This window comes from Ovis canadensis, chromosome 13, assembly GCF_042477335.2.
Source record: "Ovis canadensis isolate MfBH-ARS-UI-01 breed Bighorn chromosome 13, ARS-UI_OviCan_v2, whole genome shotgun sequence".
Classification (NCBI taxonomy): Eukaryota; Metazoa; Chordata; class Mammalia; order Artiodactyla; family Bovidae; genus Ovis; species Ovis canadensis.
In genome coordinates, this window is record NC_091257.1 from 93,088,975 (window position 1) to 93,233,153 (window position 144,179).

The 144,179-nt window shown below is 45.6% G+C and overlaps 1 protein-coding gene and 1 long non-coding RNA gene across 4 annotated transcripts; one reads left to right on the plus strand and one right to left on the minus strand.

Moving 5' to 3' along the window:
- Positions 1–20,066: 20,066 nt before the first annotated feature.
- Positions 20,067–95,143, minus strand: B4GALT5 (beta-1,4-galactosyltransferase 5). 2 transcript variants are annotated; one of them, XM_069547033.1, is made up of 9 exons: positions 94,820–95,143; positions 41,660–41,794; positions 32,227–32,340; positions 31,141–31,265; positions 29,929–30,045; positions 29,121–29,308; positions 28,082–28,204; positions 24,175–24,276; positions 20,067–23,282 (listed from the first exon to the last, which is right to left on the minus strand). In XM_069547033.1, the coding sequence occupies exons 1-9, from the start codon at positions 94,932–94,934 to the stop codon at positions 23,135–23,137; spliced, it is 1,167 nt and encodes a 388-aa protein (XP_069403134.1). In that variant the 5' UTR covers positions 94,935–95,143; the 3' UTR covers positions 20,067–23,134. The 2 variants fall into 2 exon arrangements, with proteins under 2 accessions (XP_069403134.1, XP_069403133.1); XM_069547032.1 differs by lacking the exon at positions 94,820–95,143 and adding an exon at positions 61,090–61,141.
- LOC138417222 (uncharacterized) lies at positions 22,813–50,445 on the plus strand. Of its 2 annotated transcripts, XR_011248037.1 has the most exons (5): positions 22,813–23,547; positions 41,695–41,783; positions 46,155–46,229; positions 47,699–47,770; positions 50,288–50,445. It is a non-coding gene; the product is annotated as an uncharacterized lncRNA (long non-coding RNA). The 2 variants fall into 2 exon arrangements; XR_011248038.1 differs by lacking the exon at positions 22,813–23,547 and having other exon boundaries at positions 39,566–41,783.
- Positions 95,144–144,179: the final 49,036 nt, after the last annotated feature.

The following is a 144,179-nucleotide window of genomic DNA, read 5'->3' on the forward strand; positions in this document are numbered from 1 at the left end:
CCCAGTGCTGGGAGGTGGGAGCGCGTCTCTCTCACCCCCAGGGCCCTGGCACAGACTCTGGGATTACAGGCTGGGTTCCGATCTCAAGTCTCTACTCACCCCTGGGAAAGCCACTCCACTCCGCCAAGCCTCCCTTCCTTGATCTGCATGGGGACATTTCCATTAAAAAAAAAAATTTTTTTTTTTCAGTTCAGTCGCTCAGTCATGTCTGACTCTTTGCGACCCCATGGACTGCAGCACACCCGTCCTCCCTGTCCATCATCAACTCCCAGAGTCCAGCCAAACCCATGTCCACTGAGTTGGTGACGCCATCCAACCACCTCATCCTCTGTTGTCCCCTTCTCCTCCTGCCTTCAGTCTTTCCCTTCGATCTTTTTTTTTTTTTTAATAAAACACAGATATGGAAAAGCACACGGTGCAAACACATACCTTCGTGATTCTGATAAAGCAGCTGGACTTCCCTGTGACCATCTCCTGGGGAAGAGCAGAACTTGGGCAGTTAGCCCAGAAGCCCCCGCAGGACCCTGTCCCACTCAGGGACAGCCCCTCCCTCTTTCCAGAAGGACCCTGACTTCTAGAGTCAACGTTTGTGTTTCTTTACAGGTTTATCACTTCTGTATGGATCCCTAGACTATATTTTGTCTTGCCCATTAAAAAAATTTTTTTTTGATGAGGAATTCCCTGGTGGTCCAGTGGTTAGGAGTCTGTAGTTTCACAGCTGAGAGCTCTGGTTCGATCCCTGCGGGGGGAAACTACGATGCCACAAGCCAGCGAGGCCAAAACAGCAAAACTGATATCTGTTCAGTCTTTCAATGTCTGCTTCCCCTGCCATTCGCTCCCCTTCCCGGTGGTTTATCTGTGGCAGAGCCTGGGCCGTCTGTTTCCCTGGAGCTGATGGCAGCACAACACCCTCTAGCCTTGGCGTTTCCTGCAAAATGGCAGTCAAGTGCAGACGCTTGACTGGGGATGTTCGTGAGGAATAAGGATGGGTGAGGAGCCTGGCATGGGTGGGCAGCCTCAGAACGCAGTAGTCGGGAAGGTTCCCTGGGGTGCCCCCGTGACCAGACTACAGCTCACCCAGGCTCAGCTATCCACCCTCCCTTCTCTCTGCAACTCAGACCCGGCCACCCCACCTCCGGAAAGTTCCAGGGCCAAGGCTGGCTTGTCCCAGTGGGAGCTGGCAGCAAACTGGTCCGTAATTTTAGCCGTTCCTCTCCCCTAAAATTATTCCCCATCTGGAGATGGTTTCCAAACCCTGCCCAGGAAAGAGTTGGTGGTGCAGGGAACATTTTTCTGTTAAAAACAGCAAAACGGACCAAACTGGATGCTGAGCTCCTGCCAGCCAGGCTCTGGAGGTCTGGCTGAGTGCCAGCTGTATACCCTCCTCGGGGGACTCTGCTCGGAAGGTGCAGACAGTGAGAAGGACAGTTGGGCCCTGTCCCCTGGATCACCCATCCCACCCTGGATGCGTGGACTCTGGCTGCAGGGCCAGGGGAGGGGTAGGTTGGATGAACAGCAGAGAAGGCTCTGGGGCTGGGGCTGAGCCGCCGGGAGACTTGACGCCTGTGGGCTGTTCTAGGTCACGTGGGGCGTTGAGTCCCAGAGAGGCAGGAGTTTTCTTCACAAGGATCCTCTTCAATCAGCTGCTCTGAGCACTTCAGGGAAGAGCTCCCTTGCTGCTCCCGGCTCCTCATCACCTCTGAGCCTCAGCTTCCCCATCTGTCAAAGGGGGCCACTGGCAGTCCTTTGAGGTTCCTGCAGGAAGTGGGAGGTGCCTTCTGGGACCCCACGGCACCCTGCGTGTCCTGGGTCCATGCCTGCCTCTCGGCCTCAGTGAATTGCACCCTAACATCTCTCCACCTGTTCCTGACTCCCCACACCCCACCTTCTTGATGCTCTTTCAGCCAGACTTGGCTGCTGAGGTTCCTTGAGCCACTCCAGGGCTTTTGTGTACATGGTTCCTTCAGTCTGAAATATCCTGCTGCTTCCAGGTGGGTACCTTTGCTCCTCCTGGGAAAATCAGGCAGGCTTCCTGCCCTCCCTGGAGCATCCCCTGAGGCAAGGCCAAGCTTCCTCTCTCAGGCCCATCCCAGCTCCTCAATCCTCCATTTTCTCATATGGAGGATCCATGAACGCTGTAAACAAATAATTCTCTCTTGGGCATAACATCAGCCTCCCTTTCCTCAGCAGAAGCCCTCACCCCTTCCCCAAAGGAGACCATGCAAATATCTGATACACACAGTCACGGCTTATGATCCAAAGGCGCACGATCTGCCTCCATGCACCGAATACACATTGTGGAACAGCACTGCCTCTGGCCAACGGCCTCAGCCCTCTGGCCTCAGTTACCGCTTCTGAATAATGGGGCGATAACCATAGCCACCTCATTCTGACTGCCGCGAGGGTTAATGCGTGTGGGAAGTTCTGAGCACACTGCTCAATGCAGGGCAGGAGAAAGGTATCTCTCGGTAGAAGGGACCGCTCAGATTAGGGCTGGGACTAGGGCGAGGCTAGTGATGTGCTTAGGGTATGAAATGTAAGGAGGGCTCCATCTCAGGACTGTGCAGACCCAGAGATGCTCGGAGTTGCAAAGGAAGGCGGATGTCTGCTGCCCCCTGCTGGTTACTCCTCAGAATGACACTCCTTTCCTCTTCCCCCAAAGGTCCCTGACTTCACCCAAGAATAGTAAAGAATCTGCCTGCAATCCGGGGCTGCTGCTGCTGCTGCTAAGTCGCTTCAATCGTGTCCAACTCTATGCGACCCCAGAGACGGCAGCCCACCAGGCTCCCCCGTCCCTGGGACTCGCCAGGCAAGAACACTGGAGTGGGCTGCCATTTCCTTCTCCAGTGCATGAAAGTGAAAAGTGAAAGTGAAGTCGCTCAGTTGTGTCCAACTACTAGTGACCCCATGAACTGCAGCCCACCAGGCTCCTCCATCCATGGGATTTTCCAGGCAAGAGTACTGGAGTGGGGTGCCATTGGGGCACCCAGGTTCAATCCCTGGGTTGGGAAGATCCCCTGGAGAAGGGAATGGCTACCCACTTCAGGATTCCTGCCTGGAGAATCCCACGGACAGAGGAGCCTGACGGGCTACACTCCATGGGGTTGCAAAGAGTCGGACACAACTGAGCAACTAACACTGCACCCTCAGAGCTGGATGGAAGGAAGTCACCTCGCCAGCTGTGAGGGACAGGTCCTGCTTCTGCCACTGTGGAAGCCTCAGTTTCTTCACCCATAAACCAGGGCAGGAGAGCTTGTCTAATAGTGCATGGCAAACAGGAGGCCCTCCTCAATCGTCAGTGTCCTTCTCTCAACACGGGATTTAAGGAGCACCTACTGCGCAGAGGACTCTTAGGAGACTGAGACTCGGAGCCGTTCCCTTTGGGGTGGACAGGGGAGGGGGATGAAGGCCAGGAATGGGGTCTGAGGTACAGGACTGCCCCCTTATTAAGCACCCACTGGGCACCACACTGTTGTAAACCCTTGTGGAGGAGTGCACCTCATGCTTTCAGAATGCAGTGAGGAGGGTACTGTTTTTATTCTTAGGAAGTCGAGGCCCAGAGAGGTTAATGAGCCTAGTCAAGGTCACACAGCCTTGGTGATGGAGGTGAGATTAAAACCCACAAAGTTCCAAGTGCCAGACGGGAAAGGTTGGGCAGATCCATCCCCGTCCATTCATTCAACAAGTGTTTGTTGCACACCTACTGTGTACCAGGCCTGGGGCTGAGTGCCAGAGAGAGACCAGTGAACAAACAGATAGCTCCTGCCCCCAGGAAGCTGTTCACCTAGAGGAGATGGGCAAGATAAATAAGCCACTTGGTGATTCTCATTGTATATAAAAAAATAAGAGTGAGAAGGAGGGGAAAGCAGGCTGCAGTGTGTTTTGACTTTCAGTAGGAGGGCAGGGGCCTTTGGAGCCATCTAGGGACTTTGGTTTTTTCTGTGAATGAGAAGTGGGAGCCATGTTCTGAGCAGGAGATGGGCTGGGGATGACCGACTCCCTGAGCTTCTGGGGCAGGCTCAGGGAGTGGGGATGTGGAGTCTGAGCTCATCGGAATAAAATATCCTGCATTGACCTGGCACACTGCGAGTCACCGGCAAGCACTGCACGGATGTTATTGGTGTCACTGTGGCAGGGAGACTCAGCGCCTCCGGAAGCTGGTGCAGTGTGTCATGAGACCACCAGGTGGCACCAGCGCATAGCAGGCAGACCCGAGGCTGCCCTCGGCGGACACAGTCGGCTCCGCCCTCCCCGCTCAGGCCAGCCTCTCTCATCTAGCCACGTCTGGACAAGGCCTCGGTGATCAGAGGTGTCCGGAGCATTGAGGCATCTCTGGCCTCCGCTCACTCGTCAGCCGCATACCCTCACTCCCTAGTGAAAGTGAAAGTTGTGTCCGACTCTTTGCGACCCCATGGACTATACGGTCCATGGAATTCTCCAGGCTAGAAGAGTGGAGTGGGTAGCCTTTCCCTTCTCCAGGGGATCTTCCCTACCCAGGGATCGAATCCAGGTCTCCTGCATTGCAGGCGGATTCTTTACCAGCTGAGCCACAAGGGAATATTAAATCCCTTGTGTGACCACCAAAATTGTCTTCAGACATTGCCAGGTCATGCCCTAGAGGGAAAAATCTAGCCCTGCCCTTCGCTTAGCCACTCTGCGCGGGACACACTGGCCTCCTCGAAGCTCCTCCCGCTCATCTGCATATCCCTGCCTCCGAACCCTTGCACTTGCTGTTTCCCCCCAGATATTGGCAGGGCTGCTCCATTCCTTCCCGTCTCTGCTCAGCTATCACCACCTCAGAGACTCCCTGTTCCAGACACTCTCTACCCAATTGCCTGAATATTTTTACCCCATGTATCACTAGCAGAAAAGATTTTATCAAAATGTTAATTTCTTTGCATAGTGAATCCCTGCCCTCTTAGAGCGCATGTTCTGGTGAGCCAGATGGTCAGGAAGGGCCTCTCTTTGGAATGGTGGCTTTGAGTTGTGACTTGAAGGATGAGAAGGGGCTGGTTCCTGACAGAGGCAAAAGCATTTGCAAAGACCCCTGGGGCGCTGCTCAGGCCCAAGTGCCTGGCTTCGAGCAGGCCTGTCTGCTCATTTGGGGGTGGGCTCCTGGGCCAGGCACAGCTGCTGGCTAGGAGCCCTTGAGTCATCAGGAAGCTGTGTCGTGTAGACAGGGGCTGGGCTAAACCTGCCACACAAAGGCTCATTCGTGGCCAGATGGGAAAGACCTGGGGCAACCCAAGAGGGCGGCTCCCTCTTGTCAGCTCCCAGGAAGCACTGGCTAGCAACATTTGAAAGTCAGGAGCTTCCCAGGAGAGTCAAGTTTCCCCGGGTTGGGGAGAGAAACGCGTGCGGCCCGGTCACCTGGACACATGGGGCAGTCATGTGAAGGGTTTGAGGTCCCATGGCCGCATTGCAAGTCCAGCCCCTGCACCCCGCCCCCAGCTGAGTGACCTTGGCCACATCATCCCACTCTCCGAGCTTCAGTTCCCTCACCTCTAACATGGGGTGAAACCACCAGGACTTCCCTGCTGGTCCAGTGGCTAAGACTCCGAGCTCTTAATGCAGGGGGCTTGGGTTCCATCCCTGGTCAGAGAACTAGATCTCGCATGGTGCAACTAAGAGTTTGAATGCCGCCGCTATGACCCGGTGCAAACAGACAGATGAATAAAACAGGGTGAAAACAGGACTGACCTTACAGGGAGGCGCCCGTGGCCTGGGTGTAGACAGCAGGAGGCCAGCCACGGTAGGACTAAGTATGAAGACCAGTAGGGGAGCATGGTTTTCCGGATCAGACAGCCTGGGTTTGACCCAGATCTCCGGCTTTCCAGCCGGGGGCAAGTGTGACCACCCTGCTCCTTGCCTCAGTTTCCCCACCTGCAGCACCGGGAGAATGAAAGCAGCACACAGGACGACTGACTGTGGAGTCTCCAAGATGGGGGCTGTGGTTACAGAGGTGGGTTCAGAGGGCAGCTCAGGAGGGCAAGTGGGAAGGGTAAAGGATGTCCCCCGATAACGGGAAGGGTTTCCAGAAAGGACTGGCTGAATGGCTGATATGGCAGAAGAAAGCATCTGGGTCAGTCTGCTGGGTTCAAGTTCTCTGCATTAGCAGTGTATCCTTAAACAAGTTACCAAACCCCTCTGTGCTTCGGCGTCTTCTGTGAAATAGGGATAAAATCACCCCCACTAGGCCATGGGGGAAATGCAGCCTCGGTTTCCCCCCCTCCCAGGACCTCTTGCATTAAAAAGCATAAAATGTCTTCCTTCGACCCCAGCATCTTCCCGCGAGCGCCCCCTCCCTCATCCCCATCCCCCACAACTGAGGAGCATCCGCACTCCCTGCCCACGTCCACACCCCCTCCTTGTTGCCCCCCCAGCCAGGCTTCCAGCCTCCGTGGCCCCAAAATGGCCCTTGACGTCACGACCCTTGTTGCCAAGTCTGAGCATGGCATCCATGCTCCCTGATCCCCTGCCAGCGGTGCTCCGCCCCCTGCCTGGGTGACCTCACCCATTCCGCAGCCTTCAGTAAACACGAATGATGAATCTCACATTTCCGTCTGCACCCTGATGCCTCCCAGGCTCTGGACTTGCATATCTAATTGCCAGCCTTAAACATCCTAAAAAGGCATCGTGCCTCTCTCCAAACACTATTCCTCTGCCACCCCCACCCCCAACCTGCAGTCTCTGCTCCTCAAGCACCCCCCGGATGGCTCAGACGTCGCTCTGGATCCCTCTCCGCCCCTCACCACCACCACCTCCAAAAGGGGTCCTGAATCGTCCTCTTCTGTCCACCTCCACTGCCACCGCCTTGCTCCAAGCCACGACCACCCTCACCTGCAGCCTCCTTCCTGGTCTCTCTGCTGGCCGCTCTGTTCCCCATAGTAAGCCAGAGGAACTTGTATTAAAAAAAAAAAAATTTGGCCATGCTGCACAGCTTGTGGGATGTTAGTTCCCTAACCAGGGAATGAACCTGGGCCCTCAGCAGTGAAACTGCAGAGTCCTAACCACTGGGCCACCAGGGAACCCCCCACCCCTCCAAAGAGGGAACTTTCAGAAATGTAAATCCAGACGTGTACCTTCCAATGGCTCCTGGCCGGCCTTTGGCAATCATCCCAGCTCTCACCGTGGCGGCAAGGCCCTGCCTTTGTCTCCTCTCCTCCCCTTCAGCTGCTCTGGCTTCCTTCTACCTTTTCCAACAAGCCAAATTCTCTGCTGCCTCAGAACCTTTGCACTTTCTCTTTCCTCTTCCTGCAACTCTCTTTCCGCGGGTCTTGTCATTAGCTGCCTTTCTTTTAAACCCCAGGGGAATCACCACTTTCCCAGGGGTCTCTTTCCTGACCATCCAATCGAAACAGCCCCACCAGGTGTCCTCATTCTCAACCCCACCTCCCTGTCATTTCCTTCCCAGCTCTTAGCAGATCCAGAACTCAGTCGTTTATTTGCTCACTTGTTAATTGTCCACTCATCCTTCCTCCCCAGAAAGTTGGTTCCGTGAAGGCAGGGATTCATCTGCCTTGTTTGCTGCTGTAGATGGAAGCCGGGTGCCCAGAGCCGTGTGTAGCACAGAGTAGATGCTCAGTAAACATCTGTTGCCTGGATGGAGGGATGGATAAATTCATATGTAGCGAGACAAATACGCCTAGAAAGTGAAAGTGAGAGAAAGTGAAGTCGCTCAGTCATGTCTGACTCTGTGACCCCATGGTCTGTAGCCCACCAGGCTCCTCCGTCTATGGGATTTTCTAGGCAAGAGTACTGGAGTGGGTTACCATTTCCTTCTCCAGGGGATCTTCCTGAACCAGGGATCGAAGCCATTGCAGGGTCTCCTGCATTGTAAGCAGATGTTTTTACTGTCTGAGCCACCAGGGAAGTCACAACCCTGCCACCCACTCAAGAATCTTCCTTGGCTTCCCACCATCTATAGAAAAGACAGCAAACTCTTCTTTGTGACTTTCAAGGGTTTCTGAACTGGTCCCAGACTGGGTGCTCACTGCTCACCCAGAAATCATTTATATTGGCCCATTAGGAAGTGGACCGGCTGGCTGTCTGCCTCCCTGACCCGGCCAAAAGCCAACTGGGCTCTCGGGAGTCTTCATCTTGGTCTATTGGCATTTAGCCCCTGGTCAGCCGCATCAGAGATGTTTGATGAAGAAATGCAAGAAGTAGCGACTGAGTGAGCATGACTCGAGAAGCCAGCAAGTGAGAGGGCTCAGGACCTAGAGGCTTCAGACTGAGAACTGCACCTTTCCAAATTTAGAATACAGGAGGAGTTTCACTGTTTCAGGTCCTGGTCGGGGTTTCAGAAGTGTTTGTCAAGGTACGGCTCTGTGATAACAGAAAATTTGAAACCTACCAGCAATCAGCCTGCAGTGTCTCTCAGGAAGGGCTGATTTGAATGATAGTGATCAGATCCTTCAATTCTAAGAGCTGTGCAGCATCAGATTAGTAAAAACACACTCTCAAGTGATTCTGACCTAAACCACGAAGACCCATAGCCCTGTAGGTATGTATGCAGGTCAGGAAGCAACAGTTAAAACTGGACATGGAACAACAGATGGGTTCCAAATAAGAAGAGGAGTACGTCAAGGCTGTATATTGTCACCCTGCTTATTTAACTTCTATACAGAGTACATCATGAGAAACGCTGGGCTGGATGAGGCACAAGTTAGAATCAAGATTGCCAGAAGAAATATCAATAACCGCAGATATGCAGATGACACCACCCTTATGACAGAAAGCAAAGAAGAACTAAAGAGCCTCTTGATGAGAGTGAAAGAGGAAAGTGAAAAAGTAGGCGTAAAGCTCAACATTCAGAAAACTAAGATCATGGCATCCGGTCCCATCACTTTATGGCAAATAGATGGGGAAACAGTGGAAACAGTAGCTGACTTTACTTTTGGGGGCTCCAAAATCACAGCAGATGGTGACTGCAGCCGTGAAATTAAAAGACACTTCCTCTTTAGCAGGAAAGTTATGACCAAACCTAGACAGCATATTAAAAGGCAGAGACGTTATTTTGCCAACAAAGGTCCGTCTAGTCAAGGCTATGGTTTTTCCAGTAGCCATGTATGGATGTGAGAGTTGGACTATAAAGGAAGCTGAGAGCCGAAGAATTGTTACTTTTGAACTGTGGTGTTGGAGAAGACTCTTGAGAGTCCCTTGGACTGCAAGGAGATCCAACCAGTCCATCCTAAAGGAGATCGGAATTGGAATGCATTTAAAGCTGACATTGAGAATGTTAGTTTTGAAGGATTGTTCCTCCCTCTGCTTGGGAGCATGCTCTGAATTTCAGGTGTCATCCCTGAACACCCTGTTCGGAGCAGCCGACTGCCCCAGTTGTGTTATTTTTCTTTCCATCGCATCACTAGACGCATCCATATGCTCACCAGTTTCTTGTCTTTCTTCCCTCTCTACACTGTAAGCTTCTGGAGGGCAAGACTCTCAGGTCTCCTTGCCATCCAGGGAAGGGTGTGACAGTAGACTGTTTTCAAATATTTGTTGACTGAGAGAGAGAGGCCTATCCAGCTATCCAGACTTCTTGACTTTTCAATTTGTCCTTCTTACAAAAATATGGGCACTTTCCTGGGGGTCCAGTGGCCAAGACTCCCTGCTCCCCATGCAGGGGGCCTGAGTTTGATCCCTGCTTAGGGAACTAGATCCCACATGCTGCAACTAAGACCTAGCACACACACACACACACGTGTGTGTGTGTGTGTGTGTGCGCGTGCATGCACATGCACTAAGTCACTTCAGTTGTGTCTCCTTTGTGACTCCACGGGTCATAGCCCGCCAGGCTCCTCTGTCCATGGGATTCCCCAGGCAAGAGCATGGGAGTGGGGTGCCATTTCCTCCTCCGAGGGATCTTCCAGACCCAGGGATCAAACCCACGTCCCTTGTGTCCCCTGCATTGGCGTCCCCTGCATTGGCAGGCAGGTTCTTTACCGCTAGCGCCACCTGGGAAGCCCTACCTCTATCTATCTGTCTATGAACCTGCTAAGGAAATGGAGTCCCAGAGAAGTTCCCCGGCTGTGGAGTTCTGTAGAAGTGGGATCCAGGTATAGAGCCGCTCTCCTCACCCTTCTTTCTAGAATGAAGAGCAGCAGATTTAAGTCTCTTTCTCCCCTCTTCCTCCCCAACCCACCCTGGCCCAGCCTCCCCACAAAGCAGGGGCTGCAATGGCGAAGGAGAGCAGGACGCGGAGCTGTGCTGTCTCAAGCCGCACAGCTCATAACCTCCTAGGGAAGTGTTCTGCCAGAACGAGGAGCAGAATTCATTTCACAAGCGGCATAAATTACCCAGAACAGTCTTTCCTCGAGAGACTAATTCACAGGTGATAGTGAATATGAATCATTACTCAGCCATCTTGGTCATTAAAGAAACAGCTTGTCCCTACTGTAGCGTGGGGTCCTGGGGCCAGGTTAGGAGGAAGCGATGGCATCTGTCACTTCAGGCCCGGGCTGTTATCATGGTCAGTGAGAGCGTCAAAGGCTGTGAGAAGTGCCTTGTCTCTTCCCTGTAACTTCAACACCCTCAAAGCCACTCCAGATAAACTCGCAACATAACATAGCAAGTTTGCTGAGCCAAGGCAGCTTCACAGAGCTGCTTCTCCTCCATCACACCTCTGCTGTCATCTTGCCTGCGTACCAAGAGATTTGAAAGGGCCCGAGAGGTCTGCAAAGACCAGAAGAAGGCCAGCAAGACCGACAGTCCCAACAAGCTTCGCTGCCAGGGCTATGGGTCTTCGTTCAGTTCAGTTCAGTTCAGTTCAGTTGCTCAGTCGTGTCCAACTCCTTGCAACCCCATGAACCACAGCACGCCAAGCCTCCCTGTCCATCACCAACTCCCGGAGTCCACCCAAACTCATGTCCATTGAATCGGTGATGCCATCCAGCTATCTCATCCTCTGTCGTCCCCTTCTCCTCTTGCCTTCAATCTTTCCCAGCATCAGGGTCTTTTCAAATGAGTCAGCTCTTCCCATCAGGTGGCTCAAGTATTGGAGTTTCAGCTTCAACATCAGTTCTTCCAATGAATACTCAGGACTGATCTCCTTTAGGATGGACTGGTTGGATCTCCTTGCAGTCCAAGGGACTCTCAAGAGTCTTCTCCAACACCACAGTTCAAAAGTAACAATTCTTCGGCGCTCAGCTTTCTTTATAGTCCAACTCTCACATCCATACATGGCTACTGGAAAAACCATAGCCTTGACTAGACAGACCTTTGTTGGCAAAGTAATGTCTCTGCTTTTTAATATGCTGTCTAGGTTGGTCATAACTTTCCTGCCAAAGAGGAAGCGTCTTTTAATTTCACAGCTGCAGTCACCATCTGCAGTGATTTTGGAGCCCCCCAAGATAAAGTCAGCCAGTGTTTCCACTGTTTCCTCACCTCTTTACCATGAAGTGATGGGACCGGATGCCATGCCTCGGATGCCAGTTTTCTGAATGTTGAGCTTTACGCCTACTTTTTCACTTTCCTCTTTCACTTTCATCAAGAGGCTCTTTAGTTCTTCTTTGCTTTCTGCCATAAGGGTGGTGTCATCTGCATATCTGAGGTTATTGATGCTGAAAATATGCCAGACTCACCTACTAGATGTAATTTTTTTAACTGAATTAATTAGGCGTGAGACTGGCAAAATGTTTCCTGTAAAGGGTTAGATAGTAAATATTTTAGACTTTGCCATTCGTAGTCCCTATCGCAATTCAACCACTCAGTTCTGTCTTTGTAACCAAAGGGCATGACTATATGCCAATAAAACTTTATTTATAAAAAGCGGAGGCTGGCCAGCTGGCCAGAGTTTGCCAACCCTTGAAGTAGGGTAAACATGAATGATGAAGAAGGATCACACAATACAAAAGGAGTCCAGGAAAAATAAAGCCAACAATGTGCGCTGGCCGGTTTTACAATAGCAATCCCGTGGCAGGAAGTCAACAAGGACAGACAGACACACTGGGCTCTGTCTACGCAAAGGAAGAGGAAGTGACAGTGCAGAGTGACAGGTAACAGAGACGCGGACAAGCGAGCCTGACAGCGGGGAAAGGGCTCGCCGCAGGGAGGCCGGCCGGCCACAGTGGAGCCGCCCGCCCTCTGGTCCTGGCCGGCAGCTGGGGAGAGCTAACCAGAGGTTTAGAGCCATGGGGGCCATGGCATGGCTGTGTCTGTCGTTTGATGTCTGACAAACGTTTATGTCTGTCATCTGAACAGATGATCAAAAACAGAACAGAGCCCAAGCAGTCTTTTTTTTTTTTTACTTTTTATTTTGTATTGGGGTGTAGCCAGTTCACAAACAATGCTGTGATGGTTTCAGGTGAACAGTGAAGGGACTCAGCCATACATACACATGAATCCATTCTCCCCCAAACTCCCCTTCCAATCCAGGGGGCCACATAACAATGAACAGAGTTCCATATGCTATACAGCAGGTCCTTGTTGGTTATCCATGTTAAACACAGCAGTGTGTACATGCCATCCCAAACCCCTTAACCATCCCTTCCCACTCCTCTTCCCCCCTAGCAACCATAAGCTCATTCTCAAAGTCTGTGACATGACTGGCTTATTTCACTTAGCATAACATCCTCAAGATTCATCCATTTTGTAGCATGTATCAGAATTTCCTTTCTTTTTAAGGCTGAATAATATTCCATTATACGCACCACATTTTACTAATCCATTCCTCTGTTGATGGACAGGGGTTGCTGCCACCTTTCGGCTATTGTGAACAAGACTGCTATGAACATGGGTGTACAACTCTTTCTCTGAGACTGTCAGTTCTTTCGGATATGTATACCCAGAAGTGGAATTGCTGGATTATATGGGAATCTATTTTTAATTTTTCAAAGAAAGACTCTTGTCCATACCATTTGCTCCATTTTACATTCCCACCAATGCCCAAGGGTTGCAGGTTTCTCCACATCCCTGTTAACACTTACTGGAGGCAAAACAGTTTAGAACTGAAATCTTAGCTGCACCCTATCACTCCCTGACATGATATATTGATACCTATATACACCACGGGGTCACAAAGAGTCAGACAACGACTGAGCAACTGAACTGAACTGGACTATGAAGTAGGTTCTGTTTGTGTTGTCTTTCTTCCCAACTGTACTGGAGAATAAGGATTCTGTTTTTCACACTGTACTCAGTCCAGAACTTGTATACAGCAGGATCTAAGGTATTGTGTAGCTACTCAAATATTTGCTGAATGAACAAAACAAAACAAACAAAAAAAAAGAACCATCTCAATTTGACAGAGAAAGAACTAGGTGGGATAAGCTGGATGTAGAAAGAGCCTGACATGCTCAGCACTGAATCCCACTCAGTAGGGCCCTAAGTGACGTCACAGGTCTATGATTCTGTTTTCTCTTTTGCAAAAGGAGAGGACAATACTTTCCATATGAGGTCATTTTGAAGAGTAAGTGCAAAGACGTATATGAGTTACTTAGTACAGTGCTTATCACATAAGCACATAAGTGATAAGTGATAGGTGGTCAGCCCACAGAGCCTCCTTCATCACAGCAGCTTCACTATAAAGCGAATATATAAATCTAAGGCACTCTTATGACTAGTAAAGCCTGCTTCTTAAGACCAACTCACCTACAAGAGAAGTGACTTGGAGCTGGGATTTCTAGTTGGTGACAAGATCGTGGACATTTTTGTCAAAAGATAATTGTAATGAAATGAAATATAAAATAATACAACAAAATGGAAAGATGCCATCAGATTTGCTTTCCTATCATTTAGGAATTTAAAAATATATATATTTTTATTTATTTATCTGGCCCCGCTGGGTCTTAGTTGTGGCACGTGGGCTCTAATTTCCCAACCAGGGACCAAACCTGGGCCCCCTGCATTGGAAACTCAAAGTCTCAGCAAGTGGACCACCAGGGAAGTCCTAGGGACTTTTCTTTTTTTCACAGTATTTTTGTTGTGAATCCACCGACTAATAAAAACACAGACTTGGTCACAGCTAGAGCAAATAGTTCGTGTTTCCTCCGAGCAAAAGGGTTTAGTAATTCTGGAGATTAGATTTAATATTGTAAAGATACTAAGTCTTCCCAAATTAATACTTCAATGTCATGTCAGGCCAGTTTCGTAATCCTACAATAATTTTTTAATAGAATTTGACAAAATGAATCTAAATTTCACTGAATTAAGAAAATGCAAGTATGGAGGCTCCTTAAAAAACTAAAAACAGACCCAGCATATGACCCTGTAATCCCACTCCTGGGCATGTATCTAGAGAAAAACATGATCTGAAAGGATATATGCACCCCAATATTCACTGCAGCAGTGTTTACAGTAGCCAAGACAGGGAAGCAACCTCAGTGTCCATCAACAGAAGAATGGGTAAAGAAGACATGGCTCATACACACACTGGAATATTATTCGGCCATAAAAAAGAAAGAAATCACGCCATTTGCAGCAACATGAAGGGACCTAGAGAGGGTCACACTGAGTGAAGTAAGTCAGACCGAGGAGGAGAAGGGTCACATGACATCCCTTATATATGGAATCTAAAAAGACATGATACAAATGAGCTTACTTACAGTACAGAGACTAACAGAAAACAAACTTGCGATTTTGCCAGGCAGGAGGATAGGGGGAAAGGATAGTTAGGGAGTTTGGGATGGACATGTACACACCGTTATATTTAAGATGGAGGACCAACAAAGACCTATTCTACAGCACAGGGAATTCCGCTCAGTGTTACACGGCAGCCTGGGTGCGAGGAGGACTTGGGGAAGATGGATTCATGTATATGTATGGCTGAGTCCCTTTGCTGTTAACCTGAAACTATGACAACATTGTTTGTTAGTTGGCTATACCCCAATACAAAATAAAAATATACATAAAAATAGCCAAGAAATTTTTAGTAAGTAACAATGATGAGGTAATAAGGATATGTTCACTCTAACAATTCAAAGAGTTATTCACATTTATTTATGGATTTCTCTGTATGTATATTCCACTTCTAGGAAAGCTTACATCTAAAAGTTTGGAGGAGCGTATGGAAGATGAGAAGCACTTGTCTCATTAAAATATATTGTAGGGATAAATATAAACCATGTAAAGCAGAATGAGACAAAGAGCTTGGTGGAATGCAAGAATCTTGCTAACAAATTTAATGTCTGAGATATATTTCAAAAAATGAGGAAATTACATATTATAACAAATGTTATGGGGACAATTAACAGTCCATTCAGAAAAAAAAAAAATCTGGCCCTTCCCCCTATCTCATCGCACACACAAAATCAATTCCACGGGATTACGGTCTTCCCAGGTGGTGCTAGTGGTAAAGAAAACACCTACCAATGCAGGAGAGGTAAGAGACACAAGTTGGATCTCTGGGTTGGGAAGATACCGGAGGAGGGCATGGCAACCCACTCCAGTGTTCTGGCCTGGAGAATCCCACGGACAGAGGAGCCTGGTGGGCAACAGCCCGTTGGGTTGCAAAGAGTCAGACACGACTGAAGCAACTTAGCGCACACACACCAAGATATAAAGGGCATGGTCATGCATAGATGGTAGAAGGGTTAATCCAAAATGCCTTTAAGAATATATGTATTTAAAAAAAAAAAAAAAAAGAATATATGTATTTATTTGGCTGCGTCAGGTCTTAGTTACGACATGTGGGATCTTCAATCTCATTGTGGCACGCAGGATCTCTAGTTGTGGCATGCAGGATCTAGTTCCCTGTCCAGGGATCGAACCCGGGCCCCCTGCATTGAGAGCTTGGAGTCTTGGCCACTTGGACCACCAGGGGAGTCCCCAAGCTGCCTTTTTGTAGGACAATTTGGTGTGTTCCATCAACATCTAAAATATGAAAATTCTTCACCTAGCAATTTCACTTTTTGGACTCTCAAGCTGACCTGCTTACATAGGTGCACCCAAATTTACATGTGGCTGTTCACTGCGGTATACAATGTGACTGTGGAAAACGACACAGCCGCCACGTCCATCAGGAGCAGAAGAGCTAAATAAATCACATCCATCCATGTGATAGGTTACCACATGCAACCATTCAAAGAGATAATACGGATTTGTTCATTCATTCCTTCAACAGGTATTCATTGAGCACCTACTATGTGCCAGGCCTGGGCTAGAGCAGGGAACGACAGTCTCTACCTTCATGGGGATTACACTGGAGTGGGGTCGACAGTCAGTGAACAAACATACAGTAGGATTCAAAGTAAGAAACCCTGAGAAGCAAAAGAAAGGTGAATGAGCCCCAAGGCATTGCAGACTGGGTGCCCATGCACCGCTTCCTGGAGGAGGTGGTTTTTGAACTTTATGTGCAAAAGTGAAAAGAAAGTGAAATCGCTCAGTCGTGTCTGACTCTTTGCGACCCCACGGACTGTAGCCTATCAGGCTCCTCCGTCCATGGGATTTTCCAGGCAAGAGTGCCAGAGTGGATTGCCATTTCCCTCTCCAGGGGATCTTCCCAACCCAGGAATCGAACCCGGGTCTCCCGCATTGCAGGCAAACGCTTTACCGTCTGCGCCACCAGGGAGCCTGTGTGAAAGCTTTTCATTATAGAGGATCTCCAGGAAACAGAAAGATAGAAAGCCCGAAGTAATTACAATTTATATTTCTTTAAAAACATATCTGTCTTTATCTCCCTATACTTGCACATAGGTATATAGGTGCATACAGACATGAGCTAAACTGCTACCCTAAAGGGAGTTTCTAAAACTCGTTCAGCAAACATGTGTTCAGGCATTACTTTTACAATAAAAATATCTGTGAGGTGTGTTTGTGAACAAAAACTAGTAAGAGTATTTAGGCAAGAACTAAAAAAAGAAGTTGCATCAGAAATAGCCTGGGGGTTCAGAGCAACAATTACCTTTTGGGGTAAAAACCACATGGGGTTGAAATGCTGGGGGCTCCATTGGCTAGTTTTGTGACCTCAGGCAAGCGGTGGCTTTAGTGGCTTCCGTTCCTCAACTCTAGAGCAGAGGTTCCCAGCTGGGGGATTTTGCTCTCCCTGTGGTCGCCTCGAAATGTCTGGTGACATTTTTGGTTGTCACAACTGGGAGCAGGGCATGCTATGCTACCCACCTCTAAATGGTAGAGGCCGCAGTGCAGCTACATATTCTACACAGCAGAGAGGACACCAACCCTCCTTCCCTGCTCCATCTTGCACAAAGAATTATCTGGCCCCAAAGGTCAGGGTCTAGAGGCAAGATTGAGAAACCGCGTTCTAAAGAAGGGCAGAGTTCACCTTGGAGGTCTGAAGACTGAGAGGGCAAAAGGCACTTAATTAGCACAGACCCTGGCACAGAAGCAGCGCTCAATAAATGGGAACTACTATTTTTACAACTGGACTTCCCCTAAATCAAAAAAACTTTCAGTGGGGAGGAAGTGGTAGAACCAGAGATCAATTCAGCCGAATTCCGATTCTGGTGACTTACTGGACGGGATCCTGGATCCTTGTTAACAGCAACATAGGTCTTCACAGGGTGTTTGCTTATTGGAGATGGCTTGGAAGGACTTCTAATTCCTCCTGGTTTGGGCTTTTGCTTTGGTCTCACTCACCTGTTACTAGCTCAGGAGTATTCCTGCTGAATTATTCTGTCTCATGTATATTCAGCTACCTTTCTTAGGCGGGCATCTCCCTAGGGTTCAAAGACACACTCAAGTTTCTCTTGGAACATCAAAACCTGCCCTGAGCCTCACATACTTCCTTCAGTCCCCAGCCTTCTTTTTTCACCCCCATACATGAAATTCAAGAAATGCCTGCATTTGCTGCTACTCCATCTCCTCCTTTCTTGGTCTTTTCCAGGGTGGCATCCCTCGCAGACTTGATTCAGCAAGTTGGCTCTGGCCTGGACCAGCATCCTCCCCACTGATAATCATTCATCTTCACGCCTCATCTTGCTTCACTTCTTTGCTTCATGCAATGCTTTTGACCACTGCCTTGAACATCTCCCTTGACCTTCCTGTCCTAGCCACTCCTACCACTCTTCCTGTCTGCCTTGCTCATTCAATCTCTTCTTCCCAACTATTACTAATGGGGATCTTAGAGGCCTAGGTCAAGGCCACACTATTCTCCTCTGTCCATCCTGCTCTACTCCTTCGCTAAGCAATCTCACCCAATCCTTGCATGCATGCTCAGCAGTGATCGACTCTTCACAGCCGCACGGACGGTAGTCTGCCAGGATCTTCACTTATCTCCTAGTCCAGAGACCCACAGATCCATCTGTGGTCCTGACCATTCCTTTGAGCCACCCAAACCAGCAAATGTAGAACAGCCTGTTAGCTGTTTTGGTTTGGTTTTCTCAAAACTCCCTGAAGTCAACACACTCATGATTGATCTCGTGATCTTCATCATGAAACTGGTCCAATTCCAGTGCCCTTGTCTCGTGAAAATGGCCCTGCCACCCATACAAGTGGGGAAGCCAGTAGTGGGTTCCTCCACCCCGACAACAACGTGTGCCTGGGTCCTGGATGACGTCAGCATCCTTCCATCCCACACATCCCACCCCCACCAGGACGGCATTCTCCTGTTTGGGCCCCTTACGTCTCCTTTGTTCCTCTATAATACACCATTCTCCCTGCTGCCAGCCATCTGTTCAAATTACCCTCTACTTACATCACATCAGCTTCCCTGGTGGATCAGATGGTAAAAAATTCGCCTGCCATGCAGGAGGTGTGGGTTCGATCCCTGGGTGGGGTAGACCCCCTGGAGAAGGAAATGTCTACACAGGCCAGTATTCTTGGCCTGGGACATCTCATGAACAGAGGACCCTGGCAGGTTACAGTCCATGGGGTCGCAAAGAGTCCACCATGACTGAGTGTCTAACACTGTCACTGGTTTTTTCACTTTACATCACACAGCCTTGCTTACTGGAAATGCTTGAACCCACTGCTGTAAAGATCAAACCCAAATGCTTCACCTTGGCTCACAGGGCCTGCACTGCAGTCTGGCCCTGTCTACCGCCCCAGCCCAACACTGCCCACTGTGCCCTTTGCTCTGCCCTCTCCTCACCGGGGTACCCTGTTCACCTCATCTCACCTCACCCACTGCACTTCAGGGATGCCTTCCTGACCATGAACTCACGGTCTGTAGTTACCTCCCTATGGCACTTCGTGTGGTTGTCATTTAAATCCTACCTTCCATCAGGAGTGCAGGAGAAATGGACAGGTAAGCTTTAGGAGGCCACTGACCCATTATTTTGCTAATCGTTATATCCCTAGGACCTGGACACAGAACGTTCCACAGAATATTAGTCAGCGGTAAACCTTCAACAAAAAGAAGCTATGATTACAACCTCCAAGTAGACACAGGCAGATGGCAAACTCTAGACTGGCCTGAGGACCTTCTGGAGGCAAACTCCATCGACCCTCTCCTATCCCTCGTCTAGGTGTCTGATTTGACTTGATGGGCATTACCTGAGCCAATTCCTTTTTTTTGGGCCACATCTCTGGGTACATGGGATATTAGTTCCCTGACCAGGGATCAAACCTGTGACCCATGCAGTGGAAGTATGGAGTCAACCACTAGATCACCAGGGAAAATAAAAGTGTTAAGTTGCTCAGTTGTGTCCGACTCTTTGCAAACCCATGGACTCCTCTGTCTGTGGGATTCTGCAGGCAAGAATAGCGGAGTGGGTTGCCATTCCCTTCTCCAAGAGATCTTCCCGACCCAGGGATCAAACCCAGCTCTTCTGCACTGCAGGCAATTCTTTACCATCTGAGCCACCAGGGAAGCTTAGGCCTCCAGGGAAGCCCCTTTTTAAATCTTTTGCTGTTGTGGTCACTTGGCACGCAGGATATTAGCTCTGCAACCAGGGATTGGACCTGTGGCCCCTTCGGTGGAAACATGAAATCCTAACCAGGGAATCCCCTTCCTGGGCCAGTTATTGAATGAAGACCCAAGCGTGGGCCCGTAGCACAGGGGGTTTGATGCTTTGGTTACATCAGCATTGTTTTTCACTCAACTGGCCTGACTGCAGGGCTTGGGTTGGCAGTATTTCTCTCAGGACCACCTTGAGGTCAGCCTGGCTAAAGCAGAAGCCAAGACTCTAAGAAGTCAAACTGTCCTGGACAAAAAGAGACGATCACCAAGGTTTGGTTCTTGAATATGTATTTTTTACTGAAAAAATCATTCATAAATTAACATACAAAAATGTACAAACACATGAGTAAATAATGTAATGACAAAGGACTATATTTTTGTGAAAAGTGTTTTTTAAAACATCTTTAGATTTCAGTGCAAAAATGTACCCCTGGCACCTCTTAAAACATAAGAGCAAGCTCAAAAAATCGTAGTGATGGAAATAAGCTAGTTCAATGTCATCGTCATTGGTGAGTGGATACCATCAGTCCGCGTGGCTGGCATTCGGTTATAGGTGTTTGTGGTGGGGCAGCTCTTAGGGGAGGCCCTGTATTGTCAAAATGAATAGCTTTGTGGACACTCCCTCCCCCCCAAAAGTCAGCGTGAAAGAAAACTTTTCCTTGCACACTGCAATCAAAAGACAAGGCTGATTTAAGGGGTCAACCATTAGATAGCCTTAAGGAATTTCAGCTGCCAAAATATGCACAAGGTCACATTTGGTTCTTGTTGTTTAACATGATAATTTCACGCTATCAACAGCACACGGGGCTGGCTGTGGTTTTTTTTTTTTTGCTTTTATGTTTCCCCACTCAGTTTAGTGGATAAATGATTAACAGTGCACAGTAAGAGACTTCACACAGATAAAACAAACTCACACATGATTGCAAGATGATTTAAGTCACCCAACTTCCAGCCCTGGAAAGACTTTTCCTTTCGTCCTCAAGCCAGCATTTTCTTTGTCAAATCAGGTGTTGTTAGCTTTCTGCCAGCATTTGTTCTTATGGCAAATACGCTAATGAAAGGCTTCAAACATGGGCCATCCCTGACCAATGACCAGTCTGCCCTGGCAAATTCTTCCAAAGGACATCGTAATTTTGTCACACTGAAAGCAGCTCACAGCTCTCAGAGAAAGAAGAGGCCAGGCCAGCACAGAGGCCTGGGGGCGCATGGAGGAAGGGGGAAAGAAATTTTTATTGCTTTATGCACCTTACGTCAAAGGAAAACCAAAAGAACTTCGTGTGTCGTGTTCCCTGTGAAGGTCTTTTAAAGCATGAAATGCTCAAAACTCTTTTAAAACATTATAACAACCTACCAGCGTGCTCAAGGGCAGGAATCTGCTCTCTCATATGAGCTGGTAAGAGCTTTGCAATGCGATTTCTTTTCTAAATAGCATTCTCTTCTTCGAAAGAACAAGAACACACATTAAAAAAAAACAAGGCCTGGCCAATCACTCCCACAGCTTGTGGGGATCATACGTCCATGGAACCCACACATGCAAAAACCCCAACCCATGTGTATATACACAAATATAGCCCCTACACACACATCCATGTAAACCATGAAAATTAAGGAAACTGAAGGCAAACAAGGCAATTAAGAAAAAAAAAAAAACTATGAAGTACTCCTCAGAAAGTACTCTTTAGTATGGATACATAAATATGTTTTATGGAAAAGGATGAGGGAAACCTGGTATTTCTCAGAATTCTGCAGGAGCCAAAGGGGACTATTAGGAGAGGGATTTGGCTCAGGGGAAAACAGAGAGGCACAAATTCAAATGCAATTTAGAATCTGACTTCAAAAAAGCACACAGGGATGTGAAAGGAGCACGTGAGCTCCTATGTCTGTCTGTCCAGCAGCTTTGTTAATCTAATCCCAAAGCTTTGATTTGGTCTAGCCTGGATCCCAGTTGACCCGAAGCACACAAGTGTCACCTGCTCCCTGGCTAAGTTCCACATCATTCGGTTGCTCATGATTCTATATATCGGGCTGGCCAAGAAGTTCATTTGGGTTTTCCCGTACTATGGTACAGAATGACCCAAGTGAGCTTTTTGGTCAACCCAATACTAGTTAATAATGTTGACCGGAAAAAAAAAAAAAAAAAAACACCATTCCAGCAACCAAAAAGGGGAATATTCAGTGGAATCATTGAAGTTGGTTGGTAATTTAGGCACAGATTTCAGAAACTGTGGCCACGGTCCACAAGAGCAAGCGAAAGAAAGAGAGAGAATCAGAAAGAAGGAAAAACCAACACCCCACTCTCTCCTGATGCCGAGGAAAGGATGAGACACCAAGGCGAGAGAGCCAGCAGTGTGCAGTGGGCCCACCTGAAGGGTTTGCTTCAGGCAGGACAGCACTATCCACAGCTTCCTGTTCAGCACAAGGCTGGGACCGGGAAGGACTGCCCAACAGGTAAGAGAAAACCAAAGCCAAAGTCAAGAGCAACGCTTTTGGAAAAGGGGACGGGAGGTGAGGCAGAAGTTGGCCACTGGCAATAATGACTGGACTGTTTCGTTCTGCCATGACACGCTCTATATCCACTCCTTTCCACAGTGACAGCAACCGGGGAGATGCTGTCGTTCCCTTTTAGCCGAGTTCCTGCGTCTGCCAAACCAATACAGGATCTGATGTATAAACCCTTGGTTTGAGTTGGAGCCGGCTAGAAAATTAAATTAAAAAAAAAAAAAGCATTTTACATGGCTTATTTACAATTATACTTCTTCAAGAAGTGATTGTTGCATGTCTATTTCTCTTCCCCAAGCCCTCCCCTTCCACCCTCAATCCCCACCCAAAGCAGGTAATTTAGAAAAAAGAGAAAGAGAGGGGACACCAGAGATGTAGAAGGATGGTTGTGTGGAGTTTCCTTTTGCTCTTCCTAAAACACAGCTGCCCTGCGGCGGGTCTGCCTCTCTGCTCTGGAGGCCAAGCTGCCGCCCAGGCCGTTCTCGCGGGGGGAGAGGCTCCGGGGCGGTTCCGGTTCCGGTTGCGGTTGCAGAGGCCCGTGGCGGAGACGGGGCGACGACGGGGCGGGAGGCCGGGGAGGAGGGCAGCAGGACAGACGTCGGTCTTGTGAAAAGGGCAGGTCAGTTCCCGGCCGCCTCCCTCTACCCCGGCGGGTCCGGACGGGGAAGGCGTTTTTGTGCGTGTGCTCTGTTCACATTTTTTTTCCTTGAACCCTGTGATCCTTCAGGAGGCGCTGGGTTTCCTGTTCTCTTCCCCTGGGGAGCGCCCCCCCCGCGAGACGCGTCCTGGGCTGCTGTCCTGGGGGCGGTGGGGGAAGCCAACGACTGTTCCCCCCTCCGCTCAGAACTCAGTCACCTGAGCCAGCTCGGGTGTCAAGTTGACGGTAATGTTTTTATACAAGGCGTCGTACGTGACGTTCGCGAAGTAGTTCAAGTTGTTGAGGCCGTCCACCGCTTGCCGCTCCTTGGACTTCCTCAGCAGAGCGTACCTGTGAAGCAGGGGCACAGGGGGCGGCTCTGAGCGAGGGGCCGAGCAGCACAACCCGGGGAGACCACGCTCCTGCCCGGCCCCGCAGGGCGGGGCATCAGCCGTTAGGCTCCTCCAGGCTGCGCGCCATTATCAGAACTGGAAACACCTCCTATTTCACGCGAGCCGTTGGACTTCATTTAACGCGCCTGCCCTTCGGCAGAGGAGGAAACCGAGGTTCACAATCCTAACTGGCTCGCCCGAGATCCCTGAGTGGGGAAGCGGAGGTAAGATGTTAAATGGGGGGACGAGAAAGTTCCATCTGTATTCAGTGCCCTCTTACTCCCCAGGAAAACAGTTCATGCAGTTGGATCGACTGTCGTGAGGACAGTCCTCCCAACAATTAACGAAAGACAGAAAGAGCCACTCCCAAGGACCTGGAGAGGCACGCCATCCACTCGCCTCTGCTCAGCCTGACCTGGAGTTTGTTTCACTGAAGGTTGGTACACGGTGATAAAGCAGCTGCAGCCACACAGAGGCTCAGGGACACCCTTCCAGAACCGAGCTCGCAGAGAGGGTGCCAAACTCTGTCACATGAGCGTGAGTTTACACAGACTTTGACCCGAAAGGGTTTTTCTCCAACTCCCTGAAGGCTACAGCGCAGACAACTACAAAGCTTAAGGAGGAGGAGGAGTGATTTCCTGAAAAGATCTTATAATCACATTTTTCACCAATAGTATCATTTTGCCCCCAAACACCTGCCTCACACTTAAAGTGAGTGATAAACAGGAACTCTTAAACAGCTGTCTGAACAAGACCTTGGAAGGGGTGAGGAGCAAGCCCAGGGACTGCAATGCTTGAGGACCCTGGAAATACAGGACTTTTGTATGAGGAATAAAAAAAACTGCACCAACCTTCCAAGAAACTGGACCTCTCCTCGATGGTGATGAGGAATGGACTTGTACTTCCCTGTGTCACCTTCTGGCCGACTCACAGAATAGCCTGCATTCTGGACTCTGTCCAAGACAAAGAAGATGGGTAAAATGATCAAGTCTGACAGGTGAGACCAAACCTATCCCAAGGCTGAGGAACGCCAAGTTGAACAACAGTGCTTCTTTTGCATCTATATATTCAAGTCACTTTCCCTCTGGATAAGTTCATGGTTTTAGAAAAGTCTACAATATGAAAAGTTTTGAAAAAAAAAAAAGAGAAATTAAAAATTCCCTAGGTTTGACATGGTGTCTCAGTGACAGGTACAACCATGTGGGTCCCCCTGCAGACAGGTGTACACATGCCCCCTCTGGGTCAGCTTGTTTGTTGTTTAGTTGCTAAGCCGTGTCTGACTCGTTTGTGACTCCATGGACTGTAACCCACCAGGCTCCTCTGTCCACAGAATTTCCCAGGCAAGAGTACTGGAGTGGGTTGCCATTTCCTTCTCCAGGGGATCTTCCTGACCCAGGGATGGAACCTGTGTCTCTTATGTCTCCTGCATTGGCAGGTGGATTCTTTACCCTCTGAGCCACCTGGGAAGCCCAAAATGGCATAGTATCTGCATAAAACCCCCACAAATCCTCCGGCAGACCTTAAATCATCTCTGCCTCAATGCTATGTAAATAGTTGCTTGCAGGGAGCAAATCCAAGTTTTGATTTTTGGAACTTTTTGGAATTCCGCACCCCCACCCCCAACCCCAATCCATAGCTGGTTGAATCCTCAAATTCAGAACCCACGGATATGGAGGGCTGACAGGGTGAAGATGTGTTCTCCCTCTCATTTGATAAATATGTATGAAATGCCTACTGTGTGCCTGGAATTGTGTGGGGGTGCTGGGGAAAACCAGTCACACATTCCTGGCCTGAGGGACTCCTTGCTGAGCTGGGGAAAGAAAAAGATGAGCCAGCAGAACAGATGTCCTAGGGGAGCTCAACTAGATTCAGAAACCAGTCAAACCAGTACAGAAAAGGTGCTCATCCTCACCAGGTTCCTAAGAAACCCAAATTAAAAGGATGAGATGCCATTTTTACCCATCAGACTGAGAAAGAATTGTCCAGGAGCTGCTGTGGTGAAATGGGGCACAAATTTCAATGGTCGTTTATATCCAAAAGCAGGTGGTGCGGTAAGAAAATTTGTACGCTTATGTACTGTTGGTCACAATACTTCTGCAATCTTTTCTGGAGGAAAATCAGACAATAACTATCAAAATTTTAAAAGTGCATTTACTTCTTGACTCTGCAGTTCTGCAACCAGGAAATTAACCTACAGAAATATTTGCTCATGTGAACAAAAGACGCTCAAAATTAAACAACACTGTTCATCAATAGGAGAGGATTAAAAATAAATTGCTATCTGTCTACACAAGGAAATACCACGTAATTATAATAATAATGAAATGGCTCTCTGTATTGACATGATTGGAAGGGGAGAAGGGATGTGTCTAGGTTGTTTATGTATGAATAGAAAGAACCATAAAGAAACTGCTTGTTCAAATGGCTACTTCCTGGGAAGGAAACAGGATAACAATGGGGATTAGGACTTACACTCTTTTGTTTATATGCGTGCGTGCATGCTAAGTCACTTCAGTTGTGTCCAATTCTTGGCGACCCTATGGACTATGAAAAAGATGAGCCAGCAGAACAGATGTCCTAGGGGAGCCCAGCTAGATTCAGAAACCAGTCAAACCAGTACAGAAAAGGTGCTCATCCTCACCAGGTTCCTAAGAAACCCAAATTAAAAGGATGAGATGCCATTTTTACCCATCAGACTGAAAGAATTGTCCAGGAGCTGCTGCCAAGCTCCTGTTCATGGAGTGGGTGGCCATGCCCTCCTCCAGGGGATCTCCTCGACCCAGGGATCAAACCTGCATTTCCTACGACTCCTGCATTGCAGGTGGATTCTTCACCACTGAGCCACCAGGGAAGCCCCTTTTGTTTATACACTTCTATATTATCTGAATTTTTACCAGCCTCCTCTGAATCCAAATTATACTCTCATTGTGATATATAGTCGTTCCTCAGTCTCCACGTGGGGGGACTGGTTCCAGCACCCTCCCTGCAGTTACTAAAATCTGAGGATACCCAAATCCCTTATGTAAAAATGGCATAGTTGCTGGGCTGCTGTTTAGTGGCTCCGCTGTGTCCAGCTCTTTGTGACCCCATGGACTGTAGCCCGTCAGGCTCCTCTGTTTATGGGATTTCCCAGGCGAGAACACTGGAGTGGGTTGCCTTTTCCTTCTCCAGGGGATCTTCCCGACCCATGGACTGAACCAGCATCTCCTGCACTGGCAGGTGGATTCTTTATTGCTGAGCCACCAGGGAAGCCCCTATTATTCACTTACTGTACAAAAATACTATTTGACACTACTCACACATGAGATTGTTCCTACAGACTTAAAATATGAGCCTTACCTGATGGCAAGGATAAATCTGTGTAAATATAACTCATATCTGACCTCTGGTTTGGGAAGGTTTCAGTGCAATGGGCTATGCATGTAAAGTACACACCAGATTTCTAAGATTTAGTAAGAAAAAAATGAATGTAGAATATCTCATTAATATTTTATATTAAAATAAATTTTATAGGATTGCATGTTAAAATGGTATTGTTTTGGATATACTGCGGTAAGTATAATTGTTAAAATATTTTTATTAATATAAAAACTTAATTTCACCTTTTTCCTTTTTTAAATCTTTCTAAATGGAGCTACTAGAACATTGAAAATTAAATACATGGGAATACCAGACCACCTGACCTGCCTCTTGAGAAACCTATATGCAGGTCAGGAAGCAACAGTTAGAACTGGACATGGAACAACAACAGACTGGTTCCAAATAGGAAAAGCAGTACATCAAGGCTGTATATTGTCACCCTGCTTATTTAACTTCTATGCAGAGTACATCATGAGAAACACTGGGCTGGAAGAAGCACAAGCTGGAATCAAGATTGCCAGGAGAAATATCAACAAACCTCAGATATGGAGATGACACCACCCTTGTGGCAGAAAGTGAAGAGGAACTAAAAAGCCTCTTGATGAAAGTGAAAGAGAGAGTGATAAAGTTGGCTTAAAGCTCAACATTCAGAAAACGAAGATCATGACATCTGGTCCCATCACTTCATGGCAAATAGATGGGGGAACAGTGGAAACAGTGTCAGACACTATTTTTTGGGGCTCCAAAATCACTGCAGATGGTGACTGCAGCCATGAAATTAAAAGACACTCCTTGGAAGAAAAGTTATGACCAACCTAGATAGCATATTCAAAAGCAGAGACATTACTTTGCCAACAAAGGTCCGTCTAGTCAAGGCTATAGTTTTTCCAGTGCTCATGTATGGATGCGAGAGTTGGACTGTGAAGAAAGCTAAGCGTCGAAGAATTGATGCTTTTGAACTGTTGTGTTGGAGAAGACTCTTGAGAGTCCCTTGGACTGCAAGGAGATCCAACCAGTCCATTCTAAACGACATCAGCCCTGGGATTTCTTTGGAAGGAATGATGCTAAAGCTGAAACTCCAGTACTTTGGCCACCTCATGAAAAGAGTTGACTCATTGGAAAAGACTCTGATGCTGGGAGGGATTGGGGGCAGGAGGAGAAGGGGACGACAGAGGATGAGATTGCTGGATGGCATCACCGACTTGATGGACTGAGTTTGAGTGAACTCTGGGAATTGGTGATGGACAGGGAGGCCTGACGTGCTGAGATTCATGGGGTCTCAAAGAGTCGGACATGACTGAGCAACTGAACTGAACTGAATGCGTCATATTCCTACTAGATAGTGCTAGTCTGGAGAGCCTAAGGGAGTGTTTCTAGAAGACATCAGAAGGGCAATACCTGTTCCACAGGTCGTCATCTTCTCCACCCCACCCCCAGAACGCATTAGGAAAGCCATTGATCTTCTGAAACTGTTCCACCGTTAAGCCGCTCACTCCGCCAAAGAACTCAGTATAAGGAAGCCTAAAAGGAGATGTATGGCATCAATTATCCGTGCATGAAAGGGTGTTCTCTTTTTCCCCCGTAGAACAGGCCATCTCATGGGAGAACTAAGTCTTAAGTAAAACAATAATCTGTGCTACTGCCCCGAACCACCTGAAATGGTTTCCTCGGGCCAAATGCATCAACCCAAGTAGCTAATTAAATTTCTTTTCTAACTGATGTTTTTTTTAAATCACAGCTTTATTGAGACAGAACTGACATGCCATATAACTTACCCATTTATTATTTTTTGAAAATATTTACTGATTGATTGGTTTGGTCTGAGTGTAGCAGGTGGGGTCTTTGATCTTTGTTGAAGTATGTGGGATCTAGTCTCCTGACCAGGGATCAAACCTTGGTCCCCCACACTGGGGGCATGGAGTCCCTAATTTACTTATTTAAGGTGTAAAATTCAATGGCTTTTTTTAATATATATTCATGGAGATTTGCAACCATGGCCACAATCAGTGTTAATCAATTTCATCACCGCCCCTCCCCCACCCTAGGAGCCTTGTACCCATCATCAGCAGTCAGTCACTCATTTTTCCCTACTCTCCTCAACCCTATACAACCACAGTTCTTCTTTCTGTCTCTACAGATTTGCCTATTCTGGACATTTCATACAAACTGAATCATATAATACTCGGTCTTTCATAGCTAGTTGTCTTTCACTGAGCATAACACTTTCTAGGTTCATCCAGGCTGTCACATAGATCAGTACTTCATTTCTTCTTATTGCCAAATAGCATTCCATCATATGGATTGATATACTACATTTCGTTTATCCATTCATCAGTAGATTGTGATTCACACTGGAGCTAATTTGATTTGGTCATCCTTGCACCTTTCATCATCCTTCTAAATTTAACCTCTTTAATTAAAAGGAAATAATACTCACAGATACATATACTTATCCAGTTTAGTCGCAAAGTGCCTTGGCATCTGTCCACATCCATAATAGTTACGATCACTTTCTGGTATGTGATCCACGTCATGAAAAATGAGGCAGTCCCAGTCCAGGTCCTTCATTGCTTCTTGAAAACCCACATTAAAAAGCATCGCTCGATTAAAGGGTTGGGTGCCAACCTAAAAGAAGCAGAACTTTATTTTTAAAGGACTCTTGAAGAAGAATCTTTGCTGCCTCAGCCCTGCCTAAAAGAGAGCTTACTGAGAGATCACTGGGCCGGAAGGGTGGTGGGTCCTGCCTGGTTCATCACTGACTCACCATCACTTGACCTCTGGCCTCAACTTCCTCAGGAATAAAAAAGGGTATTAAGTATAAACCTAAGCCTCTCTCTCCCAAGGCTGTTTGAAAGCAGAGAGTCAGCTGTGTAATGGCATTTAGAAGGGTACCCAACCCACTACACGGAAGGAAGAACAACACAGCCATTTCCACCTGCAGCCCCTTATCTCCCGGGAACTTCCTGGGTCTGAAATGTAAAGACAATACCCAAAGCAGTTCCAGCAAAACCAGCCCACAAGAGGCCTTTGTTCAAGGGTAAACGAAGCTCCAGGCAGCACTCAAACCTGCTAGTACTGAACATCACGGAGGAGCACAGGACACCCTCTGCTCCCTGCCCCACACAGAGCCACTCAATCGTTGAGTTTTCGATCTTATGGGCTCTTAACCCCAAGGACGGATCAGCTTGACACTCTCTCAATTGTAGTCTTGGAAGAGAAAGAAGAGAGAAGAAAGGGCCACTCACTTGCTCCACCACATAAAACGCAAACTGCAGGCGCTGGCGCTGGAGCATGGGAATGAGGTGTCGGAGCAGGACCGGGAGGTGCTCATGGCGGTTCCGGAAGGGGACAAGGATGGCCACCTGCAGCGGGTCATAGCGACAGAGGCCACCCGGTCAGCGAGTCCCCTCAACTGCTCCCACAGCACTGGAGCCCGGCTCGCTTGGGGGCCTCCAGGGAGTTGCCTTACCCTCCACTTCTCTGCAGTCACCCTTTATGTCAGTAGTATCTCCTGTTTCTTTATTCTAGCGCAGCTTGTTTTAGAACAATGTGGGTGTGCTTGTCCCAACCACACTAGACTAAGAGATTAGGAGGGTTGGTGAGATGTCTTAACACTCCTTTATATGAGAGCAAAGCCTTGTTCTGTGTCTTGTATATTCTCCAGGCAAGAATACTGGAGTGGGTAGCCATTCCCTTCTCCAGGGGATCTTCCCGACCCAGGGGTTGTCCCACATTGCAAGTGGATTCTTTACCATCTGAGCCACCTGGGAAGCCCCATATTATCAACATATACTAAATGAATAATTTTAACTGACATGAAAAAACATCTATATATATATATTTAATGCTGGTCATTAAGTTGATTTTATATCCCAGTGATGGAGTGGAAACACTGCTTTGTTCCAGATCTGCTTGATCGCTGCTGTACTATAGCATCTCACAGGGCTGGCAGGGAATAAGCACTTTACTAAATACTTGTTGAAAGAATTGACTTAAGTCACTGTCAAGCTTGAGCCACACTACTGATGTCTCCTGATTACAGTCATGCAGAAAAAAAACTAAACAATTCTCACAGGCTAGATAGTTCTGCTTTTTACTCCACCAGATTCTTGGCAATAATGCCAAATAAAGCACAAAGCACTGAATTTGTGAAGATGGCTTCTGCAAATCTATCAGGAGAGACCCACCACCCCCCTTCCCCCACTACTTAGCCAATATTCCTGGAAGGAAGAAAAAGGGTCCTGGTTCGGTGACCAGAACAATGCGTATGTCTGCGGCTACAGCAGAGTCCTCAGGGAAACCCACTCCTCCATTATGTTCCCATCAGATGCAAATCCTTTGCAGTAAGCGGTAAGTAGGATGCAAATTACAAAGTGTCAGAGGGGAATCCAGGGTGATCCGACATGACAGCAAGTCCAGGTAGGCTTCCCAGCACCTGGGGTCTGACCCCACCCTACCTTCCATCGAGGCACACAATCTGACGGCTTCCAGTGACCGCCCAGCTTGATGGTTGGGTCTTTAGAGAAGAGTTCATGGATGGCGTCCATTCCAATCTCACTCATGTTTATGTCTATTGGGCCCTCTGAACAGAGATGGGGAAAAAAATAGTAAGAGGCCACGAAATTCCTACGTTCAGGGTTGTAATCTCTGGCGTGGATCAGTGCTTTTTCAGTGGGTTGTGTTTTTTAACAAGGATGGGGGTCCCTACGTCTGCTTCCCAACCCACTGGGTTTCAGTTCATCCCTATTTCTGGGTAAAGCGGCAAACCAAGAAATAAAGACTTGGGAGTTCTGCTTCCACCAAAGATGTAGAAAGAAATGAAGACCGAGTACAAAAGCAGCTGAACTTCTCAAAGAGGAAGGAGAAAAGCAGCTGAGCTTGGTAGCATCTCTGTGTGCTCCTGAGCCGAGTGCGGACACGCTGTCCCGATTCACTGATCAGTGACCCTGACTGGTCATGGCCAAACTCAGAACATGCATCATCTCGAACTCAAGTCAGGAAGAAGACAGTCCAAGAAGCCCCAAAGCACAGGAAAGGTGTAAGAGTACACTGTCATTGCTCTAGATTACGCATGAGATTCTAAGAAGGGAAGGGGAAGGGAAGGGGAAGCGGAAAAAGGAAGAGAAAGAAAAGATGCAAGAATTTTTCTTAACCAGCACTTTGTTAAGAAAATAACTTCTCTCATATTAAATGAGTTATACAATCAGTGTGAGATTTACAGTAAAAGACAAAGCTGGTTGCCTACACTTTCTCAAGGGTATCTTAACAGACCTCAAGTTACAAAGGAAGTGGAACATGTAGAGCAAAGAGTGAAAAATGTGGTGGGAGATGGCGCCAGAGCAGAGGCGACCCTGCAGAAGGGCTGCCGAGGAGCCAGGCCACGTGCAACCTTCATAGTTCCTATTTCCAAGGGCCAGGAGGAGTTTACAATCTCTCTGTAAGTAGACGTATCGAGAGATCAAGAACACTCTCCCTTCTATTTTAATCAAATAGAAGGACATCGGTTTTAAAAGCAGAGGAAGATAAGCAAGCACTCTACTCACTCATGGAAGGGAGCCTTTCGGGACAGGTATGGTTTGCAAAGTAGGTGAAGTCTTCAGGAAGAAAAGTCGTGGTCTGTAGGAAGGATTCGCTGTGGTTCAAGTCAAGAGGATAATCTAGAGAGGGAAGAAAAGAAAAGGCAGCTCCGATTGGTACAAGTCTTCATCTCTGTAATTCTCAGATGCCCACCAAACAAGGATTTTTCTAAGTCATTATCTTTTGGTGAGGCAGGATGCTGACTTAGCCCTTCCGCTGAAATTTGAATACATCAATAGAAATGTTAATCAGATGATACTATTTCACCAGTGTTTCTGTTCTCATTGTTATTATAGTTTGATATGCAGTCAGTTCATAGTCAAACAACCCTGCAACATAACTGAAAAAGAGAAACCAGCATTCCCTCCCATGTCTTTCTGAAAGGAAATGCTCTCACTTCTGTTAATCAACTACCTTAGTATTTTGGGCTTCCCTGGTGGCTCAGATGGTAACGAATCTGCCTGCAATGCAAGAGACTTAGGTTCGATCCCTGGGTTGTAAGATTCCCCGGAGAAGAGAATGGCTACTCACTCTAGTATTCTTGCCTGGAGGATCGCATGGACAGGGGAGCCTGGTGGGCTACAGTCCATGGGGTTGCAAAAAGTCGGACACAACTGAGCAACTAACATGTACATACATGCATACCTTAGTATTTATCTCTATCAGCCTATACAGCCAGTCTTTTCTTTTTTGGGGGGTGTCTTTTTTTTTTATTGCGGTATACTTGCTTTACAATGTTGTATTAGTTTCTGCTGTGCAGCAAAGTCAACCAGGTATCCATTTACATTATCCCCTCTTTTTTTTGGATTTCCTTCCCATTTAGTTCACCACAGAGCACTGAGTAGCGTTCCCTGTGCTATAAAGTAGGTTCTTATTAGTTATCCATTTTATACAGAGTATCAGTAGTATCTATATATGTCAATCCCAAATCTCCTAATTCACCCCACACCCCCCTTGATATATATATATATTTATTTATTTATTTATTTATTCTCTATGTCTGTGTCTCTATTTCTGCTTTGCAAATAAGATCATCAGAACCATTCTTTTCTAGATTCCACATATGTGTTCATAATGTACGATACTTCTGCCTGACTTCACTTTGTACGACAGTCTCTAGGTCTATCCACATCTCTACAAATGGCACAGTTTTGTTCTTTTTTATGGTATACAGTTGATCTCGATGCTTCGTTTTTAGGTCTGTTAACTTTTCACTATGGAGGATGAAGATTTCGTACCCTTCCTCCCCTGCCTCCACCACACACATACCCTTCCCATCCTCCAGTATCCCTACAGTGAGACATGCTAATTGTGGTTAGGACAGTCTTCAGTATTTTTATTATGATGACTCAATAAACATTCTCTGTTGCTGAGAAATGTGGAAAGGATGATTACATTTCCTTTCCTGCCAAGTTTTCTGCCCCCTGGATTAATTGTCTTCTTTTCCTGTTTGCTTCGTTTTATGTGGAATGATGACAAGTGGATGTCTTGCCCTTCGCCACTTCACTTCCCCTCAAGACACAGGCATCGGGTCTTCCTCTTGCTAAGAAGGTCCAGCGCCTCCCAACCCACTCCAACATGGACGGGTCTTCCTGACCCACTCGGGCTACTCTGGGATCTCCCTTCATCAGTGGCCAGGGGAGTCCGTTCATCTCCCTAGGGTGTCGAACCTCAGTTTTCCTAACTTCAACTTCTTTGTTTTCACTGGGTAAAGCACATTCTTCCAGTGGCTTCCTAAAAAGGGGAAACGGAAGTGATTTTGAAACCCTGGATATCTGATTATTTTTATTCTTCCTCAGTTGATACATGGGTTTTACAGAATTCTAGGCTGGAGATAAATTTTCCTTTGGAATTGTAAAGGTGCTGTTCCACTTCCTTCTAGAGTCCTGTGGGCCTGTAAGTCCAGTCATTCCAATTCCTGTTCTTTGTAAAAGGTGACAGTAATTTCTTTCTGGAAGCGTGAAGAACTTTCTCTTTGTTCAGGAAATTTGATATTGGTGTGCTTGCCCCACTGTGTTGGCAATGTAGTAGCCTCTGAAGTCTGGGGATTCAAGTCCTGTTCAAGAATTTTTCAGAGGTATCACTGTGGTGATGATTTCCTGCCTTCTGTATTCTGGGCTCTCTTTCTGGATGTTGGGCCTCCTGGCCCTATAATTTTCTCATCTTTTCTACCTGACTTTCTATCCTGCCATTTTTCTGCTCTACCTTCAGAGAGATTTCCTCAATTTTATCCAGTCCTTTATCATTTCCTGCTTTTTTTAAATTTCCTAGTGTCCCTTTAATTTTCCGAATGTTCATCTTTTTCAATATCTTGTTCCACGTTTACAATCCTTGTCCTCTGACCCTCAAGAACACGTGTGATGGTTAAGTTTTCTCCTCCCAGCATACCGTTTCTTCCAATTTGTTGCTTGTTTTGATCGCCGGCACAGTGACGCTTGGCCATCTGCTAACGTTTAAGAGTGGGGCTTGGAATCAGCTAACTGGAAGTGTTTGGGTGGAGGTTCTTCACTGGAGGGCGTTCTGGTCAGAGGTTTGGATGGGAAACCTCCAGGGTCAGTATCTTTGGGTCTTTCTTCTTGGTCTGGTCAGGTTCCCCAGAGAAGTCATTCTAATCTCCTGCCAGAATGGTACAGTCTTTGTTACAAGCATCCTGAAACAGGAGGAGGAAAAGCTGGGGGCACCCTGAAAAAAGCCAGGTGCCCCAGCTGACAGGCCCTCTGTTTTATGATCTCTGGCTGGAGGTTATTGAGTCTCCAGTACTTTGCCAGGTTAGGGGATAGAATATTGGACTGCTTTTTAAACAGCTTTCAACCCATCTTTATCTTAGTTTGCCACCTTTATTTTTATCTCCAGAAATAGCTGATATTCTAACTTCTGAGCTTCTGAGCAATTCTGGGGTATCAACTATGAGGTGGTTGGCTTTCCTTGTTGCACATTAGCAGTGAGTTTTCTTGGGTCTGTTAAGTCCATTATCACTGGTCCATCTGCTTTCCAACTTTTATAATTTTTTGAGGTGATCTCCTTTCTTGTGCTTCTCATTTTTAAGGGTTTACAGCACTAAAAACACATACATACACACAATATCTACTGTTATTTGTGATGTTTTAACTTTATTGCAAATGCCTTTTTTCTAGAGGGAGGTATGAAGGGGGTCCTCCAATCTCTTACCTTTTTACAAAGAAAGCGCGGCACCCTATACAGAACTCCTACGAGGAGACGTGCCTGGTGTCAGTCTGAGGCCTGATTAAACTATGGGTTGATGATCTCGACATTTGTCGTTGTTTAGTTGCTCAGTGTGTCTGACAATTTTGTGACCCGGTGGACTGTCGCCCACCAGGCCCCTCTGTTCATAGCGTTTCCCAGGCAAGAATACTGGAGTGTGTTGCCATTTCCTTCTCCAGGAGATCTTCCCAACCCAGGGACTGAACCTGCGCCTTCTACATTCTTTATCATTGAGCCACCAGGCAAGTCCCATCTTAGAAGATGACAGGCCCCCAAATATGTGGTGGGTAGTTTTTATGGGCTTGGTATTTCATGGGCTGATGAGTGGGAGGATTATTGCAGCTATTTTTGGGAAGGGGTGGAGATTGTCAGGAACCGGGTCACCACCCACTTTTTGACCTTTTATGGTCAGCCTCAGAACTGTCGTGGTACCTATGGTTTGTCATTCCGCTTGCGGATGTGTTACAATGAACTGCACTGAGGCTCAAAGTCTAGCGGAAGTCGACTCATCCACCATCTTGGATCTAGCCGGTTCTAACCAGTTTATGTCATATTCAACAGCTACGTCACTCTTTTAAAGGATGTCCCCTGCCCACTTCCCTCCTGTTTCATCAGCAGCAAGCAGGAAACAAAAGACCACTTTTTTTTCCTTCTTCCGGCTACTAAATTAATAATGTCACTGTTAAAAAAAGAAAACCTCAAATATACAAGTCCTAAGTGAAAGTCCATAACCTTGCCCTACACCTTGAAGAATCCCCACCCCACCAAACCCTAATTCCATCAATTCTAATTTTCAATTCTTTACGTAAAAATTTAAACAAAATCTAGCTTCCCACTAGCAGTAGAAGCCTTTTAAAGTGGAAGAGGCAGAGAAAATTAATTGCTCGTGACACAGCAAAGAATCAGACACGACTGAAGCAATTTCGCATGCACGCACGCAGGCGCGCCATGGTAAAAACTGTGCCTGGTTATTGTGGGGCCCTGGTTCTCTTCCTCCAGCCGCCTGGAAACGGGCAGACTATATTGCCTACTCTCCTCAGGGGTTCCAAACACCAATTTCTTGGTCTTCTAAAGTACAACCCAACTGAATGAGGGAATCGTTGACAGAAAAAGCCAGCCTGCTGAATTTCTATGGCCATGATTTTACTTAATTTAAATCTAAACCATATTGAACCAGAACATGTTCTTCCAGCAAGGGAGGTAGGCAGCAAAGAAGGCAACTGTTTTTACATTTATAACAGAGGACATGCTTCCTACCTGTAGATTCAAATAGCCTACTTGGTCAACTCTGCTTTACATCAGTGGTTCGGCAGTCCTTGCTGAATATTCGAATCATCTAGGAAGCTTTTTAAATATCTTGTGCCCAGGTAATACCCTAGACTTATTAAATAAGAACCTCTGGGCATGAGGTGCTGCTGCTGCTAAGTCGCTTCAGTCATGTCCGACTCTGTGCAACCCCATGGACGGCAGCCCACCAGATTCCCCCGTCCCTGGGATTCTCCAGGCGATTCTCCAGGCAAGAACACTGGAGCAGGTTGCCATTTCCTTCTCCAATGCATGAAAGTGAAAAGTGAAAGGGAAGTCGCTCAGTCGTGTCGGACTCTTCGCGACCCCATGGACTGCAGCCTACCAGGCTCCTCCGTCCATGGGATTTTCCAGGCAAGAGTACTGGAGTAGGGTGCCATTGCCTTCTCCGGGGCGTGAGGTGCAGACGTCAGTATTCTGTAAAGCCCCCAGGGAAGTCCAATCTGCACTCAGGTTTATGTTGCTACCCCAATAAGTGGGGGTGCTAAACTTCTGCTTTTTCCCTCAAACTGCCAAATCCAGCTGAGTGGGGACCTCACAGTGCTGACCAACAGATCCAGGAGGAATCACTGCTTTCTCTCCCCATTTGCGAAAAGGCCAAGCACCTGCCTCTCTGTTTGAAAAAAGTGGGGGAAAAAATACACATACACACACACTAGAAAGATGTCATCAGGACATCTTAACAAGTACTGGTAATATACAAAGAATCTGCATTCTTCAGGATTTAGCCCACTTAAGGATGACTACCCACTGGGACAGGAGACATTACGATTATGGACTGACCACCCAAAACCAGAGAGAAAGAGGTTAAGAATATCCACCTCCTTGAATACAGTACAAAACATCCTGGCAGTGACTTTATCTGTCTACAACAGACCTGTTTTGAAGGATGTGGGCAAGAGGACGTTTTTCTGAGTACGTGACCAGAAGGGGACTCGGGTCACCAGTGTGGGGAGGTTGGTGTGTATGTGCACGTGTATACGGAGAGAAGAACTGTCTCTCTGGGTAGAATGGTGCCTGGAAATTTGTATTTAAGAATGAGAAATGCCAGGCCACCCCACCACTCACCTCAAACACATGACTAAAGTGGCTGGCCTGGATGAACCCAGAGAACTCTCTCCTGATGCCAGCAGTCTCTTGAGCATCTCTCTCAACCACTCAGAGCAAACCGTGCCGGACTCGCAATCTCACATACCAGCAGCTTTCGGTGACAAGAAGGCTCTGCACATCACTGTGTGCATACACAGTCGTTTAAGTCGTGCCCGACTTCTTGCGCCCCCATGGACTCTAGCCCACCAGGCTCCTCTGTCTGTGGAATTCTCCAGGCAAGAATACTGGGGCAGTGGCCACTCCCACCTCTAGGGGATCTTCCCGACCCAGGGATCGAATCCGGGTCTCCTGCATTGCAGGCGGGTTCTTTACCCACTGAACCACCAGGGAAGCCCTTATTTCAGGCTATTTCCAGGTCACGGTCCTGATCTCTTAAGGTACGTTCTTTTTAGGCAGCAGCCTTGTTTGCTTTCAAGGGTGAAGAAAGCTGGCATTACTTCAACGAGACACTAAGCTTTTCAGCCACACTTGGCCTCCTGAAGACCTCTGAACATAGATGTGTTCAACAGCACTTTTTTCAGGGTGGGTCAACACAGTTCACGAACTATCTCAGCCAGGCCACTCTCACCAAGCTCCTGGCGAGAGTGGCCGGGTCAGCAGTGATGGTTATCTGGCTATCTCAGCAGCTTTAGGTCCCAAACACTCTCTCTGACTGTGTTAGGCAGAAAACGACTTTGAAATGAATTTTTAAAAAGAGTTCATTTTCACTAGATAAGCTCCAATGAAATGATGTTTCCTATTCAACATTTAGTCAACAAGGATGTGCCAATTAACACAGAAGCCAATCAAGATGGTAATCTTGGATCTAGGTCACAACACTTAAAGGTGGGTTTCCTTGTTAAATCTATCCACTTGTGCACTCAAAAAATCATTTACTCTGTGCCTGCTGTGTGTGAGGCAGGGTACCAGGCACCGGGGGTACAAAGACAACACAGGCAAGGAGGGCGCTGCTGGGGTTCAGAGGTCAGCAAGTCCCAACCCCACCATGGCACGGAGTCCTAGAACTCGTGTGCTCTGACCCCTTTGCCCCTAAGATGGGGACACGGCAGTTATCCTCCTGAGCTCTCATGAGGAGGCCATGAGATAATGCAAACAAAGTGTGAACCCCATCATAATCAGGTCCCAACAACAAAGACTTACAATTTACGAGGAAAAGAGACACGTTAAACTCAAAATGGATGATTAACCAGTCTGACTCAAGTGATGCCGGAAAGAATTATTTTAGTGGATGATAATTTGAAGATAAACACATGCAAATTCAAATAATAATGAGTCCCTGGATAAGCCTTCCAAGAGGCTAACTCACTCTCTGCTCAGCTTCTAGGATGACGAGCCCTCCGGGAATTAATGTGAGCTTGTGTTGTAAGACCGGCAGTGGTGGGGGGACAGAGACCTGCTCCACGCCCTCTGACTTTGAGAGAAAACAGACCAGCTCATCAACGGCCCAGCGAGAAGCCCCAGCATGCTCTGCCCTTGGAGAGGCCTGAATACTCGGATGGGGCAAAGGTCAGGATACCATACACGCTTCATTATCCAGAGTGACACAGAGGGAAAGAGCTCTGAACGGCTTCATCCTTCAGCCAAAAGAGTTATCACACAACCAGAAGCAGGTTTGGGGCGAGATTTAGTGGAAGTCACTGGACTAAACCACACCAACACCCCCAAGATTATGTGCACATGGGAAAAATGGAAGCAAAATCCTGCCTCTCCAAGGGAGCCATACACGAGTCAAGCGAGGCGACGCATGTGGGACCCTTTTCACACTGAGTGCCACAGATGGTGGACTGTGCCCACCTTTGCCGTTGGCTTCAGGAGCTACAGTGACTCCTCTTCTAGGCACGGGGCAGGCTTCAGGCCATGTGTCCTGTGAGGCCACAATGTGGCTGGAAAGTTCTAAAAAGTTGACAGCCTGCTCTTTGCAAACTTTTAAGAAGAAAGGAGGGCTTCCCAGGTGGTGGTTAGTGGTAAAGAACCCACCTGCCAATGTAGGAGACCTAAGAACCACAGGTTGGATCCCTGGGTTGGGAAGACCCCTTTGGAGGAGGGCATGGCAACCCACTCCAGTATCCTTACCTGGAGAATCCCCATGGACAGAGGAGCCTGGTGGGCTAGAGTCCACGGGGTTGCAAAGAGTCGGACATCTCTGAAGCGACTTAGCATGCACGCAAGAAGAAAGGAAGTATTGAAGCTTATCAGTTTGCTAATCTGTGGTGCTTGGTTACTGCTGAACCAGCCAGCAGGGCCGACTGATACAGTAGGACATGGTCAATTCTTCTCAGGATTGAACTTCCCGTTCAGAGGCAGTGCTTCCTCTTGAGATCCCAACACCACAGAATTCTCATTTGCAACATTTGCAAAGCAACTTCACATTCTGCAGTGAGTTCCGGTTAATCTTAGAACTTACTAGAGAGGAACAAAGGGTTGAGCTGGAGCAAAGTGTTTTTAAAAATGCATGTGTTTTATAATTCTAGGCTTGAGTGAGACCAGTAAGAAGCCACAGGGAAAGCACATTAGTCCTCAGTTAAAGAAATGAGGTAAATCATGAATTTGAAGTAAACTGAAATTTCAAAATCCGTTTTCTAAATAAAAACCATGCCTGGCTGGAGACTGGAGATGCTTCACGACAGACCCATTTAACCATCTGGAAATACTTCCTCTGTTCAATTTTTGGAAGAGTTAAAGACAGACATAAAAAAAGACAGCTTTCTCTCAAAAAGAACTTGCTATGTATAGTCTTTTGTAAAAAATAGCTAAAGTCAAACCCACAATTCAGGTTCAAGTTCTAACAATATAATGTTAGGCAAGCCATCTAACCTTGGAGTTCTTTTTTCTCTCGTTACATAATTAGCGCTTAAAACATAATAAAAGCTACAGGTCCAAGTTCCAAAAACTGAAGCGGCAATGTTCAGTCTGGGGTCTGTCACTGCTGCTAAGCTGAATAATCTGAAAAGCCTTCTTCAAAGCTAAGTGAGTCTGACCACCAAATACGGGCACGCAACTGGCATTCAACCACCGGGTGAAAATCACACCTGACCGAGGAAGGCAAACCAGGTGATCCGTTCAATTTCTCTTCCTGAAGTCGTTCTTATAATTTGTGGAAACTGTCCCAGACTGCCTGATGATTATGAAATGGAAGTTTGCTAAGTTTCAACTAAAGCATTTAGACACAACAAGGTGAACCGGGCCTTAAAATAACCCGTAAAATAAGTGCAGGTCAAGTCCAACCAATGAACCCCGCAATGCTAACCCGTAAAACACGTGCAGGTCAAGTCCAACCAACGAACCCCACACTGCTAACCCGTAAAACACATGCAGGTCAAGTCCGGCCAACGAACCCCGCAATGCTAAACCGTAAAATAAGTGCAGGTCAAGTCCAACCAACCTATTTTTCCTCACAGGCTGTATGGATGTATTTTTTGAAATCAAATTATTTTCTAAATATTTCTGGTGCTCCTGCCTTTCTGGTGTCCTAAAGATACATGCTTAATCTGCCTACTTAGGGCAACTACACAAAAAGGGGCCTCTTGAAAGATACTCTTCATGAAGTGAAAGTGGAGTCAACCGGTCACCCTTAACATACTGTCCACAGAACAAACAAGGACTCCTTTGGCAAGAGCTTCTTTTGATGATAACCTTAGACTCAGTCAAACCTTCCCCTCCTCCACAAGGCACATTTTTTCCATCGAAGAGAATGATTCGAAGCATATCTCCCTCTTCTGGGAGGAGACACTCTGAGCAGACCTCCTCTTTACTGAAATGCACCTGAGTCATTCACACTGCTGTTCCTCCTGGCGTAGGCGCTCCGTACCACCTGCTCGTAAACCTGCGCACCGATGGTCCGCATGTTGTCCCGGATGAGGATGCCTTGGGCCTGCATCATGAAGAGGTAGGTGTTCACTGCGGAAACAGAAGGGGACGGACAAGGGGTTAATTTAGAAGCAGTCAGAAACAGAAAACACACCAAAAAACCACATTACTCTGAGTTTCTTTCCTTTTCCCCCTTTTCTTTCTGAAACATCTTTAGACGCTCAGGTTCTACAAGGCTATAACTTCTCTTTTCCATACTGGGTTTTAAGTTTTCAGGGCACTGATCTTCCTTGAGTAGCTAGTAGGACTTAGGGGAATATCTATCCATAATCGACAGCTTTAAAAAATTACATATATTCTACCTGATCTTCAAATACCCAAGCAGTATTCTAGCCCTGATATGATCAGAAAGACCTTTTGGATCAATTAAAACATTTTGAAAAAGATCTCTGGTCTTTTTAAATTCACATTTTCAGACTCACTGGTTATCCTCAGAGAAAGGAAGCCACCAACTGCCCTGCCTTCTGGAATCACTTAGATGTAGGTCTGGTACTGGCTATCTTTTAAAAGCAGTGATGAAGGCTCCAACTACATTTTTTTTTTTTCTTCACTATTTGGAGAGAAAGAAGATAATGAAAGAATGCTAGCAGTCCTCACTATCCATCTGCCTCAGCCCCAAAGTTCACAGCGATGTAAAAGGAGCAAGTGGCTTGATCCAGGTTGCCAATTAAAACAGATTCCCTTCATGATACATAGAAACATCCAACCATTATGTTGTGCACCTGAAACTAAAATAATGTTACATGCAAGTTATAGCTCAATAAAAACAAAGCAAAACAAACAAAAAAATATACTCAGCAGATTAACTGCCCAATCACCGTCATCTTTGGAAAGCGATCTCCCCTCGGTTTTTCCTGAAGTCTCTCTACAGCATGAAATTAGCCCATCTCTAGTATAATTCCTGTATTCCGTCTTCAATCTCAAATGCTATGTATTTGAAAGAAACTGTAAGGTTTATAAACATAGCTTCTTCACCAGCCATTCTAATTCACTCACATTTCCCTCACCAGTCACTGTGAGAGGGGCTGTCTGAGGCGACAGCATGTTTCTAAGTCTGGACTCGCGTGTGCTAGGGCTCGTCTGAACACTTGGCTGACCTCCAACCAGGCTCCAGGCAGGAACGCAGCAGACAGCCCCGGCCTCTCCTCCAGACTCAGTCCACACGGCCTCGGGCAGTCCTGGCTCTTCAGCAAGATGAGTTTTGTGGACACTGTCTCATTATTATCACAGTGTCCTGCACATAATGGGCAGTAAATAAGGACTAAGTGGATGAAGCTTAGAAGTCAATTTATTTCCAGCTACCGTGGTTGGTGCTTGTGCTGGCGACGGGAGGTGGGACAGGGACAAGTCAACTGGCACAACGCTTAATGTGGAAAACCCCCAGGTGGCCCACATTACTCGGGGACATAAAAGCTTTCAGATCTTCTCTAAGGTAAACCCAGAGCCGTCAAATAATTAACAAGAGAAGTCAATGTTCAGAAATGAGGGCCTGGCAGTGACCGGAAGACAAGGGCATGCTTAACTCTTGGCGTGGCCAGAGAGATCAGACACAGTGTTAACTCTGGTAGCATAAAAAAGTTTCCGGGAAGGGGGCGGGGGTTGGGGGAGAGGAACAGCTTCAAATCCTTAAAGAAAGTATAATGCTATGAAGCCTCAGAAAACAAGAGCCAGCACCTCGCTTTCTATTTACGACAGAGAGCAGCTTGCCTGGCCACAGTAGGCAGGCAGTTAAACCTAAGATTTAAACTTCATCCAGTATCGTATTTCTCATGTGGTTCTCCAGTATATATATATATTTTTTCATCACTTAGGCTATATATTATGTATATTATACATATTATACCAAATCTTCCTTCCATCCCCAGCATACTATTAAACCAGCTGTCTTCAATAATATAAAGACAAATATTTATTGAACACTGTGTGTAAAGCTGTCAGACATTGCAAAAAATACATACTACCTCTTTTCCCCCAAATTTCATCTTCTCTGAGCTTTTTATCCTCTCCACTGTAAAGGATACCACTGTTAGCCCCTCTTTAAAAAACTCTAGACCTATGACTGATCCATGTTGATGTATGGTAGAAAACAATATCGTAATTATTCTTCAATTAAAAATAAATAAATGAGGGGGAAAAAAACAACAACTCCCTATCTTAGTTCTGTACGATTCCCCTAGGGCTGTTCTCAAAACTTTCCCTGCCTATCGCCTGGAGAGCCCATTCCTACACCTCCCACCCACCCCCAGACCCTAATTCACTAAGTCTGATTGGCACCCATGAACCTGCACTTGTAACAAGCTCACAGGTGACACCCACGTGGCTGGGCAGAGGAGCACGTTTCCAGAATCACCGCTTTAGGTAGGGAACTTCAGCTACATAATCAGTAATAGTAATACATATTGAGCACTGAATTCTTTATCTCACTTAATCCTCATAACCTAAGAGGCAAGTAATACTATCCAACTCAGGGTTGACTTCTAGGCTTCGGTTTCTCCACCTTGCTTCTCCAAGGTCACTGAGGGATAGATCTGAACCAGGTCTAACTATGCTCTAACCGCTAAGCTTAAGAACTTGCTCATCCATGTTCTAGCCACCTGTCCTTCAGAGATTTCACACCCACATGACTTAAACCCATTGCTCTTAAGAAGATGGCGCTCAAGTCTTTATCTCCTACACAAAGCTGCCGGGCGGATCTTCCCTAATTACAGATATATACACACAGCTCCTCCTCAAAAGCCTTCTGCATCTCTGCCTGGGCTTCTGCTGATCCACAATGCTTCTGCTCTCCCTGCTGCCGTGCAAATCTCATTAATCCTTCAAACCCCAATGTAGCTACTTCTCCAGTCTTCCCCTTCTAGGATTTCTGTGGTATTCAAAAATGTGCCTTTTGTTTATATTTTGCCTTAGTTTGCTAATAACTGTCTCATGTGTTCATCTTGTCATTCAATTAACAAATTACACAAACCACATATTATTAATGCTTTTTGTAAACTCTCCACAGGAATTAGCAAAAGGCTGAAAAAAAAAAAAAAAAGCCTGAGGAAGCAAATTTTTGCCAAAGAAAATAATCACAGATTCATAGACTCAGGGTTGGATGGGATTTTAAAGAACACTTCTCAATACCTCCTCAGTCACCATCCAAAAACTGTGCCTTCCAAGAATGCAGTCTGTACAGTAGAGCCGTCTTCAGAAAAAACTCTACCTTGGGTTGGGTCCAAAATGTTTTCCAGCCGCTTTTAAGCGCTGGTTCTCATCCTGCCCCCTGACAGAAGAGTCAAGCTCCTTTCCTACCCTTCAGATATCGGAAAACAGACATTGTCAACCACGCTCACACTCACCCCACCTAATCTGCAACCTCAAGCTAAACAGCCCCGCTTCCTCCGTTAATCACCCTACCCCCTCTTCCTGGAATCACCATGACTTCACTCACTGTCCTAGGCTGCTCGGGATTTCAGCCCAGGAGTCCACACTTGACAAAGAGTGTGGCCCACGCCGACATGGGCCAGGTGCAGTTTGATGGGCCCAGAGCCATCTGTTAACAAAGCGCTGTCAACAACTCGAGCCCCCTCTTGGAGATGCAAATACGCAACAGCTCAGGGCCAAAGAAATCCTACAACAGAGATGCTGAATTACCTAATCCACCATTGCCCAGGGCAGCTCCCTTGCCCTGTGATACATGCTAAAATAACATTTACTACAAATTCAGGCTTACTTGTAGCTTTTTCACACTTTCATGAGAAATGGTAATTACTGCCCTGCCCCAGCTTCTAGATTGAGGTATCTCCTGTGATCCTAACTCAGCTGAGAGAAATAAGCCCCTTTCAAGTTTACATAATCGGAAATTTCCATCTAGGTGCCCATGGAGGCAGCCTTGGGCCACGGCTTTAACTGGAGAGCTTCCAGGAGCAGAGCAGTGGGCACCCTAACGGAAAGGCATCCTCTCCTCCCTCCGTCAGAATTCCAGGCGGCCTCCACATCCTTAGGAGTAGGGGAACACCGTTTTCACTTGACCACACAGGTTAATAAATGACTCTGACTCATAAAAAATTCCTCACTAGATAATGAAATCTGACATTTCAGCTTAAAAGCAAAATAAATTGACACAATGAACCCAAGAGGAATTGACACAATTAGAGGAGTCTATATACTGGAGTCTATACACTTAAAGAGCTCATAATTTTAACCTAAATGTGTATCGTTAATGTTTGTTACATCTGGCTGGGTAAGGTAAACAGAATTAAGAAAGCCATGCCTTTCTTGACTACCCTTTAAAATCTGTCTTAACGCCAACACCCAACACGTGTGTGTACACCCCCCAGTCCTTTCCGGCTTTATTCTTTTATTTAACATATGACACCTTTTCTTAATCTGTCGTGTTATCTCCCTCTAGAATGTGAGCTCGGTGAGGGCAGGATCTATACCGCTGGTGGCTGGAACAGTGTGTCTGGAACACAGAGGACGCACAGTAAGTACTTGAATACATGAATATCTTAAGTTGGGACAACGAACAGTGGAGCCTTCTGAACTCAGCTGTGCATGGATATGGGATTTCAAGCTCTTCTCTTGTGATTAGCTCCCTACTCCACTATGAGAGGAACTCAAAATGTTTTGAGTTAACCAGCTTCATTACATGAACCTGTTCATGAAAAGTTCAGCAATTCCTTTGTACCAACCGAGCAGAGCTGCCACACAGATAACATTTTCCCTAAAAATGTTCTCTGGTACTCTCACTCCTGGTAGCTCAGCCGCTAAAGAATCTGCCTGCAATGCAGGAGACCCCGGTTCAATTCCTGGGTCAGGAAGATCCCCTGGGGAAGGGATAGGCTTACCCACTCCAGTGTTCTTAGGCTTTCCTGGTGGCTCAGCTGGTAAAGAATCTGCCTGCCATGTGGAAGACCTGGGTTCGATCCCTGGGTTGGGAAGATCCCCTGGAGAAGGGAACGGCTACCCACTCCAGTAATCTGGCCCCAGAATTTCAAGGACTGTATAGCAAAGAGTCAGACACAACTGAGAATTTCACTTACGCTTGGTCCCCACTAAGTGGCTTGGTTTTGTAATGTTCCTTAACATACTGCACAGGTGTATTCAAAACCTTGTGCCACATTATTTGTAATAGGAAGACATCAGAAAAAAACTAAATGTCCACCCAGAGTAGACTGCTTGAATTACTGTACATTCACATGGATGGAGTACTGTGAGGCTAATACCAAAGAAAGAGGAGCCAGTCAAAACACTCCAAACTGGAAAAGAACCCAGAAGTTCACCTATAATAGAACAGATTAAAAATGTGTAGCCTGTTGGAATACGACACAGCCACTGCTGCGGCTGCTGCTGAGTCGCTTCAGTCGTGTCCGACTCTGTGTGACCCCATAGACGGCAGCCCACCAGGCTCCCCCGTCTCCAGGCAAGAACACTGGAGTGGGTTGCCATTTCCTTCTCCAATGCATGAAAGTGAAAAGGGAAAGTGAAGTTGCTCAGTCGTGTCCGACTCTTCGCAACCCCATGGACTGCAGCCCACCAGGCTCCTGCATCCATGGGATTTTCCAGGCAAGAGTACTGGAGTGGGGTGCCACTAGCCTTCTCCAACACAGCTACTAGAAGAGGTCAACTACAACTATATGCAACCACACAGATGCATCTCTCGTGCAACACGTGAATTCTATGTACACAGGCCTGAAAGAGGCATGACTAATCTGTAGTGTCAGAAGCCTGGAAGAGGTATCTGTAGGGCAGGGGTGTGTGTTGGGGGGGTGGTTTGGGAGGGGGCTTCTGGTCACCTTTTATTTCCTGACCTGGACACTGGTTTCACAGGTATACTCCTTTTAGAAAAAGTCATCAAGCTATTCATTTATTTGTGCACAATTTAATATGTATGCTATACTTCGATACCAAAAAAAAAAAAAGACTGAGGAAAATCTATGAACTGATTTCTAGGATATACTGTCACCTGGAAAAAAGCAAAGAGCAACAGCGTGCGCAGGTGTGCGCAGGTGTGTGCACATGCAGGTATGTATTATGCTGATGCAGAAATACGGTGGAATTTTAGGCACATACGTATTTTTATAGGAAGAAACAGGTGAAAGGCAATCCAGGAAAACGTTGCACACCTGCCATGTGCCAGGAGCTGCCCCTACTATGTGAGAAGAATGGCAATGATGAATAAGACGCAGCCCGTGCGCGTCTTGAGTGACAGCTAGACCAGGACGCTGCAGCCAGTGCTGACTGTAAGGGGGCCCAGGTGAGGAGCTGTCACTCATACCGCGAGGGCGGCGGGGTGCCAGAAAGTACTCCCAAGGAGAGGGGACCTCTAGGAAATGGTCTAGAAATAAGAACGCTGAAACAGGGAAGGGAAGGGCACAAACGCAGGGGCACACAGGGAGAAAGAGACATCTGAGCAACTAACAGCAGTCGGGTATGGCAGGAATGAAGGGTATGTATGGCAAAAACAGGAGGCTGGGGTAGGCGGGGGTGGGGAGGGGTAGGAAAGCAGAGCGCAGCAGGTCACAAAGGGCTTTATGTGCTGTACTTAGAGGCCTGGCATTGAAGAAATAGTCCAGGATCAGATTTCAGGTGGGCCAACTATAGGAATCAGTCAAAACAAGCGAATACACACTCCCTGCTCAAACTCACGGCTCTGGATGAAAGACTGAGCATTTCAGCAGACAGAACTCAGCTCCTTAACAGGAGGAACCGCTTTGGATAGAACTGAATAAGGCGCCGTACGCAGAGTCCCATTTGGTTACTACAAGCTGGGTGCCAAATCTCACCAAAAATATATTTTCGCTCTAGATGAAGCAGCAGGAGGAATCCTCTGTCTGCCAAATCTTGGAGCGGGCAGATGGAGGGAAGACGTCAGGATATAAAGCCAGTACTACTGATACCGGTCCCATCACTTCATGGAAAACAGGGAAAAAGTAGAAGCAGGGACAGATTTTATTCTCTTGGGCTCCAAAATCACTGAAGACAGTGACTGCAGCCACAAAATTAAAAGATGCTTGCTCCTTAGAATGAACTCTGTGACAAACTTAGCGTATTAAAAGCAGACATCACTTTGCCGACAAAGGTCGGCAATCTAGTCAAAGCTATGATTTTTCCAGTACTCATGTACGGATGTGAGAGTTGGACCATAAAGAAGGCTGAGTGCCAAAGAATTTATGCTTTCAAACTGTGGTGCTGGAGAAGACTCTTGAGAGCCCCTTGGACTGCAAGGAGATCAAACCAGTCAATCTTACAGGAAATCAACCCTGAATATTCACTGGAAGGACCGATGCTGAAGCTCCAATACTTTGGCCACCTGATGTGCAGAGCTGACTTATTGGAAAAGACCCTGCTGCTGGGAAAGACTGAGGGCAAAAGGAAAAGTGGGCAGCAGAGAGCAGAGGATGAGATGGGTAGAGAGCATCACTGAGTCAATGGACATGAATCTGAGCAGGAGATAGTGAAGGACACAGGAGCCTGGCATGCTGCAGTCCACAGGCTCACAGAGTCAGACACGACTGAACAACAACTCCTGATACGCAGCTGGGGAGAGCTGGTGGCGGGCGGGGCGCAAAAGTGGATCTGGTGTTCAGGGTGAGCCCATCAGACTAGGCGTTTTCTGGGGATTGGCTCACGTCTGGCATCTTTCTTCTGAACACCTCCTACAGCCCACCCAATGTGTGATACAGGGTCAAGTACATTCCAGGAAAACAACGGAACAGATCTATGAACCAAGGGTTGTACCCCAGGATGGGGAGAGGGAAAGAATATAAAGGGAACAGAGCAGAAAAGGAGTGAACAGAAGAGAACAGGGAGGCTGCTCCTGCCCCCATCTATGAAAGACCTAATAAAAATCAAGGGGAGACAAGGGCTGAGTATGTCACAGGAATGCTGAAGTTCGGTTGCTGTCATGCTATAACAGCTGCAAAACTCGCACAGCCTTTTTGGACCAAGATTTTCTGAGATATACCAGAACCTGAAAAATAAACTGATCGCTCACCGCCCCGCCTCCTCCCAGATCAGATGGTCAGCGTTCACGGCTCCACACGAGGCGTTCTGTAAAGAATGAGCCAACTTATTCTGCTCTAAAGGGATGGATTCCTGTGAAAGGCAATTCATGTCTGAGTCTCTGTGTGCCAGTGCCTTTCTTAACACCTCATGCCTTATCTCATTTCATCCTCACAGTAAACCGAGAAATAGGTTATTACTCTCATTTTATAGATGAAGGGACTGAGGTGTGGATGAGTAACTTGACAACCTGGAGCCAAGACTTCCCAACAGGTCTTTGTCTCCAGAGTCCAGGTTTTTAGCAAATAGGTTCCACTGTCTCCCAGGTTCTAGATGCCCAGGAACCCCTGCTGGCATCACACTTTGCTGATTCTTTCCGTCTGAATCTTTATGTCAAACTCTTATAAGTGACTCGCATCCAATATTCCACTTCAGTGGTGATGCCATTGACTACGGCACAGTATGGTACATCCCCTATTTATTAAAATTGTTACCAGTTTGAGGCTCAAGAATGAATCCCAAATTTTTGCATTTCAGATCTACTTAAAATGCTGGATAATCATACTATACATGCAGAGATGAAGATCCAAAATTGTGGGTACGGTGGCACACACTGAAGAAGGAAAAGAAAGCTGTTTTTTTAAGACACAAGGAATATTTTTTTGACAATAAATTTACACCCTTTGGCACGTCTATTTTAATGTTCTGGAGCAACTGTGTGACAATTTTCACACATAAAGTATTTAAAGAAAATGAGGGGCTGGCAACAAGAGACATTAACTGTAAGGAATCCCAACAGTTACTTGACGAGAAAAATTTCATTTGACGAATTTTTTGCTTTCTCGGTCCTTCCCACTCGAGGCAGACAAACCACCAAATCAAACACAGGTTTTATTTTCCACCCTCTCTAATTATTATCCCCAGCTATTGAAAAAAAAAAAAAAAGTCCAAGTGGTAAAAATTAACAGCTTTTAAATTCCCTGTAAACATTTCCACTGACCTGTTAGTCTATTATCTGTTAAATTATTAAACTGTACATGAGATTAGAAATGAAAGTGCTGCCTGAGAGATATTAGCTAGCTGAATAGCCTATGGGGGTCCCTTAACCTCAGCTTCCCGCCCCCAATTTTTCTTTCCTACATTTTAAGTTCTTAAAAAGAAAAAATTATTTATTTATGTTATGGCTGTGCTGGGTCTTTGTTGCTGCGAGAGTTTTCTCTAGTTGTGGCAACCGGCTACTAGAATAGCTACCCCACTAGTGTAGCTACTCTAGCTGTGGGGCACAGACTGCTCACTGCCACAGCTTCCCTGGTTGCAGTCCACGGGCTCTGGCGCACAGGCTCAGTAGTTGTGACACACGCCCTTAGCTGCCTGAAGCACGGGGGATGTTTCCCAGAGCAGGGATCGAACTCAGGTCCCCCTGTATTGGCAGGCGGATTCTTAACCACTGGACCACCAGGGAAGTCCCTCCCCCCAAATTCTCAACAGCGTGGTCAGTTAACAACCTCCAGAAGTACACACGCGCAGGAGAGGCTGAGCAAACAAGGATGTCCAGTTTTGTCTCAGAGACGATCAAAAATGACCTTTCTGGGGCCGTTGGCACTGGGTTGCCTGCACGGACCGTGGCCGTGCCCTGGGGCTAAATGTGCAGAGTGAGTAGACGTGTCACAGGTGGGAGCCTGACTCTGCTCACCTCCTGGACCTGAATAAGGCTCTCTGGCCTCAGTTCCACTGGCCAGAGAGCAGAGCACCTCCTGTGGCTGCTGACGCCTGGCCTCTGTACGAACGCGCTTGGGTGACACCTGTTCACGCGAAGAAGCTTTAATGGCACTTTTTGTGGCTTTTCCTGGTACCATCCCACCCCCAAGATTAGTCTTGGGTGGTCTTGATTCTTTCCCAACTGATATATATAGAAACTCTTACCATGATCCCTATAAATGTGAGCTTATCTCTTCCAGCAGGCTATAAATTCCTTACCAGTACAGACTGTCTTACTTTTTTTCCATCTACAATGTCTGATAAATAGGAGACACTTATCTGTTTATTAAATTAATGAATTACAGCTCAGCACACTGCTTGCCGTTATGGCCATTTGGGGGAGGTGCCTTGTTTTCTCAGGTTAGAAGCAGGCTGGTTTTTCTGCAACCAATCAAGGAAGATTCTCTAAGCCAGGAGAGGACATAGGGAAAGTAATACCTGACAAACTTTGCTGGTGTAAGTGTAAATTAGCATAACCCTTTGGGAAAACTATTTGCAAGTTCAACAAAAAGCCATAAGAATACTCATATTCTCTGATCTAGCGATTTTAAGGCAATTATCTGAAATACGAGGACATTCTACACACAAAGGTTTTAATTCTGTTATTCCTAAAAACAAAAACTTGGAAAACTCAAAAACTCAGAAGCAACAACTAAAGAACAGATACATATACCTGGTAGAATCTTGTACAACCTTGAAAGTAAAAGCTGTGAAACGTTATAAACAGAATAAAGGTAGAAATTCTTGCAGTGACCAAATCTGTTCAAATTGATCCAAAATTATGAAGTGTCCAGAATTACTGAGAATGCCTTTTTCACACAGCACCTATTTAATGTCTAGGAACGGCCTCGAGGAATGAATGCTGCCTTGGGACATGGTCTTTTTCTTTCATTTTTGTAAACAATCATCATACATTTATATGGGGGGAGGCACACAAAAACAGAACCAAGCTTTTGCCTTATTAAGGATCCCCACCTTTTTACTGCTCCAGACCCAAATAATGTTCCCAGTTGCTGCTGCTGCTGCTAAGTCGCTTCAGTCGTGTCCGACTCTGTGCGACCCCAGAGAGACGGCAGTCCACCAGGCTCTGCCATCCCTGGGATTCTCCAGGCAAGAACACCGGAGTGGGTTGCCATTTCCTTCTCCCAATGCATGAAAGTGAAAAGTGAAAGTGACATCGCTCAGTCATGTCAGACTCTTCGAGACCTCATGGACTGCAGGCTACCAGGCTCCTGTATCCATGGGATTTTCCAGGCAAGAGTACTGGAGTGGGTTGCCATTGCCTTCTCCAGTACCAAACCATTATTCTACTTTCGCCAAATGATTTATTATCATCCTAAAACTTCTGGGGCTTCCAGTCATAACTTGACTGAGCAAGTTCTCTCCATCAAGCCCACGACCCCAAAGTATTTTCCCGCACACAGCCCTTCGGTCCCCTTCCTGATCCTCTTTTGGAAAGGAGATTATCCTCCATGTCCCATGGGGATAATATATGATAATCATATTATTTTTAGCCTAGAAGATTGTAGCAGACTAATAGGGTTATCTACTCTTTGGGAATTTAAGTGTTTCCAGAAGGCAACGTTCTAGCTGAAATGAGCACCCTGGTTGTCAAATACAGGGAATCAGAGCCATGGTTTCTATAAAGGTCAAAAATTACCAAAGAAAGCACCTGGAAATGCCTTGACTCGGAGGCATAAACATTCAGCAGAATAAGGTCTTTCCTTAACACCCTGTGGGTATGACACCCTTCCTCCAGACCAGATGGTCTGTCTTTAGCAAACGTCAAACTGTAGTGCTAGAAAGGGGTCTTCTGAGCACTCATTTTCTGTCATCTGTAATCACGGCTGTGTCTTTCGCTTGTGAGCAGACGTTAACTCTTCTTTCTCCAGCTAAGTGATGCTCATGTGCTACAGCAGTGCAAGGCCCACCAAGTCCACAGACACAGGAGGGCCAACCCACTCTGTGAGGGAATGCTATCGAGTGTAAACTGCGGTCAAAACTCGTAAGACGACCCTGGAACATTACACACGCTTCCCACACATCACTTGAAGGCTAAGGGCAAAAATGCACGTTTACAATGGGGAGAGCAGATGGGCATTCTTGACCAAGAGATCAAACTGGGCATTGCTAACATTAAAACAAGGTAACATTACCTTCAAGAGTATTCCTGCCAAAAACTTTTAACCTACAGCTAATCAAGAGTTCAGATCTTCCGGTTTATAAAATATACAAAGGATTAAGGAACACATCAAATGGACACCAGGCAATTCCAGATTGTAGGATATTCTACGAAACAATTGACCTAGACTCTTCAAAAAAGTACTGGAGGTTGAGGAGGGGACTGAGACGAAAAAGACATAATCAAATATGAAAATACGTGACCAGGGGGAGGGCAGCTATAAATAACACTTTCAGCGCCACTGGGGCAGTTTGGATAGGGGTTAGACACTAGAAGATATTATGAAAGTACTGTTAATTGTGTTAGTTGCAGTGACAGTAGTGTGGCTATACAGGAGAATATCCTTATTTTTTAAAGAGATCTCTGCTGAGGTATTTAAATATCTTGATGTCTATTTACAGTTTAATTTTACATGGTTCAGAGGAAAAAGAAAAGAAAGTGAAGTCGCTCAGTCGTGTCCGACTCTTTGCGACCCCATGGACTGTAGCCTACCAGGCTCCCCTGTCCATAGGGTTTTCCAGGCAATAGTACTGGAGTGGATTGCCATTTCCTTCTCCAGCGGATCTTCCCGACCCAGGGATGAAACCCAGGTCTCCCGCATTGCAGACAGACGCTTTACTGTCTGAGCCACTAGGGAAGTCCAATTCTTTTTCAGAGGAGAAAGAAAGCCAGAGTTAAATAAAAGCAAAGTGGTAAAAACTGTAGACTCTAGATGGAAGGTCATGTGTTCACTGTGTTATTCTTTTAACTTTCCTGCATGCTTGAATTTTTTCATAATAAAAATTTGGGGGCAAAGTCTGATTTTGGATGTACCTAAAATGCCAACTAAATAACTGCACTAAAAATTCTCTAAACGTGTCATAAATTATAATACAGGGATAAACACCTTGGTAATGGTCACATACAAACTTAAGAGCATTCAGTGGCTATTCTATGCCCCTCACTCCCCAATTCTTTGTTTTTGGAACCCAAAATTGCACTTATTCTTTATCTCAGGAGGACTGAAGAGAAATTATACATAAATCTTTCTGTTGCTCCCTCTTAATCTCTGAATGGCTTTCCACAGCCTTCACGGTCAAGTTCTAAATTCCTTATGCTTAGATGACTCAGTGTTCATAAAACCTGCCCCCTGCAATTTCAGATCTTGCCACGCCCTAATTCCAGCCACAGGGGACATCAGCAGTCCTCCAGGATCTCAGACAGGGCTGCTTCCACTGCCTGGACCTTCACTGAAAAAAAGCATGTGTTTGGGGTGAATAGGGAGGGGAGGAGAAACGACTCCAGGGAAGACCCAAACCCAGCTGTGCCTCCCTCTCCCTTCAATCATTCCTGAGGGTGCCTTGTTTGTGGCTCTCTTCAGTTACATTTGTAGGTTCACCAAATGAAAAATGACTAATTTCTGAGATTGGACTTATTCTCTAGGCCAATCCCTAGGTCTGCACACCCCACAGTCAAAAAACTTCAGTTTTCTCCAAAGACCTTAAGACACTGACTCTCTGCTGTGAGAGTTGGATCATAAAGAAGGCTGAGCGCCAAAGAATTGATGCTTTCGAATTGTAGTGCCAGAGAAGGTTCTTGGGAGTCCCTTGGACTGCATGGAGATCAAACCAGTCCATCCTAAAGGAAATCAAACCTGAATATTCACTGGAAGGACTGATGTTGAAGCTGAAGCTGCAATACTCTGGCCACCTGATGCAAAGAGCCGTCTCATTGGAAAAGACTCTGATACTGGCAAAGATTGAAGGCAAAAGGAGAAGGGGGCGTCAGAGGGTGAGATGGTTAGATAGCATCACCGACTCTGTGGACATGAATCTGAGCAAACTCCGGGAGGTAGTGGAGGACAGAGGAGTCTGGCGTGCTACAGTCTCTGGGGTTGCAAAGGGTCAGACACGACTTAGCGACTGACAGACAACAACAGCTCTGCTGGCAACCATATAGGACTGAAATGTCACGAAAATTAAATTAAATTAAATTGTCCTCTGTAATAGATTTAGCACTGTAAGTATTAACAAGACTGCCAGAGGGAGTAAGTTTATCAAGGGATAGGAATCCTAGCAGAGGCCAATTACCATTTCCCACCACGCCCAACTAAGCAGGCTCTCCAGGCCTTCAGAGATGCTTATGACCCTGTGGATTTGGTAGTAGGTGCCTCTGACCAAAAACTATTCCAGCGAATGCACTAGGGGTTCAGCGTACCGGGAGGAAAACCCGAACCGAGAGAGAACTAACTGAGCAAACTCAGCACTGCCTGTGTTTTGGTTTTTTGTCTTTTGCTGTCTGACAATCCAAAGCCTAACGTGTACACTTGGTTTTCTGTCTCTCTCCTCACCTTGGTTTTCCCTTCTCACAGTTATTTTTAAAATCAGCAAATGCCCAACATTTGTAAACCATCAGTGGCCATCTGTGCTTTTCACAATTAGATCCCTGTTAAAGGGAGCAAACTTTTCAGCTCCAGACTTGACTTCAGCAATCGGGCAAATCATTAAAGGGGTGAGCGAGTGACTTCATCTTAAGAGTAGGGTTGCTGTACTCTGAGGCCACCCTGAAACAAACCTAGTTCTTGAACTCAATAGTAGGCCCTGGATCTTTTGGCTGAAGTTTTGTTACTGCTTCGCCTCCCCCTACCCTGACTCTAGCTCTCCAGACAAAGTCTGGCACTTTCTGGATCCCTGCTCATAAAATGAGTCAAGTCTACAGATGGGGTCACTGGCAAATTTTTAAGGGATTAAAATATTATCAGGTAAGAAGTGGGTTAAAAAAACAACAACACTATTCTAGTAGAGCAATGAATTACATAAGAATAAAAGAAAATCTCACCCAAAATAAAAAAAAAAAATCAAGGAGTTCCAACTGTCACCTTCTACCCATATAACCTCTCTAAGTGGATCCACAGAAGAGTTTCTGAAAGTGTCTTGTGCTAATTTGTGGTTAGAGCACAACATGAGAAAATGATGCTCACAGCAGGATACTAACGCTAAATAATTTTGAGATTATGCCTGGCTTTTCGTTAAACAATTTATGCTGGGAGTGGTAATAAAAGCAGAGATGAAGTTAAGCTATTGACTGGAGATTGTACCAACTTTATCACCTTTGCCCGCCATCAAAAAAGAAAAAAAGAGAGAGGATGAATGAGTCCCTTCAAGACCCAGTGTTGACTGTACCTACTAACTGATCTCCTCCTCTAAGAAACCCCGCTGCTCTCCTGAGCACACCGTTTGCCCTCGGCAGCTGCGCCGAGGCTGTGACGTCGGTGAAGGCCCTCTGTACTAGTGCTAGGGCTGCCACATGTAAAACTAGTAGGAAGCCGGCTGGAGGGAAGGCAGGTGCAAGGGACACAAGGCTGTGACCAGCCTGTCCTGGCCCCATCTCAAAGGAAGGAGAGACAAAAAAGCCAAGTAACAATAGTCTTCACCCTTTAAAGCAATCACGATGGCATTCATTCTCTAAGATGACTAGCACCTGCTGCTTTCTGGTAAGTAAGGAGGGAAAGTCATCCAGGAAAGCAGAGAATTGTAATACTTCCATGTTTCTCTACAACACAAAGGTGTCATCGCTCTAATTCTGGGGCTGGGCCCTTCTAAGAGCAGCCTACGCGGTGTGTGTATGCCTTTTTTTTTTTTTTTAAAGATGCTACAGTTTTGATGACGTCTTTCTTCCCAGGGGCATTTACGCAATCTTTTCAGAGGCACGTTGAAGAGTAACAACCAGAAAACGCTACAACTTTCTGGAGTCAGTCGGGGAGCGTGGGCTAGAAAGAGAACCACAGGCTTCAAAGATGACCACAACCACACCACCTATCGTGCGAAGATGATCCACACTCAGCTCCAGCACAAGTTCGTCCTGGGTATAAGAACTCTTCGAGTAGTCTCCCTCCCCAAAGTCTGGCCCTGAGGTCACACGGTAGCCCCTCCTGGTAAAAGGTTCTCAAGGTCCTTCCACCCTTCCCCACCCCCCAGCACCGCAACTCCACTCTTCCCCAAAGCAATGTTTCCGATAACACAAATCTTCAATCCACCAGGAACTTCAACACTAACTAAAGTGCACTCTCATTTCTACATTTTTTTAAATCCCATTTCACACCGTTTAGACCGTAAACACACAAATCTCTAATCCTAAATGCTAGGTGCAAACCCTTGGTGATTATGTAGAAGTCAAGCTTTTTAAATTTTACTTGATCCTTGTCTGATTTCTGAAGTGGAACTGTCTACTGAGGGAAAGAGTTGAAACTGCTGGGTTTTTTTTTTTATTATGCAGCCTTTTATCATTTATTAAGCACAAAAAATAAAATATAACCAGAACACGACACAAAATAAGTCACACTCTCCAAAATTACATACGGATTTGATGACAGGTGAAATATCTTTTAAAACAAATGTGAACACGTGCTCTAAAGACAGTTTCCACCCTAGGACTCAGAATAAACAAATTTTATTTCTTGAGAGCCAAAAACGGCACAGTAGAGAATCAGACGGCCCTGGAAGAGAGCCTAGCTCTTACCCCTGCCCAGATGCCAATCAGATACAGCCGAGGGCTCCTGGGCTAAATTAGAAGATGAAGGTCAACTTGGTTACTAATTTCCCAGAGACAGCCCAGGGGAAGCAAGAGAGAAAAGCAGAACCTGGAACTCAGACAGGAAGGAAGGCATGTCACAGCATTAATTAGAGCCCAGGACAGGTGGATTATAATTTGGCTGAAAAAGAGTTTAGGCCCTCTCTGAGTTTCTTCGCCTACTGTTCAAAGGAGGCACATGTGTTCCCAGTGTAGCCATCAGCTAGACGCCAGTGGGGCGTCCTTAATGGACGCACTCTTTGGTACCGGCGGGCATGCCTCTGAAGGGCAAGACTAATAATCAGCTGGCCACAAGGTCCTGAAAAATGCCTCCCAACGTAAGGCTGCTAAAACACACAATCGCTGAGCCCTGGAAGCCATCCAGGAGCTCCCCAGGTCTTTGGAAGGGTGAAGTGACACAGACGCAACAGGGTAAGAAGGACATGCTCCTCCCAAATTCCTCCTCACACAAGCCTTGATCAAGAAGAAACTGAAGAGATCAGAGGGCTTCATTTCATTCTGATCAAGTAAGTATTATTATTTCCATTTTATAGAAAAGCAACCTGGGAGTCCATCACTGCTCTGACCGGGCTTAAAAGTTCCCATTCATCATGCTACTAAGATGGTGGAGACCCTTGGCCTCCATATATTCTTCAACACACACTGTTACTGCTGTTACTGCCAACAGGGGTAAAAATGAAAAGTTCTTGGGTTCCTGGAGCCCCAAGCAAAGTCCCCCCCAACCTGCCAGACACAATAATTTCATCCTTTGCCCACTTGATAAAAGAAGAAAAAAAAATTTTTTTTAACCTAGGGCCAAGACCCAAAGCCAACTACGATTCAAAAGGAAAGAACAATGGATACTTTGATCATCCTTTTCACCTCTCATCATAGCTGATTGTTTTCATACTGCTGGGATGAATTATGGGAAATGACCTGAAAGAGCCACTAAACTGGGACTGCGTCTTGAAAAAGACCTCGTCTCCAATTTTGTTCTTCAATTTTTTTTTTTTAATAATCTGTTCTTAAGGCTTTTCTGGAATTGCCAGTTCTGAAGTCAAGGTGAACATTCATTTTCATTCTATCCTTCATTGTTCTCTTCTATCGGTCGTTCTCTGCCGCTGCAGGCAGGAACATCACCGAGCCTTACCAGTGAGACCTGCTGCTGCTGCTAAGTCACTTCAGTCGTGTCCGACTTTGTACGACCCTACAGACGGCAATCCACCAGGCTCCCCTGTCCCTGGGATTCTCCAGGCAAGAACACAGGACTGGGTTGCCATTTCCTTCTCCAATGCATGAAAGTGAAAAGTGAAAGTGAAGTCGCTCAGTCATGTCTGGCTCTTAGCAACCCCATGGACTGCAGCCTACCAGGCTCCTCTGCCCATGGGATTTTCCAGGCAAGAGCACTGGAGTGGGGTGCCATTGCCTTCTCCGAGTGAGACCTAATGCTCATTAAACAAGTATCACCTTGTTCACGTGTCGGCTGAGCTCGCAGTGGACTTAACCCCTAGGCCCAAAGGACAGCCAGATTCTTCCTCAACGCACACAGTGTCATAAACACTGCTGCCATCAAGCCAACAGTGAAGAGGCAACGTGGGAGACAGGGCAAGTAACACTGAAACTGCTTTGGCGGGAGGGGCAGGCTTACAGGACTTGCCCCCAAGCTCAGCAATTTGTCAGATGAGCCAGTTGCAGAATTCCACTCCCCCAAATACCTCTCCACCCTCTTCCAGAAGGAATCTTGACCATTTCCTTTACATTGCCACTTTTTCAGGTTTTCTATCTATTCCAAATGGGACAAGCTTATCCTGTGATTAAACATGCCATACAATATCAGAAAGCCCATCAAGTCACGCTGGCCAGAGAGTAAACCGCCCAGCTACGCACCATCGTCACTGTTCTTCCTCTAGCACAGATAAAGAGGGCCGCACAGGCTGCAAGCCCCTCACCAACTCCCCAAGTTCCCCACACAGGGACCCTGGGTGATAAGGATGGGTTTTCGAGACTGCTGTGTAGCTAAGAACTCCTCTTAGAAATAAGACTCAGTACAAGAAGTCTGTATTAATTATTCCAAGAAGTTTCAAAAAGTAATAACAGCACTGGCACGTGCTGTGACAGGATAAACCTGGAAAACACCGCAATAAGTCAGACAAAAGCACAAACATCGTTATGATTCTGCTTACATGCAGTACCTGGAATAGACAAACTCATAGGAACAGAGTGGAAATGTGATGACCGAGGGCCTGCACAAAGCGGGGCTGGGGAATTGCTTAAAGAGTGCAGTCTCTGGGATGATGAAAAGGTTCTGGATACGGACAGCGGTGGTGTCTGCACAATTCTGTGAAGGCACTGAATGCCGCTGGATTTTATACTTAAGGAGGTTACAACAGTAAATTTTAACTTTGCTTATATCACCACAATTTTTTAAAAGCCGTATGTAAAAAACCAGAATTATAACAATTAAATTATAGGTGATAAATAATAAACAGAACCAAAAGGGCAGAAGCTTTCTCTAAAACTCATTTAAGGTAACCAATGAAGGACTTTCCCTACTGTATACCACAGGGAAACATACTCAATATTATATAACAACCTATAAGCGAAAAGAATCTGAAAAAGTATACATACACACACACACATATATAACTGAATCACTGTGCTATACACCTGAAACCTACAAGATACTGTAAATCAACTACACCTCAATAAAAATATTTTTTTAAACAATATTAAAATAAAATCCATTTAAGAGCTGACAGAGTCAAAACTCCCAAAGTGTCAAAACAGTGCAGACAGAGCTAACTGCTGTTATCACGCTGCTTTGCTTATCCAGCCTCAGGACCTCACATACCACATGTAAGTTCAGCCCGGACCACTCCCTGAACACCGTCCATGTCTCCACCTGGATGTCCAAACTCAACTGGTCCAAAGCCAAAGCACGGCCTTTCCCGCCCACAAACCTGCTCCACTGTGGCCCTCCTCTCCTGGTTAATGGTAACTCTACCCTTTCACCCTCCTCACCCCTTCACAGGCAGGGGTGTCAAGGCAGGCAGCAGCATCCTTTTGAAACAGAAGTCAAATGATCTCACTCCTCTCTGTTCAAAACCCTCTAGTGAATTCTCATTTCACTGAGAGAAGTCAAACTCCGGACAATGGTCTCCAAGGCTCTAAACCAGGAGTCAGCAAATGTTGGGGGCCACTGCCTGTTTCTATAAACCAAGTATTACCGGCACATGGCCAGCTGGTTTCTCTACTGTCTGTGGCTGCTTCAGCGCTACAAGCTGCAAGGCAGAGCGGAGTGGCTGCCACAGGGGCCGCAAGGCCTAAAACGCGCACACCTGGCCCTTCACTGAGTCAGCCGGCCCATCCCGGCTCGCAAAGATCTGCATCTCATCCTCACCCTTCTGCCAGCATCTTTTCACTCTCTGCCTCACTCGCTCTGCACCAGCCACGGCGGCTTCCTTGCTGTTTCAAGGGTACCAGGCAAGCTGACCCCTTGAAGCCCTGCCCATGTGGCTCTCTGGTGGGGCTGCTCTGCGGCAGACAACCACATGGCTTACTCATCCAACTCAGGCAGGACCTGCCTGAACCAAACTTCATTTCAAATGGCAATCCTCCCCTGCCTCAAAAAACCCCCATATATCCACGCCTTCCCCCCACCAGTTATCTTTCTCCATATCACTAATCATCTAATATGACTCATGATTTTCTTTTTTTTGTCTGATTTGACCGGTACACATTAGAACATCAGCTCCATGAGGGCAGAGATTTTTTTTTTGGTTATGTTTTGCTCATTATCCCAATGTTTACAACAGCCTAGCATACCGTAGCAACCCAATAAAGATTTTGTTAAATATGGTTCAAAGAGTAGGTGTGGTACAGTTTGTTAGCCTATGGCCAAATTCAAGATTTCTGTTCTAATCGTTGGGGGTAAAAATCAAATAATTAACAAAAGAGATGGGGGGAAATTAGGATCCATACTTTAAAAGAATCTGAAACACAATATTGGCTTCTAACACATTTCAAATAGAGACAAATACTTCCAAAGCTAAATTTCTCAATTAAAATAATCAAAACACCAGCCTACAGTTTCAATTAAGTGATAAATACCATATGTGTGCACAATTCAAAACCTGTTTTAAGCTGTAAATCTCCAATTTATTCATGTCCTATTAAACAATTTTTAAACTTCAAAAATCAACATCTTATACATTTCTGATTATTCTATTCCATTAGCCCATTAACATTGCTTTTCATTATCACCCTTTTAGCTGAGATGACCAGAACTAGACGAAGAAAAATCCTGTTTTAAAGAAGATTAAAGAAATGATGTTTGCCCAAAACAAAAACCTAACAAAAAATCAACCAACCCTGTGCTAACGAAATTGGCAACTCTAGTTTTTAAAAGCAATATTTTAAAGAAGAAAAATGCATCCTGCAAGTAAAGTTAAAAATGTCAGAAAGATGGTAACTTTTTCCCCCCACTATTAAATATACCAAGGAAACCTGAAATCTGTAAGAACTCTAGGTTTTGAATTTATCAAGTAGCAAACCAGCCCTACAGGTTAGAGGGTTTAACGAACAGTTTTGCTATTTAACAACACTGGCATACGTGAAACGGAGAAGGCAATGGCACCCCACTCTAGTACTCTTGCCTGGAAAATCCTATGGACAGAGGAGCCTGGTAGGCTGCAGTCCATGGGGTCACTAAGAGTCGGACACGACTGAGCAACTTCACTTTCACTTTTCACTTTCATGCATTGGGGAAGGAAATGGCAACCCACTCCAGTGTTCTTGCCTGGAGAAACCCAGGGACGGGGGAGCCTGGTGGGCTGCCATCTATGGGGTCACACAGAGTCGGACATGACTGAAGTGACTTAGCAGCAGCAGCATACGTGGAATGACTTAGAAGTAAGTTTGTATACAACAGATAAAAATTGCCAACTAAGAATGATTAAGGAAAGCAGTTATCTTAGAAATAAATTGTTTTCATCTCACAAAAAGCTAAGGTTCAGATGAGAAGCTGCAAATTATCTACACACAGATGTATTGTCTGGCTGATCAGATGTCTTCTGGTTTTCCTTTCACTTTCAAAGGTGATTTCACTGCCAGACAGTTTAGTGGTTAAAAGTAACAATTTCGGAAGAGAACTACCTAGGGATAATTCCCAGTCAGCTAAATGACCTTGAGCAAAAAAAACCACGAAACTATTCTGTGCCTCAGTTTCTTCATCTATAAAATGATGATAACAATACTCCTATCTCATTTAGGATTAAATGAGTTAACATTTGTCACATACTAAGAATAAAGCCCAGAACATAATAAGCACTAGATTTATTTAAATATTTGCTATTACTATTATTCAATCCAGATTTCTAGATTCTCTTGAAATTTCCGTGCTGCGTAGCCTATTGGCTATCTCCCCTTTCAACAAAACACATCTTCTAAATTGACTCTAATCCTCACCAGGACCTGTCCAGTCCTTACCAGCATTTATACCCTCTCATCTACCTGAAAAAGGAAAATACGTTCTAAAATCAGAATTTCATTGTGCCCAGCCTCCAAGGAGTTGCTTTTATATTCATTAACTTTTTAATCTAACCACTCATCAATATTTAAGCTTCTACTACAAAGCAATGGGGATCCAAATACATTAAAATGGGACTAGATCTTAGCATTTAAGAGCCTGGCCTCCAGAATAAGACAACCTGGGCTTGAGTGCTGACTTTAATCAAGGACTTCCTTGGTGGTCCAGTGGTTAAGAATCTGCCTGCCAGTGCAAAGGACACAGGTTCGATCCCTGGTCCAGGAAGATCCCACATGCTGTGGGCAACTCAGCCCATGAGCCACAGGCACTGAAGCCGGAGAACCCTGGAGCCAGTGACCCCTGACAAGAGAAGTCTGCACACTGAAACAAGAGCCCGGAGCACTGCAGCGAAGACCCCGCACAGCCAAACATAAAATTAACCATTTTAAAAAAAAGGACCATGGTCAAGTTACCTAGACTCTCTGTACCTCAATTTCCTTGCCTGTAAAATGAAGGAAATAACACCTACCTCATCAGGTAAGGAAGAGGAGTAGCACCCACAAAGCTCAAAGAGCAGGACTGTGGGTATGGTTAGCACTCACACGCTAGCTTAAAATTTCTTTTAATTAAAAAAAAAATTGGTCCCTGAACTGTTGGAGGCCACATACAACACCAAGAACATGAGCGTGCAAATTAATGATGTGCTGCGCAATATTATCAGTGCTGTAACAGAAAGCAATCAAGGCTTCCGTGTAGACTTAAATGACACACTGAAGAGCCACTTGTTCAAATAACGCTATATCCCCTTTCTCTGTGAACAGAGAGGAAGCAAAGTGGGGTAGATCAGCGTTCCATTCAGCTAAGACCAATGGCTGAGTTTGGACCCCACTCGGCCGTGTGGTCTGCAGCTCAAGACTGAGCATCTCATAGGCCTGCTGAAGGATGGAAAGAATAAATCTCAGACTCCAAAGTTAGCGACTAGAACGGAGTGGGCCTTCCGTATGAGTCCCAATTGTTACTTTCGTAAGCCTTTTGTTTTAGGATAATCTTCCAGAAAAAAAAAACTGTGATGATATTTGTGAGTTTCCACTCGAGTATTCTTTTTATCCATATTGTTATTTCTGATTGTGAAGAGAGGTAAATAACTTCTAAGCTGCCTTTAAAACCCAGGGTAACAAAGAGGATGATCATTCTGGGAAAGTCAGCACTTAAGCGCACTGCAGCGGGTCAATAAACTGACTTAACGAGTTTGTTCCGATGTGTCTGTTCAGATGTGTCGTGGTTTAAAGGCTGACTTGAGAAAGAGGCTGCAGGGCGTGTCCAAGACCTCGCCACCCCTTCCCCACGTGACCACCTGCGCCAGGAGCGGCAGCAGGTGTGCACTTGCTCTCCCCTCCACCTGCACCACAAACCCCGCGGCGTCCACAGTTCCTCTGTTCGCAGAGCCCATCCCAACACAGCTACTTCCTAACCGACCAGAAATAAAACTGTGGCCCAGACAGACCTGCCTTTGACAACTGCAGGCACAGCAGTGGCTGGGCTCTCAAAGGTCAGGCTCTGAGTGGCCATCCAGAAGGCCGTGGGCTGGCAAAGGGCAGGGAGGAAAATGTTGGCTCCAAGCCTGCACCCGAGTGCTCCCCGGGCAATTAATTACTTGTCCCGTTCTTTTACGTCTGTCTGACTCCTAGCAGCTGCCTATCAAAAAGGTAAGGTGAAAATATCATTTTAAATAGTACAAGACAGATATTAGGGAACTCAGGATCGACATATCCAGGCAACAGCTAGAAAAGTACTGAAATAAAGGACAGCACTGTCCCAGGAATCAAATGCAGTTCACATTAACATTCAGAACTACTTCTTTTTCCTTTTTCAGACCCACTTCTTTAAGAGCTCTCAAAAACCTTCTGTCATAGACATTTCTGGATAGTTTTGAAAGCCTTTAAGAGAGAAAAGAGCAACCTCTGAACAGGAGGTTTAGAGTAATTAAGGTGAGAGCTGCTACAGGATATGCTTGCAGGAAAGAGGGCAGCCTTTGAGCACTGCCTCGGGACTTCTCTCCGAGGCGCTGAGCTGCTGCTGTAACAATCTTCTCTGACTCAGCACCTAAGAGGCTCGATGGGCAGGGAGTACCAGAAAAAAAGCCATGCATTATTAATAAGAGCCTTGGCATCAAAGCAGAATGAACTGGAAAACAGGAAAGTGTCTGCAGAGTAAGAGAAAGAAGTAGCAAAAAGCTTAAGTCATTTTTGCCAGTGTCAGAAAGTCCACTCCAGCTCACTATTCTTCTAAGCTGTCTTGTTACTTTTAACCCTTAGTTTCAGCCCTAATTCTGATCTCTTTGTGCCCTTTGTCCCTTAGATTCCAAAGAGCTTGTTTACATTCTGAGCAGACTCCTCTGGGTTAATTTGCTCCTGTCCGCTTAGACTGGCCACGTGTGAGATCACAGTGAAAACAGACGGCCACAGTACTGTTCTGCATATGCCCAAGGGGAAGCCACACACAGGCTGGACCCCTTACCCTCACCTCCAAAGGCAAGGGTCTGTCTTCAAGAGTGACCTATGCTCCCAATTCACAACAGGCAAGCCAAGGGTGATAAAATCTATATATTCTTTTTCTTTTTTAGGTGGATGTTCTTATTTTTTATATTCATTTTTAATTGGAGGATAATCGCTTTACAATGTTGTGCTGGTTTCTGCCATACCAGGGTCTAAACCAGCCGTTAAGTATACTTATACCCCCTTCCCTCTTGAACCTATTTCTTCCTATAACCATTTAAGGGCCCCAGGGTCTACCACTGAATGATCAGGCAAGAATGCAGCTGGAAAACAGTTCAATGGTAGAAGACAATAACTCCAGTAAATCAAAATTCAATTCCACTTCTCTGGCAAAACATCAAATTAGGACAACTCCACCCTCCTCTTAGACCAGTGGCTCTCAACCAGGAGTGACTTTGCTCCCCAGGGGACACCTGGCAGCATCTGGAGACATTCTGGGTTGTCACAGCTGCGGGAGGTGGTTGCTAGGGGATCTTACTAAGTAAAAGGCCAGAGATGCTGCTATACATTCCACACTGCACAGAACAGCCCCCAGCAACGAAGAATTACCCAACCCAGTATGTCACTGGTGCAGGTACTGAGAAACTCTGCTTTAGATAAACCATTTAACTTGTCTGTGCCTAAGACTAACACTTATAAGTGTTATAAAACACTTATTTTCTTTTTTTATAGTCAAAGCTATGGTTTTTCCAGCAGTCATGTAGAGATGTGAGAGTTGGATCCTAAAGAAGGCTGAGCACCAAAGAACTGACGCTTTTGAATTGTGGTGCTGGATTAGACTCTTGAAGCTCCCTTGGACTGCAAGGAGATCAAACTGGTCAATCCTAAAGGAAATCAACCTGAATATTCATTGGAAGGTCTGATACTGAAGCTCCAGTACTTTGGCCACCTAGTAAGAGCTGACTCATGGAAAACACCCCGCTGCTGGGAAAGACTGAGGGCAAAAGGAGAAGTCGGCAGCAGAGGATGAGATGGTTAAAGAGCATCACTGACTCAATGGGCGTGAATCTGAGCAAACTCTGGGAAAAGGACAGAAGGGGCTGGCATGCTCCAGTCCATGGGGTCACAAAGAGCCAGACATGACTTAGCAACTGAAATAAAACACTTTTAAATTAACCATTAACACTGTTAGACAAAAAGCACACTAGTGATGATAACTTACTTATATATTCAGTTTTAGATTAATCAACAGGTCATATTTCTTTTGAATTCCCTTCGAAATGGACATGTCTTCCTTAAATGGAGCAAAGACTAATACCATCTTTCCTACAAAATAAAGAAAAAACACTTGAGCAAGATTTATATAAACCAGTGTCTGCTTCCAACTATTACTAAGTAGCTACTTCAGACCAGGGATTCCTCGGAGAACAGCTAGAAGGGTAAAAAGAAAAAAAGTTGAAAACTTCACAGAGTTCCTGAGGTAGCCAGGATTCAAGGAGACAAAATCCTGGAAAGGGGAGAATCCCTTGGCAGTGTGAGCCAACACACTGCAGTTGGTTTGTTCTTCAGGGTATTTGCCAATTCTGGGTACCAAGAACAAGGCTGAAAAAGGAGGCAGACAGTCTGGGCAAAGGACCCAAGACACCACGGAAGAGGCAGAGGAATCAGCAGAGCTCCTGGCTGTTATCTCAGATCTAAAGAATCGAGTCTTAAGGGGCCAGGATCCCAGTGAAAAGGACTGCACCAGTTTTCCCTTCAAGAGATTTGCACAGTAGAATCCCAAAGGTGCACAGGTCTGGAGGCTAAGAGAGTAGAAAGCCTCCGAAGAGCACAGCTGGGTTTTTATCCATCTCCTGTGCTGAGGATTCAAAGATCAAAGTTCAGGGCACATCGCGGAGGATGGGCCCTGCTATACAGCCAAGATTCTCAGCTGGAACTCCTGCAGGGCTACGACCTAAGAGCAGGTGAGCAGAAGTAAACCCCACCCTGGCTGTGGTCAGCTCCGGACTGGCAGGATAATGGGATCAGCTCCCATCCGCTTTGCCTAGCAAATGAAGTGAGCCTTCTCTGCTGCTGCTGCTAAGTTGCTTCAGTCGTGTCTGACTCTGTGCGACCCTATAGATGGCAGCCCACCAGGCTCCCCCATCCCTGGGATTCTCCAGGCAAGAACACTGGAGTGGGTTGCCATTTCCTTCTCCAATGCATGAAAGTGAAGTCGTTCAGTCATGTCTGACTCTTAGCGACCACATGGACGGCAGCTTACCAGGCTCCTCCATCCATGGGATTTTCCAGGCAAGAGTACTGGAGTGGGGTGCCATTGCCTTCTCTGGAGCCTTCTCTAGTCAAGGATAAATCATGTAAGGCCAACTACAACTTTTTACAGACAACAACCAGTTTTCAATCGAAATTACCAGGCATGCCAAGAGACAGGACACCAGATGACTGAATATCAAAAGAACCAGAAAAAAGGGAAAAAAAATACACAGGGGGTACAGGTATTGGAGTCATCACTCATGCGTTTTCAAAATAAGTACATTTGAGAAAAGAGAGAAAAGGTAAGAAAAAAGAGGGGGAGAAAAGAGTTTCACCAAAAATTGGAATCTATTTTTTTTTAAGTGTAAAAATTCAAAAATTAAGAAATTAAGAATTTACTATGTGAGTTTAATATTGGATTCAGTTCAGTTCAGTCGCTCAGTCGTGTCCAACTCTTTGCAACCCCATGAATTGCAGCACTCCAGGCTTCCCTGTCCATCACCAACTCCCGGAGTTCACTCAGACTCACGTCCATTGAGTCCGTGATGCCATCCAGCCATCTCATCCTCTGTCGTCCCCTTCTCCTCCTGCCCCCAATCCCTCCCAGCATAGACATAGCAGGAAAAAAAGGAGAATTAATGAACTAGAAGTCATGACAACTGAAAACATCCAGACTGAAGCTTGCAGAGTAGGGGAAGAGACTAGAAAAATACAGGTTTGAACTGAGCACTAGCCTTAGAAAGTGCCTTAGCAAAGTAGTGTTTATGAACCCACTGGATATTGTATGTAGAAATGAACACTGGTGCTACCTTTGACAATTATACAGGGTTTATGTTACTTGGCCATTTTCAGGACAGTACAATAATCAGAAAAATAATCCTTGGACTCAATGAGAAAGACTGTGAGCGCTTTCATGTAGTGAAGACAGAGAATTTAACAATTCTTCACTTGCTCTCTATCAGTCTCAAAATTAAAATGATCAAGTCAGTGGTCAGATTCAAATGGCTCCATTTCTGCCCTATAGTAACTAGAACCTTAAAAATACTAATTTATAACATTTTCAACCAATATTTACTACAAAAAATTTCAAACATACAGCAAAGTTGAACTTTACAGTGAACACCCAGATACTCACCATCTTGATTTTACTTTTTTTTTCTTTTGAAGTATATAATTGATTTACAATGTTATATTAGTTTCTGGTGTACAACAAAGTGATTCAGTTATATATACATACATAAATATATATATTCCTTTCCATTATGGTTTATTACAGGGTATTGAAGATAGTTCCCTGTGATATACAATAAAGTCTTGCTGTTTCCACTCTCCGTATTATAGCTTGCATCTGCTAATTTCAAATGCTCAGTTCATCTTTCCCCACCCTCCCTTACTCTTAACTTTTTCATCACAAATACATCCATCTACCTATTCATCAATTCATATTATTTTTTCATGTATTTCCAAGCAAATTACACAGATCAGTATACTGCCCTCTAAATACTGCAGCATACATATCATTAATACGAGATCAATATTGACATAAATATTCCATAAAATGAGCACACGTCACTTGTTGAGTTCTCACAGATGCACATACCTGTGTAACCCAAATCCCTATTAAGATATGAAACACAACCATCACCCTTCCAGTTTCCCTGAGACCCTCCTAGTCGGTCCGCATGGCCACTCCCAGAACAAGTGCTACTTTTTTTTGTTGTTTGTTTGTTTTTATGGCATCTCTTTTTTTTTTTAGTTTTTTATTTTTTAAATTTTAAAATCTTTAATTCTTACATGCGTTCCCAAACATGAACCCCCCTCCCACCTCCCTCCCCATAACATCTCTCTGGGTCATCCCCATGCACCAGCCCCAAGCATGCTGTATCCTGCGTCAGACATAGACTGGCGATTTAATTCTTACATGATAGTATACATGTTAGAATGCCATTCTCCCAAATCATCCCACCCTCTCCCTCTCCCTCTGAGTCCAAAAGTCCGTTATACACATCTGTGTCTTTTTTCCTATCTTGCATATAGGGTCGTCATTGCCATCTTCCTAAATTCCATATATATGTGTTAGTATACTGTATTGGTGTTTTTCTTTCTGGCTTACTTCACTCTGTATAATCGGCTCCAGTTTCATACAAGTGCTACTTTTAACCCACTACTTCTCAGAACTGCATTTTGAACATTTTCAAAAGCTTCTAGTGTAAAGAGTCAATCTTAGAAAAGGAATGTTTTAAGGACAAAAAAATTAAAAGGATGAATATTTTAATTATACGATATTAAATGGAAGCACATTCCTGAAGTTAAATGTATCTACACAAGTAGGAAACAAAGTGGTATCTTTCAATTCCAATAAACTAAAGTATGATATTAATAATAGCCAATTTACTGCCGGTATTTCTCTATGTGATCATATTTACCTCCAAAGAAGACACACCGATTGCTAAGTCCGACGTACGTAGCCATTATTTAACAACTGTTCTTGTTTTCTAAAAATCTACTTTTATGAATCCAGGGAAGCACAAAATATTCTCGGGAAGAATCCTTACCATCAGACTTCCTTTTTACCTATAATGTACATTCCATGAATATTTGGCTTTCCTTTCCGCATATGACCAAAATGAATTTCTTGTGGCAAGAATGATTGCTCTCTCTGCTGTGGACTGGAGTTACCTGGCAGTATCTGGCAACCAGTTAATTTAACATAAACAGATTATGCCTGTACTCTGGTCCTGGAATATTATTAGACAGATAGCAGATAAGAGCTGAGCAACTAAGTGATCAAATGGTACTTGTTGAACCAGGCAAAACTTCCTTGAGGATGAATTATCCTTTTCATTTCTGAGCCTTCCAAGAGGCAAGGAAATATGAGTCATTCTGATAAAGGTGAAGGTGCAGTACAAACAGGCCACTTCAGACGTCGCTACCATATGCAGCACCCAACAAAGAATGTTCTACGCCAGATGGTGAAGTCCAGACTTCCTTACAGGACTAGAAACGACAGCCACTTTGCTTCTAGGTTGTTTTACCATTTTAAGTTAGTATATCAAACTGTACATTATCATATGAGGTCAAATATGTTTTTAAAATATTACACACTCACCAAAAAAAAAAAAAAAGAGAGAGAGAGAGAAAGAATAGCACAAAATGTTAATAGCAATTTATCTTTGGGTTGAGATTTTAGGCTGTCTTTATTTTCTTTGTGCTTTGCTGTATCTTCCAGATTTAAACAGTGAATGTATTAGTTTTACAATCCAAAATAAATACATACTTAAAAAAATAAAACAATCAAACACTATAGCAGCAACTGACCTGTAACAATCCCCCATTTCACCCTGGTTACAGACGTACAATGCCCTTTGAATCTGTTTTATCTTTTTGCTCACCTGCATATAGCCTGGTTCTCCCAGCAGCAAACCAGTGTGACATCCAACCTACCCCATGTCTGTGAGGGCAAGAGCGATTCAACTGTTCTAAACCTATGTCCCCCTGTAATCACGCTTTCTATCTTTGGTGCAGTCCCACCTGCCAAGTTTTGTTTGTTTGTTTTTTTTTTAACTTAGTCTGCATTATAAAAAACAATAGGTATGTTGAGTGTGCTTTTTCTATTGATACACAAACCTCTCTCTGCCTCATCCCCCACCAAAAAAAGAAAAAGGAAAAAAAAAAAATCCTGGTATCATCGTATCACCATCATTCAATGCCATGTTTATGAGACTCCCTGATAAAAACTGATGAAAAGTCCCTGGAATTACCAGACTAGAGAATCAGCTCTAGTCTTTTTATCGCAGGGACACTGAGTCAACCCTGTAACGTCTCTCACATTCCATTCCCCCATCTGTACAACACAGAGGCTGCTGCAGTAACCTTGAACGTCCTCTCCCACTCTTTCACGTTGTGACCCTGTGTCTGTGACTTAGTCCAGAAAACACATCCAAGATTACAATCTCCCAACAGGCAGACTATCCATCATCGTAGCTGGTTAACACTTATTGGGCATGTTCACCATCACCGAGGACCTTGCTAAGCGCTTCACTGAGGTAGGAAACTGACATTATCCCGTGAGGAAACTGCAGGAGGTACAGAATGGTTCAATAAACTTGCCTGAAGTCACAAAACCAGCAGACTGCAGAGGTGGGACAAGAGCTTAGAAGGTGTGACTCCAGAACTCATTGCGGGTTTATATCTCCCAGGGGCAGGCAGATTCTCCTCCTCCTAAACAAAGCACACCAGCAGGCGGAACGGTATGACTCGTGTTTCTAAAGGCCTGTGAGAAAGATGACTGACTGGCCGATGGGGAGAGAGAGGGAGGCGGGAGGGAGAAGTAGAGCGAAAGGGGGAGACAGCGAATTCTGCACCTCCGATGCCAGCGCTCGAGGAATTCTAAGTATAAACATCCTTACTAGTCTTGTGGTTAGACATTATCAAGAAACAAGCTTCCTTTCCTCACCGTCTTTCAAAAGCCTGACTGCCTTGACTGTGTTTGTGCTCTGCTGTTAGACAACAGTGCAAACGAGGTCACGGTGCCAGTCTGACCCCCAGGGCAGGCCTGCAGCTTTGCGGAAAGAACAGCTCTAAGCAGGAGGAGGAGCCCGGGGTGCTGTGCTGTGCTGAGTTGCTCAGTCGTGTCTGACTCTTTGCAATGCCACGGACTGCAGCCCGCCAGGGGATTCTCCAGGCAAGAACACTGGAGTGGATGGCCATGCCCTCCTCCAGGGGATCTTCCCCACCCAGGGATCGAACCCAGGCCTCCCACATGGCAGGCGGATTCTTCACCATCTGAGCCACCAGGGAAGCCCAAGGGGAAGTTCCCCAATTCCTGACGTGTTCCTCATACTTAACACCAGTCACAAGGGAGAGCTAGCGTAATGGGGACAAAGGCACAAAATAATCTCTGTACCTGGAAAATAACTCAAAACCACATGACAGAAACCCACTATCAACCTGTCACTTAGTCACATCATTCCATTCGCCAAGAAATGACAGCACAGAGATGGCCTGATAAGTAAGAAGTCTAAGCCGTTCTTCCTTAAAAAGCAACAGACAGCTTAAGTATACTTTGAAGACCTTAATTTTCACATTAGTTTCCAAAGAGAAGTTCGAAAAGTTTTGATCCTCCTACTTCAAAGTACCCTTTCTAAGTACAAAGAGATGAATTGTGCCCAGATCAAAAAAAAAAAAAAAAAAAAGAGGGCTTATCTAGGCTTCACACCTACCACTTCTGTGGGCCTATTCCAGTAATACAGTCATCATTTAAGTGCCAGTATTTCCACACAGCTAATGACATCTATCTCTCTTCTTCGAATTATAAAGAGTTTATACTTCCTCCTCCTAAATCAAAAGGAATGGAAAACGATGGCTGGAAATCTCAGTTTAATCAAATTCACCTTCCTCCTCTAGGGGCAGCGTCGCTGCTGCTGTGTGTGTCTGACTCTGGGACCCCACGGGCAGCAGCGTGCTAGGCTCCTCTGTCCTCCACTATCTCCAGGAGTTTGCTCAAATTCATGTCCGCTGGCAGTGTAGGATTATCCAAGAGCATCAGCTCTAAAGAAAAAGCAGGCTTGGCCTCAAAACAAGTTCTATGACCTTGAACAGATTATTTAACCTCTCCAAGCCTTGGTCTCCTCATCTCTAAAACATCTATGTCTCATGGAGCTAGAGTGTCAATCCAGAGGATAATAAATGCGGAACGCTTTTAGAAAGGCCCAACAAATGGAAGTGGCACCTGCTGCCACTGTGGCTGGGAGACAGAGAAAGACGGACTGCTGAGCTGGGGGAACGCAAGCCAGAAACACAAACTACTAGAGACAGTCGCTTCTGCAAAATAGGGTTTCTCCAACACCCCAGCCCCTCAGTCAGAAGACACCCTCAAGAGGGAAAGAAGAGTCATCACAATTACATGGGCTACGTGTCACTTCGTCAGCCTCTAGTTAGCTACATATGTGGAGTCTATAGGGAGGAATCAAGAGTAGCTTGTGCGTCAAGAGACAGAGAAAATAGTCAAAAAAGAAATCCAGACAGGTATAGTGACACTATTTTCAGTATGCAAAACTCAGGTGACATGGTCAAGGCAAATAATTTTTTCCCAAAAAATGTGAATTTACTTATCAAGAAGTTTTATACAGTGCCATCTCCTTTCCCTTTCCTTCTAAAAAATTAAAAAAAAAAAATTCAGTCCTAAAGGAAGCCATTAGATGGGGCCAAGCGAGGTGGGACTTCCCAGGTGGCACCATAAAGAAAGAATCCGCCTGCCAATGCAGGAGATGCAGGTTCCGATCCCTGGGTCAGGAGACCCCTGGAGAAGGAAATGGCACCGCACTCCAGGATTCCTGCCTGGGAAAGTCCATGGTGGGCTGCAGTCCACGGGGTCACACTGAATCAGCCACGACTGAGCACCGCCACCACACAGAGCTAGGTAGATGCCTGCACCGGGGACGGTCAGGGAGACACAGAGGGATGTCTGAGCCGAGCAGGATGCGGACACTGCTCTGAATGGAGTGTCAGGGCCAGGAAGGGTGAGAAAAGCATCCAACAGAGGAGAGGGGATGCCAGGGTGGGGTTCCAGAGTCCAAGCAGGGCTGGAGGGAGTAGCCTGGGGCAGGCTTGTAGAGAACCCAAGTGGGATGATGAGGGAAGACAGCCCAGCCAAGAGAGAGTGAACTATGTTCAGGGTGAGAAACATGTCCAAACAGGGACTAGACACAGCGGAATATAGGGTTACATATAGAGGATTAATCAAATAAGTAAAATTTAATAACAGCAAGGAAAACGGGAGTTAGGACTCTCACTGTTAGAGAAAGGAGTTACAAATATGGAAAGAAAAAAAAAAAAAACTAAAATGAACCCTGAGATGTTAGGTTTAAATTGTGGCTACTGGGAGGGGGGTTCATGTTTGGGAAGGCATGCACACCCATGTATGGCAAAATCAATACAGTATTGTAAAGTAAAATAAAGTAAAAATAAAAATTTAAAAAATAAATTAAAAAAATAATTTGTGGATACTGCTGTGAACTCACCATTTTATACACACACACACACACACACACACAGAAATAAATACAGATGTAGTGTGTGGGTGTGTAACAGTGTGTGTATACCTACATATATTCCAAAACTCTATGCATTGATAAGAAAAACTAGAAGTCACAACACTCCAATAGCAATGAGTGCATCCAGAACCAGGATCTTGGCTTCTAAGAACCCATTTTCCATTAAAAAGAACCATGTTTTAGATAAATAGCTGATTCCAGCTATTTCTGGGATAAAGAAAGCGTAAAGTGTACCTAGAACAACTTGTTATTCCAGAAAGTAAGGAAGTGCTCGAGAATGAGAGAGACAGAAGGACCGACACCAGGGCAAGGGAGCCCCGCTGGCCTGATCAGGACAATTGAGCATGAATACAAATAAGAGTAAACAGATTAAAGCCACACATCCATGCTGATAACACATTTTCATTAAAAAAGCATGGCTTTATATAAATAAATACATGGAGAAGTCTGATGAAGAACAATATTTATATAGGTTTTTTTTTCCTTTCTTTTCCTTTACATTTATTAAGGACCTTCCCACAAAATACATACTGAATACTGAATACAGAAGGGAAGAGAGTCTCTTTATGGCGGAAACGCTCCTCAGAAACCTCCTCAGTCAAGGGATCAGAGCAAACATCCTTGGCGATGGTGCGAATCACAGCCCTGTGTCCTCCGACACGCATCACGAGGACGTTCACACCACTTCTGCCATTTTACCGCCAAAGATGCAGAACCTGGATCTAACCACAAGGAAACATCAGACAAAGTAAGAGACAGGCTACAAAAGAGCTGGCTTGTCATCCTCAGAAGTGTCAAGGTCATGAAATGCAAGGAGAAACTGAGGAACTCTTCCAGATTTTCCTGAAGGAGACTAAGGGAACGTCACGGGGAACACAGTGGGCGGTTCTGAACTGCACCCTTGTGACATAAGGGACATTCCTGGGGCAACTGGCAGAGCCTGAACGGGGGTCAGGGATTCGATGGCCACAGAGTTAGAGTATCAGTGTTAATGTTAATGGGTGGACTGTCCTTGGCTGGAATATCCTTCTTTGTTGAAAAACACACTCTGATATTTGCGAGTCAGGGGACATAATGTCACCAGATGGTTCAAGAAAAAGTCACTATACTACACATGCAACTCTTTTGGAAGCTTGAGATTTCAAAACGTTTTTAAAACCATAAAAAGAATGTCTGTATGTGTATAGCTGAGCCACTCTGCTGTGCAACAGACATTAGCACAACGGTGCAAATCAACTGTACTTCAATAAAAAATAAAAACTTGTTTTATTTCACATATTTATTCAAATTACGTCGTTATTTTGTCTTACAGTCTATCAGACTTATTTTGAAAGTACACATTTGTTCCAACAGAAGTGACATATTTGGGAACAACCTGAGGATAACTGGAATTTTGTGTTGCTTATATGCAATTTCGTCCATGAGCGATACCCAGAAAACTACAACTGACTAAACAGACACACACCTATGTCTAACATCTGCCAGCGACCTCAGTTCATCCTGAGCGAGCATCCCATACACACTGGATGTTACAACACCCAGTACCCTTTCAGCACACTTCACAGGAACTCTGGAGTTGCAATTCTTCGGATTGCCCATTTCCACCAGCAAATTTCAGGTCTTTTTCAAAACAAAGTGCCCTATATTTTGCTGTTTCTTAACCACTCAACATGTGTAAAACTGTGCTGGTTTCATTAGGTCCAGTATTTTTTTTGTTAATACCACACTAACTTAGTTTTTAAGTGTTCTGTGCCTAACCCCATCTTGCCCACAAGCTCTATGGTTTTTATTCAGCAGTTCTGTACAGCAGTGATTTTTAGGAACTAACTGCATTTGATATACTCATCTTTACCAAAAAGAATAAACTGCATGACATCAGCGGTGTTCCCCTTCTGTACATACAGGAATGGGGAAAAAAGAGGGTAGAGAAAGAAAGTTTGGTCACTCTTGACAAACTGGAGGAAAAAACATCAGACTGGAGAAAAATAACCAAGTACAAGTAGGGCTTTTCTATGTATCTTTTACTTATTTATTTAGTTGGCTGCACTGGGCCTCGTTGTAGCATGTGGGATCTAGCTCCCCAACCAGGGATTGAACCAAGGCCCCCTTCACTAATGAAGAGTGCAGAGTCTTAGCCATTGGACCACCACGGAAGTCCGTTAATAGGTTTTTAAGAAAGATTTTATTTCTGTTTTGTAGAACCCAATCAAAGGAGGAGATATATCAAATATTACACTTTTCCATTAAATTAGCCACATTAAAACATTTAATAAAATCTGAGGTCCTTCTATCCTAACTTTATTAATAGTTTAGGAATGAGACTAAACTGATGTTATGTCACAAGGGCTAGAACTTCCCATCAAGTTTTCCACATGTTTTCTTCAGAGCTTTCAAGAGTCATCTGCCAGAAATAATCTTATATAAAGACGCTATGTTTAGTTAAAATGAGAGAAACAGAACTAACCAGGAAAAGATATTACAGCAAAGAGATGGTACAAGATTATTCCAGCACAAACACTCAAAGCATTCATTTAACTGCCGCCACCCTTATAACGTCAATTCTCTCAGCCTAGTAACTCCTAAGGTATAAAAATTTTAAATATCTGTTTGTGTATATAAAGGGAAGGAAACAATGAAATGAAAACACCTGGGATGAAAAGATGATTATGAATAAACTACGGTAAACTCCTTTATTATCCTTCAGTTCAGCTCAGTTCAGTTCAGTCGCGTCCGACTCTTTGCGACCCCATGAATCGCAGCACGCCAGGCCTCCCTGTCCATCACCAACTCCCGGAGTTCCCTCAGACTCACGTCCATCGAATCCGTGATGCCATCCAGCCATCTCATCCTCTGTCGTCCCCTTCTCCTCCTGCCCTCAATCCCTCCCAGCATCAGAGTCCTTTCCAATGAGTCAACTCTTCGCATGAGGTGGCCAAAGTACTGGAGTTTCAGCTTTAGCATCATTCCTTCCAAAGAAATCCCAGGGCTGATCTTTAGAATGGACTGGTTGGATCTCCTTGCAGTCCAAGGGACTCTCAAGAGTCTTCTTTAACACCACAGTTCAAACGCATCAATTCTTCAGCGCTCAGCTTTCTTCACAGTCCAACTCTCACATTCATACATGACCACAGGAAAAACCATAGCCTTGACTAGACGGACCTTAGTCAGCAAAGTAATGTCTCTGCTTTTGAATATGCTATCTAGGTTGGTGATAACTTTTCTTCCAAGGAGTAAGCATCTTTTAATTTCATGGCTGCAGTCACCATCTGCAGTGATTTTGGAGCCCAAAAAAACAAAGTCTGACACTGTTTCCACTGTTTCCCCATCTATTTCCCATGAAGTGATGGGACCGGATGCCATGATCTTCGTTTTCTGAATGTTGAGCTTTAAGCCAACTTTTTCACTCTCCTTAAAGTTGATTAAATAGCTCAAAAGTATTGCTCAACAGAACAAGGGTGGTAACATTTGTTAGATCCTAAAAGACATGATTCATTCTGGAATGCTTCTGATGACACAAGCTTACTAAAATAATCTACTGATGAGTTTGTTCAAAATTCACAATGAAGAGGCAGTTTTTCACACAAACAACAGAACCCAAAACTATGGCTTCACCTATGCTGACTGTTTTACTCTTTTAATGATAGAACTAATAAATTAATATAACTAATAATACAATTAAATCAGTGGTGGTGTTCGTGTGTGGTTACCGGGGAATGTTACTAAACACAAATCACAAAACCTGTGCCAACACAAGTCCTAAAAGTAGTATTTTTGCCATTCATTCCTTTGCAAGGTTGGCACCGGGCTTTGGTCAATCTCAGTTCAGTCACTCAGTCGTGTCTGACTCTTTGCAACCCATGAGATGCAGCACGCCAGGCCTCCCTGTCCATCACCATCTCCCGGAGTTCACTCAAACTCATGTTCATCGAGTCAGTGATGCCATCCAAGCCATCTCATCCTCTGTCGTCCCCTTCTCCTCCTGCCCCCAATCCCTCTCAGAATCAGGGTCTTTTCCAATGAGTCAACTCCTCGCATGAGGTAGCCAACGTATTAGAGTTTCAGCTTCAGCATCAGTCCTTCCAATGAACACCCAGGACTGATCTCCTTTAGGATGGACTGGTTGGATCTCCTTGCAGTCCAACGGACTCTCAAGAGTCTTCTCCAACACAACAGTTCAAAAGCATCAGTTCTTCGGTGCTCAGCTTTCTTCACAGTCCAACTCTCACATCCATACACGACCACTGGAAAAACCATAGCCTTGACTAGATGGACCTTTGTTGTCAAGGTAGTGTCTCTGCTTTTCAATATGCTATCTAGGTTGGTCACAGGCTTCCCTGGTGGCTCAGAGGATAAAGCGTCTGCCTGCAATGCAGGAGACCTGGGTTCGATCCCTGGGTTGGGAAGATCCCCTGGCGACGCAAATGGCAACCCACTCCAGTATTCTTGCCTGGAGAATCCTATGGACAGAGGAGCCTGGTGGGCTATAGTCCACGGGGTTGCAAAGAGTCGGACACGACTGAGTGACTTCACACACACACAGGTTGGTCACAACTTTCCTTCCAAGGAGTAAGCGTCTTTTAATTTCATGGCTGCACTCACCATCTGCAATGATTTTGGAGCCCCAAAAAATAAAGTCTGACACTGTTTCCACTGTTTTCCCATCTATTTCCCATTAAGCCAACCCCAAAAGTAACTCTTACCTAAAGTTAATTTCCCACAGTGCCAAATGAAATTCAATTAAATCCAAACCTTCTAATTCACACAGACCTGAAGATTTCTGGATACTTAAAAGTAGAATGAAAAAGCCAGGCATGCCAAGTCAACAACGAAACAGAAAAATCAAGCCAATACCAAAACCAAATGTTTCACTTCCTCCCACTCACATTCACACACTCTCTTTCTCTCTCTCTGGGATTCCAGTTGTCCCTTGCAGACAAAGCAAATGATGGGTGCCAGCCTAACACAAGTCAGCTCAAAAATAACCTTAGCAACAGAGGCAAGGTTATTCCCACCTTCCACCCATCAGCAAGACTAGATGCTTAGGAGTAACAGACTTACTTTTCATACCAACCATATGGACTTCCAATTTCAGAAAGGGTTTCTTCCTCATCGCTACTTGAAAGAAGTAAAATATAAAACAATTTCTCATTGCCTAGGCAAAAACTACCTCTCAAATTAAATACTGATGCACATACTCAAGACAAAAAGTATAGCTTTGATCACAAATTTGAAAAGTTTGTGAACAAACTTTTCAAAGTTTGAAAACACCAAAACCACTAACCTAAATATTTTTCTAATTCAAAATTAGAAACAATGCTCCTAGCAATATACAAGAAACTGTATCTACTTCTTCCTAAATCAGGACTGAGTGTTTTCCTATTTATCGATTTTTATTTTATCTTCATTTTTTTGGCCATGCCATGTGATTTGCAGGATCTTGGTTCCCCAACCAGGGATTGAACCCAGGCCCACAGCAGTTAAAGTGCTGAGTCTTTACCACTGAACTACCAGGGAATTCCCTGTTTATCATTTTTTCATCTAGATTTCAAGTTAAGGAACAAGACAAACCATTAATACATTCATTTGTGATTTGCAAGTTCGAAGCATTATCCTACACATACTATGTAAGATACAAAGTACCTCAAAGGGTTAAAATCCATATTGAATCTCAAATAGGTAAAACTTTAGAACCCCTACTTGTCATCGGCCCACAAACCAGCACCCAGCCACACCCCCCAAATCAAAATCAAACATCTGACTGAACTGGGCAAATTAATCTGCAACTGAGCTAGGAATCATACTTTCTATTACAATTAATATCTTTACTAATCCATTGTTTTCATTTGATCCTTTTTAATTCTTCACCTTGAAGTCTTAATAGCACAACAAGCCCAAATGAGCAGAGAATCAGCTAATTGTACTTTTCAGGACCTCAGATCTGTCCACCTCCACCTTACTTATCAATTTAACAAACAGTATTTATTGAGAACCTACTTTCCTGATGGCTCAGACAGTAAGGAATCTGCCTGCAATGTTAAGAGACCCAGGTTCAATCCCTGGGTCGGGAAGATCCCCTGGAGGAGGGTATAGCAACCCACTCCAGTGTTCTTGCTTGGAGAACTCCATGGATGGGTTACAGTTCATGGGGATGCAGAGGATCGGTCACAACTGAGCAACTAACACTACGGTGTGCCAAACCAACGCTCTAGGCAGGGATACAACAGTGAACAAGAAAAATGAGGCCCATGCATGTGACACTGAATTACAGATCCAAGGACAGGCAGGAGGAGTATTTGCCGTCAGCCAGAGAAACGCTTAAGCAAAGAGCCTAGTCCACGCTGGAAACCAGGCAGGAAGTCCATGGGGCTGGAGGAAGAGAACAGGCATAAATGAAACTGAGGAGGAAGGTAGAGGCCAGACCACAAAAATTTTTCTAAGCTACCATAGGGAGACTGAACTTTATCCTGAAAGCCCTAAAAGCTCTGAAGGGTAGAAGAAAGACTGATCCTTATCTGACAAATGCTCTCTGAGAACTTTCTCTCTATGGCACCGAGAAAGTACCAGACTTCTGTTCTAAAACTGATACTTCCAGGTGGAAAGGAAGAGGCCTCAGCATATAAACACATCCTCCCTCTGCTGGTCGAGAGCATCTAAGAAACTTCATTATTAAGAAACTTCAGTCACTGCTCCCCACCATCGCCGACTCTGTTCAGGAGATAAACATCAGAAACATTCCATGTTTAAATAGAAACACCCCCGGGGGCTCAGGGGGAAAGAATCTACCTGCAATGCAGGAGATGCGGTCTTGATCCCTGGGTCAGGAAGATCCCCTGGAGTAAGAAATGGCAACCCATTCCAGGATTCTTGCCTGGGAAATCTTATGAACAGAGGAGCCTGGTGGGGCTACAGTCCATGGGGTCACAAAAGAGTCTGGTGTGACTTAGTCACTAAAGAATAACAAATATAAACACCACCAAAAACAGGTACAACCAATGGGCCCAGGCGGGGGTGGGTGGTGGCGGGGAGGGTGTTAAGAAATGTAATGTGTCTTTCTTCATGAATTTCTTTAAAAATTTTGCTGCCTTAAATATCTACAATAAAATATATCCACTATTGGCAATTAAGGAATGGTAACATCAACTGATCCTCAATTAAACACGTCCTCTGGGAATATAAAAATCACTCAAAATTCTGAAAAGCTTTTACTAAAATGAAGCCATGCTCCCTTGTTGAAGACTTAAAAGTAACAGAGCTATGGTGTTCAGATTATCCATCACTGTACCCCCAGACCTAGCACACAGTAAGGAGTTAACACAGAGATTAAGTTAGCTTTAAGAAAACAGCCAAACCAAACGAACGCAAAGTCAAGTTTGTAAATTTCTTCTTTTATTACAGGCTCCAAAACACAAAAATTTCCCAAGAACCCATCTGTTTTAAGTCACTATCATTATCACTCACATTTGGATCAGTATACTGGAAACTCAGCTGATACCAGGAAAAAAAAAAAAAATCGAAGTGCCAAATTTTACTATGTCACTGTTGCAGAAGTCCAGCAGGTTTTACATGTTAGACTCTTCTATTTCCTCATTCTTTAACATTCTCTTCATTTTCTGATAATATAAAGGAAACCAGAAAGAAAGAAATCACGTGTTCCTATCACACACCTCCTAGTCAGCCAGGCCGCCCTCCTGGCAGGTCGTTCGTCATCACCGCCTGCCATCCTGTGCCTGTGCCAGGGACTGGGGAAACAGTGCTCTCCTGAATAAAGAATTATTGGTATTCAAACAATCAGAAGGGAAAAAAAAAATCACACTTAACATCAAACTCAAAGCCATGCATTACCATGGCTCTAAGCATCACTACGTATTAAACAGCAAAGCATGAAAAGTGCTGGTTAATCCAGATCCGAGGCCAACAAAATGCCAAGTGATATTTACTTTTCAGTGTCATCAAAATCAACATAGGCTTTCATTTCTGTATGGAAGAAAGAGTGAGCCCAGTGTTTCATGGACTATGCTCATCAATCTATAATACTTTCTAAATTTCTCTTCTAAATCTTATGTGTAACCACTAAACTGTACTGTCCCCAACACCAAAAATTTGGTGTTCTAACATCTGGCCCTGTCTTACATGGATTTTCGGAGAACTGCGATTCGAAACAGAAAATACTTAAATGCAAGTGACATTTCAGTCCTACTGAGCAAAATAATCGGCAAACATCAGAAAGATTTAGATTCCCCCCCTTTATCAGAAGAGTCATAGGACTCTTCAAATACTTGAAATATCAAATGGAATCTGCAGAGCGTGTCAGCTTTGGCAAAGAGAGTAATCATTTTAAAGACCAAGAATCAGAAATCAAGAAACGAAGATCAAACTTAAACAAGAGGGGGAAAAGAAAGTAAGAGACAGATAAACCAAAAAACCTTGCCTCCTGCTTTCTCAAAAATCAGCTCAATTGCTCGTGAAAGGTTTCCGTAAGTTACTGACAGGCTGCCTATGGAAACCCTTCCCGAGCAAAAAATAAATAAATAAAAAAGAAATGGGTACAATGTAGGGAGCAAAAGTTAAGTCATAAAACTGACCAAGCAGTATATTTCTTTCTTAAAGTAAAAAGTAAAAATATAAATAAACTGAATCTCATTAAAGTTAAAAGCTTTTGCATATTGAATGACACCTACCAATAGAGTACAAAGACAACACACAGGATGGGAGAAAATACTTGCAAATCATGTATCTGTAATGGTTAAATATTTTAACAATATAAAGAGCTCTTAACAATAGACAATCCAATATAAGGAGGGTAAAAGAAAAAAACGGGTAAAAGGAAAAATAAATAAATAAACAAAAAGGGTAAGGGAACCTGAACAGACCTTTCACTAAACAAGATATACAAATAGCCAATAAGGTAATTCCCTGGTGGTCCAGTGGCTAGGACTCTGTGCTCCCGATACAGGGGGGCTGGGTTCGATCCCTGGTCAGGGAACTAGTTCCCACGTGCCACAACTAAGACTATGCAGCCAAATAAATAAAAATAAATATTTTTTTAAAAATAGCCAATAAACACATGCAAAGATGCTCGACCTCATTACTCACTCGAGCTACCATTTCACACCTATGGGGATGTCTTACACTTAAAAAAATACACACTCAGAAAGCAAGTGTTGGCTGCAAGGCTGGAGAAAAGGCACTGGGGAAAGTTCAGCAGCTCCGCAAAGAATGAAACAGAATTACCCTTGTACTGTTACTGTTTAGTTGCTACGTCATGTCCAACTCTTTTGTGACCATGCAATGTAACCCGCCAGGCTCCTCTGTCCATGGAATTTTCCAGGCAAGGATACTGGAGTGAGTTGCCATTTCTAACTCTCCAGGGGATCTTCCTGACCCAGGGGTCAAACCCACATCTCTTGCTTGGCAGGCAGATTCTTTACCACTGAGCCACCTGGGAAGCCCTAGAATTACCATAGGACCCAGCCATTCCACTCCCAGGTAAATACTCCAAGAATTGAAAGCAGGGACTCGAACAGATCCGTGTGTGCCAACACCTGCAGCAGTGCTATTTACAACAGCCAGAAGGTGGAAGCAACTCAGGTGTTTGTCAACAGATGAGAAAACAAAACGGGGTGGTTCACATGATGGAACAGTATTCACACACAAAAAGAATACAGTTCTGACACATGCTATTCTAGGAATGAACCAGCAAACATTCTGCCAAGTGAGCAGGGAAGACTCTAAGGGACAGATAGCGGGCAACTCCGCTTACACGAGGCACCGCAGATTAGCAGCTGGGGGCTGGGCCAGTGGACGAGGAGTTATTGCTTAATGGGAAGCAAATTTCTGTTTGGGGCAACAGAAATTTTTGGAAATAGTGGTCCCGGTTGCTTAACATTGTGCATGCAATTAATGCCACTGAATTGCACATCTAAATTACCAAAATACACGGCAAATTTCATGCCAGAAACATTTTACCACAGAGAAATAGCAAGGGGGAAAAAAAAGGACAGAGTTGTTTCGGGCAAAGTGAATACCAAAATCACAAAATCACTGAATAATTTAAATTGGTGTCTCTTCTCAAACTCCCTCCCCTCAACCCCGTTAAAACTCAAAATAAGGATTAACTGAAGAAGCGACTCTTTCCCCAGGTTAAACACAATCCAAAAACAAAGAGGCTAGTTTGACCACACAACAGTTTCTCCATTCATTTCAATTAATATTTAAGTGCATCTCGTGTGCTAAACACAAGGACAGGACAACCCAGAGAACCTCCCTATCGTGACTCCACAGATTATGAAGATATGGAGAGAATGAGTTTCTCTTTAAAAGTTAAATGATTAAACGGGTTTATTTAAAATACAAAGATTTACAATAGGTACGTCGAGAATCCTGAGGTCAGTCTACCATCACCTCTGGCCCACCTGGTTTAACTTTCCTAAATTGGCAATTGGTTTTTTTTTTTCCATTTTTCTGCAAGAGAATAAAGGATTATTTGTTTTAAACTACACAAACAAGACCACAACACAACATTTAAGAAAATCCTATTTTCTGGCCTTTAAAAGCCAATAGTCTACCAATCAGAAAATACTGATAAACATCACAATCGTGAGTATAATTTAAGCTTAGTGCTTAAAAAGCACACCTCCTCACAATGGGGCAACTAGCAGTTCCCAACACCTGAAAATTAAGCAAAAAGTTTAAGTGTCTATTAATCATACTTTTAGGACCACTTGGGGTGAAAAAAATTCCTTCTCCATGGATATTTAAATGTTTTACAGCTCTTTAATAAAAATAATAAACTGCTGTGCTGCTGTGCTCACTAGCACACTTCTAGGTGAAGTTTTAAAGCACGACACTGAACTGTCCTACAATCTAGACGTCCCTGTACGTGACACTCCACAACATTTTTCATCATTATAATCACGCTACTAATCGCCTCAGAGAACTGTTCATAATTGATGATGGTAACTAAGGTACTTCAGAACAATGACCAGCTTTCCTTCTAGTCATGGCTAAGTACCTGGGTATCTCTCTCTGTCACCTGGGAAGGAGGCGGAACACTACTCATAGTCTAATAATTACTCACTCAAACTAACAAAAGGGGTGGGAAGGGGTGGAATCTGAGAAGAGACACCACTTTAAATTATTCAGTGTGATTCCCAGGCTTGGGATCAGTAGGAGGTATGAATGCTCTTCGCTATAAGCCACAATATTAAAAAGAATTACTGGGTCAAAATGTAATATTCATTTTTCATTTAACATCCAATTACCTAGAGGACTGAAGATGGAGCAGAAACTAATGAGTCCAGGGCTCCATTTCATGTTTAAAAGCAAAAGTGTGAAGCTAGAGGGGAAAAAAACTGATTTAGCAGATTAAAACTTAAAAGGATTACCCAGGAGACAAAAAGGGGGAAAAGAAAGAAAGAAGATTAAAAAAAAAAAAAAAAAAAGCTGTACCATCCCAAAGGTATTTCCATAGAATTCTTTAGGGTTTTTTCCCTTTGACCATTCTTTGTCACAATGATTTCAAAGACAGACTTTGGTGCAAACATTTCTAAGTCTTATTTTCAGGGCAGATGTCCTCATGATGGTTACACACTTACAACCATGTCTGATGGTTACACACTGACACTTCACAGAATTTCACTAAAGGTGGGAAACCAAGTGAATGAGTGGTCTGAACTTTTTAATTAATAAATGGGGTATCTTTACTTGACAGAACTCATCTCAGAACTATGGAACTTCGGGTCTAAGAGGGACCCTGGCATCTGTACTTGAGTTCACTGCTTCAGTTTATAGATGGGAAAACTGAAATAAAGGCTTCCATCTAGTTATTGGTCAAGTCGGACTGGTGCCCCACCCTCCTCTGAGTTTAGCACTAGCATTAGGCCAAGAGGACATGTCCTATGGTAGGACATCTCCTATGGTTATAACAAAATATAACAATTCTGAGCCTATCCACTGTTGTGCCAAGCCCCCTTCCATGCATATTCCACTCAATTCTCACAGCAACCCTGAGGAAGATGGTATACTCCATCGGGCAGATGGGAAAACTGAAAATCGTTTGCCTGCTCAGTCAGAGTTGACTCAAATCCAGGTCTGATTGATGTCTAACAGTTAACTCCAGTGTTAGTCGAGTCCGACTCTTTGTGACCCCATGGGCTGTACCCGCCAGGCTCCTCTGTCCACGGAATTCTCCAGGCCAGAATACTGGAGTGGGTAGCCATGCCCTTCTCCAGGGGATCTTCCCAACCCAGGGATCAAACCCGGGTCTCCTTCATCGGAGGCAGATTCTTTGCTGTCTGAGCCTCTAGTTCACCTTCATCCTATGGCCCTTACCTCGGCCTAGAGGGTCTTGGCGGCCTGACCCCTACCGTCTTTCTAAGCTCACTTCCTACCACTTCCTGTCATTATAAAAATGCAGTCAACCTTCACTAGGGGTTCTGCCTCAGGGCCTTCACATATGCGTGACACCCCCATCACCACCCTAATCTCCAGACCTGAGAGTGGCCAGTTCTACCCTTCAAGTCAAATATTACCTCTTTAATGAAGCTGTCCCTAACCACTCAGTCTAAAATAGACCCTCAGTTACTCCTACCACTATCCAAAATTATCTTGCATATTGGCCCGTCTCCCCAACAGAATAAAAGCACCACAAAGGGGAAAAACGTCCCACCAGAATGAAAGCACCAGGATGGCAGAAATGTTCCTCCTTACTCATTTCTAGACTGCCCAATACCCAAGAATATCTGACAAGAGGGGCAGCAATCCAAAGACACTACTTATTCAATCAGTGAATGAATGCCTATATCTGAACCTCCACCTCATCAACAGCTAGTATCACAGAATTTAGAGGTTGATTAGCTGGTTGTGGTGGTTCACTTGCTAAGTCATGTCCAATTCTTGCAACCCCATGGACTGTAGCCTGCCAGGCTCCTCTCTCCATGAGATTCTCCAGGCAAGAATACTGGAGTGGGTTGCCATTTTCTTCTCCAGGGGATCTTCCCAACCTGGGAATCAAACCTGGCTCTCTGCATTGTAGGCAGTTTCTTTACTGACTGAGCTACAAGGGAAGCATCAGTTGATTACATTACGTACTATCTTCAATTTTTCTCTAGGTGTTTCTCATGATTAACCTTATCTTTTCAATCGAATGTTATGTGCCTCAGGGATATTTTGTAATTCTCAACTTTGGACAACTTAATGACTCAATCTGGGCTTAAAAAGCAGTCAAAAATCTGGAAGCTAAAGAATAACTCAAACCAGTCCACCCTAAAGGAAATCAGCCCTGAATATTCATTGGAAGGACTGATGTTGAAGCTGAAACTCCAATACTTTGGCCACCTGATGTGAAGAACTGACTCATCTGAAAAGACCCCAATGCTGGGAAAGACTGCAGGCGGGAGAAGGGGACGACAGAGGATGAGATGGTTGGATAGCATCACTGACTTCAATGGACATGAGTGTGAGTAAACTCCAGGAGTTGGTGATGGACCGGGAGGCCTGGTGTGCTGCAGTCCCTGGGGTCACAAAGAGTCGGACACGACTGAGCAACTGAACTGAACAGAACTGAAAGAATAACTGCTCTTTCACTTATAGTGTACACAGGCCTGCCTCTTTTTATCTCCTTGAACGTCTTTGAAGCCAACACCCAATCTGTTTGCTTCTGTTTAACCTTCTGCTTCTGATTAGCCTTCAACTCCGGGAGCTGGTGATGGACAGGGGGGCCTGGCATGCTGCAGTCCATGGAGGTCGCAAAGGGCCAGACATGACTGAGTGACTGAACTGAACTGAACCTTCATCTTGACTAATGTTAACCACTAGTTGTCTCTCTCATTCTCTGGCAGGCCTCTGCAGCATCACAGTGCCTGCCTACTTCTCACTTGCTGAAGTTCTATTTGCTTTGTTGTGCATCTGGATGTGCACAACATATCTTCCATGATCTAAAAAGCTGCTGGGACTTCCGTGGTGGTCCAATAATTAAAACTTTGCCTTCCAATGCCGGGGATGCGGGTTTGATCGCTGGTCAGAGAGCTAAGATGATCCCACATGCTTCATGGCCAAACAACCAAAAGGTAGAACAGAAGCAAGGTTGCAACAAATTCAATAAAGACTTTAAGAATGGTCCACACCAGAAAAATCTTTAAAAAAATAAAAGCTGCAAAATTAGTGTTAAGTCACTCAGTTGTGTCCAACTTTTGGACCCCATAGACTGTAGCCTGCCAGGCTCCTCTGTCCATGGGATTCTCCAGGCAATGATACTGGAGTGGGTAGCCATTCCCTTTCTCCAAGGGAACCTTCTCGACCCAAGGATCAAACCCAGGTCTCCTACACTGCAGGCAGATTCTCACGGAAGCAAGTAAGTCAGCAGGCAGCACTTCAGCTTCTGTGGCTTTGGTGTTCCACAGTCTTGGAGAGCTCTAAAGAGCCGTGGCCACACAAGGAGACCCTCCTTCCTGCCATATTATAGGCAGCTCCCACTGGCCTGTCAAGCTCACTGGGGGAAATGTCAGGGTCGGAGCAGAATTAGCTACTGGTTGGAGTATTGAGGCCCTGGAATGGCAACCGATACTGTCTGAACACTGCTTCCCAAGTCTGTCTGGGACCAGCACATTTTCACTGATCAAGAGACTTCAACTTCAAACCTAAGACTTTGTTTCCAACATAGCAAACTTCTGCAGGAAGACATAAAATATTACCAAAATCCTGGTCAAATGTGCTGCTGTTCAGTTTTATAACCTCAATCTGCTCTCCAAATGTGCTTTCCTTCTAAGAAGACTGATACAATGTAATACTCAGAGGAAATATCTGAGTGAACCAGCCACTGGGGAGAAGCAGGTCCTTTAACAGGGTGGTGCCTTTTAATTCTCTAAATAACCCACATTCACAGTGCCTATTTCACTCCAGAAAAGCTCAGGAACTAAGTGCACCCAAGCATTTTGAGGCCACCTGCATGTGAGGAAGAACAACAATTTTCATACTACACTTAGGAGGGGATCTGAAATTTTCCTGGGGTTACTAGAAAAGGTTGCATTTGATTATATAAAACATGTATCTTACCTAAAATCTTAGGTCCAAATCTCATATAGAATGCACATGAATTATCAACTTTCTATACAAAAAAACTCACTAGAAGTTTGGCTAAGACGCAGTTCTTGTTTTTCAAACAGCTTTGTTTTGTGGCCAAGGATAAGATCAAAGAATCAAGGGAACTTGCTCAAGGTCATCTGGTCAAATCAGGTGGGACTGAAATGACTGATTTCTGCCTTCCAAAAGCCAACCATACATCAAACTTGTCTTGGAACTAAGCAGGCCCAAAGGGAAAAATCACTCCTCCTTTCTTTTCCTCAATAATCAAAAGCAAAATTAAACAGAGGAACTTTAATAAAATGTCCTCAGTATATAAACTACTGCTCTAACAACGCACAGGCATGTCTCAAATTCAGTAACTGAAACGATTTGCAAACGTGCGTAACTGCTGTAACAACCTTCCCGTGTGACAGCACCATAAACTTCATAAGAGTTTAAAAATCAGCCCTTCAAATGTACATCCATAAATAGTTCACTTATCTTCTAAAAGACCCGGTCAGACTGGAACAGAGGTACTCTGAGCTCTCGGATTTTTTCTAAGTTAAAAGATCATAAATAAGTCCAAAGTTCTCTCCAGAATTCTGAAAGGAACAGGGATATTTCAACAGTGCAGGTGAAACAAGTGATGAAATCAACAGTAACCACTCAGGCTGCAGGGGCGAGGGGGCTACAGAGAAGAGGCACCTATGCACTTTCCTAACCACATTCCTTTCCTCTTCCTTTTTCAAAACCCCCACCTCCTGGACACTTCTGCCCCATCCTTTTCATTTCTACTTTTAAGCTGCTGATGTTAAAACACTACTTTTGATTTAATAACAAAAACATAATGGCCAACGGAGCCGTATTTTTAAATTACTTAAACCGGATCAGCATGGGGATATCAAAGTAGCTAAGAGCACTCTGTATTTGTTACAAACACATTATAGCCCTATTTAGTGATCCTCCTCACATCCAATTTTCTAAGTCAAATGGTACCAGGAACCCCCATTTCAGATGACCCCCCAGCCCAGGAAAATTTCCCTTCACTCTCAGACTATATGGGTCACTGATATTGAGAGCCAGCGTTAGATCTCAAAAATATCAACAATAGTTATGCTGAAACTGTAGCTGGGCTATATTACATGTGAGCAACTTTAAAATATTTATAACTAATGTGATTTTTCTCACATCTCAAATTCAAGTCTGCCTATTTCCAAGTATAGCTGTAACACACTCTTGGATTAAGGACTTCCCTTTAACCCTCGAGCACAACGTGGCCACAGGGTATACAAAGCAAACCAAAAGCAGGACTGGAAAAATTAAACCTGGAAGGAAATACAAGTCTCATACTTCCCGTTATGCCAGAACACAGAATTGTCATTAGTTGAAAATGTATTAGGTTGAGCTATATCAAACTGCCGACATACAACTGATTTTGACCTGCAAAAATGGAAATTTCACATGAATATCATCTAATATTATTTTCTAAGCTATTTTAATAATTGTCTCAAATAAAGTCTTCACAGCCCAAGGCATATAAAAAGCTTCTCTTTCTCTAGTTTGCCTTAACCTTTTGAAAAGATTTGCCACTCTGTCCAAAGCTGATTTTAAAAAATTAAGTCGGTTAACAGGAAAGCCAAGATAAAGAAAACTACCAAACTCCTCAATGTGAGAATCCGAAAACCACTCCACATCCTTCCCACCACTCCCCTTTTCCAACTAACAGAAGTTGAATCCTAATTTGATCTGCCCTTTAGAAGACTTATACTTAAGGAGAAATTAGTGACTATTTCAGTGATTTCCATCTTTTTCAGTTACCAGTGAGGTAGGAATTGAAGTGTGGTAGAGCCCATTGCTTTACACTGGGGTTCCAGTGACCTAAAAATCTACCTCCGAAGATTTTTAATTAAGTTGATAAGTTCCATTTTGTTTCAGAATCTCTCTTTGCTTCTAATCTCTCTAATCAACAGGGTGATTACCAACCCAGTGGGATATATTTTTCCATTTAGACATAGTTGATATATGCACCAACACCAGGAGAAAACCTGTTCCTTTCACAAAAGGGCTTATGGCTCCAAGATTGCCTCTGGGTTCAAATCGATCATTTTACACTCATTTTTATTAGAGACTAATATCCAATATGCTAATGAACTCTTTTCTCAATTAATTCCCCTAATTACTCACCTGTTCTTATTCTGCCCAAATTCCTACCTCACCAGGCCACCCACAGTTCCTTCCCAGAGGGAGATGATTCTCCTAAAACACCAACTGTCACAGCAACCTGATGTTACCTGTTCTATTTTCGAGATCGAGTTTGCAGTTCAAATCATCAATATTAACCAAATGAAATATGCTCTTCAAAAAAAAAAATCAGGAAAGAATCTTATGCTGTATCTGGAAATATCTCTCTTCAGCTAGTTCAGTGTTGACAGGTCAACAAAAAGGCACTAATCATTACTTCAATCCTAAAGGGTTTTTCTCTAGTTAAACCATCAACCCTTTCCTAACATCCAAATAATCCAGACTCTTTAGAGCAAAACTGCCCCACCTCCAACAGCATCTTCTGATCATTTCTCACCTTTCATGCCAAGTCAGGCAAATACAAACCTTCCATCTACTCTCTTCTTTCTCAAAAGCTACATACAATAGCTGTTTCTTTTAAAACTCTCCAAGCATCAAGTACAATGGTAAGTACCTTAAAAGGGTATTTATCTACTTCCAGCTTTAAAACCCTACGAGGTTTTTTCATCCTAATGCACACCCCCATTTTACAGAGGAGAAAAGCTGAGGCTAAGTAACTTGCTCAAGGTCATACTGGGCAGGGACCACAATCCAAGTCTGACCTCCAAGTTCCCTGACCTTAACCCTCACGCTGCTACTTCCTCTGGTATCTTTCTTCTCCTCCCTGATGTCTGCTCTGTGGTCTTAGACAGCCTTTACTTGGGCAGGGCTCAGTTTCTCCAGAGCTGCCTTTCCTTTAAAGGCTAAGCCTTTGAGAGAAGAATCAGCATCCATTCCATCTTTTCTCCACGCTCCTCCTTCCCACCTGCACCATTTCCCCAAGGCCCTCGTCACAGCCCCTCCTCTAGGGCCGTCCACCCCCGCCCCGACCCCAGAACAGGTCCCCTTCTACCCTTAACGCCAGAGAGGCCAGAAGTGAAAGAAGGGAAGAAAGGAAGAGGCCACAACAGCACCCCTTCCCCCAAGACTTCAGCTGAGAAGAAACTGGCTGAGGACCAGAGAGGGGTGGTGAGGGCTGGGGAAAGATAGGCAGGAGGGCGGGGAGCGGGAATGACAAGGGTGTGCCCTTGGGGGTAGGCGGGGCAGGGGAGGGGATGGAGTGGCGGCGTGGGACGCTCCGGGGCTTGCAGATTGAATGGGGGGGTGGAACTCGGGGGGAGCGGGAGGATGGCCCCCGGCGAGGAAAGGGATCTGGCCATTCGGAGGAGGATGTGTGCGTTGGGGCGGAGGACCAGGAGGAGGATGTAACCCGGGAAAGTGGAGGGAAGAAAGGGCGGGGGGGGTGGGGGGGAGCGAGCAGGAAACGGTAGAGTCGCCGGCGAGCGGAGAGAAGGATGGATGGGAACCGGGATGGTGGGACTCCGGGAGACCCCAGCACCCGGGCTCCGCGGGGAGGGGCGGGCGGGCTGCGGGGGGGGTTCGAGGTCCGCGGAATGCCGGGAACCGGGGCTGGAGGAGACCCCGGGGCGGGAGCTCTCGAGGCGAGCAGCGGGAAGTGGGGGTTCTGGGGAGGCCAGGGCCAGAACAGGGGGCGTCCCAGCACGAAGAGGGTGTGTGTGTGTGTGTGTGTGTGTGTGTGTGTGTGTCGGTGTGTGTGTGCGCGCGCGCGAAGGCACCGTAGGGTTAGCGCGGGGAGATGGGGCTGAAGGAGGGCAGGGGGTGGGCGGGAGGCTGACGGGGGGATGGGGGCTCCGGAGCCCGTCGGGGTTCAGAGGGCGGGAAGGTCCTGATCCCCCGAGGGCCCGGCGTGTGGCGGGGGGAGGGGGGGTCTCCCGAGGATCGGGCCGGATTCCCCCTGGTCTTCCTAGCGCCAGGCTCCGAGTCGCCTCCCAGCCGGGTGTCCTCCGAAAGCCGGGGTCCCCCGGGGCGGGGCGGTGGGTTCCCGGAGTTCCCCCCCCCAGGAGATCAGAACGGCACCCCCCACCCCGGGGCCCCGGATCCCGCTCCTACCTATACCCGGCGCCACATAGACGAAGTAGAGCAGCGAAGACGACAGCGAGAAGAAGAAGAGCGCGGCGAGCAGCGAGCGGCGCGGCAGCCGCAGCAGCCCCCGGCGGACGCGCATGCTGCAGCCGGGCCGCCGCTCGGGCGCCGGGCCGGGCCTGCTCCCGCCGCTCCCCGTCCGCCGCCTCCCGGGCCGCCGCCGCCGCCGCCGCCGCCGCGCGGGCCTTGGCCTCCGCCTCCCCGGCCTCGCCGGCCACCTCTTGCCGCCGCCGCGCCCTCCCAGCCGCCGGCCGCCGCGGGCCCGGCCACATGAAGCGGGCGGGGGCCTGAGCGGCCCGGCGGAGAGCGCAGCGGCGGGGGCGGGGCGGGGCGGGCCGCGGGGGCGGGCCGGGGGCGGGGCCAGCGCCGCCGGGCACCGTCGCAAAAGACCCGCGCGCGCGCTCACCGCGCGCTCCCCACGCCGTGCGGCCCCCCGCGGCGGCCCGCGGGGAACGTCGCCAAATGGCGACAGCCCCTCTCACCGGAACGGCCGCCGCCCTGGATTTTGGGGAGCGTCGCTGAAGTGCCCGTCGGACGCCCCCAACCTGGGAGCCCAGGGCAGTCTGCAATGTCTGACGTTGGTCACCCACTGCGACAGGAGAGTAGGGATTGTAGGCACGGGGGCTAAGTACACACTTTCATTCAATCATCCATTCGGTTTACCGTTTATTGCAAGTCAGACGGGTGAGTGAGCATGTCTTGGCGCTCGGGATGCTACATAGGACAAAACAGGCAAAATCTCTCTCAAATGGGAGGAGAAAAGAAAGATCAATTCATAATGTCAGGTACTGATAAGTGATGTGAACACAATAAAATAGGAGAATATGTTTGAGGGGGACTAACGTCAGGGAAGCCCTCCCTAAGGAGTCAAATCAAAGGGTGAACAGCAGTTGCCAAAGCCCTGAGGTTAAAAAAGCTTGATCTGACCCCAGGTTGACTCAAGACCAGCATGGATAAAATCCAAGGACAGGTTGTAGCTCTGGGCAGATTCCACATCCCAAAGACTCCTAAGGAGCTTAATGATAACAGTCATCAAAGGGAAGACTTGCCTTTCAGAGACACTGGCCTTTACTTACCTCATTAATTCACCCCCAACAACCTTGAGATGTGTGCTCTTATTATTCCTATTGTACAAATGAAGAGTGAGGCTCCTGGATGGAGAAGCAATCCACCCAAGCCTTGCAGTAAGGGATTAAATAAAAAATGACTCAGACTTCCCTGATGGGACAGTGGTTACGAATCCACCTACCAATGCAGGGGACATAGGTTTGATCCCTGGTTCAGGAAGGTCCCACGTGCTGTGGGGTAATTACGCCCGTCCGTGCACAACAACTGCTGAGCCCGCACCCTAAAACCACAGCAGTAAGAAGCCCCATCTCGCCGCAACTAGAGAAAGCCCGCATAAGCCAGAAATGAATAAATAAATAAAATCTTTTAAAAATGATCCATCCCTCAAGGTACCCTTGACCAGTGAAAGTGAAGTCGCTCAGTCGTGTCCGACTCCTAGCGACCCCATGGACTGCAGCCCACCAGGCTCCTCCGTCCATGGGATTTGCCAGGCAAGAGTACTGGAGTGGGTTGCCATTGCCTTCTCCACCTTTGACCAGTAGATTGTAGATTTTAAGTGCCTCAGCATTCCATCTGGACCCTAGTTCCTATCCTGAAGACAAATTGGTATCCTCCTGTGTGGGATAGTATGCGGCCATATCCAAGCAATGCTTTACTATCAGTGTCAGGGCAAAGTAGAACCTGCCTCAGCCTCAGTGGGCCGCTAGCTGAACTGCAGAGCCAAGTATCCCCTTGGAATGCCAGAGCAGTCAGAGGAAGAAAAGACTTTGCAGGGATTCTGTGAAAACCAACAGTTATCCTGCTTTGTATTCCTAAAGTGGTTTATACTTTTCACAGTGTTTCTTTGGCTCTTTAAATGAGGGCTCTAGAGTCAGACTGTCCTGGTTCATTGACTCCTGTCTCCTGCATTCTTAGCTGAACATAACCTTAGGCAAGTTACTTAACCTCTCTGCCTCTCTGCAAAATGGTGGATATTATCAGTAAGGACTGCATCAGATTGTTGTGAGAATTAGAGTAATACATGCACACTAGTTCTCAGCTGAGCAATACCCCTGAGAAATTGGATGAGAGAGAAGAGGCTTGAACAACAAAAAAGAAAAGCAAACATTTTGACTCGGACAGAAGTGAATTCAAATCTTAACTTGGTCTCAACTGGCTGTGTGACCTTGAGCAAGTCACTTCACCCTTTGAGCCTCTATTCACTACCTGTGAAATGGGCCCAGTGGATGCCCATCCTATAGGGATGTACTGCAGGGTAAGTGAGATACAGAGGTGAGGCCTTAGATCAGAAATCTCAAACTAACTGGAATAATCTGACCTGCCATTTCTTTTGTTTGGACCATGCAATGCTGCCTCCCTCCTAACTCTGTCTTTAATGAATGTTTACAAACACACAGAAAAGTTCAAAGATTAGTACAAGGAACAACTGTACACTCTCCTCCTGGACTGTTCTTTTTCCAGATTTAAAAACAAATTTATTTGTATACAATTTGTAAATGTTACTTTCCATTTACAGTTATTACAAAATATTGGCTTTGTTCCCCATGTTGTACAATATACCTTTGAGTCTATCTTACATCCAGTAGTTTATTCGTCCCACTCCCTCATCCCTATATTGCCCCTCCCCCTATTTTTTCAGATTTATCTATATTCACATGTAGTTTTTTTTTTCTGAATTATTTTAGTTGCTGCCTTATTGGTACTTCATGCTTCAGTACTTCCACAGGAAATCCTAAGAAAAAGTACATTTTCCTACATAACCACAAAAATATTACACCTAAGAAAATGATCAGTTATACTACAGTGAACTGTAATATCCAGTCCATTCCCAAATTTGGACAGGGAAGCCTGGTGTGCTGCAGTCCGTGGGGCTGCAAAGATGTGGACATGACTTAGCAACTGGACAACAACAGTAATTCCCAAATTTCCCCCTGGGTTTAAAAAATATCTTTGGGACCTCCCTGGTGATCCAGTGGTTAAGACTCCACACTTCCACTGCAGGGGCCATGGATTCATTCTGGATACTAAGATCACACTTGCCCCACGGTGCAGCCAAAGAGAAAGAAAGAAGGAAATAGCTAGAAGATATGCCAATGGCCAATAAGCACATGAAAAGATGCTTGCATTTATTTGTCATCTGAAAAATGCAGATTAAAACCACACCTTGATACAACATTGGCTGCTGGTTCAGAGGAAAAAAGGGAACGTCTAGGGCCGAGCCTGGAGGAAGTGTACCTTGAATGGCAGAGCAGGAAATTGTGACTCTGCCAAGGAGTCAGAGAGGTTGGAGGCTGGGTGTTCTGGAAGCTGAGGGAAGAGGTGCCCCTGCATTTGTGAGTGGAATCAATAACCATCCTTGGATTAATCCTTTGGAACCCGTCCCTGCATCATTGCATGTTGGTAAATGATACTCATAGGACTGACTTCCTCAGAATGCTGCTAGGTGGAAAGATCTCAGGGACTTGAGTACCTCTAACCATGCTGGGACAGGGAAAAAGAGGGTCTGGCCTCTCTGTGGGCTTCCCAAGTGGTGCTAGTGGTAAAGAACCTGCCTGCCAATGCAGGAGACATTAGATCCCTGGGTCGGGAAGATCCCCTGGAGGAGGAAATGGCAACCCACTCCAGTATTCCAGTATTGCCTGGAGAATCCCATGGACAGAGGAGCCTGATGGTGTATGATCCATGGGGTTGCAAAGAGTCAGATCCAAAACGGGCTCCAGTTAGGAAGTGAGTGGCAGGGATCTAGCTGACTCAGAACAAGTGTCCTCCACAGATGGATTCCCTTACCATCTATCTCTACCCTAGCCTAGGTGGGCAAGGAATTCCCCTGTTCCCCGTGAAAAGAGATAGGGAGACCCTCCCACATCTGGACTATATACTGATGACCAATCTCCACCCAGATTCATCTGAAATAACAGAGCATTGATTGGTTACTTTTGCAAATGGAAGGAGGGGGGAAAGATGGTAAAATCTTTCCTCCACACCTCCTTTCATCTCCAAGTCAGGTTTCCAACTCACTCAAGCATTCATTCATTCATTCACTATCCAGTCTCTGTGTCAAACAAGCTCACTGCTTTCTGGTCTCTGCTCACATGTTACCTCCTCCAAGAGATTTTCCTCTAAAATATTTTTCTTCTCGCACCCAGAACTCTTTATCTCCTTACCCAGTTTCTTTTTCTTCATGTTAATTTTCATCCTTGACACCACATGTATGTCTTTATTTGCTCCTTTTCTTGGAACATAAGCTCCATGAGGTCAGAGATTTTGTTTCATTCTCTGCTGAATCTTTGCACCCAGCACAGGGCCTGGCACACAGCGTGCGTCAGCACTCAGTCGTGTCCGACTCTTTGGGACCCCATGGACTATACAGCCCACCAGGCTTCTCTGTCCATGGGGTTTGCCAGGGAAGAATACTGGAGTGGATTGCCATTTCTTCCTCCAGGGGATCTGCCCGACCCAGGGATCGAACCCTTTGTCTCCTGTGCCTCCTGCAGGCAGATTTACCCGATGAGCCACTTCCCTGGTGGCTCAGACGGTAAAAGCACCTGCTTGCATTTCGGGCGACACGGGTTCAGTCCCTGGGTTGCAAAGATCCTCTGGAGAAGGAAATGGCAACCCACTCCAATATTCTTGCCTGGAAAATTCCATGGATGGAGGAACCTCATAGGCTACAGTCCATGTCCCGAAGAGTTGGACATGACTGAGCAATTTCACTTTCCAATGGGTAGGTGCTCAATAATTGTTGAAGGAGGGCTGAATTAATAGCAGATGTGCAAAGAACGCATCTGGGCATGACGAATGCACAAGTGACTAAGAGAAGGTGCCTGCAGCCGGTGGCGGTGGACAGGACAGTGAGTAACTGCAGCACGATGCAGGACTCCCACAACAGCAGTCTGGGGAGGTGGCCTGTGAGATTCTAGGTGGCCTTTGAAAGGGAGTTGAGACCTACTTGCTCGAGGGGCAGGGAGGGGAGGCCAGCCTGCCTGGAGCAGCTGGTTCCTCCAAGGAAAATGGGCCCTGACCCTGTAGCTCAGCAGAGGCCTCGGAGTCAGAAAGATCTTGTGACCAACCAGTTCTGCCTCTTTTTGACCCTGACTGCATGACCTTAGCAAGTCATTGTACCTCTCAGAGCCTCCACGTCCACGTCTGTAAAATGAGAATCTTAGCTCCTTCTTCCTGGGGTTGCTGTGAGGATTTGAGAGAGTGTCTGTTAAGAGTCTGGCGTGTCGCAGGCTCTCAGTCAATGGGAACTGTCCTGTTCTTACAGTCCTGTACTTTTTTTTCTGTGGGCCATAGGGAGCCCTTGAAGGTTTTGGAGGAAAGGAGTGACCTAAAGAAAGGTGGAGGGCGGTGGGGCCTGGGGGTCCCTGGAGAAATTCCAGGAGAGTGTCAGTTGGGCCTCACATGCTAGTGTCTGACTCTTTGCGACCCCATGGACTGTAGCCTATCAGGCTCCTCCATCCATGAAATTTTCCAGGCAAGAGTGCTGGAGTGGATTGCCATTTCCTCCTCCAGGGGATCTTCCCGACCCAGGAATCGAACCCAGGTCTCCCACATTGCAGGCAGACGCTTTACCGTCTGAGCCAGCCAGAAATAGCACCATGCCCTCCCCAACCCCTCAAGCTCTCCTGTTCCAGGCACCTGCCCTGAGGAAACCATTGCCTAATCCATAAATACTAATCACCAGTGGCGTGATAACATTACACAGCGGTGACAGCTGAGTTCACCCTCCCAGGGGCAGTGAGTAGATAAAGATCGCTGACATGTCCTAACTGCTTTCCAGGCCCCAGGAGTCTTGGCATCGATTACTTGTGGTGCCAGAAACCCCTGCTGAGGAAACCCTGACTGGGAGGTTCCCCCTGGTAAGCTCTAGCTAGGTAGTCCATCAGCCCTTCCAGAAGAAACTGAGGCACAGAGCAGAAGAAACAGACATCATTTCTTGCCAGCAGCTTTAAGAGCCAGTGGGTCCTCCCGCCCCTCCACCACAGTGCTCCACAGACCAGCGGCCCTACTGGTTGAGTCCCAAAGAGAGGAAAAAACTCCCCCGAGCCCACCGGGCGGGGATGAACATATAACCTGAGCAAGAAATAAGACTTTCTTTTAAGCCTCTGAGATACAGGGGCTATTTGGGTTTACTTTGATTTTGTTTATTTAATACCTATTTATTTATTCATTTGGCTGTGCTGGGTCTTGGTTATGGCACACAGGACCCTCGATCTTTCTTGCAGCATGCAGAACTCTTAGTTGCGCCACGTGGGAGCTATTTTTCTGACGAGGGATTGAACCCGGGTCCCCTGCATTGGGAGCTCAGAGTCTTAGCCACCCGACCACTAGGGAAGTCCCAGGGGCTATTCGCTTTACTTCAATATAATCAGGCTTATGACTCAGTGGTAAAGAATCTGCCTGCTTACGCAAGAGCCTCAGCAGACACAGGTTCAATCCCTGGGTCAGGTTCAATCCCCTGGAGGAGGAAATGGCAACCCACTCCAGTATCCTTGCCTAGAAAATCCTATGAACAGAGGAGCCTGGTGGGCTACAGTCCACAGGATCTCAGAGAATTGGACACAACTGAGTGACTGTGCGTGCACACTTGCAACCTGGCTTATCCTAGCTGATCACGAATAAACGCTTGTGCAATTTGCTTTCTCTCGACATGTTTTTATAAGATACAGCTGCAATGAAACATGTGGCAGGAGTTTATTCATTTCTTAATGATGTTTATTTTGTTGTTTCTTTTTTTTTTTTTTTTTTGCTATTACTGGTCCATAGATCCTAAGCCACAATTCTAAATCTAAAAATTCTAAAACTTAAATGTTTCTTCATAATTTATTTGGCAGTAAAACTCAACCTGACTTGAACTAGTGACAAAACTTACCTTACTAGACAGAAAGCTATTTGTAGTCTTTATCACACTTAATATGAATATTCCTATGTTCCTATATGAGGAAATAGATTTTTACTTAGAGGTTGACCCAGTCCTCTCAAAGGGTGTAATGCAAATGTTCAGTGTATATACCATATTACCTTTCAAAATTCTGAGATTCTTACAAAATTGCAAACCACATCAGACCCCAGGGGGTTTGGATAAGGGATGGTGGCCCAGTATAAACATAGCTGCAATGAGCATCTCTGGCAGAATGCCACTCACAAAGGCAGCCCCAACAATATTTCCCACTCCCGTGTTCTTCTGGAACTTTCTTTAATTTGCCTTCCTTTGAATCTGGCTGGGACTGTGAATCACTTGTAGCCAAGAAAAAGAAGTGGAAATGACAGGGCTCATAACTTCTGAGGAAATGCGGCTTCTGATGTGTTGGTTGAAACACCCACCTTGGGAGCCTTTAGCTACCACACTGAGGAAGTCCAGCCATGTAAAGAGGCCATGTCCAGGTGCCCTGGTCAAGGCCCTGGCAGAGGTCCCCACTGCCAGGCAGCATCAGTCGTGAGATCCTGGAGAGAGCAAGCCTTCAGACAGTCTAGCCCCCAGCTGTCAAGTCATCCTCGTTTACACCGTGACGTCTAGGGTGGTTTGCTGCAGCAACAGGCTCTATAACAGTGCCGCTCTGCGTGTGCCCTGCGCACTAGGGCAAGACTTTCTCCAGAGCACATTCATGTGAGTGCAGCTTGCTGAGCAGTAGGAATGCACCTCTTCTGATGAACTATTTCCAAATTGTTCTCTGAAACGGGTGTGCCAATTTACACTCTCTGCAGCAGTGAACAAGGATTTCATGACTTCCTGCCTCACCCACAGTTTCTATGATGAGATTGTTCCAGGGTTCTGTCCCTCTGCCATGAAATCCCTCTGAAGAAAGAGAGTAAGACAGGAGGAGCTGGCATAACAAGTTAGCAGAAGTCCTCCAGTAGCATTGATTCTATAGAGCACTTTTTGCCATCAAAAGACTGATTCATTCCCCCTTTCTATATTCTGATGCTTTTTTTCCTACCCTGAACGGCCTGGCCTAGGGCATGCCTGGGTCGCTTCCGAGTGTCCAGTGACAGAAGTGATTTACATCTATCAAAGTAGGTGCCAGGCATTTTTTCTAAATGCTACGAGAAGAAAGCAGAGGAGGAGGAGGAGAAGTATAAGTACCAGTATTTACTGAACTTTTTTTTTAGCTATTTAACATCCATTTACTTCTGCAACAGCTCCAGTTTCCTCCTCCTCTTGCTTTCAGTCTGTTGGGTTCTCTGAACTCTGGACTCCATTTCTGACTCGTTAGGTGAGCTAGCCTGGTTAGTCAGACTATTGTATTCCTCTGGTAGTAATAATTGGTTCAGCGTTGGGTAGACCCATCAGAGCCAATGAGACTCAATTCCTAGACATTTAAATTTGTGCTTTTGGAGAGCTGACTTTCCCCGCCATGCTAGACATAAATATGAAAGGTTGTGAGGCCGGAGCAATGGCAGCCATTTTGTCAACATGTGGCACCTAGGGATCAAGCCAGCATGTGAAGAGTAACAAAGAGAAACTGAGTCCTGATGACATAATTTCAGTCACGAATCCACCTAGTCCTGGCCTGCCATTCGCTCCCCCAACCCTGTCCCCTCAGTTTTCTACCTGCTGAGGTTTTTCCGTTTTGTTTTCAATTGAAGTATAACACACACACAGAAACGTACACATATCACAAATGTATAGCTCACTGAATTTTTAAAACTGACTATACCCATTGAACAAGCACTTAAGAAAGAGGACATCACTGGTTCTCACTTGTGTAAGTAGAATCATAGAGCATATTCTGTTATGTCTGACTTCTTTTGTTCAGCATTATATTTGAGATTCAATCATACTGAGGAGTGAGGTTGAAAGTCATTCATTTTAACAGCTGAATAGTATTCCACAGTTTCTTATCCAATCAGCTGTTATCAGGAATTTGGGTAGTTTTTAGCTGGAGGCTGCTATAAATAATGCTGCTGTAAAATCTTCAGTGTAGTGACTCTGATACTAGTAAACTACTCTCTTGACCTAATGTATAAGTAGGACTTTCAACTCAAACTGGCTTAAAGGAAAAAGGAATTTATTGCCTTACATGACTATAATGGTCTGAGGCAAGTTTACATGGCTTCAGGCATAGCTGAATCCAAGGGCTCAGGGTAATATCATCAGCACACAATTTCTCTCCATATATTAGCTCTGCTTTCCTTTGAGTTGGCTTCATCATATTCATCTGTTGACCAGCCCCTGAGAAGGTGGTCCCCACAGCTAAGGGATCTGCACCCAAAAAAAGAGTATTTGTGATCAAGTCTAATTGGCCTGCTTTCAGTCACATGATCATCCCTGAACCAGTTGCTGTGACTAAGGGGATGGAGGGTGCTGATTGGCTGGACCTGGTCACATGCCCACCCCTAGAGCCAAGGAGCAAGAGGAGCTTCATATGAACCATGTGGCTGATAGTGGAAAAGGGTGACTCACCAAAGGCAGACCAACTGTGCAGTTGCTCCAGTGGAATAGATGCTGAGTAGTGACAGCAACAGATAGCTGTGGACTCTACTAAGCTTTCTTATGCCTTCATGACTCTACACGCTCTGTTTCTGCTTCCTGGAAACCTTGGGTTCTCATCTCTCTTCATCCTTTGAGACCCAGCTCAAATTTGTTTCCCTGTCATGAAATCTCCCAGAATTCTGGGTCTGGATACTCAGATGGGTGCTCTTGACCTCGATTTCCCTCTCCTTCTATTGCAAGAGGCTCAAAAGCTTGAAATGACATTTACCAGACTCTCCTGCAACAAGGAAGTCAATGGCACATTAAGCTCTGTCAACTAGATGTATTTGCGTGAAATCTGAAGGGTGAAAGGGAGGCAGTGGTCCTCTCCCTGTGGCTGTGACAGCTGGCCAGCCAGTCCTAGAAGAGGGGAGGAGTATGGGCAGTGGAGTCCACCACCTAGTCCCCGGTTTGGAGGGCGCGAGGAGTCGGAGGTGGGTGGTGATGGCAGGAGCAATAGCAGTTTGGTGACTTCTGAAGCATGTGGCGGAAGAACCTTAAAATTAAGTCACCCTGACCACTCTTCCCGCCCTCCTGGCATTTTTGCAAGCACCAAAATCCTGTATCAGATCCTTTTTTGGGACTTCGCTGGTGGTCCAGTGGCTAAGACTCTGTGCTCCCAATGCAGGGGCCTCGGATGCAATCCTTGGTCATGGAACTAGATTCCACATACTGCGAGGAAGACCCGGTGCAGCCAAATAAATAAATATCTGGTTTTTTTTAATCTGTTTCTGACTAAAATAACTGGAGTGGTTTCTATTTCCTCAACTACATCCTGACATAAAATTCTCCCATGTAGACTAGTCAGACACTTCTATGAGAGCACCAGTCACACTGTTTTATATGCACATAAGAGCATGTGGGTGTATATGCCCGTGTGTGTACATAATAAAACAAGTACTTAAATGGCACTTACTCTGTATCAGGTGCTATTCTAAGCACCGTGTAAAACAGGAACTTACTTAATCCTTACAACAACACCTTGAGGTAGATATTATCACCCTCATTCACAGAAGAAGAAACTTAAGTCTAGAAGGATTAAGGAACCTGCCCAAGGTCACACAGCTGGTTTTGTATGAGTTATGTGATGGTTATGGCTAGATTATACATTTCCTTGAGGACAAGAAAATGTCTCTTTTTCATCTTTGCATTCTTTGTGCCTAAAACTGGGCCTGGCACATGGTAGATTTTTAGCAACTATCGGTTAAACGAATAAAACTGTTTATGAACTCAACTGACTCTGCTGTAAGAAAACAAACAATTACCCCTTTCATTTAATCATTTTAAAAATGTTTCAAGGTATTTCTTTTCCCTCTAAAGCATGGATAAGCAAACTTCTTTTGTAAAGGGCCAGGTAACAAATATTATTAGTTTCGCAGTGCATTCAGTCTCCATCACAGCCACCTAATTCTGCTGTTGTAGCACGGATGCAGCCATAGGTATGTGGCTGTGTTCCAATAAAACTTTATTTTCAAAGATAGGCAGTGGGCCAGATTTGGCCCATGAGTTGTAGTTTGCTAACCCCTACAACAGAGAATGAGTTTTTAATGTATCAAAGTGTTTACTACAGGTTATCACACTTAGTAGAAATGCATCAGTACTTTAATTTTTACTTTGCTTTGAAAAATGTTTTTTAAGCTACCACCTTTAAGTTTATCCCATTTATTTCCTTCAGTATATTAAACTTCCTGGAACATAGTTTTCATCATGTCACTCTTTTTATCAAAAAAACTTTAGTGGCTCTCTCTAGCTCACAGAAGAAAGTATAATCTTCATTTGACCTTCAAGACCCCCCCACAACCATGACCTGGCCATTTATCTCTTTACTCCCTCCAAGGTGTAAGTGGGGATGGAGAGGAAATAGGTCAAGTTCTATACTGAGGAGCGTGCTTAGGTAACATTCCATGACTCTACACAGGAGACAGGGTTTCAGCTAACATTCCTTGAGTTTATACAGATGAGGAAGGTCTATGCTGCTGCTGCTAAGTCGCTTCAGTCGTGTCTGACTCTGTGCAACCCCATAGACGGCAGCCCACCAGGCTCCCCTGTCCCTGGGATTCTCCAGGAAAGAACACTGGAGTGGGTTGCTATTTCCTTCTCCAATGAATGAAAGTGAAAAATGAAAGTGAAGTCACTCAGTCATGTCCGACTCTTAGCGACCTCATGGACTGCAGCCTACCAGGCTCCTCCATCCATGGGATTTTCCAGGCAAGAGTACTGGAGTGGGGTGCCATTGTCTTCTCCAGAGTAAGGTCTATAGACATTCCATAACGATAAGCAATGAGGCTCTGCAAATATCCAATGATTTTATAGAAGCAGGTGTTCTGCAAACAGTACAAGATTCAAACCACAAAAAGGGGCTCTGCAAACATTCCATGATTCTGTATATATAGGAATGTTCCTCAAAAACAGTCCATAATTCTATATACAGGAAGGAAAAGTTGATCAAACACCCTAAAATTCTATACACAGCAAGAGCTCTGTAAACATTTTATGATTTCATACCTGGGAAGAGACAAATATTACATAATTCTATAAATAGAAAAGAGCAGTGTCACTCTCCCTTGATTTTCCAAGGTGTTTTGCAAACTGTTGGTTATCCCAGAGAGGGATCTGCAAGCAATTAATTATTCTACTTGGAGAAAGGTGTTCATTTCCCAGACTCTACCTAGAACACGGATGCTCTGTAAAGATTGCATGGCACCAAACACAGGAAACTCTGTGTGCAGTTAATGATGCTACAGATAGGAGGGTGTTCTGTGAATATTCCTTGATTTCACACAGAGGAGGGAGCAGTCTGCAAATATCTCTTGATTTTATATGTAGGAGGGGATTCAGAACACATTCCAAATTTTGCACAGATGAAGGGAGTCCAGCAAATGCTCCTTGATTCTGCTGAGAAGACAAAGAATCTCTACAAATATCCCTTGATGTTACACACAGGAGGGTTTGGAAGCAGTTTGTGATTTAATACACAAGTGAGTGCTCAGTGAGTGTCTGGGGATTCTGTGGGCTTGGCAGTGGGCTTGGCAAATCTCATCTTAGGAAGGAAAGCTGGGGGATGGGCAGTTTTTATCAAAGAACGCCAAAGGCCAAAGCCCAAAGTCCCTAAATGTTTCAAGGGTGCATAAAGATGTTTGAGGCCAATACCGACTCCAAAATATAAAAAGAAAACAGTAGAAAATGAAATTAACATTTAATGAAAATATCTACAAAATATAATATTAGGGACTTCCCTGCTGCTACAGTGGATAGGAATCCACCTAGCAATGCAAGGGACACGGGTTCGATCCCTGGTTCAGGAAGATTCCACAAGCCCTGGGGCAACTAAGCCTGTTTGCCCCAAGTACTAAAGCCTGTGCTCCACAAGAGAAACCATGGCAGTGAGAAGTCCACGTACTGCAACAAAAAGGAGCCACAGCTTACCACAACTAGAGGAAAGCAAGCCTGAGCGCATCAACAAACACCCAGCACAGCCAGAAATAAATAACCATAAAAAAATACATATAATGTTAGGTCCACTAGCCATCTGCCTCTGAATTCTCATGGTTGCCTCTGATTGTATCTACTGAGCCATGGGGAGGCATTTTGTTCTGCTTAACAGGATGTGACGGAGAAGGCGATGGCACCCCACTCCAGTACTCTTGCCTGGAAAATCCCATGGACGGAGGAGCCTGGTAGGCTGCGGTCCATGGGGTCACGAAGAGTCGGACACGACTGAGCAACTTCCCTTTCACTTTTCACTTTCATGCATTGGAGAAGGAAATGGCAACCCACTCCAGTGTTCTTGCCTGGAGAATCCCAGGGACTGGGGAGCCTGGTGGGCTGCCATCTATGGGGTCACACAGAGTCGGACACGACTGAAGCAACTTAGCAGCAGTAGCAGCAACAGGATGTGCATGGGGCCTTACAAAGTAACAGTGCCAGCGGCCCAGGAAAATCCTAAAATGACCTGACCCTAGATGGGAAAGTCGCTGGAAAGTTCCCGTGGGAAGGTCAGAGGACTCTCACGTCCAACCCACTTGCTGCCCGCTGCCAGCCCAGCTCCTGAACAGAGCGCTGACATTCCAAAGCTGGGCTCAGTTCATTCTCTGCTGAGATGCAAAAATACCCCAACTCCCAGGAGACGGACACAGCTCCAAATATCACCCCCGGGTTGGAGGAAAGGCCACCATGTCCGCAACAGGGAAAGCCAATTAGCCAAGGGCATTATGTTGCAGCAGGTGTCTGAAGCAATCAGACAATTGTCACGGTCTCAAAAAGGAAAAACAGCTGTGTCTGCCTCTCCCCCATTGCATCCTCTGAGCCAGCAGCAGTGCTCTGAGCAGAGTGACGAGGGCCAGAGGGAGACGCTGTGGCTGCAGCTACACCCCAGGGTCACAGGCGGGGATGAGGAGTCTTGATCAAAGGCAGTGAGAGATCATCTGAGTCTGGGGTCTAAACAGCCTGGAGCCTGGCCGTAGTCAATCAGCCCGTATGGCCGCAGGTGTAATACTGCCCTGAGCGAGAGGCTGCAGGATGGTCAGAGCTGAGAGCGGTCCTTCCACTTTCTGAGCCCATGCCCAGTTTCAGAGAACATAAAAGCACCTCCATCTCCTTGGGCTTCATTTAGATTTCAAAAGAATTTTTTTTCCCTCAAACTCTAAAATGATTAAAAGAACATATGAAAGAATATCTTTATGATCTTGGAGAGCAAGGGATTTCCTAAACCAGGCATGAAAGGCATAAAGGAAAAGATTAGCCTATTGTACTATTAATACATCACAATTGAGTATCCTTCTATGACAAAGGGCCCCACAAAGGAAAAAGACGAGCGACAAGCCAGAGAAAATACTCACAATCAATCTAACAAAGAAATTACATCCAGAATTTATAAAGAATTCCTACAGATCGATAAGTTAAAAAAAAAAAAAAGACCATCACCCCAATGAAAAAGGACTAAAGGGTTTGGAAAGCATTTCTGCGAGCAGAGGTAATCCGAGGGGACCTTAAACATGAAAAGATGCCTGCTCTAGAGACAGAACAGTGAAATACAAGCTAAAGCCAGAGTCAGATACTGTTTTACATCCAGAGACTGACAGAAGTTCTGCTTCTAGATACACACTCCAAAGAAATTCTGGCAAGTAAGCGTAAGGAGATACATATAAAGGTGTTCATTATAGCATGGAGTATAATAATGAAAAATTACTGGCAACCTAAATTAGCTATTAGGGGAGCTAGGGGGAAAAGTGGTTTTATTGGTCAATAATGACATACTATGCAACAGTTAAAATGAATGAAATGAAGCTTTGCTAGAGAGAACAGCAAATGAGACATACAGGAGAACATTTGGAGGAATTTAAAACATATAAACAGTGGAACTATAAATACTAATATATATATATATATGGAAAAGGGCTTTCTAACTGTGATTCAATGTCCAGAAGCCATAAAAGAAAAGATTGATTGAGGACTTCCCTGGCCATCCAGTGGTGAGACTCCGGGTTCCACTGCAGGGGGTACAGTTTCCATTCTTGGTTGGGGAAACTAAGGTCATGCATGCTGTGCTGTGTGGCTAAAAAAAAAATTTTTTTTTTAAAGATTGATAAATTTGACTATGTTAAAAAAAAAAAAAGAAAACTTATGGCAAGGAGAGAGAAAGAGAAAAAGAAAAAAAAAAAAAAAAACAACCCACCAGATGCAGTCAAAACACAAATGACAAGCCAGAAAAAAATTCTTGCAACTCATCCCACAAAGAACTACTCTCCCTCATGTAAGAAGAGCTCATAGAGACAGATAAGAAAAATGGACAAAGGATGTAAACAGTTCATAGAAAAGGGAATTCGAATGGCTGTTAAACATCTGGAAAGCTGTTCAGCCTGTCTCCTTCTAAGTAGTGCAAATTAGAACTACAGGAACCACCATGTTCCATCTATCACACTGGCAAAGTTCCAAAAGCTTGATAATGCACTGAGTGATAGGGGTTTGAGGCCTCGGGAACCTTCACAATTCCTGGTGGGGTATAAACTGGTTCAACCTCTCTGAAGGGCAATTTGGCAAAATCTATCAAAATGGTAAATGCATATACATTTTGATCCAGCAAGTTCATTTCTGGGAATTCGTCCTACAAATAACCCTGCATATGTGTGAGATGACATTTGTATAGAATTATTTATTTAAAAAAATATGAGTCATAAAAGCAAAATAAAGACAAAAAAATATTACCTGTTAAGAGGAGTGTGCATGCTTGCTAAGTCGCTTCAGTTGTGTCCGACTGTTTGTGACGCTATGGACTGTAGCCCACCAGGGTCCTCTGTCCATGGGATTCTCCAGGCAAGAATACTGGAGTGGGTTGCCATGCCCTCCTCCAGGGGATCCTCCCAACCCAGGGACTGAACCCAGGGTTCTTATGTCTCCTGCATTGGCAGGCAGGTTCTTTACCACTAGTACCACCTGGGAAACCCTAAAATAAACTGTGATCCATGCAGTAACAGAATATGATGCAGGGGTCTAAAAAAAAGAAAATGATGAAGCTGTCTATATACTGATATGGAAAAATCTCTAAACCACATTGTCATGTGAAAAAATAAGGGTGATATCTACCGTATATAAACACAGTAGGAAAGCAAGACTATATATTTGTATTTGCATGAAAATAAACAGTAAAGCTTGTTGCGGGGGGGGGGACCATATAAATTATTCATTACCCATTTATTAAATGGGTAAAATGGATTAAATGTCTAAATGATGAAAACACACACATACACACACACATACAAATCAGTTCATGCTCTTTCCCTGCTTGAAAACGTCCAATAGCCACCCCTTGACGGAGAAGGGGCACCCCACTCCAGTACTCTTGCCTGGAAAATCCCATGGATGGAGGAGCCTGGTGGGCTGCAGTCCATGGGGTCGCTAGGAGTCGGACACTGAGTGACTTCACTTTAACTTTTCACTTTCATGCATTGGAGAAGGAAATGGCAACCCACTCCATTATTCTTGCCTGGAGAATCCCAGGGACGGGGGAGCCTGGTGGGCTGCCATCTCTGGAGTTGCACATGACTTGGACATGACTGAAGCAACTTAGCAGCAGCAGCAGCCACTCCTTGAAGTCGCAATAAAATTCAACACCTCCCTGAGGCCTATAGACCCTGCAGGATCAGGTACCAACCAGCCTTCCCCTCTGACCCCCGCTGGTCACCCTATCCTCACCTTTCTTCTCTTTCTCTATATATGATCATATAATTGTGTGACTGGAAAAAAAGAAGTATAAAAAGCTATCAGTTAGAGCCCTCATACACAGCCTGGTAGGAGTGCAAATGGCACAGCCACATTAGAAAACAATCTGGTAGTTCCTCAATTGGTTCAACATAGAGTTACCACACGACCCAGAAGTTTCACTCTGAGGTATACTCAGAAAATATGTGAAACTATGTGTCCACACAAAAACCTGTACATAAATGGTCATAAGAGCCAAAGGGTGGAAACCTTAAATGCACATTACTCAGTGAAAGGAACAAATTTGAAAGGGCCACATACTGTATGATGTCAGCTATATGACATTCTGGAAAACGCAAAGCTATGGAGACAAGAGGGTTTCCCCGATGACTCAGTAGGAATGAATCTGCCTGCAAGGCAGGAGACGCAAGAGACGCGGATTCCATCCCTGAGTCAGGAAGATCCCTTGGAGGAGGACATGGCAACCCACTCCAGTATCCTTGCCTGGAGAATCCCCCTGGTCAGAGGAGCCTGATGGGCTACAGTCCCTAGGGTCGCACAGAGTCTGTCACAACTGAAGTGACTTGGCACGCACGCATACGTCATTGCACATTTCTCCCAACCCATAGGATCTGCAATAAGAGCAAACATACAGGCCTAAGGTAAACCTTCGGGTAGCCTTCGGGTGATTATGAAGTGGCCATGAAGGTTCATCATTGATTAAAAAGAAAAACAAATGCGCCTTTCTGGCCAGTGATGTCGACAGTGTGAAGCCTACGAATGGCGGGGGGGTAGGGTGGGGGAGTTTATGTAAATCTGTACCTCCCTTCCAATTTTGTTCTTTACCTAAAACTGCACTTAAACAAAACAAAACAAAAATTAATATGCACCCAAACACATTCCTCAGGAGGGAGAAAGACATAATTTTAAACTGTATATATAGTTAGAGTTACTGACAGAGGTGGAACAGAGAGTCACCTGGAACCCCACCAGATGGTAAGTCATGAGCTACAAAAAGCTCCCAGGACAGACTGAGTGAGCGGCGGAAAAGCCAATTCGAATGTGTCCTTCCACTGCTCAAACTCTCCCATAACTCCCAGGCACCCTCGAGAGAGAATCTGAATACTCTTTGACAAGTCCGGCATGGCCTGGCCCTGCCTGCCTCTCAGTCCTCCTCACCGCTTTCCACTCAGTTTCTTTTCTCAGGAAGGTGGACCTCACCGGTTTTCTCTATGTCTCTTTCATGAGCCTCTCTCTCTCCGTCTTTCTCTCTCCATCCCCCCCACACTCCCTTTTCTCTGAAAACCTCCCCTCTTTTCCTACTCTCTGAAGCTAACATACACCCACACACCCTGCCAGGCTCAGCTCTGAGCGCACCTCCTCCGGAAAGTCCTGGGAGGTTACAGCTCCCACGGAAGCCCAGGGAAGGGACCCAGCTGCCAGTGGGAACAGCAAGGATGCAGCCTGTGTGGCTGGAGGGGAGTGAGGGAAGCAAGTGACAGCTACCAGAAGCAATGTGGGCTGGGGGCCATCGCAGAAGACCCTGCTGATCATGGAAAGCATTTTACTCTGAGTGAGCTGGGAGCCGGGACAGTCTTTGTGCAGAGGGTCAGCATCTGACTGAGGTTTCCTTTGGCTGCTGGGGAGTGGCCGGCAAGGGCAGAAGCAAGACCCAACACCCTCAATCAGAATTAACCTCTGCTTGGTCTATGGGCCCAGGATACATGCACGGACTGCTTTTAAAAAGCAAAAGCCTTCACTTCTGCTTCGCGTTCTAGCTGACTATAAGCCACAGGTGCTGAAACATGGTGGTTAACACATCTGGGTTGAAAAGTCCAGCCTCTCCGCCTAACGATTGGGTATTATTTAGTTTGTTGGAACCTCAGTTTTTTCATCTGTAAAGTGAGGTTGATAAATTACACTGACCTCAATAAAGCTATCGTGAGAATGAAATGAGCTAATCCATGGAAAGCCTGCCTGCAGCATGGTCAGTCTCAGTAGATACTAGCTTTGATTATGAAGTGTCTGTCTGCACGACTCTAACAAGAACTCTGTGTGGATTTAACCTGGTGTGCTGAAGCAGCTCTCAGGCTAAGTTTGCTGGAGGTCCAAGCCTCTGCTGACTGCAAGTGGTCTCCCCACCTCCCCAGTCCTGCTCCTCTGCCCCCTCCTTCCTATTCTCCTCCTTTTCCTTCTTGGGTTGTTGTGATTCTTGCAACAGCTTCCTGCAGAGTCTTTACGTGTTAACACTTCCAAAGGACTCCAGTGATCCATGGGTTTCCTGGACAGATGAAAAGACTGGCGGAAACATCAACTACAGGATGGAGGGGCTGGGGGTGGGGCCTCGGAGGTTTTATCTAAGGCACATCAGGATAGACAAACGGGGGCCCAGAAAGCTTAAGCCACTAGGCACACGGTGAAAGGGTTAGGGACGGAACTGGGGCAGGTACCCAGGTTTCTTCTCTCCAGGGCTGAGGTACTTTGGTTTCCTTTTATAAATTTTTAATTACACAAGTAAGGCAGTCTCCTCATTTTTAAAAAATTCAGGTGAATGTAAAAAGTCTCTTAACAACCCGTGCCGTCTGCCAACATTCTTTATCCAGGCACCTGCTCTATTTTTCATCAAAGCCTCAGTTTCCACTCGACATATCACCCACTGGAAAGCAAGAGGGCAAGTAGTTTGATCTGCTCTACTCCTAGCTGTGGTCTGGGTGTAGTGCAGGTACAGTCGGTGCTCGATAAACACTGTTCCCTGGCAGTCGGTCCGGTAGCTAAGACTCCCTGCTTGCAGTGTAGCGGATGCAGGTTCAACGCCTGGTCAGGGAGCTGAGGTCCCACATGTGGTGTGTCGCAGTCAAAAAATAAAGTAAATAAACAGAAGAACAAATGAGACCCTTGCCTCCTCCTCAAAAGGCAACCGCTATTATCAGTTTGGCTTTTTCACCCATCTAGACCAGCACCATCCAATAGAATGTTCTACACTGATGAGCCAGTCAGTGTCCACAGTGTCCAATATATTAGCCACTGGCCACAGGTGACTTACTAAGCACCTGTATGTGGCTGATGCCATGGAGACACTGAATTGTTTATTTAATTTTAATTAAACTTTTAAAATGAACTTATATTTAAATGTAAATAGCTACGTGTGGCTACTGACAACCATCTCAGACGGCGCTATCTCAGACATTTTTCCCTGTGTATTTACATATTTATGTTACCCACAGACTGTCTTGCATATTTGTGCTTTGCATCTATGTTCCTGTTTGTGTGTCCTTTGGCTTCTTGCTTTTTGTCACTGAAGATTATATTTTGGAAGTCTTTCCACATCAGGCTGTATAAATCTGCCCCTTTCTTTTGAACTGCTGCTCAGAAATCCACAGTGTGGGTCTACCATAACTTGTTTAGTCATTCCCTACTGAGAGATATTTAGATGGCTTCCCATTTGCCATTATTAAAAATAGTGCTTCAATAAATGCTATCATTCCTATCTCCTTGGGCACAAATGTGACCTTTGCTGTCTGGTGAATATCAATAATAATAGCTATTTAAAATAGGTAACTAATGAGAACCTTCTGTATAGCATAGGAATCTCACTGCTCACAGGAAACCTAAATGGGAAGGAAATCCAAAGAAAAGAGAAATATGTATACATGGTGGCTGATTCACTTTGTGGTACAGCAGAAATGAACACAACATTGTAAAGCAACTATACTCCAATAAAACATTTTAAAATAATAATAGTTAATGGCAACCCACTCCAGAATTCTTGCCTGGAGAATCCCATAGACGGAGGAGCTTGGTGGGCTACAGTCCACGGGCTGCAAAGAGTCGGACACGACTGAGTGACTTCACTTCACTGTAATTATAGTAAAAATCACTTGCATTTATTGAGCCTTTAGTATGTACAAGGCATTGTGCTAAGCCCTGTACATGCGTTAAATGATTCAATTCTTATCCCAATCTAAAAAGGGAGGTTTTATTATTATCCCCATAGTACAGATACAGAAACTGAGGCACAGAGAGGCTCAGCAGCTTGCCCAGAGGCACACAGTCAGTAAGTGGCACAGCCAGAATTTGAACCTGGGTGAGTTGTGTGTTCAACTTTGGTTTTCCAAGCTCCTGCCAAACTGCTGTGAGGAGGGTATGCATCAGTGTACACACAGACGCGGGCCAGGCACCTGCAGGCCTGAACTGCCGCCTCGGTGGTCTCTTTTCAGAGCGGAGAGCCTGCATGAGACACGCAGCCCCGGAAACTTGAGGGCTCGGCCAGGCGGCCGTTTGGATCTGTTATCTGGGCTGCGGGTGTGTCCCCAGCAGTGAGCTCCCGGTGACACGCCCGCATCTTGCCCCCTTCCCTGAGAGGTCCCAGGCCTTCCTCCCCGACCAGCAGTGAGCTGGATGACATAAAGATGAGAGCAAGAGAGAGGCGGAGAGAGTGGCAGGCAGACTTACGCAACCAGTGGAAAGCGATACAGGCCGACTTGCTGATTGGAAACAAACAGAATAGGAGTCAGGCAGAGGTTTCCTGGAATCCAGGTCTAGGAGCTGCCAAACGCGGGCCTCCTCTCCCAGGAACAATTGAATGTCACTGGGGTAACTGAACACTGCTGGAGACAGAGGCCGCCAGCCCACAGCCTCACAGAGCAGCCTGTGTGCGCCAGGCCGGGCTCCAGAGGAAGAAAGGGCCTGGCGAGGCGCCCCGCGGGGCCATCTGAGGAGACGCTGCACTCTCTAGACCAGCAGACTCTGGTCCTGCCTTTGCTGAAACCCATCTGGCGGGCCAGCGGCTGGGGGATTTCCAGGGCGAGTCTCTGGCACATCTAAGGAGCAGAGCTCTAGCCCAGTGTGGTCGTTCAGTCACTCAGTCATGTCTGACTCTCTGCGACCCCATGGACTGCAGCATGCCCAGCTTCCCTGTCCTTCACCGTCTCCCAGAGCTTGCTCAAACTCACCATTCAATCGGTGATGCCATCCTACCATCTCCTCCTCTGTCGTCCCCTTCTCCTCCTGCCTTCCATCTTTCCCAGCATCAGGGTCTACTCTAGCACGTTGGGCAGCCCCTGAACTCAGAAGCCAGGATACCTGAGTATCAGGATGAACTGGGGAATGACCCTGGGCCAGGCATAACCTCTGAGTCCTCTCCTTATTGGAAAGAAAATAAAAACAGGAGAACAGGTTCAAATGGGATTGCTACAAAGGAGATAAAAATGTTATAAGACCCAAATATGACTGAGGTCCACCAACGTTTTAGATAAAAATCACTTGGTAAATATCTGAGGGCCACACAGTCTCTGCCATAACTGCTCAACTCTGCCATCGGAGGCTAAGGCAAACATAGGCAGCAAGAAAACAAACAGATACAGCTGTGTGCCAATAAAACTTTATTTTTGTATACTGAAATTTGAATTTCATATCATTTTCACGTGGCACAAAATGTTGTTTGGCTTTTGACTCTTTTTGACCACACTGATCAGCTTGTCGGACCTCAGTTTCCCGACCAGGGATTGAACCCTGAGTCACAGCAGTGAAAGCCTGGAATCCTAACCACTATGCCACCAGGGAACTTTCAGCTTTTGAGTTTTGTAAACCATTAAAAAATGTATAAAGAAACCTTAGCTCAAAAAAAGAAAAAAAAGGAAATCTTAGCCCTAGAGGTGTACAAAAACAGGTGATGTCCTCCCAAAGGACCTGGCTTTGGTGTGCAAGCAGGCTTTTAATTTATATTCAACCATAAATATGTCACTGGAGAATCAAACTATAAATCTCCCATCTAGGAAAACAAGCAAACAGGCAGCAGGCTCAGCACAGAGTTAAACACAGTATTTGGCACATGTAAGTGCTCCAGAACATTAACAATGATCACACCGAGGGGAACACTTAGAATAAGTTAAAAGTCGATACAGGTGACTGTGCATGCATGCTAAGTTGTCCAACTCTCTGCAACCCTGTGGACTGTAGCCTGCCAGGCTCTCTATCCATGGGATTCTGACCCAGCAATCGAACCCTTGTCTCTTATATCTCCTACATTAGTGAGCGTGTTCTTTACCACAAGTGCCACCTGGGAAGCCCCATAAGACTTTAGCAGGTATAATAATAGTAGTATTTTAGAAAAAAAATTTTTTTTTTCCGGAGCTGAGAAAGGTTTGTTGCAAGAGCCGTGCAAGGAAGACAGGTGGCCCATGCTCAAAAGGCCTGAACTCCCCTGTGGGTTTTGGGGAAGAATGTTTATAAGCAAAATTTGAGAAGTGGTCTGCAGGATGTGTGATCTTCCTCTGATTGGTTGGTGGTGAGGTAACAGGATGGTGTTCTAAGAATCTCAATCATCAGCTTTCTGGTTCCAACCAATCTGGGGTCCAGGGCTTGTGCTCAGCCTGAAGTTGTCATTCTGCATCATGATGGGGGCTTTAGTTAGTGTAGAAGAACTCAGAGATTCATACCAGATTGTCATGTGAATATGTCCTTGAGGAGGAACCAGGACCCTCCCCATCCATAGCTAACATTTATTAAGTCCTTGCTCTGTGCCAAGCCTTGTCCAAAGCGCTGTACTTATATGCATGTATTCACTGATCACTATAATCCTATTTTTAGGCCCATTTTACAGATGGGGAAAGAAGAGAAATTAAACAGCAAGGCTAGAAGCTTCACCATAGAATCTAATTCCAGAGCCCACATTTGCTTATACCCAGTGATATTTTTAGGCACCCTCTGCTCTGGGGTGGGGAACCATTGTTATAACCATTTTACAGAAGAGGAAAGTGAAGCTCATAGCGGTCAAGTAAATTGACTTAAGAGTATACGATTAGAAAGGGGCCTCCCAGGTGGCTCAGTGGTAAAATAATTCACCTACCAATGCAGAAGAAACAGGGAACAAGGGTTCGATCCCTGGGTCAGGAAGATCCCCTGGAGAAGGAAAGAGCAACCCACTCCAGTATTCTTGGCTGGGGAATCCAGTGGACAGAGGAACTTGGCAGGCTCCAGCCCATGGGGATGCAAAGAGTCAGACACGATTGAGCATGCACATATGCTATTTACGGTTAGTAAAAGTAGAGTCAGGACTTGAGCTCAAGAAAGTCTGATTCCAGAGTCGGTGATCTTAACAACCATCATGTAATGTATATAAATATCGCTTTTCCTAGCACAATCTGTGATATCATAACTGATCAAATCTCATTTCAGAGACATTCACGTTATCTCCAGGGCTAACTTTCCGTGTTGTGAAGCACACCTTCAGTTCTTAAAATAGACCTTTGACCTGGGATTTGCAGGTCAAAGAGCATCAGCTGGGAGCCTTTCCATGTATATAATGTTAGCAGGTGGTGGAGCATGGACGTGTTCTTATCACTGAGCAGGACAGGTGATGGTTAAAGGCCAGGCTGCAAAGTCATATAGATCAGGGTTCAAATCCCAGATTGGCTGCCTACTATGTGGTTAATTTGGGGCAAGTCACTTCACCTGTGTGAACCTCAGTTTCCCCATCTGTACAACCCTGCCGTCACCGATCCTCTCCTCACTTCTGGCTGATTACAATCCCCTCCTCAGAGATACAATTAAAACTGTCATCATTTGATGAAGGGGAGTTCCAAGCTCTCTTTTTCCCAGACAGTTTCTCAAAATAGAAAGTGAAGAGAAGGAGAGTCTTTGGGAAAGGAGTGGAAGCATGGTCATCAGAATAGAAACTCAATTCTTATCCTAACCCAACATCTTTAATCATCACTGTTCACTTCAGTTCAGTTGCTCAGTTGTGTCCAACTTTTTGCGACCCCATGGACTGCAGCACACCAGGCCTCCCGGTCCATCACCAACTCCCGGAGTTTACTCAAAGTCATGTCCACTGAGTCAGTGATGCCATCCAACCATCTCATCCCCTGTCATCCCCTTCTCCTCCCACCTTCAATGTTTCCCAGCATCAGGGTCTTTTCAAATGAGTCAGCTCTTTGCGTCAGGTGGCCAAAGTATTGGAGCTTCAACTTCAGCATCAGTCCTTCCAAATCATCACTAGCTCAAGTGAAAAGGAGGAGCATTTCATTTGTGACAGAAGAAACCAACAAAACATTGGGTTATGCAAAAAGAAAAGTCATTTGGTTCACTTAATTGAAAAGACCAGCTTCAGCACAGCTGGATCGAAGGCTAAAATGATGCCCCAGGTACATTCCCTCCATCTCAGAGGGGAGCCTCTCCTCCTGGGACCAACCTGGTACCAGTGGCTCCAGCCCTCTCACCAACTGCAGGGTCAAGCAAATCTGCCTTCTCACTGTGCCTAATGTCCCAAAACGGAGTCTCTTTGGCTCAGCTGCGTTATATGTTCATTTCTGAGCCAGTTACTTATCTTTAGGGGATAAAATGTGATTGGGCCAGCTTAGAGCCCCATGAAGATAGAATCAGCTTTGTTGAACACAGTGGGCAGAAAGTAAAACAGAGGTAGTTCCCCTGGGAAAATCAAAGTCCTATTTTTTGAAGAGGGATGAACAAGACCTCAAAAGCTCAGACGATAGGTGTCCACTCAATCACCCAGCTATCTTTATGTGAAAAGCAGTGTTATATCACACAGGAGAATAGGAAGGGCAGTGGCTTCAGCCATTTCTCGAACTAACATCTGAAAAACCACCAGGAATTTTGGCAGCGTATTTTGTGCTCCTCTGCCACCCTGCCCACAGATTCCATCACCCCTGTTTCTCTTCCCTCCTCCCCTCTTCTTCTCTAAGCCTGTGACCAAATACGGCTGCCTCACAGCACCTGAGGGCATGACCTCTTTCTTTAAGCAACTACCCACAAAAATCACTAGGTCATAATCCCAAATTCACAGGAGAGAGGATCGGATTGGCTCATCAGATCAGGTACCCACCTTTATCCAGTCAATTCTGGCTTGAGGGCAGGGTTGTGCAGTTGTAAGCACGGCTTTCTGGGGTGCCCACCCCTGTTTCAGAGAGAAAAGTCACCAGGGACTGGTAGGTGCCACTTAATGTGTTCATGACACTCTGTATCCAGATGAGGTACTCTGAAGCCAAGACCCAGAAGCAGTGCAGGACACCAAGAATGTGTTCCCTCCAGACAGGACCAATCCTTGCTTCTGGGGAATGCATGAAAGTGCTTGGATGGACGAGTGGACCCAGTTGTCGGGGTGGAGCTCTGCAGGGTCCCCAGAGAAGCATCTAATCAGAGCAGGACCAAGAGGGCTTAATCCCATCAGGAAGCTGCAAGAACACCTACAGGAAATAATAACCATGGCAACAATACAAAATAGCACTAAGAGGAATCCTTACTCAGCACCACAGCCAGGCATCACTCGAGGTACTTTAAACGTATGACATATTTAATTCCCACAGCGACACAGAGACTTAGGTACTTATTTTCCTCACTCACAGAGCATTTGTCGAATGGTTTAGCATTAACGGCCCGCTTACCTCACTTATTCACTTAGTCACTCACTCTCTGAACACGTATTTAATGAATGCTGATTGCATATCAAATTTGTGTGTGCTGGGTGTCGGGATCACAGTGGAGGGCAAAAATGATCCTGCCCTCATGAAAGTTACGGTCAAACGTTGGAGGATCTGAAGGACAGATAGCCATTAATTAGGCAAAGAGGAAAGGGAAAAGCATTCTGGGCAGAGGGAACAGTATGCGCTAAGGCCCTGTAGGGGGAGGGAGTGGGTGAGGCAGGAGTGATGCCCGTGATTCAGGCAGGCAGCGAAACGAGCAATTTACACCTGCTGCTTCAGCGGCAGGAGGGTTCTTTACTCTGTTCTTTACCACAGAGCCACCAGAGAAGCCCGAGGTGAGGACTTTTAACTGTAATCATCAAGACGGCTCTCTCTCCACCTCCTCCACACTCCCTGCCTCGGCACTGGGGAACCATGGGCATTTGGGGGCAGGGGCAGTTAGAAGCTGGACTGGGGACATATTCAGTCAGGGTCCAGTGGATGTGATCACAGAGTTCAAAAGCTCTTCCTTGCAGAGAGGAAGTACTGCTGGCTGTCCTGGCATAGGAGTGGCTTCCAGAATATTCTGATTGCCCACACTCCTGATTCATCCACTATCTAGACTCAAAAGTACAGGGCCAGAGGTCACACTGCAAGGCCAGAGCAGAAAGAGGGAAAGAACCTGAATTCTTGACAATATATTATTGGTCCCTTAAATCAGTGGTCCCCACCATTTTTGGCACCAGGGACCAATTTCATGGAAGACAATTTTTCCATGGATCGGTGAAGGAGGGAAATGGATTCAAGAGCATTATATCTATTGTGCACTTTATTTCTAATCTAATGCTTGATCTGAAAGGAGGTACTGGTCTGGACCTGGAGGTTGGGGATTCTAGTCTTAAAAGAACCAGCTTAAAAACTGTTCTACATCCACGCGTCTTCCAAGTAAACTGTATGCTTGTAGGCTGCATGTTTTGCAGCCCAAAGCATCTCAATAGGTTCAATAATATATGCTTATATATATGTCTTAACATGAACCGTGAACTCCCTAATGTTCAAGCTGGTTTTAGAAAAGGCAGAGGAACCAGAGATCAAATTGCCAACATCTGCTGGATCATGGAAAAAGCAAGAGAGTTCCAGAAAAACATCTATTTCTGTTTTATTGACTTTATTGACTATGCCAAAGCCTTTGACTGTGTGGATCACAATAAACTGTGGAAAATTCTGAAAGAAATGGGAATCCCAGACCATCTAACCTGCCTCTTGAGAAACCTATATGCAGGTCAGGAAGCAACAGTTAGAACTGGACATGGAAAAACAGGCTGGTTTCAAATAGGAACAGGAGTTCGTCAAGGCTGTATATTGTCACCCTGCTTATTTAACTTCTATGCAGAGTACATCATGAGAAACGCTGGGCTGGAAGAAACACAAGCTGGAATCCAGATTGCCGGGAGAAATATCAATAACCTCAGATATGCAGATGACACCACCCTTATGGCAGAAAGTGAAGAGGAGCTAAAAAGCCTCTTGATGAAAGTGAAAGAGGAGAGTAAAAAAGTTGGCTTAAAGCTCAACATTCAGAAAATGAAGATCATGGCATCCGGTCCCATCACTTCATGGGAAATAGATGGGGAAACAGTGGAAACAGTGTCAGACTTTATTTTGGGGGGCTCCAAAATCACTGCAGATGGTGATTGCAGTCATGAAATTAAAAGACGCTTACTCCTTGGAAGAAAAGTTATGACCAACCTAGATAGTATATTCAAAAGCAGAGACATTACTTTGCCGACTAAGGTCCGTCTAGTCAAGGCTATGGTTTTTCCAGTGGTCATGTATGGATGTGAGAGTTGGACTGTGAAGAAGGCTGAGCGCCGAAGAACTGATGCTTTTGAACTGTTGTGTTGGAGAAGACTCTTGAGAGTCCCTTGGACTGCAAGGAGATCCAACCAGTCCATTCTGAAGGAGATCAACCCTGGGATTTCTTTGGAAGGAATGATGCTAAAGCTGAAACTCCAGTACTTTGGCCACCTCATGCAAAGAGTTGACTCATTGGAAAAGACTCTGATGCTGGGAGAGATTGAGGGCAGGAGGAGAAGGGGATGACAGAGGATGAGATGGCTGGATGGATCACCGACTCGATGGACGTGAGTCTGAGTGAACTCCGGGAGATGGTGATGAACAGGGAGGCCTGGCGTGCTGCAGTTCATGGGGTCACAAAGAGTCGGACACGACTGAGCGACTGAACTGAACTGATATATGTCTCAAGTTTACCTGGAAGGAGATCCATAAGTGTAACCGTGAATGACTGTGGGGAAGGGACCAGGAGGCAGGCAGGGGGAAGAAGATGAAAGGAAGACTTGCTTTTTCTGGATATTTTCATTCGGCTTGAATGTTGTTTCTCTGGGGTCAGCTTTTAGCGTTTCAAAAACTGGAAGATAAAACTTCAAAAGCCAGGGGAACAATTGAGTTTTACATTTCTTTTAAAGGAGTGAAATAAATAAATTGAATCTGGCCAGCCCGGTCCTTACTGAAAATGGTGGAACAGCCGAAAAAGCGACGTTGACAGACTCAGCTATTGAAGGCCTGGAAGGTGATCTGGGACTCCACAGGGCAGAGCCTGAGGGGCATTCAGAACGTCTCCTGCCTGCCTTCCTGCCACCGAGCAGCGCCGCCAGCCCTGCCCCATGTTTCAGAGGGTTTCCAGGAACCGGGCACCTTTGAAGTTCTTTTTGAATATCTACTTCAAGTGCGTTAGCCTGCCTCCTCTTCTTCAGTTCAGTTCAGTTCAGTCGCTCAGTCGTGTCCGACTCTTCACGACCCCATGAATTGCAGCACGCCAGGCCTCCCTGTCCATCACCAACTCCTGGAGTTTACCCAGACTTATGTCAATCGAGTCGGTGATGCCATCCAGCCATCTGTTGTCCCCTTCTCCTCCTGCCCCCAATCCCTCCCAGCATCAGGGTCTTTTCCAATGAGTCAACTCTAAAGACTGTACAAAATGCTGCTGGTGAAAAAAGAAAAAAGGGCTTCTGTGGCGGTCCAGAGGCCAAGACCATGCGCTTCTGAAGCAGGTTGCAGCGGACGTGGGTTTGATCCCTAATCCGGGAACTAAGATCCCATATGCTGAATGGCCCAGTCCCCCGCCATCCACCCCACCAAAATGCTTCTGGTGGGCTGAGGAATCTCAAGACGGTTTCATCGTCTGTCGTACAAGTCAGGACACGGAATTTTTTTGTCAAGGTCAAACATAGTCAGTTTGTGATAGTGTGGGAGTTGCCAAGGCTTCCCCTGCTGGCCCGAGTGCATGTGATTTGGCCCCTTCCTGATCCTGGCCAGCACAGGTTTCTTATCTCTTCTGAGGGGACTCCCTGGTTCACAGTGTTAGCATTCTGGAGATACCCTATGCGAAAATGACCTTGACATCCACATTCTATGAGTTTGGGGAATGCTGCCTCTTCTAGAAGCCCCACCTGGAGACTTACAGAGCATGTTAGCAGGTTAAAGTTTCTGGAAAGTCCTGCAGTAAAGGAAACTACTCTCTATTTTAAAAAAAATTTCCCCAAACAGAAGCTCTGGAGTCAGCTGGCCTGGGTTCAGATCCTCACTCTTTCACTTCCTAGGCAGGTGGGCGGGGCAATGTACATTGCTGTTCTGACCCTCAGGTTCCTCGTCTTTAAACTGAGGCTGCTGACCCTCACAGACTTGTCATGGGGATCGAGACCACGAGTCTACAGACCATTATCAGAGATCAGCGTTTCAAAATTTGGAAATTTTTACATTTCAGAAGAGTAGTCAAACCTATTGATAGGACCTGAATATTCACACCAAGCGAGTTCAACAAGCCTGTACATATCCTCAGATCACGTGAGGGTTCGTTCTCAGATGAGCTTTGACACCAACCAGACTTTGGGAATCAGCTGTTGGTTTTCATCGCTTTTTTAAAAAAATCTCAGGATTGTAGCTAAGAGAATGAGGACTTGTGGTGAAAAGAAGAGCTGATATTTATTGAGCATTTATTGAGCCAGGTCGTATTCCAACACTTCACATGAATTAACGTCACTGAATCCACAGAACAACCCCGTGAGGTTGATAATGTCATATGTACCCATTAGGCAGATGTTCTCACTGAGGCATAGAGGCACTAAGTAACACACTCAAGTGGCATAGCTGGGATTACACAGGTAAGGAATATGAATTGTTTATCACACTGCCTGGCACATAATCACCACCTTGTAAATGTCACCGGTTGCTATCTTATTAATCTCATCCTCATCAATGGTGTAAGAATTATGACTGATTTTTTAAAAATTTTGTGCATATGTGTTTAATTCTAATTTCACCAGAATGAAAATAGTCTATGTGTGGGAAAAAATTTTTTTTCTTAAAAAACTCAATTTCTGAATTGAGCTTAATCTCACAATTGTTCTGATTTCGTCTGTCAAGGCTGATGCTGATCTGGGCAAAAATAGATTTCTCACCTCAAAGTTGACTTTCTTATGATACAACCAGACCAGGTCCCGGGTGCCCTCGAGCAGTCCTGGAAGGACACAGCTTCAAGGAAGAGCATGCTGCTCCCCTGTGAAGAATGCAGTGAGTGGACAGCCTCCAGCTGCAGTGTCTTTGGGATCCATCTAAACTTCAAGCCAAGGCCAGTCTCTTCCTGAGTAGCCCCCAGGCAATGATTGAGTACAGTGGGGGATTGGGCTAGCCATCTCTCTCTCTGTTTTTAAAAAGACATTTATTTATTTATCTATTTGGCTGCCTCGGGTCTTAGTCGCATCATGTAGGCTCTTCCGTTGCAACACGCGGGCTCCGTAGTTGTGGTGTGCTTGGGTTTAGTTGCCCAGTGACGTGTGGGATCTTAGTTTCCCCACCAGGGATTGAACCTGCATCCCCTGCATTGCAAAATGGATTCTTAACCACTGGGCCACCAGGGGAGTCCCCAGGCTGGCCACTTCTGTCCTACCTGGGCCTTTTCTAATCAACAGTGTTTGCTCTGGAGCTCCCCAAGGTGTTGATGAAGACTTTGTCAGATCTGCATTGCAGTCTGAAGCTCCCTTGATCAATTCTGTTGTCTCCCATATTCTATCTTTCATAAGTACAACACTCCTCCCACTTACTATAAACCCCTTGCCTTCTTACTCTTATTAAATTTTTTTTCTTTATATATTTTATTGAAGTATGGTTGACTTAAATGTTTCTGGTGGATAGCAAGGTGATTCAGTTATACACACAAACATATTATTTTTCACATTATTTTCTCATTATAGGTTATAACAAGATATTGACTATAGTTCCCTGTGCTGTACAGTAAATCTATGTTGCTTATTGCACATCTATTTTTTAATTAGAAATATAACATTCTATTCATACTAAGTCAAACAAGTGGAATCAAAATGTGATGAATTTTTTAGTTAGGCAAAAATCCATAAGTTTTCTAAAATATGTGTATATTATACATACTATTTATATTTGTTTGGAGAAGGCAATGGCAACCCACTCCAGTACTCTTGCCTGGAAACTCCCATGGATGGAGGAGCCTGGTGGGCTGCAGTCTGCGGGGTCACTAAGAGTCGGACCCAACGGCGGAGCCACTTCACTTTCACTTTTCACTTTCATTCATTGGAGAAGGAAATAGCAACCCACTCCAGAGTTCTTGCCTGGAGAATCCCAGGGATGGAGGAGCCTGTTAGGCTGCCATCTATGGGGTCGCACAGAGTCAGACAGACTGAAGCGACTTAGCAGCAGTAGCAGCATTTATATTTGTTATTGAAAAGCTTATGTCATTCTTTTAAAGGTTGTGCCTTACCCCTTTCCTATCTCACTGCCTCCTGGCTTCCTGGAGCAGATTCCTCGTTCTGTGGCTCAATGATGCAAAGAAATGTAGCCCCTCAGAGAAGGCTCTGGGTGTCCTTTAACTTAAAATACAAAATAACACCCTCAACTTCTTTCCTTCTTAACTCCACTTGAGCATCTGCTTCACAGAGGTCTTCACAGAGGACCTGAACAGATACAAATCCTCCCATGACTCACCTTTGCTCTTAGGACCGAGTTCAAATTCCTCATTATAAGGACCTGCAATCTGGCCCTATCTTTGCTACCTCACAGGCATTTATTTGCGTTCCATTTCCACATCCTTCCTTCCCCAGAAATCTTGATTTGGGGCTTAGCTAAGGGACAGAAATCCCTTGATCTTTGAAAGATAGGTTGTTTTCCAGCCCCAGGTGATAAATCATGATCCATCTTAAGTAATCCCATTCCCCATTCAACAGTGATTGGTCCAGGATGGGCACACGATTCAACTGTTAGCCAATGTAAGGTCAGGGGAAATCTGGGGGTTAACTTCATTAATAACACAGAATTTGGGGAGGTGAGAGTCTTTGGCCCCTGCCCCTTCCTTCCCGTTTTGATCAGTGTCCGGCAATCACACAACACAGGGCGCTGGAAGCAGCTGTTGTGGGCGATGAGTCTGAGGATGAAAGCCAACTGCTAGAGATGACAGAGCAGAAAAATGAGAAGAGCCTGGGTCCCTGAGAACACCACCAAGCCACTGCAACAGCTTTGGAGCTGCCAACCTCTGGATGTTTTGTTATAAAAGATAGTAACATTTGTTTCTTTACTTAAGCCACTCTGGGTCAGGCATGCTGTAACTTGAAGTTGAAAGTATCATCACCAACACTCACCTTCCCAATGTCTTACAGCCCAGATTGCAAGGAAGGAAACCACAGCTAGCAAACCCTTGCAGGTAAAGAGCTGAGTTCCAAGTGAAATATTTGGGCTTTTCCTAGAAAGGAGATATTTAGAAAACTCTCCTGTCTCCAAATTGCCAGTGCTGAAATATGACACTTACCTTTCCCTTGCTACAAATCCTCCCATGACTCACCTTTGCTCTTAGGACAGAGTTTAAATTCCTCATTATAAGGACTTGCAATCTGGCCCCTGCTGGCCTCAAGCCTGACCCCTAACCGTTCTTACTTCATACTTTGGTCCTAGCCAGATTAAGTTACTTTTAGCTCTCTTATATCTTATCTTGGCTCTAGGCTCTTGCATGTGCTAATTCCTCCACTTTCCCCCCACCCCCCATTTTATCTGGTCCTCTCTTCATTCTTCAGATCTCAGCTCAAATGTTATCTCCTCCAGGAAGACCTCCTTGATTTCTAGAGAGGATTCAGCAAGCCCTCAGGACTCCATTGCACCTTATGCTTTCCTCTGTTAAAGCACTTTTCAAACTAGATTATAACTGTCATTTTTATGGCTGGTGGACTTGTCCTTGCTCTCCGCTATGACGCTTCCAGCTCTTTTTCCTGACTGCTGGCCCTGCTGACCAAAAGGCCTGGGCCCATAGCCAGACCCTTGGCTACAGGCTCAGCTACAGACTCACAGAGGCGACTGTTTCCCGCAGATCTCTCAATGAAGTCCCCTGGTCTCTCAATTTGACTGATGACTCCTATTTGAATCACTGAGTCCTCTTCCAAGCCTTCAGGCCTCCTACTCTTCCCACACTTGTAGAAGATTTACTTCCTATACTAAATCTCTTATCCTATGGGATAGTCACTCACAGTGACTCTGTTCCCCCGATAGATACACAGTCCAGGACAGGCACTACCTTCTGGCTTTTGGGTGGAGTCATGATCCAGGCCCCCATGTAGGTAATTCTACTTTCCTATCTGCAGTAATTGGTTCAGGTATGAGCTCATGACTCAATCCTGGCCAATGAGAGCCCGCACCAGGATTTATGCTAGAACTGGAAGGTAGAAGCCATCTTTCCTTTTCTGTTACTGAGCTGGTTGTTTGCAAATCTGGAGCTGCTGGCGACCATCTCCCCACAATGTGGAAAGGGCTCCCCAGAAAATGAAGCCAGCAGAAAGAAAAGCAGGATGAAGACAGCGAGAGGCATAGATTCCACGTGTTATCACCTGAGGATCTTCACCCAGCTTTACCTGAAGCTAAACCTATCTCTGGACTTTTTCTGTTTGTGGTTCAGACTAGTATAAATAAAGTTCCTTCCAAATGAGAGAGTCCTAGTCAACATGGTTGAACAGTAAATATTTATTGAATGAATGATTCCAAAATTGTCAATGACTATTTTGACTTCTACTATTAATTCTTTTTTTCATTTTTTTCCCTGTTAGAAGAAAAGAAGGAAAGAATTGACAAGGTTGGTGTCATATGAAAAATGATAGTAGAATCTTAGGAGGGAGTTCTAATCAACCCTCTTTTGTTACATATGAGGAAGCTGAGTCTCAAAGAGGAGTATAACTTGCTTAGGATAATACAACCAGGTTCTATATGCCTGGGTTGGGAAGATCCCCTGGAGAAAGGCATGACAACCCACTCCAGTATTCTTGCCTGGAGAACCCCATGGACAGAGGAGCCTGATGGACTACAGTCCACAGGGTTGCAAAGAGTTGGACATGACTGAAGTGACTTAACACAGAGGTAGATTAATTGGGGTGCTTTGGGCTATAGATACTATGTACTCTGTTAAGAGGGCCTTAAATTATAAGATATTTTTTATCTTGGGTAACAATAAGCTAACAAGTAGGATGTTTCAGAGTTGGATAATTCAGCATCTCAGTATTAGGACAATGAGTCACCTTTTGGAGGCTTCCCTTGATCTTTCCCTCGTGATCTCAAAATGACTGCTGCAGCTCAAAATGTCACAACAACATCCAAAAGCTATAAGAAGACATCTGTGAAAGAAAAGAGATTGGGGGAGAAAGCGTCTCTTTCTTTTTTTAAAACTAGTTCTATTTATTTATTTTTGACTGTGTTGGGTCTTCGTTGCTGCTCAGGCTTTTCTTTAGTTGCAGCAAGCAGGGGCCACTCTCTGGTTGCAGTGCGCAGGCTTCTTATTGTGATGGCTTCCCTTCTTGCAGAGCATGGTCTCTAGGGCACGTAGGCTCTGTAGTTGCAGCTCCTGGGCTCCAGAGCTCAGGCTCAGTAGCTGTGGCACACGGGCCTAGTAGCTCCTTGGCATGTGGGATCTTCCCAGACCAGGGATTGAACCCGAGTCTCCTGCATTGACAGGGCTTCTCTTTCTTTTAACAAGGAGGAAAGTCCTTCCCAGAAGCCCTCAGCAGACTTCCCCTCCTGCCTCACTAGCAGGACTGGGTCCTAAGCTTACGCCAAGACTAAGACAACGGGAGACAGAATAGTCATGGCTGGCTTGGACCCAGCAAAAATTAGCTTCTGTCGGCAAGGAAGAAGGGGAATAAAGGGATCCACAAAGCCTGCTTCATGCTCTGATGGTCTCCTGACTGGGTGCCTTAGTTCTCCTTTCATGATCTGGGCCAAAGGGCAGCTTGTACCCACCCACGAGGGTGCCGAGAAGTCTACAGTCCCTCCCTGGGCAGGTTGGGGAGATACAGGACCTAGGACAGTGATTCTACACAGAAAACAATTGCCCTGCCTGTCCAGCATTCAACTCTTGTTTGCTCACAGCATCCAGTATTTCTTTGGTTAACTCGCCTCCCCCATGTCTAGTCCCTGCAATGCAGGTGAGGCTGTCTGTATCCCCACAGACATGTGACCAGACCTGGACAATCAAAGCACTGCCATCCTTGAGTGACAGGGATTAGTTCTGAGATGGGCCATGACCTAAATCAGTGCAATCAGAGTGAATGCTGGAACTTCAGTAGAGTTTCCAGGAAATGACCCTCTTTCCCACTAGACTTTTTCTGGCAAGATGAGGCTACTGGTTACCATCTTGTCAAGTGGTGACTGAGAAGGGAGCCAGTGTACCAAAGAGCAAAGCCAAGAGATGGCAAGAGGCTGTATCTGGCACCTTCACTTGGGCTCATGATCCAGCCAGGCCTGAAGCCAGAACTCTTCCATTACTTAAGCCAGTCCTTAAGTCAATAAATTGCTTTTTTCCATAAGCCAATATCAGATGGTTTTCTGTCATTTGAAAATAAAAGAATCCTAACTTTCTCAGCCTTTGGAGAGACTTGTTCAAAAGGCGAATTCCAAGGTCTAATTCCCCACAACTGTGAGTGGGTCACCTTGGCTGGGACCTGAGACTCCAGTTTGGAACAAGCTCCTCCAGGCCCCTCAGTGTAGCCGGTTTTGCTCACCACAATCTGAGACCCTGACCTGGGGAAAGAATGGCCTGTAAATTCCATCCAGGGGCTAAAAAATATCCAGACCTTTCAATCACAGAATCCTGGCTACCTTCTGGGTCAAGAGTTGGGGAAATACCTTTCATTCTTTCCCAGTGAACCTAGAGTTGGAGAAATGAAAAACAGTTGATTACTCATGTTATTTCTTCTTTAAAAATAATAGAAACCCCAGGTTTAGCTGCACATATGGACACTGGAATACAGACTACATTTCCCAGTCTCCGTTAGTAACTAGCTGTGACCATGTGACCATGATCTGATCAATGAGATGAAAGTAAGGATAGTGTGTGTAACTTTCAGAATATGTCCCCTCATAGATGGTGGTGAGCCTTTTTTTTTTTTAAACTGCCAGCAGGAATGGAAACATGATGGCTGGAGCTAAGGCAGACATTTTGGGCCATGAGGTGAATCCTTCACATTGTGAACAATATTGTTCAGTTGCTAAGTCATGTCCAACTTTTTTGTGACCCCATGGACTGCAGCACACCAAGCTTCCCTGTTCTTCACCATCCCCCAGAGTTTGCTCAAACTCAGGTCCATTGAGTTGGTGATACGATCCAACCATCTCATCCTCTGTCATCCCCTTCTCCTCCTGCCTTCAATCTTTCTCAGCATCAGGGTCTTTTCCAATGTGTCGGGTCTTTTCCAATGTGTCAGCTCTTTGCATCAGGTGGCCAAAGTATTAGAGCTTCAGCTTCAGCATCAGTCCTTCCAATGAATATTCAGGGTTAATTTCCTTTAGGATTGACTAGTTTGATCTCCTTGCAGTCCAAGGGGCCCTCAACAGTCTTCTCCAGCACCACAGTTCGAAAGCGTCAATTCTTTGGTGCTCAGCCTTCTTTATGGTCCAGCTCTCACATCCATACATGACTACTGGGATGACCATGGCTTTGACTATACGGACCTTTGTCAGCAAAGTGATATCTTTGCTTTTTAATGTGCTGTCTAGGTGAATGATGACTGAGGGGTAAACCAGCAACTTCAGAAAACAGAGTCACTTTCACTGAGCTGTAATACCACCTATGTATTAACCTCAAGCTTGCCACACAACACAACCAGGAGTAAAGGCCTTGGCAACCCCTGGCAGGCAGCAGGCTTCTCCCAGTGGGTCACACACAGAAATTCTGGCAACATTGCCATCTCCCCACCAGCCTTTACACAGAATAACAGAGCTCTCTCTAGCGCTCTGACCTTCTCTATGCCCCACTCTTAACTCTGTTTTACTAAACTGGGGAAGGGCTTCCCTGATAACTCAGCTGGTAAAGAATCCACCTGCAATTCGGGAGATCTGGGTTCAGTCCCTGGGTTGGGAAGATCCCCTGGAGGAGGGAAAGGCTACCCACTCCAGTATTCTGGCCTGGAGAACTCCATGGACTATACAGTCCATGGGGTTGCAAAGAGTCGGCCACGACTGAGCGACTTTCACTTTCGCTTTTCACTGAACTGGAGACGGCCTTTATGTTGCGGGCAGCTTTGCTGATACGTGTTAGTCGCTCAGTCGTGTTTGACTCTTGTGACCGCATGGACTGCAGCCCACCAGGCTCCGCTGTCCATGGGATTCTCCAGGCAAGAATACTGGAATGGATTGCCATTCCCTTCTCCAGGGGATCTTCCCGACCCAGGGATTGAACCCAAGTGGCTTCTTTACCTTCTGAGCCACCAGGGTTGATGCTTTGTTCTGCTGCTGCTGCTGCTGCTAAGTCACTTAGTCGTGTCTGACTCTGTGCGACCCCATGGACTGCAGCCCACCAGGCTCCTCCATCCATGGGATTTTCCAGGCAAGAGTACTGGAATGATTGCCATTCCCTTCTTCAGGGGATCTTCCCGATCCAGGGATTGAACCCAAGTGGCTTCTTTACCTTCTGAGCCACCAGGGTTGATGCCTTGCTTGTTCTAAGACAATTAAAAAGTCTCCTCGGGGGACTCCCCTGGCAATCCAGTGGTTAAGTCTCGAATTCCAATGCAGAGGGTGTGGGTTCAATTCCTGATAGGGAACTAGGATCCCACATGCTGTGGGGCATGGCCAATAAATAAATAAATACACATTAAAAATAAACAACTACAATCCATCCATTAAAAAACTAGTCTCCTTGGTTTCACCGTCTGTAGAGCTCGTGGCATGTTAATGCACGTACCCTGGAGCTTCTCAGCCTCAGCACCATTGACATTTGGGACCAGACAAGTCTCTGCAGTGGAGGCCGTGCTCTCACTGTAAAATGGTTAGCAGCATCCCTAGCCTCTGCCCACTAGATACCAGTGGCACCATCCTTTCACCAACCCCCTCCTCAGGAATGACAATCAAAAATATCTCTAGACAGCCACATGGCCTCTGGGCGACAAAGTCACCTCCATTTGGGAGCCACTGTTAACTCATTCTACAAACCACTTAGGCTGGTAATATCATTACCGTTTTACAGATGAGAAAACCAGGGCTTATGGAAGTAGGGTGCCTTCCCCTGATGGTAAAGGGTAAAATCAGAGATCAGAATGAATCTCTAGAATCGGTGTTTCCCAGATTCTTCAACGGATTCAATTCTTGTCAACAGAGGCCCTAGCATCATCCCAGACCCCAGCACATCTGGACTCATAGGGAAGGGAACAGCCGTTCTGTATTTCCCACAGGCTGGCTTTCCAGACACAGGCGATTTCCAGACACCCAGCAGATCTCCGTATTTCACAGCTCACATCCTCCATCCTTAAGAGTCTTCCTCCTCCTCAGTTGCTCAGTCGTGTCCAACTCTTTGTGACCCCATGGACTGCTGCACACCAGGCCTCCCTATCCATCACCAACTCCTGGAGTTTACCCAAACTCATGTTCATCAAGTTGGTGATGCCATATAACCATCTCATCCTCTGTCGCCCCCTTCTCCTCCTGACCTCAATCTTTCCCAGCATCAGGGTCTTTCCCAATGAGTCAGCTCTTCAGATCATGTGGCCAAAGTATTAGAGTTTCAGCTTCAACATCAGTCCTTCCAATGAATATTCAGGATTGATTTCCTTTAGGATTGACTGGTTGGATCTCCTTGCTGTCCAAGGGACTCTCAAGAGTCTTCTCCAACACCATAATTCAAAAGCATCAATTCTTTGGTGCTCAACTTTCTTTATAGTCCAACTCACATGCATACATGACTACTGGAAAAACCATAGCATTTCTCCTCCTACCTACCCCTAATATTTTGAGATGAACTTGCTTATTGAAGAAAATGTGTTTATAACATGATAACTTGTACGTATTCCAAGTGGGACTAGCAAATGAAGTTAATAAACTGATTGCCACACTGTTTCTTGTGAAAAGAACAAAGAAACCCTCAAACAGGGGATTGAGTCAACAGGGTTTGTCTAAGAACTGTTACTCTAAATCCTGCTGGATGTTGAGCCCTTGAGCTGGCTTACTTTTAAGGCCCACAGCAAACATTTCTCAGGGTATATGCCCAGTAGTGGGATTGCTAAAACAATCTAAATGTCCATCAACAGATGAATGGAGAAAGAAAATATGGTACACACACACACACACACACACACACACACAATGGAATATTACTCAGCCATGAAAAGGAGATGTGGAGACGTGTGGTCATTTGTAGAGATGTGGATGGACCTAGAGTCCCTTATACAGAGTAAAGTAAGTCAGGAAGAGACAAACAGATATCATATATTAACGCATATATGTGGAATCTAGAAAAATGATATGGATGAACTTATTTCCAGGGCAGGAATACAGCTGCAGGAGTAAAGAACAGATGTGTGAACACAACGGGAGAAGGGGAGGGTGGGACAAACTGGGAGATTAGGATTGACGTGTATATACTACCGTGTGTCAGATAGCTGGGAGGAGCCTTCTGTGAAGCGCGAGCAGCTCAGCTTAGTGCTCTGTGGTGACCTAGTTGGGTGATACAGGGGATGGGATGGGAGCGAGGTTCAAGAGGAGGGGATCTATGTATATATATGACTGATTCACTCTGCTTACAGCGGAAGCTAACACAGCATTATAAAGCAGCTCTACTGCAATAAGTACATAAAATGATTCACTTGGACTACATAAGATTTGTGTGTGTACACAAAGATACACGTGTGTGTGTGCACACTCACTTGCACACAGAAACACTGGGAATGGAGAGAGGTCCGTCCATCCCCTTAAACACATGGCAGTCCAATTCCCCCCCCCGACCCCCACCCCCCAGCCCCCACCACTGAGGTTTTGGAAGCAAGGAGAAAGAGACAGGACAGATACTAGACAGGTAACCACCAGTGTCTGCCACACCCGCCCCTCATTCTATGGATGGGAAAGACCCCACAGCAAGTTAATTGGCAGGACTGGACCTTGGGTTCACTGCCTGGGCCAGCAGTGTTTCCTCAAGGACTGTTACAACTAGGGATTGACAGTCCCCTGGAGGCTGATTGCTAGGGGACAGGCACTCAGGAAGCCCCGTCCTTCACCAGCCATTTCTGAGACATCTACTCAGAACCCACCTGCTTGAAGAACAGGAGGTGACGCTCTGGTCACCAGGGGACTCTGTCCACAAAAATCCCCATGAGTCATTCTACGAGGCTCAGAGGGAAAAGGACTCCCAGACAGGGCCCTGGTCTAGAAAGAAAGAAAAACCTTGGCCTGAGGCCCAGACTTTCAGGGAAGCCAGCTGGCCTCCTGGGGGCTGGTGGGGGAGGGGAGGTCACCTTGAATGGAGATCTCTCTGGGCCGAACTGTTCTCTTATTTAATCACTTGTTCATCAGCTATTTTGGGTTGAGACATTTATTCCTCCATTGAACAAATATTTCTTAGGAAGAGCAAGGTAATTCGCACTTTTAACTACATGCTTTTGAATTGTTTGCGTTCGTTACTACAAAGAACATGGGCTGCTTTTGTTTGTTAAGCTTCGTTTTTCATTTTTGATAATAAGTGATACACAGTACATTCTCCTTGTGACCGTCATGGAGCGAGGTAACTTATACCTTAATGCACTGGTGGGATCTTTCCAAAGATACCAGTGCATTTCCATACAGACCTATAGAAAAGTATAGATTCATTTTGTGTGTATCTGTGTATATGCTACTATGAATTAGTCTGTGATTTTTTTTAGTAGCATATTACAGTCAATAAATATGAACTTCCTGGCTTTATCCCTTCTTGACTGAACCATATTAAGTAATGTTAGCCGTAGTGGTCCTGATCCGCTAACTGGGAACTGGGCTTCTGCTTTCAAAAATGATCGTAATCAAATAGTTCCTAAAATGGTAAAAAACCGTCATGTTTTTAAAATCTACAATGAGAGATAGAGGTTCTACAATCTCCCTCGGTTGGTATTTCCTTCTGATCTTCTCAAGCCCATTTGTTTTTGGCTGGTATTTTTTTTAATGTATCTATTTATTCATTCATTCCTGATTGTGTGGGGTCCTCACTGCCGCACGAGCTTTTCCCTAGTTGCAGTCCATGGGCTTCTCAGTGCCGTGCCTTCTCTTGTTAAGGAGCACGGGCTCTAGGACACGCAGCTGCAGTGTTTGCAGCACGTGGCTTCAGAAGTTGCAGCTCCTGGGCTCAGAGCACAGGCTCAGTAGCTGGGGTGCTCAGGCTCAGCTGCTCCGCAGCACGTGAGATCCTCTCAGATCAGGGGTCTAATCCATGTCTCCCACACCTGCAGGCAAATTCTCCACTTCTGAGCCACCAGGGAAACCCAAGCCCACTCATTTTCATTCTGTCCTCAGGAACAGACACACAAACGGGGTCCCACTTCCTGTTTACAAACAACGCAGCCCCTCCCAGCTTCTCCAGACTGTCCCCTCCGGGTCATGTGGATAGCGTTGGGAGGCCCTTCACTCAACATCTTCCTTGACTGAAGTGTTCTCAGAGTTCATGGCTGCACATTCTCACATACAAGGTCGTGCTCTTCCAAGACTGGTTCACTGGGTCCCCATAATGCATTCCTCTCCCACACTCACATGTCAGGATGGTCTAGCCTGGGAACTATGTCCCAGAGACTCTAACCTCTGGGTTTCTGGTGACCTTTCAAAATGTGGTTTGGAGAAGACTCTTGAGAGTCCCTTGAACAGCAAGGAGATCCAACCAGTCAATCCTAAAAGCAATCAACCCTGATATTCATTGGAAGGACTGATGTTGAAGCTGAAGCTCCAATACTTTGGCCACCTGATGTGAAGAGCTGACTCACTGGAAAAGACCCTGATGCTGGGGAAGACTGAGGGCAGGAGGAGAAGGGGGCGACAGAGGATGAGATGGTTGGACGCCATCACCGACTCAACGGACATAAGTTTGAGCAGACTCCAGGAGATGGTGAAGGACAGGAAGGCCTGGTGTGCTGCAGTCCATGGGGTCACAAAGAGTCGGACACGACTGAGCTACTGAACAGCAAAGGCCAGGATGATGAAATGCCATTCCCATCTGATGACTAGTGTCTTGGCTCAGTAGAAATCAATTTCTAGGGAGCAGAAAGTCAAATTGTTGGCCAGGTCCTCGGCAGGCGTTCCATTCCATCGTGTTTACTTGTCCAATAAACCTTCTTTCTGGGGGTAGAGATGACTCCTGTTGGGGACCATGTCCCCAGACCAGGAACAGAACTTCCATAGACTTGTCACCTGTGCCCTGAACTCTTCCAGACCTACCAGAGGTAGGAAAAAGTGAGCAGGTGGGAAGGACTTCCTGAAAAGGCTCTGGAACAGGCATGGGATCTTCAGCTAAGACATTAGCGTGGCTTGCTGTGTGACTCTGCTCAGTCATCTGTGGAGCCTTCTCTAAGGCGTGGTTTCTCCTCCGTGAAATGATGAGGGCAGATCCGATCATCTTGCTGGAAGCTCTCAAGACTGTTTCCCGTTCTCTCATTTTTTAGCGTTAGAGTGTTACCTTTTTATCCCAGGCTGCAATTGTAGCAGTACATTGATCATGATGATGGTTTCACGACTGTTTGCCTGTGAAAGTGACAGTGAAAGTCGCTCAATCATGTCCGACTCTGAATTCTCCAGGCCGCATTACTGGAGTGGGTAGCCATTCCCTTCTCCAGGGGATCTTCCCAACCCAGGGATTGAACCCAGGTCTCCCACATTGCAGGCAGATTCTTTACTAGCCGAGCCGCAAGAGAAGCCCCGTTTGCGTATACCCAGACTCATCAAATTGTACACAGTCAGGCTTAGAAGATACTGAGGGCTCGGTTACAGGCCACCTTTTTTCTCTTTTGTTCTTAGTCTAGTTTCACTGGCTCATAGGGTGCGGCATGCAGAGACCTTGAGCCCAGCATCTTCTAGCGTAAAGTGACTGTGTGAAATCCCCAGTCTGTGATTCTCTTTTTTTTTTTTTAAAGAAGCAATGAACATTGAATCTATTGAGATGTTATCATGCGCTGGGCCTGGCTAGGTGCTCCAGATCCAGCAGCAAACCAGGCACAGCGGCTCTTTGAGTCTCGTGGGGGATACAGTCAAACAAAGAGATCATTAGAATGCAATCTAATAAATGCAAAGAAAATGGAGGACATGGAGCTGTGTGAGAGCCCAGAAAGGGTAGCCCAGCTGAAGGGTGTATATGGGATTGGGGAGAATTATTCAGGTGTGTCTGTGTTGTAAGGCTTCCCAGGTGGCTCAGTGGGCAAAGAATCCGCCTGTAAGGCAGGAGACTAAGGGGACACGAGTTCAATCCCTGGGTCAGAAAGATCCCTGGAGGAGGGCATGACAACTGACTCCCATATCCTTGCCTGGAGAAACTCATGAACAGAGGAGCCTGGCGGGCTACAGTCCATGGGGTCGCAAAGAGTCAGACATGACTGAAGTGACTGAGCACGGAGGTACACATTTATGTTGTAAGTGAAAGAATACCCACCAAACTAGTGAAATAAAAGTGGGAGAGGATTTTATAAGAAATCAAGCTGCAAAACTGCCTGGAGGCATGACTCCAGGGACTCAAACAATGTCAAAAAATATATACCTCTGTCTCTTCTTTCATCTCTCTCTTCTCTTTTCGGCTCTGCTTTCCTCTGCTTCGGATTTACTCTCAGAGAGGCTTTCTGAAAGTGGCAGAGATAGCCAGCAGCAACTCCAAGCTCGCTAAATTCTTGTAACTGGCAACCCCAACAGTTGTCTTTCCTAACATTTCCAACAAGACTCCTGGGAAGGAGTTTCATTGGCCTCACTGGAATGATACACCCACCCGATTAGCTCCAAGCCAATCACTGTGGCCAGGGGAATCGGATATGCTCATTGGCCAGGCTCACCTATGGAGTCAGGGTCTCACATCTGAACCCCATGCATAAGAGACGGGGCGGCAATGGCTCCCCAAAGAGAAATTGAGATGCTGTTTTCTGACCCAGAGGAAATAAGTGTTGCATAGGCAAGATGAAAGATTCCCACTGCAAAAAGTTTCATTCATACCATTTTTTTAGATTCCACATGTATATGTTAATATAAGATGTTTGCTTTTCTCTGACTCACTTCACTGTGTATGATAGATTCTAGCCTATTTAGACTCTAGAGCAGAAATAGAGACCCAGACATAGAGACGAACATGTGGACCCGGGAAGGGAAGAGGAGGGTAGGCTGAAATGGAAAATGAGGACTGACATGTATCCTCTACCACGTGTGAAATAGATAGCTAGTGGGAAGCTGCTGTCCAGCACAGGGCGCTCTGCGATGACCTAGAGGGGCAGGTGGGATGGTAAGGGGTGATGGGAGGTCCAAGAGGGAGGGGATAAATGTATACATATGGTTATATTATACAGCTTCATTATACTGCAGAAACTAACAATACTGTAAAGCAAGGATACTCCTATTTAAAAATTTTGGGGGGTAAAATATATGTAAACATAAAATTTGCTATTAAAAAAAAAAGAAAAAGATCCCCACTTCAGAAAGCTTCCTGGAGAAGTTCACCTCTAATTTGCAAACTCAAGGATGTACTGGACTGCGCTAGGTAGCAGGGAGGAAAGGAGTAGAAAGGGCTCTCTGGCAGAGGGAACAGCGTGTAGGAAGGTCTGGAGAGCGTCGCTTCTTCCAGAAAAATGTGAATGATTTACTCTGACTGATGGGCACTGTGGGAGGAAGGAGAGGGAGAGGTGAGATCAGAGAGAAAGGCGGGATGCCTTCAGGGGACAGCCATTGCATCCAGCCCTCCCCCGCCCCTTCCCCTACGTTCCCACCCCTACCCCACTCACCAGTCATGAGGTTTTCACACTCTCCTGCTTCAAGCACAGTTTCTGTATCCAAAAGAGTGTCTCATTCATCAGCAGATCATGTCACCCCACTGAAACACTCTGTGTTCCCTAACGTCAGCTGATCTCCAGAGATTAGGTCGCAAGTCTTCCAGGGTTTCGCAAGGCGAAAGAATTCCGACTTTAAATCAAAGGAGCATTAATACATACGATACAGTTTGGTGCATAGTACACAGATGTGCAGGCAAATTTTGCTCAGCTGGAAAGAGGGAATCACACTCTAAGTAGGTACTAACTTGCTTCACTTGTGTCTAACTCCTTGGACGCTATGTAGCCCGCTAGGCTCCTCTGTGCATGGGGATTCTCCAGGCAAGAATACCGGGGCGGGTTGCCCTGTCCTCCTCCAGGGAATATTCCCATCTCAGGGATCGAACCCGCATCTTTTACCTTTCGTGCATTGGCAGGGGGGTTCTTTACCACTGACGCCACCTCATCTTTTACTGAGTGTGTCCTGAGTCTTGTACCTGAGTCCCCTTTCCTCCCCAGATGAACCCGATGAAGGAAATGCTTTTGCTATCCCCATTTCTGTGGTAAAATAAACATAAACATAAAATTCACTATTTAAAAAAAAAGACGTCCAGAACTTAAGAGATTTACCCCAAATCTCATAGGCGTGATCTCTTTTTAATTGCCCTATCACCCAGCCATGGTAAATCTTCATTTCAAATGTGGAAAACTAGGGCGTGGAGAGCTGAAACAACTTGCTAGAGTCACACAGCAAAAGTCAGCTGGGGACGCAGGGCGCCCACACATCGATGGTGGAGATGCTGAACAGTGCAGTCATTTGCAAGACGGGATGACAGTTCCTCAAGAGGTTAAACATAGAACTGCCGTATCACCCAGCCATCCCACTGCCAGATACATGTCCAAGAATAGAAAACATATGTCCACATAAAAACACGTGCATGTAGCTTCATGGCGGTATTCTTTATTATAGACAAGAGCAGAACCAACTCAAATGCTCAGCAACTGATGAATGGATACATAAAATGTGATGCCCTTACAAGGGCATCTTACTAAGCAATGAGAAAGAATGAGTGAGTGAGCGAAAGTCGTTCAGTTGAGTCCGACTCTTTGCGACCCCAGGGACTATACAGTCCATGGAATTCTCCAGGCCAGAATACTGGAGTGGGTAGCCTTTTCCTTCTCCAGGGTATCTTCCCAACCCGGGGACTGAAGCCATTGCGGGCAGATTCTTTACCAGCTGAGCCACAAGGGAAACCCAAGAAGGCCGGAAGTAGTGGCAAATACTACAACACGGATGAACCCTGAAAATTCACTAAGTGGAAGATACAGAAGAGTGCATCGCATATGAGGCCATTTATATAAAATGTCCAGTATACACAAGTGTGTAGAAACAGAAGTTATCTGCATATCTGAGGGTATTGATGTTTCTCCAGGGAATCTTGATTCCAGCTTGTGCTTCATCCAGCCCAGAATTTCGCATAATGTACTCTGCATATAAGTTAAATAAGCAAGGTGACAATATATAGCCTTGACGTACTCCTTTCCCAATTTGGAACCAGTCTGCTGTTTCATGTCCAGTTTTAACTGTTGCTTCTTGACCTCCATACAAGTTTCTTAGGAGGCAGTTAGGGTGGTCTGTTATCCCTATCTCTTTAAGGATTTTCCACAGTTTGGTGTGATCCACATAGTCAAACGCTTTAGCATGGTCAGTGAAGCAGAAGTAGATGTTTTTCTGGAATTCTCTTGCTTTTTCTATGATCCAGCGGATGTCGGCAATTTGATCTCTGGTTCCTCAGACAGCCATTTTGCCTTTCTGCATTTCTTTTTCTTGGAGATGGTCTTAATCACTGCCTCCTGTACAATGTCACGAACCTCTGTCCATAGTTCTTCAGGCACTCTGTCTATCAGATCGAATCCCTTGAATCTATTTGTCACTTCCACTGTATAATTGTAAGGGATTTGATTTAGGTCATACCTGAATGGCCTAGTGGTTTTCCCTACTTTCTTCAATTTAGGTCTGAATTTGGCAATAAGGAGTTCATGGTCTGAGTCACAGTCAGCTTCTGGTCTAATTTTTGCTGACTATGTGGAGCTTCTCCATCTTTGACTGCAAAGAATATAATCAATTTGATTTGGGCATTGACTATCTGGTGATGTCCATGTGTAGAGTCATCTCTTGTGTTGTTGGAAGAAGGTGTTTGCTATGACCAGTGTGTTCTCTTGGCAAAACTCTGTTAGCCTTTGCCCTGCTTCATTTTATACTCCAAGGCCAAACTTGCCTGTTACTCCAGGTATCTCTTGACTTCTTACTTTTGCATTCCAGTCCCCTATGATGTACACCTTAAATGGGTGAATTATATGGTGGGTGAGTTATATTTCAACAGGCTTCCTCGGTGGCTCAGATGGTAAAGAACCTGCTTGGATTGCAGGACATCCGGGTTCGATCCCTGGGTAGGGAAGATATTCTGGAGAAGGGCATGGCAACCCACTCTAGTATTTTTGCCTGGGGAATGTCATGGACAGAGGAGCCTGGTGAGCTACAGTCCATGGGGTCGCAAAGAATTGGACATGGTGGAGTGACTTCCACACGACACACCACCAAAGCTATTAAAGAAAAAAATGTTTTTTTAAAAAGTAAGGGGATGGGCCTATGACTATAAGCAAAACCACCACTGCTATTTGAACATCTATTCCTACTGTGTGCTTAACTAGCCTGAGCCAACAAAACAGGGAAGGAAAACAGAATATATTAGCTTATGAAATGGAAAAGCTCGTAGACATTTCCGATATGGCTGGATCTAGGACTCAAGCAATGTCAGTGGGGACTCTGTCTTGCTCAGATTGGTCTCTGTTGCCTTCCTTCTCAAGCAGGTAAGAAAGATGATCTCAGTACTCTAGTCTGCTTCCCTCTTACCATCCCAACCACCGTGAGGAGTACTTTTTCCATGTAGGTTTTTTGTTGTTATTTTCGGTTTTTTTTATTTTGCTTTTTTTGGCCATGCCACATGGCAAGCAGGATGTGGGATCTTAGTTCCTGGGCCAAGGATGAAACCTGCAACCCCTGCATTAGAAGGCGAAGTCTTTAACCACTGGACTGCCAGGGAAGTCCCCCATCCACATAGTCCTAATAAAGATCTGAGGGAGGGTTCTCATTGACCACGCTGGGGTCACCTTTGTGTGTGTGTGTTTTTCATTCTTACAGTGAAACGGTTTTTATTATATTCACGTAATCATGCAGCCATCACCACAACCAATGTGAGATCTTCCCATAATCCCTAAAAGAAACCGCATACCCTGTAACCATCACTCTACGGTTTTCTCCCATCACTCCTAGCCTTTGTTGTTTTGCTTAGTTGCTAAGTTATGTTTCATTCTTTCCAACGCCATGGACTGTAGCCCTCCAGGCTCCTCTGTCCATGGGATTTCCCAGGCAAGAATACTGGAGTGGGTTGCCGTTTCCTTCTCCATGGGGTCGCCTTTGAATTAATCACTGTGGCCTAGCTCTGATGGGCCAAGACTGGAGACATGATCTACCCCAGAGCCAAGGGGCATAGTCACCCTCACCCAAACCACATGGTCCAAAGTGAAAGTGGGCAAATCTCCAAAGGAAAACTGGGATTCTGGGCAGGTATGAGCCACAGATGCCCACAGTATTGGGGGACCCTTACTACACTGCCCAAGTTTGATTTTTGCTTCCTCCGTGTGCCAGTTCCATGTCCTTGGCAAAATACTTAACCTTTCCATGCCTCAATCTTTTCATCTGCAAAATGGTGATAAAGTAGTGTATCCCTTATAGGCCTATAAAGAGGCCCCTCTGTCCAGGAGATTCTTTAGGCAAGAACACTAGAGTGGGTTGTCATGCCCTCCTCCAGGGGATC

What these genes read in the sequence shown, in the direction of transcription:
- B4GALT5 (XM_069547033.1), bottom strand. Translation starts at nt 94,934, where the DNA reads ATGCGCGTCCGCCGGGGGCTGCTGCGGCTGCCGCGCCGCTCGCTGCTC. An exon ending in CGAAAGGCTCCCTTCCATGA is followed by an intron (nt 31,266 to 32,226) that starts GTGAGTAGAGTG and finishes ATCTCTGTTCAG; the next exon opens with AGGGCCCAATAGACATAAAC. An exon ending in GAGGTCCAGTTTCTTGGAAG is followed by an intron (nt 23,283 to 24,174) that starts GTTGGTGCAGTT and finishes CCTGCTTCACAG; the next exon opens with GTACGCTCTGCTGAGGAAGT.